Source organism: Crinia signifera, chromosome 19 (assembly GCF_055691185.1).
Source record: "Crinia signifera chromosome 19, ASM5569118v1, whole genome shotgun sequence".
Taxonomy (NCBI): domain Eukaryota; kingdom Metazoa; phylum Chordata; class Amphibia; order Anura; family Myobatrachidae; genus Crinia; species Crinia signifera.
This window is the reverse complement of record NC_139226.1, coordinates 108,837,346-108,950,812: the sequence shown is the minus strand read 5'-3', so window position 1 is coordinate 108,950,812 and position 113,467 is coordinate 108,837,346. Positions and strand designations below refer to the sequence as shown.

The 113,467-nt window shown below is 44.6% G+C and overlaps 2 protein-coding genes across 7 annotated transcripts; both read left to right on the top strand.

The window, feature by feature from the left end:
- Window positions 1-12,615: 12,615 nt before the first annotated feature.
- On the top strand, window positions 12,616-74,239 carry CEP164 (centrosomal protein 164). 6 transcript variants are annotated; one of them, XM_083163148.1, is made up of 32 exons: window positions 12,616-12,804; window positions 18,058-18,165; window positions 22,578-22,689; window positions 25,633-25,840; window positions 31,416-31,580; window positions 32,002-32,139; window positions 32,317-32,394; window positions 33,695-33,808; window positions 34,403-34,690; window positions 37,980-38,045; window positions 39,082-39,159; window positions 40,183-40,283; window positions 40,374-40,688; window positions 43,588-43,797; window positions 45,316-45,532; window positions 47,279-47,356; window positions 48,542-48,664; window positions 48,773-48,895; window positions 49,511-49,654; window positions 49,762-49,845; window positions 50,389-50,457; window positions 51,480-51,643; window positions 51,904-52,045; window positions 52,883-52,953; window positions 54,202-54,391; window positions 57,645-57,713; window positions 58,032-58,139; window positions 60,340-60,445; window positions 62,485-62,829; window positions 64,099-64,165; window positions 65,650-65,772; window positions 70,693-74,239. In XM_083163148.1, the coding sequence occupies exons 2-32, from the start codon at window positions 18,081-18,083 to the stop codon at window positions 70,706-70,708; spliced, it is 4,197 nt and encodes a 1,398-aa protein (XP_083019274.1). In that variant the 5' UTR covers window positions 12,616-12,804; window positions 18,058-18,080; the 3' UTR covers window positions 70,709-74,239. The 6 variants fall into 6 exon arrangements, with proteins under 6 accessions (XP_083019274.1, XP_083019271.1, XP_083019272.1 ...); XM_083163145.1 differs by having other exon boundaries at window positions 12,624-12,804; window positions 70,301-74,239; XM_083163146.1 differs by having other exon boundaries at window positions 12,627-12,804; window positions 62,488-62,829; window positions 70,301-74,239.
- A 6,610-nt stretch (window positions 74,240-80,849) lies between these two features.
- Window positions 80,850-110,522, top strand: LOC146042030 (uncharacterized). Its single transcript, XM_083161938.1, has 5 exons — window positions 80,850-80,920; window positions 81,378-81,557; window positions 100,231-100,341; window positions 103,241-103,295; window positions 108,868-110,522. The coding sequence occupies exons 2-5, from the start codon at window positions 81,504-81,506 to the stop codon at window positions 108,981-108,983; spliced, it is 336 nt and encodes a 111-aa protein (XP_083018064.1). The 5' UTR covers window positions 80,850-80,920; window positions 81,378-81,503; the 3' UTR covers window positions 108,984-110,522.
- Window positions 110,523-113,467: the final 2,945 nt, after the last annotated feature.

Genomic DNA, 113,467 nt, shown 5'->3' with positions numbered 1-113,467 from the left:
CACATCCTCAAAGGCTGGACAGGTGGATGTCATGTTTTACTGGGATTCAATCTACAGCTGCAGCCAAACCCTATAGCCCCGTACACATGGGGGAGATATATTGCTCAGTTTCTCCTTGTCATCAGCGACCAGAGATGGTCGCTGATAAAAAGGAACCTCTGCGGGCAGTGCAGCAGAGGTAATCAGCTGGTCGGAGGAGCAAGCTCCTGCGACCAGCGATTAGAATGGGGCAGAAAACGGGAGCGCGCACCCGGTGATTTATCGCCGGGGCACACTCCCATCACTGGCAATATGGTCGTCAGCGACCATATTTCCAGCGATTTCAGCCCCTATCGCCCCCGTGTGTACACAGCATTAGGGTTGACCACTATTGGTCGACACCTTAAAAATGTTGACATTGCTTAGGTCAACAGGGACACAAGGTCGATACAAGAAATAGGTCTACATGAAAAAGGTAGACATGAGTTTTTCATGGTTTTTGGTGTCTATGTCGACAAATGTGTTAGTCAATGTTATGTAGGGTACACACCAGAACGATTAGGGCTCAATCCCATCAATCTGGATCCAATTCCAACTGATTGTATGTAGATTGTATGTAGATTGGGCAGGTTTTTGCATGTTTAGATCCAATTCCGATCCGATGCGTGTCTCCGCTGTCGTTTGCTCGTTTTACAGATCCTACCTGCTGAAGGTAGGATCTGTGAAAGACCCATTCAACTGGATACAGACTCAGATTGGATTGGGATTGGATTGGATGCAGATCGTTAGCAAATCGTGTGCTCCAATAGATTGTGCGACCATCGCACAATCTGCTAATGATCTACTAACAATCAGGATCGTTCTGGTGTGTAACAGGCATTAGTCGCTAGGCCCGCTGTGCTTTGGGCAGGGTGCCTAAATACGCTGGGCACACTATTATATTCTCTGTCTGAGGTGGGGTATTCATTCCAGGATTGCGACTGTTGGAACGTCCCGACAATCAGAATCCCAGGCCATTTTCATTTGATCCGACAGTAACTCGATAGTCAGAATTCAATATTACAACTGTAGGGTGTCGGAAAGTCCGTGGATCAGCGAACACAGCAGATTGTGGAAAAACGGACGTGAATTCGACAATCTGGGGCATTTCGTTATTTCCCCTGTTAGGATAAATTGGCACAGATTTTGTTCTGGACAAATATGCGAAAAACTCATGTCGACCTATTGCTTGTGTCAACCTTTTGTCCCTGTTGTACACAACAAGAGGTGGATCCCCACAGCGCTTTTTAAGGTGCTGACCTATGGCCTGTCGACAATATTGGTCGACCTATTGAATGTTGACTTAATTAGTGTCAACCCATTGACGGCATTCCTACAGCAATTACTGATAGTAAGAGGTATACAGTACAGCTACCGATAGTGACAGTAGTATACAGTACAGGTACTGATAGTGACAGTAGTATACAGTGGTTACTGATAGTGTCATTAGTATACAGTACAGCTACCGATAGTGACAGTAGTATACAGTACAGGCACTGATAGTGACAGTAGTCTACAGCGGTTACTGATAGTGACAGTAGTATACAGTACAGGTACTGATAGTGACAGTAGTATACAGTACAGGCACTGATAGTGACAGTAGTCTACAGCGGTTACTGATAGTGTCAGTAGTATACAGTACAGCTACCGATAGTGACAGTAGTATACAGTGGTTACTGATAGTGACAGTAGTATACAGCGGTTACTGATAGTGACAGTAGTATACAGTACAGGTGCCAATAGTGACAGTAGTATACAGCGGTTACTGCTAGTGACAGTAGTATACAGCGGTTACTGATAGTGACAGTAGTATACAGTACAGCTACCGATAGTGTCAGTAGTATACAGTACAGCTACCGATAGTGACAGTAGTATACAGTGGTTACTGATAGTGACAGTAGTATACAGTGGTTACTGATAGTGACAGTAGTATACAGCGGTTACTGATAGTGACAGTAGTATACAGTACAGGTGCCAATAGTGACAGTAGTATACAGCGGTTACTGATAGTGACAGTAGTATACAGCGGTTACTGATAGTGACAGTAGTATACAGTACAGCTACCGATAGTGTCAGTAGTATACAGTACAGCTACCGATAGTGACAGTAGTATACAGTGGTTACTGACAGGGCCGCCAAGAGAAATCCTGGGCCCCGGTACAACAACTTCCTGGGGCCCCCACAGACAGAGCTCCTCTGCAGACCTGTTGTTACGCCACTGCTTCCAAGGTGGATACAGGGACAAAAATGTACACCGTAATGTCTATTACACGTCACACACCCATTACATTTTATACCACATGCCATAATGCTTATTAGATGTTATGCCACACACTGTAGTGGGAAGTACACATTATGCCATACACCGTAATACCTATTACATATTTTACCACATGCCATAATGCCCATTACACATTATTCCACACACCGTAATGCTCATCACATATTAGGGGGTTAATATGCTCATTGCTATTGAATTGACCTGCTCTGCCAGGTGTTACATGCTCTGCCAGGGGTTAACATGCTTGTTGCCATGGATTTACATGCTCTGCCATGGGTTATCATGCTCGTTGCCATTAATTTATATGCTTTCCAGGGGTTAACATGCTTGATGTCATGGAATTACAGTACATGCTCTGTCAGGGGTTACATGCTGACTTCCAGAGTCGGATCTCAACCCCAGCAGCATGCAGGGAGGCAGCAGACACAGAGCAACCAGCCACCCACCTTCCACCTTGGAACACAGTGACCTGGACATGGGTGGGAAACCAGGTCTGGGACTGCTGGGCTGGAGACATGGCACTGGCACCTGCTGCTGCTGGTGGCGGCTGGGATGGGAATGTGAGGAGCGGGGAACAGCTGACTCCGGCGCACTCAGACCCGGCGTACTCGCCACCTAATTTTTTTTTTTCAAACTGTGTGTCCAGATCAGGGCCCCCCTGACAGGCCTGGGCCCAGGTAAACTGTACCTGCTCCCCCCCTCTCTCGGCACCCCTGGTTACTGATAGTGACAGTAGTATACAGTACTGCTACCGATAGTGACAGTAGTATACAGTGGATACTGATAGTGACTGTAGTATACAGCGGTTACTGATAGTGACAGAAGTATACAGAACAGTTACCCATAGTGACAGTAGTATACAGTACAGGTACCGATAGTGACAGTTGTATACAGTACAGGTACTGATAGTGACAGTTGTATACAGCGGTTACTGATAGTGACAGTAGTATACAGTACAGTTACCGATAGTGACAGTAGTATACAGTACAGGTACTGATAGCGACAGTAGTATACAGCGGTTACTGATAGTGACAGTAGTATACAGTACAGGTACTGATAGTGACAGTAGTGTACAGCGGTTACTGATAGTGACAGTTGTATACAGTACAGGTTACCGATAGTGACAGTAGTATACAGTACAGGTACTGATAGTGACAGTAGTATACAGTACAGGCACTGACAGTGGCGTAGCTTGTGTAAGGCAGCCCCCGCCACTGCTTGGGGGAGCGGGGGCTGCGTGGGCGCCGGCTCCCGCCCGGCACACTGAGTGGCAATTCACAAATATATGCTGCTTTGTGGCAGTGTGACTGCTGGCGCGCCGCCTGCCTCTCCCGCACAGGCGAGTCGGCCGCAGCACGGGCGCAGCCATAACAGTCTGACACACTGTCAGGCTGTCACAGTGCCCTTACATGATTGGCGGGCGGCTGTCCAATGGGAGGGTTGGCGGGCAGCTGTCCAATGGGAGGGCGGGCAGCTGTCCAATGGGAGGGCTTACAACTGCGCGGCTTGGAACAAAGTCTACGGCGGGTGCCGCACAGTGCCCAGTGAAAGCATCCCACTCGCACTCGTCAGTGCCAGGAAGAGCCGCCGGCACTTAGAACCATGCTGGGCTGCTGCGGCGGCGCTGAGCCTGTAATACCCCTTTCCCACTGCAGGCTTTACACGGTAAAATGCCGTTTTTTTAGCCTTTTTAAACGGCTAGAGCTGCAGTGGGAAAGCTCCAGGTTGCTTTACACGGTTAACAAATACCGGTATTTGTTAACCGGGTAAAAAGCAGTGTTTTTACCGTGTAAAAGCCGTTTTTTCGGCAGTGGGAAAGGGGTAGCCCTTTACCCGTTAAAAAAAAACACGGCATGGGGTCCCCCCCCACTGCTGTAACCAGCACCAGGCTGAAGGAGCCGGGGCTGGTATTAAAAAAATCAGGAAACCCGACAAATAGGGGTTCCCTGATTTTTTACAACCAGCCCCAGGCTCCAGGTCCGGGGCTGGTTCCCAAAATACGGGGGACAAAATGACTAGGGGTCCCCCGTATTTTAAGAACCAGCCCCAGGCACAACCAGCCAGCAGGGTAATGCCACAGCCGGGGGACACTTATGATATAAGTTCCCGCGGCCAAAGCATTAACCCTACCGACCAGTCAGCCTGGCCAGGGGCCCTGGGGGAGTGGGGACCCCCCCAATAAAGGGGTCCCCCCCCTCCAGGACTTACCTGACCAGGCTGAAGCCTGGTGCTGTCCTCGATGCCCCTGGGCGGTGGGCATCGAGCTGATGGTATGGTGTAAAAAATAGAATAAAAACCATTGTCTTTTACTGGTGAACTATGAGTCCCAGCAAGCCTCCACCGCAAGCTGGGACTTGGAGAAATACAAATCCAAGCCTGCGGGGCATTAAAGGGCCCGCTGGGTCTTGTAGTTCCACAGTAAAAGAAAGAGTTAAATAAACACACTGACACACGTGAAAAATAAAAGTTTAATACATACATAACACATACATACTGATACTTACCTATCTTGAGCCCGTAGGTAGCCCTGGTCCTGATGTCCTGGTCCGTGTCGGCGTCTGTATCCATGTCGGCATTCCTGTCGGCGACGGCGTCGGCGGTCCGGAGTCCGAAGAAATCCATTTGGGAAGCTGTGGAAGGAAACCATACTCACCTGTCCCAGCGCGACGTAGTCCAGGTAAGGTCTTTGCAAAAAAAACAAACCGAACACCCGAACCAAGCGGACAGCTGAGAGACGCACGGTGTGTTTACATCGTGCGGCTCCGCCCCCGAATGCCGCTATTGGCCGCCTTGCGGCCTAGCGGCCAATAGCGGCATTCGGGGGCGGAGCCGCACGATGTAAACAAACACCGTGCGTCTCTCAGCTGTCCGCTTGGTTCGGGTGTTCGGTTTGTTTTTTTTGCAAAGACCTTACCTGGACTACGTCGCGCTGGGACAGGTGAGTATGGTTTCCTTCCACAGCTTCCCAAATGGATTTCTTCGGACTCCGGACCGCCGACGCCGTCGCCGACAGGGATGCCGACATGGATACAGACGCCGACACGGACCAGGACATCAGGACCAGGGCTACCTACGGGCTCAAGATAGGTAAGTATCAGTATGTATGTGTTATGTATGTATTAAACTTTTATTTTTCACGTGTGTCAGTGTGTTTATTTAACTCTTTCTTTTACTGTGGAACTACAAGACCCAGCGGGCCCTTTAATGCCCCGCAGGCTGGGACTTGTGGTTCTCCAAGTCCCAGCTTGCGGGGGAGGCTTGCTGGGACTCATAGTTCACCAGTAAAAGACAATGGTTTTTATTCTATTTTTTACACCATACCATCAGCTCGATGCCCACCGCCCAGGGGCATCGAGGACAGCACCAGGCTTCAGCCTGGTCAGGTAAGTCCTGGAGGGGGGGGACCCCTTTATTGGGGGGGTCCCCACTCCCCCAGGGCCCCTGGCCAGGCTGACTGGTCGGTAGGGTTAATGCTTTGGCCGCGGGAACTTATATCATAAGTGTCCCCCGGCTGTGGCATTACCCTGCTGGCTGGTTGTGCCTGGGGCTGGTTCTTAAAATACGGGGGACCCCTAGTCATTTTGTCCCCCGTATTTTGGGAACCAGTCCCAGACCTGGAGCCTGGGGCTGGTTGTAAAAAATCAGGAATCCCCTATTTGTCGGGTTTCCTGATTTTTTATTACCAGCCCCGGCTCTTTCAGCCTGGTGCTGGTTACGGCAGTGGGGGGGACCCCACGCCGTTTTTTTTTTTTTAATTCTCCCCCCCCCCTATCTTTACACTGCTTAAACGGGTTTTTAAACGGGTAAGTGTGAATGTGACAAAAACAGCTTTTAAACGGTAATTTACCGTTTTAAAAGCTGCAGTGGGAAAGAGTCTTTATGGCTCTTACCCGTTTAAAGACCCGTTTAAAAAAAACGGGTCATTACCCGTGTAGGCAGTGGGAAAGCAGCATAAGAGTGTGAAGCACTGCAGCAGCCTGCAGACAGGGTCCCAGTTGCGGCTGCTAGCAAGGGACTCTCACTCCCACGTCTGCCCGCCCCATCGCCCGTTGGTGCCTGCCGCCCACTGCATCTCCCACCTGCTGCCTGCTGTAAGAGGTCTGAAAATATTTATCAGCAAAAAAATGTTATGATATTTTTTTATGATTTATGTGTCATTTTTTGTGTGTATGGGTTCAGTGGTGTAGGAGGGACATAGAATTGGAGTATGGACAGGGGGATGGGAAAGGAGAGGTGCAGGGATGGAGGAAGTGAGAGGTGAAGGGGGGAAAGGGGAACATAGAGGTGAAGGGATGGAGGAAGTGAGAGGTGCAGGGGGGATGGAGGGGCAACGGGGACGGAGAAGTGGAGATTAGGATGGAGTGAGAGGTGACATGGATAGAGAAGTGCAGCAGAGACAGGTGGACATGGAGGTGCAGGCGTGACAGGAACGGAGAGGTGCAGGGAAGGAGGAAGTGAGAGGTACAGGGGTAGCGGGATGGAAAGGTGGAGGCAGTGTCGTAACTATGCTGCTGCAGTTCCCATTCATAAAGGTATACACAGTCTATTGGCTGCAGCCACATAAACAACTTGCCTGTGTGCCTTCCTCAAGGAGATGGAATCCCCATAAAGGTGGCACTTCAGGACTTTTTTTCCCCCGTACTCAAGTCATTATATATATATATATATATATATGTATCCCCAATATTCCAACTCGCGCTAGAGCCTATTTCACAGATATTTTACAGAGTAATATACTTTTATATATTGTACAAGTAAGGCAGCCTCACCACTAAGTTCCCTGAGGGATAGGGAACGAACAAAGCCCAATGTTTTTACCCAATAGTGGTATGGCGCCTAAGACAGAATTCAAATACAAATTTGCAATAATCCCTATCCAATGAAGTAGTAAAGGAGATCTTTTCCAATATTTTGTTTGTTTCTTTTCTTCACAGGATAATCGGGTAAAAAACGCTTGTAGACAAATCCCAACGCGTTTCGTCTCACAGAGACTTCATCAGGGGAAATACAATATTCTACAAGTATAAAATATTGCTTCAATATTCAATACATAAAAAATATATAATATATATATATATATATATATATTCCTTTTATTACTCTAGTAAATGGGGAAACTTCCACCAAGTACAGAAAAAGAGGAAGAATAATATAGAACAAAAATGGTGGGGACGAGATGGTGAATTATTAATAAAAAGAGAAGTGAGAAAAGAAATAAAATAATAATAAATATATATATATGTTGTGTTGTGACTTAGTCATAATTATATTTTTGTTTTTATTAATTAATTATGATATTTGTGAATTAAATTGATTAGGGTACCTTGCGGTCGTAATATTTGTGATATCTGTGGGAAACTTCCTCCGCTTACACAAATATTATCCAGGATAAATTAATAATGTAAGGCATGATATTCTTAAGACCTATGGGAGAATTGAGTATTTCTTAATGTGAATAAGTGAAAAAAGTTTTTTATTATATTATTGATTAATAAGTGGATAAACATACCTATGATGGGAATATACATTTATATCCACTGGTAGGTTTAGAATAAAGCCAATTAGTGTGGTCTGTAATTAAGAAAATCCAGTGATTACAAATATTTTCTATCTTAAGTAACTATAGTGCAACGATATGGAAGCTAGTTGACATACCTAAAATGAGACAGGTCTCAGGATTCCTGTCGGTCTCCTTTAAATTGGAGTCGGTGAATTTGCCTATTAATATTAAAATGATTTTAAATATAGTTTTAATTTCATGATTTAGTTCATCATTATAAAGTGCATATAGGTGAATATTTTTTAACGTACCTATGAAGTAGCAGGTTTTTAAATTCCTGTCAGCCTCCTTTAAATTATGATTAAAAATATATATATATTTTCCTGATAATAGAAAATAATAACTGGGTATTAGTAATAGACTCCTTTATCACATATCTAAGTCATGTATTTTATTGTGGTACCTTACCTAAAAACCTGGATGATGAATCTTCATCCAAAATAAAATGAATATATCTAAAAAATAATAATCATGAGGTATATAAATTTTCTATTATAAGTTCCATAGTTATTAATTACCATGAACAAGAATTTATATCTGAGTTACCACTCCTGGTTCTTACCTCCTATGAGACTCCTGTTTGCTTCAGAGAGGCTAGCAGAATGAATGCTGCCCAGATCTGATCTCTATTTATAAGGGTATCTGAATGACATCACTTCCTCCCATATGTTATTGGTGGGATTTTAAATCTTAATTATCTCAGTATACATACTATTTATCCTATATTAGGTATATGTCCTGTACTTGTTATTAAAATATATATTATAGGAGGTGACTATATATCCATTTTAATTCATTTATAGGTAGTTTCTTTCCCTCAGCGTGGGTCTACCCATAATGCCTCATTTACCCATAATGCATTCTTTCTTAGTTTTAATCTATAAAACGGGATATACCTATATTTATATTCCGCTTTAATTATTTATTCTGAGTGTATTCCGTTCGTTGGTGGTAGTGGGATAGAGCGCCTCTTATCGATTTTTAATGACCGCAATGGATCTTTGTGTTCAGGTACGCGCTGTTCATTCAGCGTGTCCTGGTCCTTAGTGTTGTTGACTTCCGGCTTGCGTTCCACGCTAAGCCGGAAGTGCGTTCCAAATGGGCGCCATGTTTTTCTATTAAATACCTATGTCCAGGTACACGTCAGTGTGTCCTGGTCTTTTTGTATTCATTACTTCCGGCTTGCGTTCCACGCTCAGTCGGAGGTGCGTTCCATATGGACGCCATATTACTTCTATATTTCTCAGCCTGCATGAATTCCGCTCTAGGTTTTGCGTTCCATTTAGAAGGTTACTCGTTAAGTTATATGCTTCCTGTTTGCGTTCCACTCAACTTAGATAGTATTTCTTATTGAGTTCTTACTTGGGCAATTTGTTTATAATTTTTAATATGTTCCACGTATTGATTCATAATTCTATGTTACATTTGTTAATTAACGATCTCTTACAGATATGGATCTAATTAGGTAATTTAAGTAATAATAAAAAACAGAAAAAGAAAAAGAAAGTGAAACACCGAAATAAAAACATGGAACAAAGATAGTGATTCATGCAGTACTTTGAAATTGTGGGAGCAGTTTCAACGGTTTCAACATTTATCACAATATTCATGATATATGTATTTATAATACGTCGACTAATGTTGACACATATTTAAAACAATTTTTCCCAATGACATTCATAAACTTTTGTTAATTAGCCTAATATATTCAGAAATAATTCCTTATGAAACAGTATATAAGTATGTTCTTATTTAGCATATTATTTCTATTTTAATTTTTTAATTTTTATTTTTTAATTTCTAATATTTGTTAAGTCTATGTGTCCATATGTATATCCGTTATTCTTGCGATCATGATTGTATTGATTGGAGAAGAATAATACTAAGGGCGTCTAGAGTTATTTTTAATGGTTAAGCCCTGCGTATAAGGGTAATATTTTATTCTATTGTTACTCTTCGATCGGATTCATGAGGGATCTTTATTATAAGTTCCAATTTCTCACATATGTCCATCACGATGGGTTTAATTCGATAGTTCTCATTTTTACGGTTTGTAGATATGGGCTATTGTAGAATATGTGCTCTGTAATCACAAAAATGGTGTCATCTCGATGTTTTCATTTAACCCGTTGGGTATTTGGGCATTTAACTGAAAGATCCAATACGATTCCCTTCTTGCTAGGGTTAAATCCCTGTCACCTCCTCTGTTGTCGATTTTTATATGTTCCAACGCTATGAATGTCATTTGGCTTGGGTCAGAATTATGCTTCTTTAGGAAGTGTCGTGGCACACTGTGGTTGAGGACTTTGTTCTTTATGTTCCTCATGTGTTCTTGAATTCGTAACTTGAGGATTTTTTTTGTTTTTCCTATATAGATGAGGTTGCAGCTGCACTTAAGCATGTACACAATGTAGGTGGATTCACATGTGACAATGTCCTTGATTTTAGGTAATCTTGGAAAGTTAGTTTTGAGCCATTCATATGTCTTTCTTTCAATATGTTTACAACATATGTATCTATTGCATGGGAATAATCCCATGCGTTTTTCCATGATGTGTTGTTGTTTCTGTTGTTGTCTATTGTCAACCTTTAGTTTGCTTGGAGCTAGCATGTTTTTTAAATTGTTGGCTCTTTTGAAGATTACGGTTGGTCTCTTTGATAAATGAGGGCCCAAAATCGGATCCTTTAATAACAAGTGCCAATGTGCGTCTAGGCATTTCCGAATTCTGTAGTGTTCTTGATTAAATTTGGTGATGAAAGGTTTCGAATTCGAAAACTGTGAAGAAGTGGTTTTTGATTTTTCGATTAAAAGTGGATCCCTAGGTATTATTGAAGCTTTTCTTTGATCTGACTCTATCTCAATTTTTTTGTAACCTTTCTCTAGGAATTTTTCTTTAAGTGTATCTGACTGGTCCCAGTATTTTTCCAGTGTGCTGCAGTTTTTTCGTAATCTTACAAATTGGGAATATGGGACAGATGTTTTCCATCTTTGGAGATGACAGCTATCGATGGGTATGTATCCATTTGCATCTGTGGGTTTAAAGAAAGTTCGTGAAGAGATGCTTCCATCTGGTTCCGCCGTGAGAACTAAATCCAAATAGTCGATCTCTTTTTCATTCTGTTTGAATGTGAACTTTAAATTGAACTGGTTTTTCTGTATATTACCTATCATTTTTTCTACTTCCGTAGTATTCCCGTTCCATATTAGGATTAGGTCATCGATTTAACGTTTGTAGTAGACCATTTCTTTATGTTTGAAGTTTTCGCCAAGATATATATATTCGTTTTCCCAGTCGTTCATATATATATTGGCGTATGCAGGTGCAAATTTTGTCCCCATTGCTGTACCTTAGCGTTGTACATAATAGTGTCCGTTGAATTCAAAGTAGTTGTGGTTCAGTATGTACTTAATTCCGTCCAAAATAAACGACTGTTCTTCTTTGGTAACCTCTGTGTCCTTTTCTAACGTTTTCCTGACAGCCTCTAGACCATTCATATGGGGAATGCAAGTATATAGTGCCTGTACGTCTATGGTTACCCATCTGTGGGTGGGTTCCCATTGGATGTCCTTCAATTCACGTAAAAGCTGGGTTGAATCCTTTAAGTGAGATTTTTGTTGATTAACATATTTTTGTAATTTCAAGTCTAGAAAGTGGGACAAGTTGGAAGATAACGAGCTGATACCTGCCACAATTGGTCTCCCCGGTGGTTCCTCTCTGTTTTTGTGGTCCTTTGGGAGATGGTAGAAGATAGGGCCTTTTGGATTTTGCTATATAGATATATTTGAATTCCTCTTTGCAGATTATTTGTTTGGAATTAGCTTCCTTGAGTATTTCCAATAGTTGTTCATTATATTCTAGGGTTGGGTCGTTATCCAATTTTTTATATGTTTCTTCATCATTGATGAGTTTGTGTGCTTCTACCAAATATTTTGGTTTGTCCTGAATCACGACTGCTCCCCCCTTATCTGCTGATTTTATTATAATGGACTCATCTCTCTTGAGGTTTTTTAGGGCTTGTTTATATATATATAATTATTATTTTTCCTTGTCTTCCCAAAAATGGCATGAGGGGAGGGGGGGGGGGGGGGGGCGCCACAAAATTTTTTGGCAGGGGGGAGCTAAATTTATAGTTACGCCACTGGGCACTGATAGTGACAGTAGTATACAGCGGTTACTGATACAGATAGTGACAGTAGTATACAGTACAGGCACTGATAGTGACAGTAGTATACAGCGGTTACTGATAGTGACGGTAGTATACAGTACAGGCACTGATAGTGACAGTAGTATATAGCGGTTACTGATAGTGACAGTAGTATACAGTACAGGAATTGAGTGTAGGCTCTTGTGCCTGACAATGACTGAGAATGCAGGACTGTCTTACTATATTGGTCTGTAACTTTGAATGCCTATCAATATTTGTCACTGCAATAACTGACACTATATGATTTAACTCCGTTTAACTTAATTCTCCCTTTAGTAAATAATGCACTTCTATCTCCTAACTTTACAGTACATACGCAACACAAAACACTGCAGTTCTCAGAAATCCATACACCTCTACCCAATGTATTTATGCCTTGACATGCTTTTTTTTTTTTACTGTAGAATGCAATTGAGAGCGTCAATGACATAAACCTAATCTCTGCCATTCCTGTAATCTCTGCCAGCCAGTTATGCCCACCCCAGGTAAAATACTACATATCCCGTCATGCTACTGGGGCAAACACGTCACGCACTAATTTTAGAATGATTAACGTTAGTTTAAACAAACCAGCATCAGCACTGGATGTTGTAAACCTATCCGAGAGCACAGTGGGCGGGCTCATTTCGTTGCCAGGCGGAGAGATACCGGAAGTGGATGCGGTCGCTAGTGCAGGGCAACGGAGGCGGCGTCCCTGGAAGCGGGGCAGTTGTTGCATGAGGCTGCGCCTGAGGCAGAGGTAGGTGCATATAAGCGGTGTCTCAGGACGGGGGTGTGTATAGAACATATAGGGGCTGCTGCTATGTACACCCGGGATGTTAGTGGTACTGGTGGCCTTAATGCAGTCCTGAAACCTCTGATGCCTCAATGATATCCTATTTTTTACATAAGGGTGATCTAAGTGCAATATTGCAGTATAGCTAAAAAGCACATACAAACATATATGTTACCATGTATATAATATATGTGCTAGCTGGATCCCCCGGGCATCAGCAGCGCTGTATGCATCAGGGGCCGCGCCACACTCGGGGAATTGGTATACACCACCTGGTCAAAAACTAGATCGATATCTGTCCGATCTGCATAATTTCGATGGGTTGTGCGATCGATTGTGTGCACATCGAGAGGTATATCTGTACGGTGCGCGGGTCGTTCCTCAGATCATACTTGCTTAGTGTCTGAGCTGTCAGTTTTGCTTGCAGTCGTAAGCAGGTTGTATGTGCTTGTTCGATCGCTCTTGCGACCTGCTTATGATCAGGTTGTATGCAGGTCGTTCTAGTGTATGGCCAGCTTAAGCCATCACACACTCTTAAGCCCACTCCTGTGACTCTAGCCAATGGGAGTCCAGGTGCTGACTTGGTGTGTTTTAAAGCAGGGGTAGCCAACTCCAGTTCTCGAAGCTACCAACAGTACACGTTTTCCAGCTCACAGCACAGGTGCACTCATTACTGACTAACAAATTTTAAAAGATCCACAGGTGGAGCTAATTACTTCACTTGTGATTCTTTGAGGAGACCTGGAAAACATTAACTGTTGGTAGCGCTGGAGGACTGGAGTTGGCTTCCCCTGGTTTAAAAGCTTATGCGGATTCCCGGGAGCCACATGGCATCTGATGTGTACAGTGCTGCCGATCCTCGGGGGATTCATCCAGCACATATATTACATACATTCATGATAACGTATATGTTTATTTGTGCTTTGCGATTTCCCCTGCACTACATGGTTGGCGCTGTAGCTGCCACTGTGACCTCTTGAGCAGCTGCAGAGACCGCTGGAATTTGACATGGAGGGATGTGCACAGTCAGACAAAATATCATGCATAGTGGCAGTCACGTCACAAATGGGGTGCAGGCTGTAACAGGGTATCACCCTCCTAGGGGGGGACACCAAAATGTAAGGTTCTCTGTGGTCACAGGAGTCGGATGCTGCATTGTGACATTGGGGGTTATTTTGGTTCACTCTCTGACAAATTCCTTCTTAGATGGACAAAACCACCAATTCTGATTGACTCGGATGGCTCCGAATGCGGATGGACGACCGATGGTTGGTGTTTGCGCATGTGCAGAGGCATATCTGCGCATGTGCGAACGCCGCGCACGTCCGAATACGGCGTGAATTCTGTACTATCCGAACAGGGGGTGGAGAGGGGCGTGAAGGGCTGTTTGGGCTCATTACCATATGCGTACGCCCCGCGTTTCATGGGCGTTCCCATGAAAACGCTGGGCGTACGCATGGTAATCAGGCCGTGACGCATGTGTGGGGGGCGGACATATGACATAGCCGGATGCCAATTGCCCGCCCATATCAATAGGTTTGCACGGAGAAATGCCTGAGTCGTCTGGAGCACTCGGTGCTGCCTGACCACTCGGTCCAGCATTCGATGGTCGGCGACCATCTAATGATGGGGGAGGTTCCCACAGATGGAGGAGGTGTTCACATGAAAAATCCACTCCCGGTCCGTTTGGTCGGCGCCTTACCGCTTCCTGTCCAAAAATACGCATCCGACCAAATCAACTAGAATAAGGCCCCATGTGCACTGCAGGGGGGCAGGTGTAAAATGTGCAGAGAGAATTCGATTTGGGTGAGTTATTTTGTTTCTGTGCAGGGAAAATACTGACTGCTTTATTTTGACACTGCAATATAGATCTCAATATAGATCTCACTTTGAAGTAAAACCCCACCAAAATCTAGCTCTCTCTGCACATGTTACATCTGCCCCACCTGCAGTGCACATGGTTTTGTTCATCTAAGAAGGAACTTGTCAGAAAGAGTGACTCAGCAAGCCACTAGAGTGTTGTGACTGGGGAGGCAAGTGACAGTGGCAATATTACCCCGCCTCTCCCTCCCTCCTTCTGTTAGACCATGCCCTTTTCAAACGCATGACTGAGGTTGGATATTCCCCTTGTGGAGAGTATCCGGATGTGACGTCATGTAAGGACGATAGTTCTTTGATGCCCCTACAGTGTTTATTTCAAACCCTGGTGCGCCTGCATCCTGGCGTTTTAACATAACCTGTGTAAAAGTAGCACAATTTGCACCAATAAAATGAATTTAGTCCTAAAGGCCCCCATACACTAGTCCAACTCCAAGTCGGACCAGTTTGCCTCTTGAGCTCCCCGGAGGGGCTTGCTTAAGATTTGGCACTTGATGTGCCATTTTTACATGTAATAAATCACATGCAATTTATTGCATGTAAAACACTCCTGGGAAGCTGGCAGCAGCTGGGGGCGGGCAGCAAGTACTGAGTTTGAAAAAATATTTTGAAAAGACTGGCTAGCCTGTTATTGGCTGGGAGAATTCTCTCAACCAATCAGCATCCTGCCAGTCTTTATTTTTTCACATTCAGTAGCTGCTACCTGCTCCACTGCCCGGCCTATGCCGCTACCAGCTCCCCATCACCGCTCGGACCCTGCTGCTGCACATAGATGTGTGCCAGCATTGAAGCACGGATCAGACCCATTGCGGGTGCTAAAAAGCACCAACGATGTGCCACTGATGGGTCCGAACCGACAGATTGAAAACATGTTAAAAGACAGCTGCTCGTTCAACCCTTTCGGGTGCATAGTGTCCAGCTTGTGGATCCAATATGTCTCTAATTGGAGGAGCCACCGTCCGCGGTCACCCCCTCTCAAATCTGCAGGCACATGATCGATTATAATGTAATTAAGATTAGCTAACAAATGTCGTGCGGCAACAAAATGCCGGGCTACTGGCTGATCGTTTTCCTTATGATTTAATGCTGCTTTAATAGCGGATCTATGCGTGGCGATCCGCTCACGGAATGTCCTGATAGTTTTTCCCACGTAGCACATGCCACAAGGGCACCTAATCAGATACACTACGTGGGTTGATGTACAAGTAACAGGATGTTTAATATGTATCTTGTACCCCAAGTGAGGATGGCAAAATACTCTGGTGCTCGTCATGCCCCGACAGGTGGTGTACCCCACACATTTATAGCACCCCCCTGGTTTTTGCTGGGTATTGGGGCCAAGCCATCTGGAAATATCCATGTTAACCACCCAATCTCTAATGTTCCCTCCTCGCTTATAGCGAGACATCAATGCTGTATTTTTTGAGCTTGCTCAGATCTTGATCTCTCTGTATCACAGGCCAATTCAGTTTGGAACATTTTGAAATGATACTGTTGGCTTCATTGTAATCACGGACCCAACCAAACTTCTCGGAACCAATGTCTCTAGGAGCTGATTTCTTTAAAAGCTCATTACGAGACATGCCCTCCACCTTAGATCTTGCTGCTGCCAAGATTTTGGGAGAGTATCCCCTCACTAGAAATTTCTCACTCATAATGTCCAGGTCCCTGGACACTAGATCACTCTTACTGGTGATTCTTTTGACCCTAATTAATTGGGAAAAAGGTAGTCCCTTGATGAGTGATGGAGGGTGATGACTCTGGGCACATAATAAGGTGTTCCGGTCCGTGGGTTTGGAATAGATCAATGTTTCAATCCTAGTGCCCTCAATCTCTAAGTGGACATCTAGGTATTGGATGGCAGACTGCCTGACATTGTGGGTAAATTTTATGGGGCAATCACAAGCATTGATTTCATCCATCATTTGGTTAAACATTAATTCGGTACCAGTCCAAAATAACAGGACATCGTCGATGAATCGACAATAAAAACATATGTTGGCAGCATATGATGAATTAAAGAACAACTCTTGTTCAATGAAATGCATATAAATATTCGCAAACGAGGGTGCGACGGGAGACCCCATCGCACAACCCCGTTCGCTGTTGGAAAAACTCTTTATTAAAGAGAAAAAAAATTCTTGTCGACGTTAGCTCTAGCAATCGTGTGACAAAACTGACAGGTGGACCTGTGTAGCTGGAGTCAGACTCTAAGATCTTCGCTGTCGCGAGTATCCCTTCCCGATGGGGAATACTCCTGTACAGGCTACTGATGTCTAACGCACAGAGCCACATCCCTGGTGTGGCATCACCAAATGCTGCAATTTTGTTGAGTAAGTCAGTGGTGTCTTGTAGGTACGTGGGCAATTTTTGCACCACAGGTTGAAGGAAATAGTCTAAAAAAGTGGACACAGGACTATAAAGGGACTCTATTATAGGACGGCCTGGCGGGGCCGTAGGATGCTTGTGCACTTTAGGTAGACAATAGATGATAGGGGTCTTGGTGAAATCGGTCGTCAAATATTCCTTGGTAGAACCAGGGATCCATCTCTGGGAGACCGCTTCTGTTAGAATTCTGTCGAGTTCCACTTTATATTGAATTGTCGGGTCAGCAACTTGTCGTACGTCAGGGGATTTAGTAGTTGGGAGTACACTTCTTCTTTGTATGCCTCCAAGTCCCACAGAACAATCCCCCCGCCTTTGTCGGCGGGGAGGATCAGGATGTCTTTATAAGACCTGAGATCTCTGAGAGCACCCCATTCTTCTTTAGATAGATTGGAATGCGAGGTAGTTCGAGGGGCTGTGGATTGTACCTGGACATCGAGAACTTTGATGAAGCCTGTGATAGAGGTATTATTGGAGGGCAGGTCGAATCTGGATTTTTTTCTTAAATTTGGCATACTGTGTCTCTTGGGTGTCTCTGGTGGTAGAACCCTCTTTGCTAAAGAAGTCTCATAGTTTAAGGTTACGATGGAGATGATGAAGATCCGTCTTCCACCTAAAATCATCGAACTTCTGGGTTGGCACATATGAAAGTCCATAACTCAAGACCCGAGTTTCAACCTCTGTCAATGTCCTATTTGACAAGTTGAATATTAAATTCTCTTTCCTCTCCAGAAGCTGAACGTATGATGTGGAATTAAGGGTATGAAAGCAGACCTTCATGATATCGCTCTAGCATAGGGACACAAAGGGAACCTTGCAGGTGTCGTGATGTCCATTATTCTCCATTTTCAGAGAGCGTCTCTTATCAGTGGTAGATGTTCTAAGAAGACCTGAATGTTCCATGGAGAGAATAGAGACTGTACGCTGAACCTTATTCATCTGTGTCTCCTATAGGGCTCCTGGTGTCAAGTTAAAATATGTTGGCTGTTCCAGCTGGTAAAATGGGGGATCAGCTGATCCTGGAGGAGGATCATGATGAGAATTACATACCTCAAGAGAACGGTAGGTATCTTATTGTCTATATTTATTTGTCTGTTAAAAAGGACAAAATCTATGATGTGTTTTTTTATTGTATCTTCAAATGTTTATCCCGGAGTTGGTACTACCCGTGTTTTTTGCTATTTTAGTAAGAACTAATTTAGTAGAACATTTTGGTAACTGTCCTAGACGAGCAGCGAAACCTTCAAATCCACTAAATACCATTCAACATGTCATTGTGAAACTATAGTCCAAGAGGATTAAGTCTACGGCTGGCTCACTGAACAGCAACATGAATTAGAATAAGCATCAGGCATTAAACCATTGCAAGATTACTTAATTCACCTCTCAATACAACTTGTTCAAGTAGCCAAAAACTCCCTTCCTTGTATTTCTGGGAGATGTACACAATTATGGGGGGAATTCAGCTGCAGACGATAACCTGTGGATTTCATCCAATTCAATTGCAGTTGAAGTTAACGTGCAATAATTCTCCATGTGGTTCAACACCATTTTTTTCTTTCACCACCTCCGGAGCAGATGCAAAGTTGGGGAAAATCCTTAGTTTAAGTTAACATTTTTGGCACTTGCTCCAGAACCACTGGTACTCCCACCCTAATGATTCAATAGGCACTTAGACTTTTTAATGATCTTAATTTGGCCACTTATGACCTGTCATTTTTTGGGGTGAAAAAGGTGTGATTGCAGGAATATGGGGTGCAGGGATACATATGGATGACCGGCGGTTGGGATACTAATGGTCAGAATACCGATGTCAGTAAAATAAAGAAGAGAATCCTGATGTGGTCAGGTATACTTACCATAGCCCTCCCTCCCGGCAGCCTGACATTAACCCCCCATGCTAGTGCCTAACCCCCATTCCCCACATTTTAAACATAATCCTACCCTGGCCTGACTCTAACCAACCCCAGTATACTGTACATACGGAATTCCATTGCTGGTCTCCTGTCGGTAACCGGGTGCCGGCATTGATATAGTGAACACCGGCATCCCAGGGTGCTGCATGTTTGGGACAGGTGTTTTTACAATCTCAGGTGGCTGAGATTCTTTAAAAGTGGCTGAAAATAACACAAAAATATACTTATAGGAGATCTGCACTAAAAGTTAATACCAGTAAAAACTTTTCACTTTCGGCTGCAATTGAATTCCCCCTAGTGTCTCATTATCTGGAGAATTCTACGCTAATTTTCCAGAAACAAGATCGCTATGAAGGTACTCCGAGCAAGATGTTTATCTTAATCAAAAGATTTATTCTATAGGTACACATAAAAACCAAACAATAAAAAAATAGAAATACATTAATAGATAAAGATCATAAAGATAAAGACCTTTAAAAATAAATAAAATTGGGTACTCTTTACTTAGAAGGGCGCCCATCTCGGCCATCTCGGGCATTGAATGCACTAAAAAATCAGGTGCGATGCGACAGACGAGATGCCCGAGATTTCCCATAGGGAACAATGTTAAATGTCTCAATTGACCCGATTTTCCTGTTCAATGCCTCAATTGACCCAATTTTTCCATAGGAAACAATGTTAAATGGGCCACAGAGGCCAAATAGGCACCCTGAAGTGAATAATGGCCACCCGAATTGTTAACGCCACCCCACGATCAACGTCAACCCGAAGCGTGGCGAGCGCAGTGAGCCCGCGAGGGGCGGCAGTACGCGTCCTACGACCTTTTCATACCCCCACTATCCACGTCGGCGTGGAGTTGAGAATAGAAAGTGTGGCGAGCGCAGCGAGCCACCGAAGCGTGGCGAGCGCAGCGAGGGGACGCGGATACCTTCACAGGTATCCGCGTCCCCTCGCGGGCTTCACAGCTGTCCGCGCACCCTCGCGGGGCTCGCTGCGCTCGCCACGCTTCGGGCTCGGTGGCTCGCTGCGCTCGCCACACTTTCTATTCTCAACTCCACGCCGACGTGGATAGTGGGGGTATGAAAAGGTCGTAGGACGCGTACCGCCGCCCCTCGCGGGCTCACTGTGCTCGCCACGCATCGGGTTGACGTTGATCGTGGGGTGGCGTTAACAATTCGGGTGGCCATTATACACTTCAGGGTGCCTATTTGGCCTCTGTGGCCCATTTAACATTGTTTCCTACGGAAAAATCGGGTCAATTGAGGCATTGAACAGGAAAATTGGGTCAACTGAGACATTTAACATTGTTCCCTATGGGAAATCTCGGGCATCTCGTCGGTTGATCGCACCCGATTTTTTAGTGCATTCAATGCCCGAGATTTTTTACTAACGATGCCCACGATCAAAATCATGGGCGCCCTTCTAAGTAAAGAGTACCTAAAATTGTAATATACAGACAGAAGTCTCACCATATATAATTCTAAGTTCGTTTAGTCTGATTAAATGACATATATACATTTTTAAAAAACAAAAGATCTGCGAGGGGGATCAGAAATAATAAAAAATACCAAATCTTTAAAATAGGCGAAAAGGGTTATCTCACTTTAGGTATCGATGCATCGAATAAAAAAATATCTAACACACTCTCTTTAATGGTACTTTACAGTTGTGTCCTCCCAATACGGTATTCAGGTGGAATATTAAAGGTTGATGGTTTTTTTGGGATGTTTGGTTGACCCTTATGGGCCATCCACTCCCCAATGTTCCGAAGCTCTCATCCTTTTGGGGAGAGCTTCGGTCCCTCAAGGGTGACCCCGAGCCGAAAGGCGGAGGGAAGCCTTATGCGGGTCTCTCCAAACCTTTGGGTGCGGAGGACCCACCGTCCTAACCCTTCTGGTGGTTGAGGAAAGACGGTCTCGCTTAGCTTCGGCGAAGACGACCCACCGATCCCTTTTTTCCTTTCTTAGGCCTTATGGTTGAGAGGGGTTAGGGGAGTAACGGGCCCTTCTCCTTTGGGAGAGGGTTCATAAGTACATACGGCCCCCTATGCACGATTTAGGTCACGCAGTAGGTGTTGGGAGCACACCTCGGGCTCCGTGAGTTTCTGCAAACTCATTAAAGGTTGTTGTTGTTCCCAGAAACGTTATTTAACCTTTTAATAGATATTACATACTCCGTTGTGCCGAAGCAGTGATAATTGTAATGTCTCCAATCAAATGCGGGTACCAATAGGTGAGTGGAAATCTCCAATTTCTAGAAGATCTTATTAGCACACAACCAATTTTTATTGATGGTAGGTGTTATTTGGAGAGGGGACACTTCATAGGAGTAAGAACCACTGACCCTGAGCTCTCACCTATAGGGTAGCAGCGTCCTCCTGTTAGCGAGGGATCTCCCTTGGCCGGTGGTCACTGTCTATTCTCGCTCCGTCTGCACAATCACAGTGGATGGTGCGGTAATATCAGTTGTACTATAGCTTCACTCCGGTGTAGAGTGGGCTAACCCCGGCTGCTACGACAGTGATGTCTCACCATGTTGCACTCCTCCTCCCGTGTCAGCAGTGCTACCACTGGATAGAAGCACAATAGCCGGGCGGGGATCACAGCTGGGGCTCTCGCGTCGGGGGATACGTCATCACAATTAACCTCTGTACATCGGTTGCCATCTCTCTCAATCCACAGGAAGGTGTTGAGTGAATGAACAGGTGGCTAAAGGCCCATACACACTGGGCGACTTTGAGCTGAAAGTCGCTCAAAACAGCATGTTTGAGCGGCTTTCAGCTCAAAGCTGCCCAGTGTGTATGCCCCGGCGGTGAGCGCTGCCGGGAAAGCCGCTCATCTGCTGGTATTACCAGCAGATGAGCGGCTCTGAGGACGGCTTTTGCATAGCGCTGCGCTATGCAAAGCCATCCTCTCCCCGCTTACAACGCTGGGCATTGGCAAAGCCGCTCAGTGTGTATATACTGAGCGGCTTTCCCCCCAGCGATGATAGTGTTCATCGCTGTCCATATACGCTAGGCATAGTCGCCCAGTGTGTATGGACCTTTTATAAGGATGCTCAGCAATAACGGTTCAATCCGATAAATTCTCAAGCTGTTGCTGCACAAATGGGGCGCTCAGGCTGAATGGGGGGAGAAACAACAAATGGGGGTCACTGACTGCTTACCTTGTGATTTCCTCTGTGTTTGTGCATGTGTATGAGAGAAAAAGATGTAGTTTCACTCGCTGCCAACAGATGGCAGTGTTTCTGAGACACACTGACACTAGACATAAATAAAATATGGCATGTGTCTATACGCCTCACCTCTGAGGTGAAGTACTGCCAGTAACCACTAGAGGACACTTGACGGAATAAATGACTCCTTAACAGAAAGTGAAACCAAAATGATCAGTTTCAAACTTGCTGAATATGGAGCGAGGGAGCTGTGAAGTCAGAGATTGGGGGTAGGAGCAGATAGGGCCGAGCCATCATTTTGAAGGGTTTTCAACTAGTAGTGTGATATTTGCTTTTGCAGTGCACAAACTATATTCATATATATTCATGGTCTCTATCCTGTAGAGATACAGGAATATGCACGGATGATTGGGATTGATCCAGACACTGAACCAGAACTCATGTGGTTGGCTCGAGAAGGGATTGTGGCTCTTCTGCCTCCAAATTGGAAGCCATGGTAAGAAGGCAAGCATGTCCTGTGACCTTATTGTGGGCGAGAGCCTGCCTCAGGAGGTTGGTGGCCTCATGAAGTACGGAGTGGGCTCGGGAATTATGGCTTTATGGTGAATTTAGAAATCTGAATTCAAGAAATGTATTTTATGTTGTATAAAAGAAATCCGTCGGAGAGCAGGAATTAATCTTTGTTTTTTTAATATTTACTTTACATTACCATAAATGTATTTATTTATTACCAGTTTCTTATATAGCGCACACATATTCCGCAGCGCTGTACAGAGAATAGTTGAACATTCACATCAGTCCCTGCCCCAGTGGAGCTTACAATCTATATTCCCTACCACATATACACGCACACACAGACATTCTAGGGACATTTGTTGGGAGCCAATTAACCTACCAGTATATTTTTGGAATGTGGAAGGAAACCGGAGTACCCGGGGGAAACCCACGCAAGCAAGGATAGATTATACAAACTCTGCACAGTTAGGGCCATGGTGGGGATCGATCACATGACCTCAGTGCTCTGAGGCAGTAATGCTAACCGAATGTAAATTAATGTCGACCTTCCCATTGTCTATTCAATGCTTGTGTCGACCTTAGCCTTGTTGAGAAGTGATACAGTGCCTGGTACTTTATTACCGCCCAATTAGCTCCTGACTGTTAAGTTACAGGCTGGGTTTAAAAAGGAACAGTCAGGAGCTGATTGGCCGGTTATAAAGTACCAGGCACTTTATCACTTCTCCTCCCTTATCACTGCTTCATACAAAAACAGAAAGACTCACACTAGGTGAGTCAAGCAGCGCTCAAATCAATGAAATAATACCAGAGATTTACAAAGGTATAACAATTTTTACTGTTTCTTTTAAAAACACATGTAAATACAGTACACAAATAAAATCAATGTATAATGACATAATGGATATAGTGGGAAATAAAAGTAAATTGGAATGAATATAGAAAATGTAAATGAATATAAACAAAAAAAGTCCCGCCTCAATGGACACAAAAAAGTGGACTGTGTCGACACTTTTGGAGAAACAATGGGTAAGTGCACATTACCGACAGTGGGTGATGAATCCCTTGAATTATGATAATACTGGGGGTCCTCTCGATGTTTGCGGAGATGTTTAGATGCCGCTGGAGGTTGCCGCTTGATGTGAACCAGACCTTTTGTAGTTGTAGTGAGAGACTGATAAGTTAGTCTCAATCATCCGGGTTGTCTGGAGCGATTACACCCAGGTAGTATTTCAAATGCTGGAATGGGGAAGTGGCTTCCGTGCCAGGTAGCAGTCCACACTGGTGTAGATGTTGTTAACCAGGGGTTTGACAAGCACGGTGTCCGCCAATTAAAGATGCCAGTTGGAATAAGCAACAAAAGTAGTGTCCAAATCTGTCGAAAATGTCACAGTGGTGTCCAGAGGTGGGGGGCAATCACCTAACGCGTTTCACTGCGTCCTGCAGCTTTATCACCTTTGATAAAGCTGCAGGACGCAGTGAAACGCGTTAGGTGATTGCCCCCCACCTCTGGACACCACTGTGACATTTTCGACAGATTTGGACACTACTTTTGTTGCTTATTCCAACTGGCATCTTTAATTGGCGGACACCGTGCTTGTCAAACCCCTGGTTAACAACATCTACACCAGTGTGGACTGCTACCTGGCACGGAAGCCACTTCCCCATTCCAGCATTTGAAATACTACCTGGGTGTAATCGCTCCAGACAACCCTGATGATTGAGACTAACTTATCAGTCTCTCACTACAACTACAAAAGGTCTGGTTCACATCAAGCGGCAACCTCCAGCGGCATCTAAACATCTCCGCAAACATCGAGAGGACCCCCAGTATTATCATAATTCAAGGGATTCATCACCCACTGTCGGTAACGTGCACTTACCCATTGTTTCTCCAAAAGTGTCGACACAGTCCACTTTTTTGTGTCCATTGAGGCGGGACTTTTTTTGTTTATATTCATTTACATTTTCTATATTCATTCCAATTTACTTTTATTTCCCCCCTATATCCATTATGTCATTATAAATTGATTTTATTTGTGTACTGTATTTACATGTGTTTTTAAAAGAAACAGTAAAAATTGTTATACCTTTGTAAATCTCTGGTATTATTTCATTGATTTGAGCGCTGCTTGACTCACCTAGTGTGAGTCTTTCTGTTTTTGTACATTCTCGAGTGAGGAGTGACTATCCCCACAACCAAGCAGCTGCTCTACTCAGAGAACCAGCTCATTGCAGGGCGCCTGACTATTCCTAGTGAATAACATTTCTTTTTTCCATCACTGCTTCATACATCTGCCCCTCTGTGTTCCAATCCCCCATCTAACCCCTGCCAAGTGCACCACAAACCTTTGTGCTAATTGGCATTGAGACTGATTTATCTCTGCACAACACCGCTCTGACCAACCATTATTTATATTATCCAAGCAATTTTTCATTAATTTTTTTATTTTATATTCTGTATTTTCTCTGTGTTCTACATGCCATTAATTAATGTATGTGTATATGTCATACATCCTGAATCTCTTGTTATCATCTAAATTCAGCACAGCAGCATTGTGTCTGCCAACAAATCTATTTGCATAATAAACACCATTGTCATTATACACCTTTCATCTATATTTATATACACACACACACACACACACACACACACACAAACACACAAACACACACACACACACACACGACTTTCAACCACACACTATACTCATAGGTGTCATCCAGTACAATTCCCTTGAAACCCACAAGAAGGGTCCCCTTGCAATCTAGCTTCAGCCACTCATAGATTACATTGACCTCAGTGCGCAGGGTATCAATGATAATCCACGATTATCATCAATCACCATATACTCCTTTTATCTTTATTCACTTTATACTATATTTGTCCATCCACCTGTTTTTAACATTCCCATTTCTCTTCCAGCCAGGATGTTACAGGTGATATCTATTACTTCAACTTCTCCAATGGCCAGTCCACATGGGACCATCCCATAGACGAGCATTACAGAGAAATGGTCATAGAGGAGCGAGCAAAGCTGCAAGCTCAGGGTAAGGGAAAGAAGCGAGAGAAGAAAAAGAAAAAGGAAAAGAAGAAAGACAAAAAGGTGAAGGAACTCCCCAAACCTGTTCTGGTAAGTCTCTTACTAGTGTTGTGTCTAAATGTGTGCGGATTACAAGTGAGCTGAAAGGTTTCATACAATTTAATTTGGTACTGCGAAAAAAATTTGGCCCCTTTTAAGGGACTGAACAGGCGCTGAGTTAAGTTCTGTTTACCAGCAGCTGTGAAAAAAATGGGGGAGTCAGCCCAATTATGCACCAGGAAAAAGACGAAAGAAAAACGCTGCATTTGTTTTGAGGAAGAGTCAATAATAAACTTAAGGGATGAAATATAAATATCACACCTTTATTAAAACACATATAATAAAATGTAATTTCAATAATGTAATTATCAATAATTGATGGCAATAGAGTTGAATTAGCATGGGTGGGTATGCAGACTTTCTTTGTAGGGATGCGCTTACTAACCAGTTGTAAAGTCCCATCCTGCGGCCTTGATATTTAGGATAGGTGTTAGGAATTGAAATTTCCATAATGGCACAGTCTCAACACTGACGTTATTGGGGTCCAATTGTTGATCACCCACTGAATGTGTTATGGATGTCCCTGGAGTGAAGAAGGGCAGCTTGGGTAGAAAGGCCTGGTCTGGGTAGTTTGGGTACACTGCTACTGGTAGCTCTCTTGGTTTGGGATCCAGTTGCAAAGGAAAGTGCAGTCGATTGTATTCACTTGATAGTCTGCTACAGGGGTGCCACTAACAAATTTTGCTGGAGGACCAGCCCCTCCCCAGTCTGGTTTAAATACCCTGAGCAATATGGCTTCCTAATTGGCGCAGCTGAGCATTAAATAAATGTCAGCCTTTGAGTTTTTGCAATTAATTTTAAAATAGTTTTTTTTCCAATTTAATTTAGTGACCGTTTTTAGTCAAACCTTGTGGGAAATAGTATTGTCTTGGCAGAAGTCGCTGAGCTGCAGTGGCGTAACTAGGCCTCCGCAGCCCCCGCCATGGCGGGGAGGCGCAGAGTAACTATGGGCGCTGGGGGGGCTGCGGTGCTATAGTTACCCGCTGCGCTGCTGCCCGGCCGCATCTTCGGTCACTGTCCCGTCACTCGCTCCCGGTGCCGGCTCCTGCTGATAATGAAAAGTGACACTAAGAAAATGGCTGCCCCCGTATTGCAGACAGTTTTGGCAGCCATTTTCTAAGAGTCACTTTTCATTATCAGCAGGAGCCGGCGCCGGGAGCGAGTGACGGGACAGTGACCACAGATGCGGCCGGGCAGCAGCGCAGCGGAGACTGGAGCAGCGCAGCGGAGCTGAGGGAGACTGGATGCGGCTCTGTCAGGTATGGGTATGGGGAGGGGGGGGCGCCGAAAATTTTTGGCGGGGGGGCGCAAATTATATAGTTACGCCACTGCAGAGCTGCATGCACATTACCAACTACTATAGGTATATATATAGGATCGGGGGGGGAGGGGGGTGGTCTAAGGGACGAGATGTAGCTCCATCCAGACAAAACATGTTATATACTAAGATGGGCGTTCTATTTAAGATGGGATGCTGCTATGGGCAACCAATGAGAATCATGTCCTTATTTCTTTAGCACCTTCTTGATGATAATTGTTAGAATCTGATTGGTTCCCCATAGCAACATCCCATCTAAATAGAACTCCTATCTTATAAAATAAACCCCTTTGAGTAGATCAGCAATTTTCCTATAAGCTATTAGAGATTTCTGGGCATACATTTATGTATACATTTGTGTTCCTAACCTGGAACTTGGATGCACTGCGTCAGTTTATTTGTATGTATGTTCTACGACTTGATTCCTATTAAATTTGTGAAAAACACATTGCTGTGGATCACTACAGATATTTGAGACAAGCTAAATGAATTTATTTATATGGCACAGGATTCACATTAAAAGCCTTTTTTTACACATAAGTGGCACCCAGCAGAGAGTCCCCCTTGTTTATATTGCGCCCCGGCTTCCATGGCTCACTGCAGGGGCTTCCACTGCTTCCACTGCTGGTGCCTAAACCTCAGAAAGGGCCCAGACGGCCTCCACTACAGGGATGTGCATTCTGCACGCAGCCGCCGTGCACTCCCAAACACGATCCGGTGCACCTGAAGGCTCACATCTGGCTGTGTATTAATCTGCATATACGACCTCTCTCATGTAGTGGAGATCTTCGTTATATATGACTACGAGTAACCATACGTGTCCCTGTTCATTATCTGCTGTCTCCTGAACAGATTGTGGTGCCCATTGTGTATTTGCTTCTATATTGGGTTAGCAGCAAATATAAGGTATCACCTGGATGTATGTAGGAGGGACCGCAGCAGATGTTTTCGATACCTTCTGCGATCCCTCCATTCTTGCTGGCAGTCACATATCCCATAGGTTTCTATGGCAGATGCATTGCTGCCATATTTTACCAACATCTGAAATGCAGAATATCCAAGATATTGGCTACTTCCATCTAAAAATGGTTTTACCCTATGGACTACACATCGCATTTGAAGCCAGGTAAAGGGTTCCCCCCTGGCAGTGGGGTCTTGCTGATTGCTCATGCTTAGACCCACAAGCGGCCCTCACAGCACATCGCAGAAGCAGACTCCTTTCAGAGCCGCTGTCCCTGCCGGGTGCTGATTATTAATCCCCACAATGTGATTACATATTGCACTGCAGTCCTGGCCAGTAAAGGTGCCCATACATTACAGTGACTTCTTCCCGCCGATTTTCCCCCCCCCCCTTGAAAGTCCCGAGCGGCAGGATCGCAAGTGATATATCGCATATGGTCCCGTTGCATGCAGTATATAGCATGCGATCCCAGCCAATCCAGTCCAGCTCAGAAGCAATCCAAGAGATTGCTCGTGCAGCCGGTGTGAATGGCAGGCTCCAGTAAGATTGTACGGGACCATGCATCGCATCGAAACTTCTGTTATTCACCTGCACTCTGGGCTCTTTTCCTGCAATTGATCACTGCAGTCGCAGGAAAAAAGCCCAAATTGCAGGTAAATTGCCTAGTGTATGGGGTCCCTAAGACGGTGCCAAGAACACCCCATGATAAATGGGCCTGTGTCCCTAACCTATCTAATACAGGGCTGGGAAGGCAGCTTGCAATGTACAGGTGTTCCCGTGTACATCTAGCCCCTTTTTGCATTAAACAGCACTTTTTGCATGGTGTGACTCGGTAGCATTGGTTGTAACCTTTTGCATTGAATGGTGTCTTATTTGCAAAACGGAGTGAACAAGCAGCTTCTGCTGATTAAAATGATATGAGGCATGCATATTTTCTGTGTGCATCGGTAGCTGCATACAAAATGCTCTATTCTTATGCAGATATATCGGCAAGCACATATGTGTGTATGCCTTGTCATGCTGCCTCGGCCTGTCTGTCATACAGCATGGCAAGTGTCGGGGCAGCAACACTGAAAAACTGGGCTGCAAAACCTTCATTGCACGAACAGAGGCCTTGAGCACCAGTGCTACAGTGAGCTTCTTCTGGACGAGCCCTGTACCTTCCTGCGACCTGCTGAACATGCAGAAGCACAGGCAGTGGTAATAGTGACTCTATCTGTGGGCACTGCCGGGGCCCCTTAGGACAACAGGGCCCAGTACAGCTGAGCCCTTAGACCACCACCCTGTTGCCGGGACTGCTAAATGCTGTAATGTAATAACCATGCTAGAAGAAATAAACAGAATATTTATCTAGAGAGCGCAAGAAACACTGCAAGGTTTGACTGTATAAAATTATAAATTTATTTAATCATGAATATGATAAAAATAACATTTAATAAACTATATAACTATACATACAATTGTACATTGATCCCTTGAATGGAATAAAAAATAAAAAAGAAAAAGAAAACTGTGTCCTTTTGCCAATAATTGTCAGTTAATATCCCAAATACTGACAGTCAGAGTTCCAATAGCCAATTTATTGTTTGGAATGATTATATCCACACGGCTTGTATATTACCAATTATAGAGTCTTCAAATAATTGGAGATGGAAAAAGTCCAGAAATTGCCAATAATAGGGTATAAGGCACTTGATCCGTGGCTAGAGCTTAATTATACGTGATAGCAACAGTCAGTATTGGGAGTGCAAATTTGCATAGACACCTGTATGCCTCTCACTTAGAGCCTCAGACTCCGTCAGCATGAGTTGTATGGAAGCAGAAATTATATTACTTCACAGCTACCTTCCAGGTTTTAGCTGTATGAAGGGTTCCTCAACCTGACCACAGCACCGAGACCTGCTCGCTGTGTCAGGGAGCCGACCGCCTTCAGACGGACGCTGCGGGGGAACAGATGCATCAGCAGTTTATATCTACCTCAGCTCCCGACGGGTCTTTAGAACAGCTTGCGCCACGCTCCACTTGTGGCGAGAGTGTGTTTGTAGTCTCTATCGCTTGGAGGCGGTACCTTGCAGGCGCAGTGAGGCACAGGTTGGCACAAGGCTCGTATCAGATAAAAGACATCAAGAGCATCAATGGCTTTGATGCTCTTGATGTCTTTTATCTGATACGAGCCCTGTGCCAACCTGTGCCTCACTGCGCCTGCAAGGTACCGCCTCCAAGCGATAGAGACTACAAACACACTCTCGCCACAAGTGGAGCGTGGCGCAAGCTGTTCTAAAGACCCGTCGGGAGCTGAGGTAGATATAAACTGCTGATGCATCTGTTCCCCCGCAGCGTCCGTCTGAAGGCGGTCGGCTCCCTGACACAGCGAGCAGGTCTCGGTGCTGTGGTCAGGTTGAGGAACCCTTCATACAGCTAAAACCTGGAAGGTAGCTGTGAAGTAATATAATTTCTGCTTCCATACAACTCATGCTGACGGAGTCTGAGGCTCTAAGTGAGAGGCATACAGGTGTCTATGCAAATTTGCACTCCCAATACTGACTGTTGCTATCACGTATAATTAAGCTCTAGCCACGGATCAAGTGCCTTATACCCTATTATTGGCAATTTCTGGACTTTTTCCATCTCCAATTATTTGAAGACTCTATAATTGGTAATATACAAACCGTGTGGATATAATCATTCCAAACAATAAATTGGCTATTGAAACTCTGACTGTCAGTATTTGGGATATTAACTAACAATTATTGGCAAAAGGACACAGTTTTCTTTTTCTTTTTTATATATTTTTTATTTTTTATTCCATTCAAGGGATCAATGTACAATTGTATGTATAGTTATATAGTTTATTAAATGTTATTTTTATCATATTCATGATTAAATAAATTTATAATTTTATACAGTCAAACCTTGCAGTGTTTCTTGCGCTCTCTAGATAAATATTCTGTTTATTTCTTCTATTTAAAATTTTAAGGATCACAGAGAGCCTTAATTGAGAGCAGCAAGTCACACTCATTTGAATATATTTTTATCAGTTGGTTGATAAATTCTATTACTGTGCGCCCGATTATTTGGTCCTCCCCACCCCCTTTGGTTGTTTTTTTCGGGACCGTGTGTTTAAATTCATCACACGGGCTCCGTGGATTACCAAGGTGGGTGATTAGAGGTCCAGATTTGTGTTATAATAACCATGCTGCATGTTTTGATGAGATGAATGCTATGGCTCCTAATTTATTTTTGTCCAGTTACAGGTTTCTCTCACATTTCTATTTGTTGTCTAATAGTCTCTCGGATCACCCCTTGGACCAGTTCAGGGACCGCTTGGAAGTCTGGCTCCACTTCGGGCATTGGGTGACTCTGCTGGAAGTGGTGGAGGACTATGGGGATCTCTGAGCAGCAGTGCCGGGAGCTCTGGGGGATTTGACACTTTGTTGAGTGGAACACCTGGAGTAAGTGACACAGCTGTTCATACTAAGACCAGGGATGACCAGGGCGTTGACTACCACTATTCGATCATTGAGCCATAAGTAGCCAAAATATCCATGAAGCTAAGCAGACCACTGCTGGGGAGGGTTTTCTTGCTCCGAGAAAGCATTGCTCTACTTTAATCTACAGTCTTTCCTCAGGTGGTAGTGCCCTCTGAGTTGATTATTGAGAGTCCTTCCCCAAGTAAAGAGGCTGTTCATCAAATCGCTCCTCAGACACATAGAGCACCCACTGTACCACATGGCACCTAGCAACTGTCTGATTTCCACTGTGGCCATTGCAGCCTTAGACCATAAACCATTGTGCTATCATTCCTATCCTGACACACTTCATTTTGAAACCATATTAATGGTTGTTCTGATTATTCTTCCGTCTTTTCATCAGATCTCTGCTCCGCAGCCTCAAAAGATAGCAACGTACATCAAGAGCACCACCGCAAAGCAACCAGAGGAGAGAGTGAGCCTCACCCTGCCCGGCCTGGAAGAGGAAGATGAGGAAGGTGACCCGGAGAGCGAAGATGAGGTGGGAACATTCCTACATCTGCAGAAGTCTCATATGATATCATTGAGTACTAATTGCTCAATTACCGGTGTCCTACACTGTGATATGCGACTTATATAAACATTGGTCATGTGACACAATATGTCTGCTATCACTATATACATGGGAAAATCTATAGCTTACACTATTTCCCCGCAGAGCCCACGAGGATCGGCCCGTCTACTGAAGAACCTACATATGGACATTGGATCTCTGGGTGGTGGCTTTGAATATGAGGTAAGGGGTAATTCATTCTTGTTGCACAGTTTTGTTTCATCAGCTTGAATGTGATTCCAAATCTACTGCTATCTGTTTGTCAAACGTTTACCAAGCTAAATATATGGTAAGATGATATATGTGACGTGTTTGTCTGAAAATGAGCCAAACACACAGAGGCGAATTGTGGAGCGTGTCTTAGAATGTTAGTAGATTTTTATTAATTATAACATCATGTCTAGTACATTAAAATATTAACTTGCACCTAGCCTCTGTTCTGCACAATAATCTTTAGAACGTCTAACTCTAACCTTTTCTTTTCAGCCTCCATAGCGAACTATTTAGCATTGAGTTATGGGGCCTACACATGGGCCAACTGATCTGAGCGATGCAAGATCACTCAGCACACAGCGCTGCATGACTATGTGTCAGCGCTGTGTGCTGAGCGATCTGTCAGGGCCAATATTCTTCGGTGAGAATACTGGTCCTGACCGGCGATTAAGTAGATATATCCTGCATGCATGATCTTAATCACCTGGCGATACCGGGGCCGTGCATCGCTGTCGCTATGTCCCCTACACACGGAGCAATGTAGGGTCATTTTCTAAGCCTTTTCAGCCTAGTCAGATCGCTTAGAAAATGGACTGAAATCGTCCAGTGGGCCTTACTCTGGTTCATTATTTCAGACGTGAATTCGCACAGGGACCGATGTTTTGCATATGTGCATGCGCGGCGGCATTTCTGCACGTGTATACGCTGGGTGTGTGCGAACTCGGCGAGAAGTCTGGTTGCCAAGTGTACGCTCACAGCCTTGGGGGGGGGGGGGGTGTGTGCTGGGTCATTAGCATATGTGTACGCCCTGTGTTTCATGGCCGTTCCCATTAAAGCGATGGGTGTAAATATGCTAATGCCGTTGCGATGCACGTGCAGGAGGGCGAACAACTGACATAGCCGGATGTCAGCTGCCCGCCCAATTCCCTGCATTTCTTTGCTCATATGTCCAAGTGATCTGAGCTACCCTTACATATGCGGGCGCCTTCGCCATCATTCGATGGTCAGTGACCATCGAAAGATGGGAGATGTTCCCACTGGCATGCGAATAGATGTTCATATAAAACATCTGTTCGCAAGCCTTGCGAATGAATTCGGCGTGCCAATGGGTGGTGCGGGCTGCCCATTTGCAAGGCTGGGTTTTGGTTCATTCTCAAGGGTGCGTGCACACGTCCGAGCGAATAAACCAGAATAAGGCCCAGTGTGTAGGCCGCAATAGTCGTTTGTCTTGACCTGAGAAGCGGAGGTTCCTTTTCTGTGTATTATCCAGGACAGTGAGCGGCGAGAGGAAAGCGCTGCAGCCAGCTGCACAGACGAGGGCTCTGAACCAGAGCTACAGAACCTCGGGAAATGTGATGATGATGAAGAGGAGAGCCAGAAAGAGGTGGCTCCTTGGCATATGCCATCAGGCTGTAGTGAGGTCATGGACACCCTGCATGCTTGCGTGATCCTGACTATGACCCTCACTTGCCTGTAACCTTCCCAGACTTTCCCATTGCATCTGCCTTTGTTAGAATAAAAACCCAAAGTGGCATCTTCCTCTACAATAAGTGTGTGTAGCGTTGGTGGAGAGAGATTATATGAATGTGATAAAGGGTTCCGCATCAGATGGGCGTTTATGGGGCAGTTACAGTAGAATGGAACTTCAGTATCGGAATGAGTATATAGAACGTAACTCTAATGTGGATGTGCATGGGACACAATATTGGATAATCTAGGATTTAATAAGTAGCAGCTCATTGATGAAATATTATTGCATTCATATATAAAATATATGGTCTCCCATGTGACTTGAGCTTTCCACCACCGCTTCTGGTTGTCCGTAGAATTCTCACTTTCCTGCTTGATGCTTTTTATCTTCTGTTGTTTTGGAGTTTTCTTTACTCTGTAGTTAGTAGTTGGAATTTGTGTCGTCCCCCCCCCCCCTTGTCTGTTTGTGGTAACATGGAACTGCTATTCCTACCCATAATCTCTCTAGAAGGGATTGCAGGGGAGGTGGAGTGAGCACCCGTCCCCCCTATCTGCTGGCCCTTCATCACCAGGAGAGCAGGACTCCGCTGCGGACAGAGGAACTTATGACCAGCCTGGACAGTCAGACGTACAGCTGGTGCTCAGTACATCTCCAGCTGGAAAACCTGTAGGGATGCCAGGGTCTGTACCAGGCTCTATTGACAATGATTCTAAGGATGGAAATTCTGGAGCCTCCATAGCTGGAGAGCCATGTTCCAGTACCAGGGATCATGACCTGGAACCAGATGCCCAGGATGTAAGAAAAGTCCCTTACACCTGCTTTATGAGCTTGTGCTGTGTCCCTCACCATACTTACTAGTGTGCTACTACTGTACTAGACCTTTTTTCTGCTTCTAGTTTGCATTACTGTAATGTAATATGTACTATAGCTTCTCTAGGTATAGCAGTCATAAAATAAGAACTTGTGCGGTGCAACAACTTTCTACATAGTCTCTACAAAGGCAGATATTTTTTTCAATGTAACTATGTATGTGTAGGACAAAGTAAGACTCCTCAGATAATGGATTTGGCTGGGGTTATACAACTAGCCCCGAGTAACCATAGTTATTGGAGATTATGCTTTAGGTTCTTCAGGCACCCGAAGTATAATCCATTACTGCGTGATAACCTATCCCATGTGTTCTCACCCGAAAGCTGGTCATTTACCGCACAAGAGCGGGGTATAATTTCATAGCCCGATACGATTTATTGCCATGCAGTAAATGAACACCGGCAATAGGATTCCAGGCCATCATTCTATACATACAATTGGAGGACACCACAATTCGGGAATATCCGGTTCCATTAGGGACTGGGCACTTTATTATTGTCAGCCTTTTGTGCACCTCCCTCTTTTATATTCTTATCTGTTAGGGAACTGCTTTTATTTGGGGGAAGGGGGGGGGGGTTTGGAGCGGCGACAAAAGCTGCTTTATGTCTGCGTCAGAAGTCCACTATTTATTTGTATTTCATTTGCTGCTGATTTTTCTTTTAAATCTACCACCTTGCTGGGGTGTCTGCAATCCAGGCTCAGCAGGTGCTGTGTTCATTACCTCCTTCTACCACATCCTCCTCCACTTGCCCTCATGCAGCCAAGTAATTGAGCTGATATTTTAAGCTGATATTCGGGATCCTAGAGTTAATGTTGGAGATAAATGCACCTAGTTTGTGGACAATTTCTCTCAAAGGGGATTCCATAAGGCAGCAGCACCCTAGTGACAAACACCAGCTATTATAGGTAAGAAAAAAAGGCTCATGTGTAATCAAGGGCACCAGCACAATCATGTGATAGGCTGTAGAAAATAATATAGCATTATCGGCCAACGCAGAGGTGGAAAACTCAAAGTTTGATTGTGGACACGTTGGTCCAGCTAGATATCGACAAGAGAGCTTCTCGATGGAAACTTAGGTGAATCGATCATTTTCATGGACCCGGAATTTATAGACATTTCAGTTCATATGACTTATCTGTTCCAAACATTGGAGGTGATGTCTTATGTTCTTGACAAGATCTAAAGAAAAGTTCCACCTAACTAGACTGGCCAAACACTGTGGGTGGTATACAAGCTATCTCTTCAGTGGGCCTGTTTGGGTCTCCTCCTTTATGGAAGGATCTGTTAAGTCCAGGGTTGTTTTACCAGTGCGGATCTGCCAGATGTCTTTAATGGTGTGGTAACTAAAACATGATCCTTAACAAGGTGATGTGTCCCAGGTTTGGAGCCAGTACCTATGTTACTTGGTATGAGAATAAGTAGTTTTCCAATGGCTTCTTCCCAGTTGTCTTGTTTCCAACTAGGAAATGGCTTGGATAATGGATTGAAATGTAGTTACATAAATTGCAGAAGAAGGTGACACTCTTAAGGCTCCCATACACTATGCGATTTGTGCCCGATTTTACCCGATTCCAACAGATTGGGCTGAGACATCTCGTGTGTATGACATCAGATCCGATGTGCGTTCCTGTGAGGTCCGGAGTCAGAGGTCGGATGTGCTGCACGTCCAACCTCTGAATCAGACCCCTTCACGAGGTGGGGAACGGGATCACATGCAATACATCATACATGGCTCAAGGGAGATTGAATGCTCCCCGCAAGTGGCATAGCCTATGGGGGCCTTTACTGAAAGTAGATCCGTTTGACACTGCCATTCAGTGTTACTTACGAGTGTTGAAGACATTCCAATTCCAACAATCTCCTTATGGGCCATTAAAATAAATGGATCTCGTCCTCTTATTTTTTCCACCACCCAAAACCTTTTTTTTTTGGACGAAGAATTAATTAAACAATTATATTAGACAGTATTTATTTTCGGATTGCGTTTGCTGAATCTGCTAGGATTACCTAATGGCTGTAATGTAACCACACTGCATTACCATATACACTTATAGGGCCTGATTCTGGTTCACTCACAAAAGCTAATTATATATAAATACTGGCTGCTTTATTTTTACACTGCAATATAGATATCAGTTTGATGTACGAACCCCACCCAAATCTAACTCTCTCCACATGTTACATCTGCCCCACCTGCAGTACACATGGTTTTGTCCATTAAAGAGATTTTTTTTGCAAGTGAACCAGAATCGGGCCCATAGTGTATACACATGTAAGATTTGGCGTCCGCCGATAGATTCTATATCAGCAGCCAGCGGAGGGACGGTGCCGAGGGTGGGGTGTTTAGTGGGGGCCATGCTGCATTGAGCAGTATGGTCCTCCTTCCGAGATAGTAGAAATAGACTTTACTGCACAGTCTATTTCTACAATCGATTTTAATGCCATGGGGCCACGAGGTGTTTAGCAAAATCATTCGATGGTTGCTGATTATCGAATGATTTTGCAAGCGCTTGCAGATCTAAGACGCCTCTCTGGTGTCAGATCTGATGGTCCCTGTACAGGAAGCTGGTGGGCAGCTGACATCCACTGATGTCAGGTGCCCGCCCCCTGCATCACATGCGAACTACCATGGGAACGGCCAGAGTTTTCATGGGAACATCTATAAAATAATGGGCATTCCCATGGGCGCGACCACGGGCCACTGCCCTATGTCCCCCACCCGCACTGCTGCGTGCAAGCGGCCAGCAAATAATCAATTTGCCGTGGCAGCTCGCACAATGCGGCTGCACATGTGCAAGGGAGCGATCAGACCAGAATGAGGGCCGATGTGCTATAGGATTTTGACTATATAGTAAGTACAGCCTTAAGGGACCCCAAACGACACATGCAAAATATTACCGTTCAGTTTTTGTTTTTATTAATCTGATCTTCACCCAAAACAAACATTTTTGTTTAGGGTACGTGTTCGTTTAACAAGATCTCGTAGCTTCATAAATTTGTATTTCCAGTATGACGACAATGCCATCGTATCCACATATAATAAGTTCACGTCTTTGCTTCTGTAGCTTCTGTCTCTGAATAGGCTGCTGTGTGTTCTGAGTGCTTCTTATTTATTAGCTATAGTAATCTGCGTGTTGTATCTATCACTGAACCTGCTGCTGTTGCCCGTTTCTTGTCCACTGGTATCAAACCACATAACATATCTTATTGCAGGAATCGGAAAACAGCGAGGGTGTGAAGGATGTCCAGAAGTCTGACCACAGTGGCCTGGCAAGCATGGTGAGCTGGAGACTATTCTACTACAGTGGTTTTATACCTACACCTTCAGTTATACATGAGGTGGCCAAACCTGTCCTCAAGATCTACTCACAGTTGATGTATATTAGGCAACCTGTGGATCTATGGAAGGAATGAATGCAGCAGGTTTGATAATGTGACAATTGGTAATGACTACAGATGTGCACCAGCTAGGTGATTTTGAAAACGTGGACCGTTGTAGATATCAAGGACTGGTTTGGCCACCACTGAGTATACCTACTCCTTTTCCAGTTATCTGTGCACTAGCTCTTTTATTTCTGATCGGTCATAAGCAGGGGCACCGACCTATCTAAGGGGGTGGGTCCTCTGGGAAGGGGCGTGGCCATGCACCATGAAAAAAGTTGAAATGAGTGGGATAGAGATGACAAGCTGACGCTGACTCTGTCACTCTCTTTAGCTCGGCACGAGGCATTGAGCAGTATGTGCTGAGCTGGGGGTGAGAGGCTGTGCTGCGGACGCAGCCTGCAACGGGATTGGGGAGCGGGACCCAGGCCCGGGTAAAAAGTACCCCCCCCACACCCAATGTTCCCTCTAATTTTCTGAAGGCTGTGTGCGGCAAAAAATTTTGGCTGTGCAACTTTGGAAGGAAATTTAAATTTTTGTGCGTCACATATATAACTGGAAAATGACGTTCAGCATTTGTGTTAACTTTACTTCAAAATGATATTGAAGATTTAAACATTCAAAACACAGCACACAATGTAGTTAATGGGTGGAACACACATTAATTGAGTCCACAACTGCAAAAGGGACCACTGCTGCTTTGTGCGCTCTGTTGTAATGTCTGTGCGCAGGCTCATCGAGTTGTGTGCGCGCGCACGTGCGCACAGCTTAGAGGGAACACTGCCCACACCCCCTCGAAGCCACTGGTCATAAATGTCACACCTTTTTGTTATTTAATTAATGGCTGTCATTTGCTATACTCTGGATGCAGTCGCTGCTTGCTGATAGGTTTGCAATGTTCTTATATGTTAGTATTTTTTATTCTTTTCTGAAGGATTTTGGGCTTGGTGGTCGATCGTTTGAGAAAGTTCTTGACATCTCTGCTTTATCTCCAGGACGCCTAAGTCCAAAAGTAAGGTACCCTCTTGGCGCACAGATATTTTCAGAACCCTGTTGCTTTCTATATACAATCTTGTGTTTATGCTTAAGAAACTTATTATTTTAATGTTTCGGGTTTTAGTTCACACACTGTTGTTCCTATTTTCATCATACAAAAAATCATTGCAGTGAGTGCATGTAGCCAGCAGGTGGCATCATTTCTCTGAAACTCCTGATTTGGTTTGGCAGATTATATCTTCAGTACTCTCATATGTTCATGGGGTTTTTATGGGGCTCAGCTGGATGACTCATCTGTGACATGAGCAGATTTGGGTATTCACTGTGTGTATAGAACCATCCTATGGTTGCAAGCAGGGGCAGGTATAACAGAAGGGGCTCACTGGTTATTAAAGGAATAGAAAATGAAGTTGATCGAGTACATTGCGCTGCACAATTTAATAGAGCAGTACTGTATATTGCAGAGTACGGGAAGCTTTGCATGTCTACTAGATAGTATTATACCAAGTTCCATGATACAGGACCATGGCTCATTCTTGTAATCATACCATTAATATTATGCATAGGGTGCAAGGTGTTTAATTTAAGGAATACATGAAGACCTTAATCTCTGCCCTCTATGCCCGCCCCTCTCTCTCTTTGTCCCTGCCACTCTGTCCTGACTCCCCCAGCCCGACTGCCATACTTAGCATGGCAGCTGGTGTTCTTCTAAAGAATCTGTCCCATCTCCCTTGCAGTGGGATCTGTTGGTGTGCATTGAGGAAAAGGGACAGACAATCTACAGTCATTATTGTGGCTAGTATAACGTGTGCTGGGTCACCTCAGTCTCCTTTTTGTAGCCACATCCCTCACCTCCATGCTGACCATCTGTCGCTACATCCCAAAATACCACCCCCTTGCTACGTCCCACTGCCCAGATTACGGTCATGCATTTTCCATTCTTTAAGTAATGGAACCTTAGATTTGTGTTTTGCTGCAGCTGTCATTTTCTCGATTTGTGGCCTATAATGAGACCATTCTTCATATTGTTTTCGTGAAGGAAGCCATAGAGGAGAAGGAGGTTGAAGAAGACATCGAAGAGGAAGTGAGTGAAGAAGATGACGTAGATCTGGTGAAAGGTCCATTGGAGAGCAGAGAGAGGTGGGTTTAAGTCCAGGGCCATGCACATTTGTACATCTGTTTTTGACTATTGGTTTAAGTACAATGATTATTTTTTTTTTTTTTTTGCAGTCCGATTCATCCAGTAACTAAACCTGTACAACCCACTGTGGAACCTACATCTGATAAAGAACTGTTCAAACAGCCAACAGAAGTATACAAACGTGACAAGCCATTATTGCAAAATGCAGGCGAGGTGGCCAGCCTAAAAGCTGAACCGCCACAGAAACTCACAGATAAACCTTCAAATGACTCTTCCAAAATAATGGCGAAGCGGGAGATGACCGCACTAAAGGAGGAACAAAAACTGAAGGAATTGACCGAAGACCTGTGGAAGAAAGAGGAGGACAACCCTAACCCACAACAGTACCAGGAGAGTAAACTCAGGTATATCAGGTTGCTATTAAGATTACAGGTAACAGGTGGACTTTTGTGGGGGTTGTTTCGGAATCGCTATTATGCATATCCTGCTTTATAGCGTTCTGATTCAAAGAACCTTCAGAATTTACTAAGCATCTTGCGTGCATGAAAGAACATCCCTATAACACTCCTGTATGTAGCTTGAGGTTATAGTAAATATCTTCCCTCTATCATTGATAGTGATAAAAAGTTTAATAGGTCAAAAACATTGGATAACTTTTTGAATACAGTAAAGATAAATCCTTATGGAATATTGATTTGTAGGATTTTTTTATATTAGAAGACACTCTGACATCACCATTTCTTAGTCCACCTAGGGAAGCAGCTATCCGTAGTGTAATGTAGTGCAGGCCACTTACAATGTTACATTTATTTGAGGTATGAATATCCTCCTCAGTTTCAAAAGGGAAAGGAGTGGAGCGCTAAAAAGATATTGTTAGGTTTAAAAAAATGAAAGATCAATTGGGTATCACAAATAATTCAGATAACATTTATTCAACAATCTAAAATAATGAAATTAATAAAATTGGCCAATTTACTGATTTTATATAGACAATTGTTAAAATATGGGATTGAGCAATATAACTGTAATTTTACCAGAGTGAGTGTCAATAGTGGTCGTTGGTGTCCTCCTTATTTGAGCTTATCACTGGATTGATAGTGGTGGGTGTCCATATAACCTGACAGGGTCCTTGGCACTGTGTGATGGTATCTCAGTGCTCCTTATGGGCAGGATCACAGGCAGATGGAAAGGAACCCCAGTTGTTGAGCAGGTGGTGGTATCCCAATTGTTCGTTTCCAGTGGAGGAAATAGGACTTAGGACCAAATGTGGGGTAAAATTCCCAGCGGGATTAGCAGACAGCAAGCTTCAAAGTCCCATAAAGTTCAGTAAGTGGCTGTATCCTGAATATTTGACACAAACAGTGGGAAAAAAAGCGTAAGGGTATCAAATGAGGAGCAATCCACAATTTTAACATTTTCCAAAAATATACATAAGTAGAAAAGGAACCATAACATGGTAACTCCGGTGATAATGCAATGGTGGTCTGAACTTTGATGTATAATCAGAAATACCGTATGTAGCTCTGTCCTTGGCAAGCCTAGTGAGCGCCTCTTACACAGCGCCGGTAACCGCCAGATCCCCTGCACTGGCGGACACCGGCGGAGAGGCGCTCCATTTGCCTGAGACGCAGGAGCGTCTCATACGTTTGTACGTCTCAGTGACTCGTAAAGGGTGCATTTGCCAGTGCTCCATAGTACATACTGGCAAATGCCTCCATTTCAAACCCCCACTATCCACGTCAGCCCGAAGCGTGGCGAGCGGATGCGGTGCACTTCCTCCCGACTTGTTGATACCCCCACTATCCACGTCGACGTGGAGTTGATTTTATAAAGTGTGGCGAACGCAGTGAGCCACCGAGCCCGAAGCGCGGAGAGCACACGCGGATTACATGTCAAGTAATCCGTGTCGCTCGTTGCGCTCGCCAGGCTTCGGGCTTTATAAAATCAACTCCACCCTGACATGGATAGTGGGGGTACACATTCACACCTGTCATGTCAGGCAGGTTAAAAATGGGAACACTATGCTGACTCTGACAGGGACACTACGATAACTACGTAACTGCCACCATGAAACTACGCTGGCCGTGGGAACGCTACGCTGATTCTGACGCTACGCTAACTACATAACGGGCGCCATGATTATACACAAGTACCAAAATTATAAGTATCATTGACTATTAAAAAGGGGAGTTACCAAAAACAGTATAGAACATAAATCAAAAGAAAAAAACAAAGAAAGAGAAAAGAAGAAAATAAAACAAAAAATTTAAACATTAAACCATAAACAGCCCATTCCTTGTCCAAGCCATCAACCCATTCATGGACCGATACAGCCAACTAGCGTAGTTTTTTATTTATAATAAATGTGCAACAATATCACAAAAAATATTCACGTTGTCATTTTTGTGGGAATTGGGTGCATTTTGAGGAAACAAATGTATTACAATGCTGCGACATAACAAATAAGGAATAAGGCTGCAAAATAACAAAATGTGGAAAAAGGGAAGCGCTGTGAATACTTTCCAGATGCACTGTAGGAGTGGTGTATGGGGAGATGATGAGATAAATAGGATTCTTCCATGTAAAGATGTGTAATACCTCTTTCAGACAGAAAACCCCCCAAAACCCGGCTATTTCCCCAGATACAAAAACCCGGGTAAGACTCAGTTAAAAGCTCTGACCCCCTTTCACACAGTACAAAAAACTTGTGTATTTCCCGTGTCAACCATTTTCACACAGAAGCCTGATTTTTCCTGCAATATACTGTGTGTCATAAGTAAAGGACAGTTTTAAAGGCACACAGAGATGAGGTCACGAAAAGTGGGTGGTGACTGCTCAGTGCTCACTGCATTGCATTAACCATGGCATGACACAAGAATATGTTGTAAACAAGTTTTGTTTCTATATACTGGTAGGTACAGGTTACCTCTGTTTCCAGATATCCTCCTCCCCTCTCACTGCCAGCAGCTCTCACCCCTTGCTCCTTCCAGTAGGCCATGCTGTCCTTTTTGCAACTCCCTAATGACCTCACAAACCAGCGCCAGTGGCCAATCCTCACAGCCAATCAGTGCCTTTCCCTGTGTAATTATCCCAAAAACCCAGGTCTCACCCCTTCACACAGCTGGTGACCTTGTAATTCCCGGGTTTTATTTTCTGTGTGAAAGGGATAAAAGGGAAGGAAGAGGAGACCACTGATCCACGCGGGTAAGATATCGTGATATATAAAGTCCTAGAAATGAAGGCTATGACAGTGTTTGGTTAAATTATGGTGTTACAAATATAAATGATTTGTGTTTTGCATAGGGCATTGGAGGAAAAGCTGGAACGCGAGACTAAAGAAGAGGAGGAAAGGATGAGGGAGACCCAGAAGCAGAGATTGCTGAGATTGGAAATGGAACTCAACTTGGAGAGGGAAGAAGAGGAGAAAAGGATGAGGGAGGCCCAGAAGCAGAGGTTGCTGAGATTGGAAACGGAACTCAACTTGGAGAGGGAAGAGGAGGAGGAAAGGATGAAGTAAGTGAAACAGCAAGCCTCCCATTTCAAAATGAAGAAGTAGTGAGGGCAAGAAAACAACCTTCCTGGTTTCTTCTGCATCCAGTTTGTGTCTGTAAAATAGCAACGCTTTCCCATAAGGGTTGCTCAATCTTTAAATTGTTATTCCACCAAGTTGTAAAATTTAAGGACAACCACCTAAAGTCAGAATTCCGCCAAGCGAGATGTGTGTTGTATCCGCAATATTTATCATCAAAAATGCTTCTGCTGAATTATATTATTATTATTATTAATAACAGTTTCTTATATAGCGCACGCATATTCCGCAGCATTTTACAGACAATATTTTAACACATCAGTCCCTGCCCCAGTGGAGCTTACAATCTATATTCCCTACCACATGTACACGCACACACAGACATTCTAGGGTTAATTTGTTGGGAGCCATTCAGCCTACCAGTATATTTTTGGATTGTGTGAGGAATCCGGAGTACCCGGAGGAAACCCACGCAAGTACGGGGAGAATATACAAACTCCGCACAGTTAGGGCCATGGTGGGAATCAAACCCATGACCTCAGTGCTGTGAGGAAGTAATGCTAACCATTACACCGTCCGTGCTGCTCATTATATGAAGAATGCTTATATACGTACATAACTGGTGTAAGAGGATGAAGTAATATGCAGGTAAATGAATGATGCATATAAAGGATATATAGTAATGGTGAAGTGTTTATGCTCTTTTGTGGTGGTACTTTGGCATTGTAATCTGGTAGTAAAAATAGACCTGTCCTAAGAGCATAAAGTTTGACGTACTATAAACTTATGGGACATACACACGGGGTTATTACAGCCCCAGAAATGAAGCATGGATCGCTACATGTGTATGGGGCCCAGTAATGTGTGGTCCCGAGTGTCGCTATCGCTTGACACGGGCAGTGACAGATCTCTCAGCGCACATCGTTGTATGCTGAGCGATCTGTGTTTAACTAGATCGCTCAGCACAAAGCTCCCATTCCCCCTTCTGTACTGGACATTTTGTAAAAAAAACATTGTATACAAACAGGATAATATACGTTCTAAACATGAATAATAGCTATTAGTCACAGCACATAAAAGGACTCCCGGTGAGTTCAGGGGAAATGGGTGTGACCTCCATCGCAGAACCGATTTTTAGGTCTGATCCATCGGAATCGGGGTAAAGTGGGCCAAATCTCACTATTGTATGGGGGCCTCTACTGTGATGCTTGACTGTCAAATGTTTTTTCAATTTGTGTAATATGATTGTTAATGTTTTCCTCTGAACCATGCCTGTCGCTTGCATATACACCATTTATATACCTATAATGATTAAACACATTGAGAGAGATCAGCAGGTGAGACCTGACTGCTGCGCATGCCTCTTGTAGATGTACTGTGGCGAACGAACATATTGAGGGTCAATAAAACTACTTATTTTAAAGTATAACATGCAAGAAAACATTTTATTCTACGTTAGCATCACCTAATTATTTTGCTGGTGTCACATCTGTGCCCTGTAGGATCCAGGAAGAGGAGATCCAGAAGGAGCGCAGGCGGGCCTTAGAGCAGTTCCAGCTGTATGAGGAGGAGAAACTGCTGCAAGATAAACATGCTCTGCGTGAAAAACTGAAGAAAGCAACAGAAAGTGCATTGGACGAAGAGAGAGCGTTGCTGGCACGTGAAAGAGAGCGCGCCCTAGAAGCGCTGAGAAACCAATACAAGCAAGAAGCCAGTGAGGTAAGTCAGCCAACCTCATGGTGGAACTCTGGGATGTGTCTGTTTTCTGATTCGAATTATAGGGGGATCCATATGCAATCATTACAGGAAGTAGCATGCAGACAATCTAAGCATTACAGATTCTAGCAAGGCTCCAATGATTCCTACCAATACCCCATGCATCCCGGCCTATCACTTGGGTGGCTAATCCATCATAAAGAGCAAGGTGACTCTGCCCCGGAAACCTTTATACCAGGAAATCCCAGGTTTTTTTGTGTGTCAGGGACCGCATACTTCCACATCAGGGTAATGTGGAAGATCCAGTCCAGGATTTAGAACAGCAGTAGCAGCAGTGCGCTAGGGAGATCCAGCCTGGGTTTTCCTAGGATGTAATTAAAATCCCTGGCTGATTAGCAGCGCCTGGTGCTTCCTGTTAAATGTGTGTTGAAGACAGAGGGTTGGTGTTCCCAATGGCAGTTAGTGCCTTGGCCATAGGCTTGCGGGGGTCCGGGGTTTATGTTACGGATTCTCTGTAATTACCCTTTTTGTGAGAACTGCCATGCTGTAACTTAAGAAATGCCAAGCTGTTATCCTGGAATGCTGTCTACCTGCTCAGAATAAAGAACCAGACTTCATCTTTAACCTAAAAAGATAATATATATAAAGAATAAGAATAAAAGATAATACTAAAAAAATAAAAAATATATACATTTGTTTTCTGGCATATTGGTTAATGGGAACTGCTATTTACAGTTCAATATCATGTTGTTGTGGTGTACTATGAAAGCAGAAATCATACAGCGTTTATGTGTCCTGGATGCTGCACTCTTCTGCCGCGACCCCTCTCTGTGACAAGTCCCAAGGCTTTGGAATCGCTAGCAGATGTTCTATGCTTGCCTTCCAGGCTTGTGTGAGCCTGTGGTAGTCTCGTGTAGCTCTCTCTACTGAGGATTATATAGAGAGGAGGCATCAGGTGCACTGGATATGTATTTATCATCAGTAGAATGTGGGTCATCTGAGACTACCAGGAAACTCGCCAACAAGGCAAAGATAATCCACAGTACCAGTGCCTAAGGGGTGGCATTGTCTGGCACCTCGCATACACATACAAAGCTATGGTTCTAGAGAATCTGCGCACAGTTGTGAAAAGAACACACAAAATAAAATGAATTATTATTGCTGTATATAAATATTTTTCTAGGAATTTGCACTTTGTCTCCTATCACTTTGCCACTACAGTAGACACCCCCCCCATACACACACACACACACACACACACACACACACACACACACACACACACACACACACACACACACACACACACACACACTCTATTTTTCCTAAACCGTTAACTAATGCACTCTAAAAGCTCCACAAATATTTAAATAAAATTTAAAAAACAATTGCAGATGATGGCAGAACTGGAAAGAAGATGGCTGCCATTTCCTTTTCCTAATAAATAATGTTTATGACCACGAGTATTGGCATTAGCAATAACACAGGATCTCTGTCTCACATGTCACTGTTTTTTTGAAGCCTGTTGTAGGCATGCTTAATGCAGCATTTCAGATGGTATGGTCTTGCAGTGATTTCCTATGATCAGATTTGTGAGGCCCGAAGGAATCACCGTTACTGCAGCTCTGTAAACTGTTGCGGTATTTGCATCCTATTTTCTCTGTATTGCTCAGGTCTTATAAAGAAAACCATTTGGATCAGCCGCCTGTAGGAATCCTATTTAGTTTCTCCTCCCTTTCCTGTATGCAGGTACTTGTGTCCCTGGAGAAGCAGCATTTGGAGGAACTGGAGAGACTAAAGGGAGGAGCCATAGCGAAACATCAGAAGGTAACAATAGGGGGCGCTGTGTGCTTCCTATTACCTCTTAGATTGCACTGTCCTTTACAGCTCTTTCTCCTTCATATTGCTGTTTAAGCGGCGGATAGCCTTATCTAAATTTATATTTTCACCATTCTTTACCCTATTTATCAAAGGCTCTATCCAGTGGGGTGTGTGGATTATTAGATAGAGAGTGTCTAGATCAGTGGCGTAACTATAAATTTTGCTCCCCCTGGAAAAAAGTTACCGGCGCCCCCTCACCACCACCACCCATAATGCCCCTCACACTATACTCCACATATCATAATGCACATTACACTATACGCCACACACCGTAATGTCCCTTACACTATACGATACACACCGTAATGTCCCTTACACTATACGATACACACCGTAATGCCCCTTACACTATACATCACACCATATTGCCACTTACACTATACGATACACACCGTATTGCACCTTACACTATACATCACACAATATTGCCACTTACACTATACGATACACACCTTAATGCCCCTTACACTATACACCACACCATATTGCCACTTATACTATACGATACACATCGCAGCGAGGGGCCAGCACACTGATCGTGCTGCTATCTGCCTCCTTTGTGCGGGCTACTCGCCTCCCATGCTCCCTGCAGGTGGCACACTGCGGCAGCATGTCAGATAATAATTGTCAGTGCGCCGGGCGGGTGCCAGCGCCCAGGGCCCACGCAGTCCCTGCTGACGCTCGCTCCCCCAAGCGGCAGTGGGGGCTGCCTTACACTAGTTATGCCACTGCCTCCAGCTGTTGTTGAACTAGACATCCCAGCATGCCTTGCAACAGTTTTAGCATGACCAAATAGTAAAACTGTAGCAGGGCATGCTGGGATGCGTAGTTCAACAACAGCTGGAGGGCCGAAGATACCCCATCCCTGGTCCAGATAGACAGTCAATAGGTCTACCTAAAAGGTAGATACAAAAGTTTAAATTAGGTTTTTCGTTTTTTTGTGTTGTCAAAAATTGTTGACACGGACCCACAGTTACTGTAACGCATATATCTGTGTTGTAGAAACAGATACAACATTTTTGGCCTTATTCTCTTTCCCCATTCTGTCCGTTGTCATACATGATATTCCATCTTCTTTTCACTATTAAATTCATCCAAACATTGTTCGTCTTGGGTGATCTCTATCTCCAGGAAGTCTCTGACCTGCAGAACACTCAGCCATTATTGCAGCAAACTCCGTATGACACGAAGATGCCCAGCGATCTACAGCTTACCAATAAGAAAATGGTGCAAGTCTTGGACTTTGAAAGAGAGGTGATGATGCTTCCATATTACTTGTAGATAGGTTCTAGAGTTATTTAAACATCATACAATGCCATTAATATCCCATTGTCACCATGTAATGTCTAACTGCTTGACCAGATGAGTGATCTTCTGCAAGAGAAACGACAAGAGGTGCAGAGAGAACATGAAAGGAAACTGGAGCGTATGAAAGAGGAACATGAGCAGGTGTTAGAGCGGGATCGAAGGCAGCTGGAGAAGGAGGTAGGTACAAACGACTCTGCAATGGTGCTGGTAACTGGCTTCTGTAATCGTTCAGAAAGGGAGTGTGACAGTTACATCACTTCCAACTAGGGTGACCCATCCTGGTATCGGGATTGGCAGGATCCCGGGATTATGCCCCAAAATTTGCCGGGATCTGAATCCCGGGATTTCGGGATTAGATTTATGCTGGGCAGCGTCTGAGCACTTACTCAGACACTGCCCTGCTGCTCCTCTCCCGGCTGTGGGGCTCTGCACAGTGTGACGTGGTCGGCCCACCGGCCGCAGCACAGCTCTCAAGTTCCGGCCACTCCGCAGTTCCAGCCGCACCGCTGGGGATTCCTGGACGCTCTGTCGTTCCCGGCCACAGCGCCCACATTAGTAAATGTGCGGGCAGTTTAGCGGAGGTGGTTTTTTAATTTTGTATTATTAGGCAGGCCAATCCCGAGATTCCCGGTATTGAGCATTTTCCAATCCCGGGATTAAAAAAAATGCCCCGGGATTGGCATCCCTACTTCCAACTTGGCCAGCTAAAGTTGTTTTTGTCAAAGGATTGTTAGTACCCTCATCAGCTGACAATGACTGGTCTCCTTGTGATTGTGATATTCTCTATAATAGGGGCAGTCCCGGCGGTCGCAGTTGCTGGAAAAGTTGCAAGAGGAGCGAGAAACGATAACGCAACTCCATGAGCAGGAGCTGGAAGTCCAGCGTCAGGAGCATTACCGGAGACAGGAAGAGAGGCAGCGGAGCTACCAGGAGGAGGTAATACCACAGCCGATGTCACACTGTACTTATGGTACACACACCATCCTACCTATAAGCTCTGCCAGGTCGATTTCCTTTTTAAGACATGAGAAATCTTTGCTTAGGAAAACAAGCAGCTGGATTTGGAGCAAAACCAAGAGATCAGAATAAAACAACTGATGGTGAAGACGAGTCAGGTAGACAGACAGGTAAGGATGGAGACCGAGGAAGCTACAATGTGGGGATAAGATCGGTATACATTAAACATGTAGAACTGAGATCTGCCTTGTTTATATATTGTGCTTGGCCAGAAGTCATTATGCACAGAAGTCTATGCAAGTGCATATGTCCACTACATAAGCGCTACGGCCCACACTAAGGGGGTTATTCAGGTTGATTGGCAAGGCTGCGAATTCGCAGCCTTGCGAGTCCACCAAACCCCGCCCGGCGAACGCACGCCCACCCCGCCGCCCCAGCAAAGTGCGGCATCGCCCGCACAGCAGCGAATGGATGTTTTGCATAAACATCCATTCGCTTTGCTGGGGTGTCTGCCCACATCATGCGATTTATTGCATGTCATTTGGCACATCAAGTGCCAAATCGTAAGCGAGTCTCCCGGGGAGCTGCCCCGGGAGGCCCCCTCTCAAGGTCAAACTGGTCCAACTTGTCATTAGGAGAAGTCAGACTAATGTATGGGGGCCTTTATTAAATTGAATACTTTGTAGATCTCTTGTGCGTTTTTTCCTGTGTAGGAAGAGGCTCTGAGAAAGAGAATAGAAGAATTGACTGAGCAAGAAAAGGAAATAGAAAAAAAATCGGAGGTATTTGACATACTGTATAGTGTTATGTTCATTATGCATTTCTGTGTGTGTGTGTGTATATATGTGTATATGTGTGTGTGTGTGTGTGTGTGTGTGTATATATATATATATATATATATATATATATATATATATATATATATATATATATATATATATATATATATATATATATATATATATATATATATATATATATATATACAGGTTGAGTATCCCTTATCCAAAATGCTCGGGACAAGGAGAATTTTGGATAACGGATTATTCCGTATTTCGGAATATTTTAATATATTTTAATGATGTATTTTGAAGTATCTTGCATGTATGCTGTATAAACACATAAAATACACACAAATATATTTTATTACCACATAAAATACCCACAAATATATTTTAATTGTTCAAAAAACAAGGTTTCAAAACGTGAAACAAAATGTGTGTACTATCTCAGCACTGAATTTGAATGCCAAGCAATCATTGTCTTGCACATATATAGTGCCAGTTACATAGCATGTCCCCAGCGATGCTGTTACAAATGTCCCCAGTGAGTTTTTAGCAAAAAAAAAAAAAATTTCACTTTCTGGAATGTCCGTATTTCGGAATAATTCGGATAACGGATATTCGGATACGGGATACTCGACCTGTGTGTATATATATATATATATATATAGTTGTTGTAGGCTGGCACAGCTTTTGGTGACCCCCCCCCCCCCCTGCTAGAAACGTCCCCCTCTGAGATCCTTGTTCTTTGCACAGCAAAGTGGAGCTAAAGTGGAAGGTGATAATGCACCAGCCAATCAGCTATCTTTAAAAAATGACAGTTTGCAGTTGATTGGCTGGTGCGTTCTCTCCTTCCACTTTATCTCTTCACCAGGCTTAATACATCTGCCCCACTATTACCAGTGTATCTGCATCCATAGAGTGATTCTAGAGCTCTGCAGCAGAGAACCCCTATGTACAAGTACAGGTTACAGCATGTCACTAAGTTTAGAACATCATTTGAATCTCCTTCCCCTTTACAGAGTGTGAAGGCGCAGGAAACCACAGTGGAGGAGCAAAGACGTCTCATTGAGTTAATAAAACTAACACGCAAGGACCTGGAGGAGATGCAGGGCCAGAAATCTCAGCTGGAAACACAGTTGGAGCATCTCCAGAGCCGATACACCAGTCTCCAGAAAACTGCAAGGTAACACTAGGGTCTGTTGGAAATTAATTTTGTACAAATTTCTCAAAATAATACATTAGGCATTTCTGAAATTTGCAAAAATACAATGGTAAAAGATTTTAAGGCAAATGTTGCAAGTCTAGAATTTAATTCCAGAATTAAATTGTATCTTCGTTTTTATGTTCCATTGTAGCAGTATAGTATATTTAGTATGGCTTAATGCTTTGGGTTAAAACCTGCGTAACCAAACTGTTGTTGACAAATCAAATTGATCTCTGCAGCGATTTGGAGGAAAAAATAAATAAGAAGCGGGAGGACTTACAGGCGTTGAAGAAAGAAGGAGAGATGAGTAATGTGGAATCAGAACTTCGCTTAGAGGACCTGACGAAGACGAGCAGTCCTAGGCAACCTGTCCGTGTACCTGTAAGCTTATTCCCATCACTGCCAACAGTCTGATGTTCTAGGTCTGCTGTTAGGGAATATCCGCGTTCTGGAGAAAGATCTTTAAACTATATTTTGTGTGTTTTACGGACATTTAAATCAAGAGAAAAATAATGTCTACTTTGCACCGTTTTTACAATAGTCTTCTGGTGTGGGTCATTTTCTGGTGTGGGTCATTTTCTGGTGTGGGTCATTTTCTGGTGTGGGTCATTTTCTGGTGTGGGTCATTTTCTGGTATGACTATCGAGTTATTAGCTATTCTGTCTCGTTAGCGGATATGGAATCTTCATAATGAGGTTATGGTATGAATGGTTGACATTGTCTAGGTTGACAGTCACTAGGCCGACCACTGAAGGTCAACATACAGGTCGACACGATAAAAAAGGTTGACACAATAAAAAAATAAGGTTGACATGAGTTTTTCATGTTTTATTGGTGTCTATGTCGACATGGACACAGTCATAGTGTACAGCGTCCCCCTTGCTACGCTCGCCATGCTTTCAGCATGATGTCTTCCTGCACTCGGAACTCTATTCAAATCGAACAAGTCGTTTAAAAGAAAAAAAAAAGAAAAAATCGTTCAAAACTCTAGTCGACCGTTTGATCGTGTTGACATTTTGTACATGTCCAAGATGGCTGCCTCTTGTATGGCACTAGGAAGAGGATAACGTTCTGCATTAAGGGAAACATGCTAGTAAAAGGGGCGATATCCCAGCCTATTCTAGATGGACTTATTGCTCCTTATCCTCAGATACAAAGCAGTAAGAATTCTGTACAGCACTGAACATAATGATGGACGTTTGCTTTCTCTCCGCACAGTATCGCACAGAGCTGCCTCTAGCACCTCTGTCTCCTTCCCTTATCCCGGAGATGGACTCCAGCCTTGATGAGTAAGTTGTAATATCTATATACGGGTGTGGGACACCGGGTAGACACCAAAAAGGTCGACATGCAATACGGTCACCACAAGCATTAGGTCGACATGGGGAAGGTCGACAGTCAAAATGTCGACATGGGTTTTTCTTTCCTTTTTTCTTTCCTTTTTGTTCAAAATGTCTACACAGTCAACATGGACACTAAAACGTAGCACCGCGTCCCCTCGCATGGCTCGCTACACTCGCCATCCTTCGGGCACGGTGCCTCGCTGCGCTGTGCACACTATTTTATTCTCCCACCACGCCCTAGTGGATGGTAGGGCATGAAATACCCCCTGTCAGCACATGTCGGCTCCTAAAAAAAAAAAAAAGCGAAAAACCCCATGTCAACCTTTTGACGGTTGACCTAAGGCTTGTGTTGGCCTTTTTGCATGTCGGCCTTTTTGCGTCTTGACCTTTTTGCATGTCGACCTAATGATTGTCAAGCTTTTTGGTGTCTACCCGTTGTCCGGATACCCTATATACAGTAGATCATTGTACAGGCTGTCTAGCATGCACTGTATAAACATTGTTTAATGTGGCAGCAACTATATCCCCGCAATATCTAGATCTCGATGCATTAAGCTCCATTTGACCTCTGCTGAAGGTGTCATTGCCACTTATTCTATTACTTTGTTTTCTATGAGGATAACATATTTTTGCATGTAGTTTCCAATAGCAACCCCTTCACAGCTAAGGGTGAGAGGGACGTCCAAAGCACAGCAGGGGGTTAAATGGGGGTAGGTGATATATTAGGTGTTGGTACTGTAAGCAGGACTTGTAAGTCATGTTTTTTAAACCTTCCACCACAATTTTCAGCATTTAACACCAAAATACCTGAAATGGTCACATAGGGGTACATTTACTAAGGTGGGAGTTCTATTGAAGATGATATGTTGCTATGGGCAACCAATCAGATTCTATTATCTTCTAGAAGGCGCTAAACAAATAAGAAGTATAATTTTATTGGTTGCTACGGGCAACATCCCATCTTCAGTAGAACTCCCACCTTAGTAATTATACCCCGTAGAGGTTTCCCCAAATACATTCTCCAACAGGCATGTAGAGGTCCTTTTTGATTGACATTTGTTAAGTTGCCACAAGCTTGCATATTGCAATATGTGATTTTCCTTATAAATGTGCAGGATCCCCCCCTGTCCATTCATTCCTGACTGTATTTCCCTCTGTTGTCTTACTTCCCTTCTCTGTCCTTCCGTCCCATAGCTTGCGATATTACATCTCCTCGCAAGGGGCGTCTATACAGAAGGCTAAGGATTTTCTGAAGCTCCAGACGCGTTCCATGTGCCGGCGGCAGACTTTGCTTAAAACCGCCAAGCAGCAGTGGCATCACAACAAGGACCAGGATCCGCAGCAGTCCCACCAACTGGAGGGCATGATGAAGAACCTAGAGGAGGTAATTGGCACATATTTATCAGGGATGCGCTATGGTTGTACTGCGCGTTATTGCTGTACTGTGCAGAGAAGATTCTTAGGGTTGGTACACATGGACATTAAGCGGTTAAAATTTTGCCCATTAAACAAAAAGGATAACACTTACTAAAATGACATTTTTCCTTACAGCCAATGGGGGATGCTGGGACTATGGGTATGATGGAGGATCCAGGCACCAAGGAGATAACTTCTTTAGAGAAGTGCAGCCAGTGGCTTGTTCCCCCATCCGGTGGAGCTTTGCCAGGTCTTGCCTTGTGTAAACTGGGTGCTTCGTAGGTGTTAACTGGGCGGTGACCGTACAATCTCGCTGAAGTGCTCTGTGCCCTATCAGTTGTGCTCTATCTATTGAATCCTCTGACCTATGGCAGCAAACACTGATATGTGAAGCTGTTTGACATTAACTTCCCTCGTTAAGCTTATAATCACTGGAAGATAATAATAAGGAACTAATACTGACAATGGCTGGAATTTGATTAGAAGAACAGTGACAGTTCATATTAATTGAGGCTTATTCTCTAAGTGAAATCTTTTAACTGATTTTTGACGGTTTTATCGCATGCTTATTAATTATGTGTACCGCCCGGTTTAGATTATTATAATAGTAATCGTGGGTTTTCCATTGTGCTGATAAATGGGTATTGACTTTTTGGTACTTGTTTCCTAGCACGGAGCCCACGATTTTGATTGTATTGATCGGGTCGGAAAAATCGTGTCCATCGCATGCCAACCGAATCGCATGCGAAGCGATCGACGTGACCGACCCGATTTTTACATTGGAATCAATGTAAAAAGCCCCAAAACCCCCCATTTTAATAGCAAACCCCCCCTGATGGGTGAAATGGCCCTCCATTGTTAATGCCACCCCACTAGTGTGGCGAGCGCAGGCGGTACGCGTCCTCCGATCTTTTCATACCCCCACTATCCACGTCGGCGTGGAGTTGATTTTATATAGTGTGGCGAGCGCAGCGAGCCACTGAGCCCGAAGCGTGGCGAGCGGACGCGCATAACTTCACAGGTATACGCATGCGCTCGCCACGCTTCGGGGTCGGTGGCTCGCTGCACTCGCCACACTATATAAAATCAACTCCACGCCGATGTGGATAGTTGTGGTATGAAAAGGTCGGAGGACGCGTACCGCCGCCCCTCGCGGGGTCGCTGCGCTCGCCACGTCGCTGCGCTCGCCACGCTTCGGGTTGTCGTCAATAGTGGGGTGGCGTAGGTCGGAGGACGCGTACCGCCGCCCCACGCGGGCTCGCTGCGCTCGCCACGCTTCGGGTTGTCAATAGTGGGGTGGCATTAACAATGGGGGGGCATTAACCATACTTTCTAACAATATACATTGAGAAATTGGCCATATTGGCCAATTTTCCATTGTTCCCTATGTAAAATCGGGTTGATCAACCCGATTTTAACTTTAAAAATCATTTAACATTATTTTCTATGGGAAAATCGCGTTGGTCGCATCGCGGCCCATTATAATGGGCCGCGATGGACCCGATCAACGGTGATTGACATAAAATCGGGTCCATCGCGTCGATCGCATGCCTTAAGTACCTTAAACTTAAGGCATGCGATCAACCCGACGGGCGCCGTGCTAGGAAACAAGTATCGACTTTTTCAAGTGCGATCAATTTTATACTGTTCTTTTCGATATCTAAAGGACTGGGAGTAGTCATTTATGACCACGGCTGAAAAAGGTGGTTTAACTTCCCGCCCCCCACACCCACATTATCAGCCCATGAGCTTGAGAACGCCCAGCAGTCTGATGGGAACACCCATAAAACACTGGGAGTTTCCATATGCTAACAATTTGTTCGCCGTGGCCGCACACACCCATCGCATGCACATGCGCAATGTGAAAATATCGGCCCCGTGTGAACGCACATGGCCATGCGAATGGACCAGAATAAGGTCCATATTCCGCAGTGTTGTACAGAGAATATTTGAACAATCACATCGGTCCCTGTCCCAGTGGATTGTGGGAGGAAACCGGAGTACCCGGAGTAAACCCACGCAAGCACGGGGAGAATATACAAACTCCGCACAGTTAGAGCCATGGTGGGAATTGAACCCATGACCTCAGCGCTGTAAGGCAGCAATGCTAACCATTACTCTGGCCGTGCTCCTTCTACTTGCATCCACAATGATCTTTCTTCTTCGCCGGATAGAAACTTGCGTCAGCGTCACCCAGTTACAGCTACTTCGCCTCTGACTCAAAATAAGCACCATAGTCTCCGCTGCTTGTAATGTACCTTCTAGTTTATTTAATAGGAGGAAATAATCCTAATTGGATGCCTTGTTTATCAGTGGCCCTTTCACATGTAAAGCCCCATACACACTAAGCGATATTGTTCACAATATAATTTAGTGGGGGGACACAGTATCGTTAATGATAAACGCTCCTGTGCAGCGTTAATGATGATTGATATCTCCTGAGCATGCAGGTCAATTTGCCAATATAGACAAATGACCTGCGTATGTTCGGTAGGTCCCAGTGTGTACTGACGATATGGTCAATTATAACGGCCACGGGCGCTGTCGGGTAATGTGCATGGTCACTGTATATGTTACATTATATATGTGGGTGGCATTGCTGAGAATTTGCAGACATAGTTGAGTGAACGCTTAGGGCAGGCATGGACAGACTATGGCCCTCCAGTTGTTGTGAAACTACAAGTCCCATCATGCCTTGCCACAGTTTTGCTATTAGGCAATGCTAAAACTATTGCAAGGCATTCTGGGATGTGTAATTTCAACAGCTGGCTGACCACGCCTGGCTTAGGGTAATGTGTTGTCCGTCCTATGAGTTGTTTAGTTTCTCACTGGTATAGAGTTCTCTGCAGGTTGGGAGGGAGGGGCTACTCAGGCAGCCAATGACTGACAGACAGATTTATATACCTTCTATATAGGACTGCACTGATTGGATGCGTGAATTCATACACCAGAGCAGAGTAGTGGTATCATACCAAGAACACTGTGTAATACTGTAGTGTGGAAGTAACACTTTCCTCTGCAGCACATCTGCAGTTAATATCGAGCGATGCATTTTACCTTTGTAGTTGATATCTGAAAATGTCATTTTTGAAACTAAGATTTTTTTATAATGGGCAGAAATGAGCTTAGTTGCAGCTTAGCAATCTCACTGTTATTATATGGGAGGCCTTAAGGGCCCAATCTCCTCTCCCTCTTCCCATCTGAGTGCTGGCAGTTTTCAGGCGCTGCAAGAAGAAGCAGACATCTGCCGCACTGGGAGGAGGTCTGCTGACGGGACGGGAGAGGAGAAGGTAAGCCGCGTGTACAGCATGTCAGACGCCTCCTCCGCATTACTACACAAGGCAGCATGGTCATTATTGTTGTATGAATCCTTAGCGCCATTGTACAGTCTGTGTATTCATCATCTGTGTATAATTGCAGCATAGCCATATGTGGGGCAAATACTCCACATACTGATATACTGTACCGTTTTTCCATTCAATGTGGACACATCCCTGTAGCATTATATGGAGATCTACACTCCGTGTCTCATCATTATAGGAAGCACAGTGTTCATTATCCATGTACCGGCCTGTTTATAACACAACGTGGGGATTCATACATTGCAGGAAGCTCGCACCCTGACGGACATCCGCAGCACCATGGAGAAGGGGCGGAGTCTGCTGCAGGAGAAGGAGCAGCGTCTGCAGGAGCTGGAGGATTCCCTCCTCGAGGAGGTAATGACAGAGCTCCTTTCCCAGGGTAGAGAAGCTTCTTATGGACTGCTCAGGTTTCTATCCTGTATTGGGTACAGATAGGGTGAACGCCAGTCACTGGGACAGACATTCGCTCTGCTTGTGATGCTTTCTCAGACAAACGTGCTATCAGAGTGCCACTGGGGAATGTTTCATACTAATTCCTGTCATGTAAAACAAATCCTTTACTGTATACTAAACACTACTCAAAATGGGCTGATTCAGAGGCGCATGCTGCTGCTGTGGTCACATTTCCAATGTTATGCCATACTGGAATCGGAAAGTACTGGGACACTCACTGTGGGAGGCTTTAGATGCTACCATTGACGCTTGCCACACACCCATGCTAAGTGCAGGTTGTGCATCAGAGTATGTACCTCCAGTGTGAGTGCCTGAGTGTACAGCCAGCCATGTGACACGCCCATGAGACAGACCATCTCCATGCTCTAGAATAGACACTGCTAGGAACTCCCAATACATTCCTGACACTATGCTTCTCATTTAGTACTCCGCCTCTGTTTATCACACCCAGGGACCCTGACAGTTCGTCCTGGCCCCAGTAAAACTGAGGGGCTTCTGGGAGGGGGCGGGGCCATGCCCTGTATAAATAAAAATAAACAAGAGGGAGAGAGAGGATAGGCTGCTACTGCAGACGTCTCTCTCACCAGGTCAGCACATCCGCACACGGCACTGAGCAGAGTCAGCTCAGCTGGAAATAGAGGCAGCAGCCTGTCCTCTCACTCCCTCTCCCCACTGAGGGGGGGGGGAGTTGTGAATTAAAAAAGTTTTTTGTTAGATTAGAGTGTTCTGATGTGTATCTTATCTTTATGGTATTTTCAGCTGTATCATGCACCACTTATTGTTATTTGTTAAGTGTTCTTCCCCCTGGTAGGGGAAATATGTATTTAGGTGCTTGCTCTGTTCTTATTACATGGATTATTTGCCCTCAAATCCTCTTTGATATTTATTTTATGGTGACTGATTATTGTTACCAAACTGTATCTGTGTTTCATTTGTAATTCACTCTCCATTCTGGGCATGGTGCCAACTCTTTCATATGTTGCTACAATTTAGCTTACATTCCACTGTCATTAGCTCTGTAGCTTTTTGGAATTCGCTACATTTTGCCTCTGTGGTTTTTCTGTGGTCTCCCTGTATATTAATATTTCATTCGATTGCAAGTATTGATTAATAAACGCTCTATTCTTCTTGTTGCCTTAAAGGGGATATACAATCGGTAGCCATTTTTAATCATTTTTGAATAAAATGAAGAGATTTTAAAGTATGTGGACAATCCGTTGAACAGATAGAAAATTCCTAGTGTGCACCTAACATCTCTCTGCCATTCTTCTTTCTTTCTGATTAAATCGTACACACAATCAGAGATTGGTAGCACCATCCTTTGTCAAGAAATATATATACGGTACACATAAAAATGGTACAAACGAAAATATAAAAAAAGTAAAGAAAAAAAAGAAAGGAATCTGTACAAAGGGAGAGTCAGGACATAAGAACCATCACTAAAAATCTAAATATATCTTCCGATATAGCACCGATTCCTTCTTCTGTTTCAGTGGTTATGTTCCCTGTTTTCCAGCTGCCTGGCTGTATTATCCTCTGCGCTACAGCCTGAGGGGGTTGCTTTACCTACTGATAATATAGCCCCACATCTGGTCATTTATTTGTTTTCAGACTATTCCGGAGCACCAAGGGACTTTATCTCTGTCATTCTCCAAGGGACTGCAGGACTGCAGCAGATGGTGGGCTTGGCACACTGCAGCCAAAGAGAGCGCAGAGGGGGTGTAATGCACAATTTAAAAAGGGCTTTAATATAAACCAAGAGAATCGTTTTGGCTGTGTGGTCTATAAATGCAGAATAAACCGCGCAGCTTTGGGACATGGCGTTAGCTGGTTTTGAGAAAATACTGAACTTTGTTAAACAAAAAGTGCAGTGGAAAGTCCGTGCTCGTTCTACTACCTTCTTCCCAACAGGTATACAGGTATACAAACCTATCCTGTAATCCCATCCATGTACTTATATATTGGGGACGTTTATCGGTTGTATCTGTTAGTCTTATGAGAAAACTGTGAAGATTCTGGTTATTAAAACCCATCTGCAATCATTTCCTTTGTTGCTGAAATGTGTCTCTGTCGAACGCCTCTTTGTGCCATCATTTCGCAGGTCTCGGAAGATACTCTGAAAGGCTTAAGAAATAAGAAAGTGGTGACGTTTGATGTCAGTGACTCGGATGACACCAGCAGCGCGACGAGCCTGGACATGAATAAATGTAAGACTCCGCTCTGAAGTCGGATGTGGATGTTCTCACGAATGCTGGTGCTATCTTTTGCCGAACGCAATCGTGATTATTTTTCAATATGGCAGAGGCTAACCTGAGCATAGGGACGCCTACTGCTGTCACATCATTTCCTTCTGACGGCGTACAACTGCTGATATATTGGTTTCCTCCGTGCAGATTAGGTCGCAGCGCAGATTCTGAGCACCGTTGTTTTTGCGCCGGCTGAGCTAATCTCCTGGGATGACCAGGGATCCACAGTAGCAAATGAGATGCTAATTTATGCATGCCCAGAAAACACCATCTGATTGGCCATATCATGCCTGCACTCCCCTTTGCCACCCCCAGAAGCGTTCATCCTGCCATATACACGGGTCAGATAGATGTTTTCCTACTGAACATACGATTTGTGTGCAATAGCCGCTTTGCGATCACACTTGAATTCGGCCCACTGTGGGAAAGATCAAAATTTATCGCAGCTGGTGTTCATGGTCTTCATCTGGGTAAATGGTTTGTGCTGACCTCACAAATGATTGGTTATTTGTCTGCATGTGTTGCAACAATTTTAGTCCTAACTATTCCCACACAGCAGCTGAAAGTTTTCAAATGCTTTTACGTTTTTTCACCGATTAACCTTGTGATCTGTTTTTAGATACAGAGGTGTCATCGTGCATCTACACCTTAATATGCCACACAGTGTGAGATGCCTGGCGCTAATGAGAAGCCAACTCTGTGAGCGCCAGACGGCTGTCTTTCGCCAAGGAGACTGCTGTTTAATTTGATATGACACTTGCTCGGATGCAAATTTGCACCATTGCGAGTCAATCAAACCACGCCACCCATTCTCAAGGGCGACTCACTCGCAGGGGCCTGTGCATGGATGTTACACAGTAACATCCATTCACAGGGCAGGGAGAACCTCCCATGTTTTTCGATGGTCGCCAACCATCGAAATATGTGGAAGGTGCACGCATAAGTAAGGTAGTTCTCAGCAACCTTACATATGCGTGCACGCTGGGGAGGAAATGGCCGGGCAGTTGACATTCAGTGATGTCATCAACACCCCCTCCCCCCATGTCACAGCCTCATTAGCATGAGAACCCCATATGCTAATAGGGCTGCCCGGTGCCCCACGCCCCTCTCCGCCCCCCACCCGCTGTGTTGGGAGTGTGCACCGGGCAAACAAATTGTTCGCCGTGGGTGCACGCACCCTGTGTATGCATATGCGCAGAAATGCACACGCACATACAGCGTAACCATCGGACCCTGCGCGAATGCAGGCAATCTGCAAATAGACCTGAATAAGCTCCATTGTGTGTGACTGAGTCCGTATATATGGAGCACATCTGCACGTGTATTGTAAAGCTACTTTTTAGCACTTGGTGCACAGATTCAGTGACTCTGTCGCACACAGATATACTGTACAATTGCCGCATAGCAATTGAATCATCACAGTCTTCTGGTGAGTCGTATGGAAACTAGCAGAGTCTATGGCCAGAGGGGGTTATTCAGACCTGTGTATTCGCAGCCTACCAAGCAGGCAAATTCTGCCCGGCCGAACATTTGTCCCCAGCGCCCGAATCCCCTCCCTAGCATGCGAGTGGATGTATACGCTTACACAACCACCTGCATGCTGCCGCACGGAGGAAAACTATTGCTACTGTATACTTACCTTTATTCTGGACAGAAATGGCTGAAAAGAGGGCGGGGGCTGACATCATGTGGTTATGTGCATTCCCCTGTTTCTGCCCTATGCCCACCCCCTTCCCATCCACCACTGAGCGAACGGCGAGTGTGAAACCCTGACTCAGGGACACCCCAACTGACGGACAGGGGAGCGAATTAGGTCCGCAGCGAGGGGCTCTGAATCATCCTCATAGTGCAAAATGATGTATGAGGACACATCTGTATGTCACACTTATCACCTGCATTACAGCTCTATCACCTACATTCAGGTATATACTGTATACACATTGTCTGGTCTGTCAGTGTAGTACCCATAGCTAGTGTCTCATATCCCTTTCTTGTCTCAGCAGATGATGTGCTGGGCACACAGAGATGCCTGCCACTGAAGGTCCAGCATCTAACAGAGTCACTGCGTCACATTACCGATGAGCTCAATAATGTATTATCATCACTGGGTCCAACATCTGACTCTAACAGCATCCACCATTTACACAACCAGCCTCCACCAATGAGGGGCATTCCTCTTTCTACCTATACATCCATGTCTAGATTTAACCCTCAGATTGGCCCCCATTCACCCTCTCAGTGGGCCTGGAGTCCTGGTCTCCACCCAAATCTTCATTCAGCACCTTCCTCTGCTACTCAGTCAGTGGATTCTATGATGATGGAGAAATGGCGCAAGTATTTTCCAGGTGAGGCAAGCAGAGATTACAGTATACAGATTACAGGTGAGACAAGTAGAGATTACAGTCTACAGATTACAGGTGAGGCAAGTAGAGACTACAGTCTACAGATTACAGGTGAGACAAGTAGAGATAACAGTCTACAGATTACAGGTGAGACAAGTAGAGATAACAGTCTACAGATTACAGGTGAGACAAGTAGAGATAACAGTCTACAGATTACAGGTGAGACAAGTAGACATTACAGTATACAGATTACAGGTGAGACAAGTAGAATTTACAGTCTACAGATTACAGATGAGACAAGCAGAGATTACTGTATACAGATTACAGGTGAGACAAGTAGATATTACAGTATACAGATTACAGGTGAGACAAGTAGAGATAACAGTCTACAGATTACAGGTGAGACAAGTAGAGATTACAGTCTACAGATTACAGGTGAGACAAGTAGAGATAACAGTCTACAGATTACAGGTGAGACAAGTAGAGATTACAGTATACAGATTACAGGTGAGACAAGTAGAGATTACAGTATACAGATTACAGGTGAGACAAGTAGAGATAACCGTCTACAGATTACAGGTGAGACAAGTAGAGATAACAGTCTACAGATTACAGTATACAGATTACAGGTGAGACAAGTAGAGACTGCGTATGTCTGACTGTTTCACAGAGACATCTTTCTGTATTGCACTGATCATATCCGCTTTCCTCCTTGTCTGTTATTAAATATGGAACCAGTTTTTAATTTGGGAGAACAGTGCAACCATGAACAAAGGGAATAATTACCTATGGTGGCCTGTGATAATGACCTTTTTTTGTTCTCTTAAAAATGTACGATGCCCAGTTACCATCTGCCAGCAGTTTGTGTTTCCAGTGGTGCATTACTGGTGTTGTCACTTTGCCTAGAGACGCACAGGCATGACTGCATTCCCTGAAAATATGGATAACTGTGCTGCTGATTGGCTTCCTCGCATGCATGTGTTCTTGGTTCTAACACATAAATAAGAAATTTACCTTTTCGTGCCAGATGTATCAAGCTTCAAAAAGTGATAAAGCTGAGAGTGATAAACAACCAGCCAATCAGCTCCTACCTGTCATTTTTCAAACCCAGCCTGTAACCTGACAGGTAGGAGCTGATTGGCTGGCTGTTTATCACTCTCAGCTTTATCACTTTTTGAAGCTTGATACATCTGGCCTTTAGAAAGTTCCCTTTTGGCAGAAACGATTGCTTACCAACAATGGCTGAACTGTATATCTTTATTGGTTTCCCAGCGGGCGTGCCTTTACTCGGGGACCAACCTCCACACACAGAGAATAAATTAGGATACGTTTCTGCCGGGTAAGTCATTCACATATTTGCACCTATCCCAATCAGGATGGTCCTGTGATGGTCTTGGAACCTGTGTACAAAGCACTATATACATTGGTAGTGTGACGATTATGTGGCCTAGCAGTACACAGGGTTTGGGCAATTGTTCCTATGCCGCACCTCCCCTACTTTGCTATTCTGATAATATGCCAGCAGGTATACACTTAAAGCTCTATTTGTGCTTTTGGAAACAGAGATTGCAGGGCAGGGACCTAGGCAGGATAGAAACGTCCTTTGTGGGTGATGTTGTGACCGCACTAGGCTGGGCTTTCCCTGACATGGTCAGATGCCACCAGTCAGAAATCCCACTAGGAGGCAGCTGCTATAGAGCCTTCCAGCAGCTTCTGCTTACAAAGGGACCTCCCTGCCCCTCTCGTTCCCTCCTCCAGCGCTGCCCTGTTGCCACTAACTGCAGATCAGTTAGTCTTGCAGCACCCCGCTGGGGCATAGATTAGCAGTTGCCGGGCAAATTTAAAAAATAGAAGCCCCTCACCTTCCCTGTGTGCACCCCACAGCTGCTCTTCCATCTGAAAGAAGTCAATGTGCAATAGTTGTTAAATGGTTAATAGTGAAGGCCATAAGACAGAGACCTTGCAGGCAATTAAATAATGGGTACTCTTTACCTAGCACGGCGCCCATCGCGGGCATTGAATGCACTAAATAATCGGGTGCGACGCGATGCCCGCGATTTCCCATAGGGAACAATGTTAAATGTCTCAATTGACCCGATTTTTCCATAGGAAACAATGTTAAATGGCCCACAGAGGCCAAATAGGCACCCTAAAGTGTGAAATGGCCCCCACAATTGTTAACGCCACCCCACGATCAACGTGAACCCGAAGCGTGGCGAGCGCAGCGAGCCCGCGTCCTACGACCTTTTCATACCCCCACTATCCACGTCGGTGTGGAGTTGAGAATAGAATAGTGTGGCGAGCCACCGAGCCCGAAGCGTGGCGAGCGGACGCGGATACCTGTGAAGCCCGCGAAGGGACGCGTTTACCTGTGAAGGTATCCGCGGGGCTCGCTGCACTCGCCACGCTTCGGGCTCGGTAGCTTATACTCCTTTCATCTCCCAAAGCCGGGTCGCACTCAGGATTTTGTACATGGGTCCATCCCAGGTGCGACCTGGCTGAGACCCCTTTGATATTGGCATCCTGGCACGTCTTACTGCAGGTTGGGGAGTTGACCACTGACTGCTTTCAAGTTGGCGCTTGGGGATGAGAACTATGGTGGGGATGGTGCGGAATATCCCCTCCTATTGGGGATTGGTTTGTTTGCCCATAAAACAGGCCCTACATTTCTCACTGAGAGCTGCCGTATGTTACTGACTCCTCTCTTTATAGTTATATATGTAAATATACTCTTGCGGTATTTGTGCAGTGCATAGTACAGGCTGTACGTTGTGGTTGCTTATAGATCACATATGGGAATTATGTGCATTGTCTCTTCTGCAGGGAACAGCTGAAAATGATGCAGAGGACATCTCTACATGCCCAGCACACAGACAAATACAGCATGCAGGCCATGCTTGATGCCAACAAGAAATGGCTGGAGAAGTACAGACATGATCCTAAAGTGTATCCTTCCTTGTTAATACATACTGACAAGCACCAGGTGTGTGAGGTGCCGCCTCCCGCTCAGATCTAGTGACTTTCTTCATGAGAGTAATGTAGTCAGTGCTTGTGGTTTGCAGGGAGGCATCTGCAGATCATTCTGTATCCTGTATTTATTGTAGTTATTAACCCCCATATACATATGCGTCCATGTACATTTAGCCTCCTTTCGTGTCATACAGCCCTTCTCCATGACTCTAGCTCTGGGCGTATTTTTTGCAACTGTTTCTGTTAAGTATCATCTTATTTGCAAAATAGAATAGAGAGCACAAACAAAACGGCGTGAACAGGATGCACAAGCAACTTCTGTCGACTAAAATGATACGCGGCATGTCTGGATCCAGTATGTGACTGCTGCAGTTTCTACATACAAAATGCTACTGTATGTTACACTGTTTTATTGTAACGTACCATTTCATATGCAGATACAGCAGCAGTCACACACACTGGATACAGACATGCCACATATTTTAGTTAGCAGAAGTTGCTTGTGCATCCTGCTCACTCCATTTTGGAAATAAGATGGAGTGGACGTTCGAGTGGGCGTTGTTTCTGGGCTCGATAAGTGGAACACTTTGCTGAATCAGGCCCAAAGTCTCAATTGATAATGATAAGGTGCGCTGCTAACTGCGGCTGGTTAAGGGATAGTCAGTCCCTAAAAAGTATACAATAAGCAAAAAGAATAACCAGCGATGGCTGCGTTTCTCAAACAATTCAAGGTGTGACGGTTTGTTATAAATAAAAAAGTTTTTAAAATTCTTTATATATATATATATATATATATATATATATATATATATATATATATATATATATTCAAATAAAAAATGTTAATAAAATAAAAATACATATAACATTTTGACACCTATAATATATGAATTATTATATTTAAAAATATGTAAGTCCCTTTAAGACACTGTTATCCTATATCCAGGATAAATATACTGGGAACGATGTCTCTATTATATAGCAGCGATATATTACCAGGTGGCCGATAGCCAGATGAATAATGCAATAACAGCAGACGAGTTCTGGTGAATTGTCCGGTAAACCTGGGTGGAAATGAAGTAATTGCTGCGGGTCCAATCCTTTGTAGTTAAGCAAACCTCATGCAGAGGGGGAAGACAGGAAGTATGGCTACAATACCTTCCAACATTCCACTGGCTACAGGATTGACTTTCTCTACCGGGTCATCCATAATTTCATATCTGCAAAGGATTGGACCAGCAGCAATTACTTCGTTTCCACCCAGGTTTACCGGACAATTCACCGGAACTCATCTGCTGTTATACAGTACGACAGCAGATGAGTTCTATATTTGGTAATATATCGCTGCTCTATAATAGAGACATCCCTCCCAGTATATTTATTCTGGATATAGGAGTTTAACAGTGTCTTAAAGGGGACTTACACATTCATTTATTATATGTGGCCAAATTTTATATGTATATTTAGGGATGGCCATCGTTGCCATTGATAGTTGCCATCAATGGCAATTCTGCAACTGGCCATCGATAGTGCTAAACTATGCAATGGCTGACCATCGATATTTTTAGATATCGATGGTCATCCATTGTGTTTGATTGATTGGCCTGTGGGCCAATCAAAACACTGGGGTGGGGGCGGAGCTATGCTCCGTGTCCCGGTACTTTAAAAAAAAAAAAAGCATTGTTTTGCTGTTCCATCGATGGAGGGAAACCATCTGGTTCTCCCCCATCGATGGCAAAAGTATTCGACATCAGCCATGAACCATCGATTTTTTAGAATCATTGATGGTCGATGGCCATCCCTATGTATATATTTTTTTTTTTCAAAACTTTTTATTGTGTCAAAGCATCAATTCAAAACATGATACGTTGCTGCGTATACTGGCATGTGGTTCAGACATCAAGTTTACAAATACATAAGGTGATATTAGGTTACATAGTATTCACAAGTTTCCTTGTCATTATTATAACATGTACAAAGTATTGAATATAACGGAGTAGGATAACCCCTTATTCTAGGATTAGCGGAGGATCATTAAGTAGCATCTGTTCTTCGTACCAACGGGTATTTTTGAAACATTGATGAAGAGTTTGCTTGGTTGACATGGGTAAAGTTTCCATATAGCTGTTCCAAGTAGCAAAGAACTGTTTGGTACGTGAGTCCTTTTGGAGGGAGGCCTCCAGCCAATCCATGTGGAAAATAAAGAACAGTTTATCTTTGAACATTGCCAAGGCTGGAGGGGAGGTTTGGATCCATACTTGAAGGATCGTTTTGCGGGCAGCCGAAGAAATTGCCAACATTAGTTTTTTGATGGGTTTAGGGGTTCTAATTTCTTCTGGGAGGATACCAAATATGGCCCATTCTGGGGTGAGCGGAATGTAATTTACCAAATGCTCGTTAGCGAAGTCACGGACGTCGGTCCAGAATTTCTTCACCAGCGGGCAAGCCCAGAAGCAGTGGTATAAGTCTGCCTTGGGGCTATTACACCTGGTGCATCCTGGAGAGTCCAGAATTTGCATCTGAAACCCACGTGAGGGAGAAATGTATGATCGGTGGAAAATGTTTAGGTAAATTTCCGAGAATTTGGCCATTAAGAATGTCGTGATTGAGGTCTGTAAGGTCTTTAACAGAGTGTCTGTCGTTAAGGAAGGGAAGTGTTCCAACCATTGGTTGAGGCCTGTGCGTTGTGATGAATAGTCGAGAGGTTTCCGGAGGAATTTATAGTAAGTAGAGATCGCTTTTTTGGGCAGGGGGGGAGCCAAGAGTACATTGTCAAGGTCATTATTCCAATCCCTTTCCGGGATAAGTTTGGAAATTTTGTCTGCGTACGATTGGGCCTGAATAAAGTTTAGGTTAAAGGTGGTTATCACTGGAAAATCTTTAGAAGCTGCTGAAAAAGTGAGTGGTTTGTGAGTGTGGGTGTCTATTAGCTGTCCGACTCTATATAGTCCTGCATTGTTCCAACTCGTAAAGAGGGGTGGGGCGTTACCTTCTTGGAATTGAGGGTTTCATACGAATGGTAGATGTATGGAATGATTTGGATTCAAGTGAAAAGAGTGGCGTAAAGTTAGTCATAATTTACGGACTGACATCAGGAGGGGATTGAGGTGTATTTCCGGAGGGATGTCCCTATCTTCTAGGTGTAGGAAGGCAATTAGGGAGGTACGGGGTAGAAAGTAAGGTACTTCTTTACTTTCACGGCGCCACTAGATTAGGACAGATAGGAAATCGCGGTCATCGCGGGCATTGAATGCACTAAAAAATCGGGTGCGACGCGATGCCCGCGATGCCCGCGATTTCCCATAGGGACCAATGTTAAATTTCTCAATGGACACGATTTTCTGTTCAATGCCTCAATTGACACGATTTTCCCATAGGAAACAATGTTAAATGGCCCACAGAGGCCAAATAGGCACCCTCAAGTTGTTAACGCCACCCCACGATCAACGTCAACCCGAAGCGTGGCGAGCGGCGGCGGTACGCGTCCTCCGACCTTTTCATGCCCTACTATCCACTAGGGCGTGGAGTGAGAATAGAATAGTGTGGCGAGCGCAGCGAGCCACCGAGCCCGAAGCGTGGCGAGCGCACGCGGATACCTGTGAAGCCCGCGAAGGGACGCGTTTACCTGTGAAGGTATCCGCGTCCCCTCGCGGGGCTCGCTGCGCTCGCCACGCTTCGGGCTCGGTGGCTCGCTGCGCTCGCCACACTATTCTATTCTCACTCCACGCCCTAGTGGATAGTAGGGCATGAAAAGGTCGGAGGACGCGTACCGCCGCCCCTCGCGGGCTCGCTGTGCTCGCCACGCTTCGGGTTGACGTTGATCGTGGGGTGGCGTTAACAATTGTGGGGGTCATTTCACACTTGAGGGTGCCTATTTGGCCTCTGTGGGCCATTTAACATTGTTTCCTATGGAAAAATCGTGTCAATTGAGGCATTGAACAGAAAATCGTGTCCATTGAGAAATTTAACATTGGTCCCTATGGGAAATCGCGGGCATCGCGGGCATCGCGTCGCACCCGATTTTTAGTGCATTCAATGCCCGCGATGACCGCGATTTCTAGTGGCGCCGTGAAAGTAAAGAAGTACCGAAAGTTTTGTTCTAGGGTGGTGTTAGCATAAGTATGGTTCGTGAGTAGCCAGTCTTTAAGGTATCTGAATAGTATATTTTATTTTATTAAAAACTTTTTTATTTATAAGAAACCGTCACACATTGAATTATTTGAAAAACACAACCAAAGTCTCAATTGACATACATACATACATACATACATACATTCATACATACATGAAACCCAATAAATCATTGAGAGTCCATACTAGCTCCAGACTGATAAGACCTGGAGCGAATTGAACAGATGACCCCAGTTTGAGAGGCAGCAATGCTAACCACTGTGTGAATCTTGCTAATTGTCTGCTTGTGGCTTTTGGTTGGTAGTTTGTAAAGAGCGTTACATTTTCTGTCCTCATCCTGCATTGTGTTTCCTTGACTGAATGCACTGTGCAGCCCACTGTCGTCACGTGTAAGCAGATCTCCTACAGGGAAAGGACTTGTGCAACTGGGGCTGGATGAAAACGATCAAATCAAAGTATATCATTACTAGTAGACCTAGTGTGGGAACACAGATGAGAGCTATGTATCAATATTCTGCGATACACACAACACTGTGATTGTGAACTTTACTTCCCAGGTCACATGCCAGTGCTAAACTAGCACAGATGAAATGGTTTCATAAATGACTGTATATTGATCTGCATTGGTGAATGAACCATTTATCAGGATAGTAGATTCCAAAGAATTATACCGGAAACTTTTCATGTGTAAATAATGGTGTAGATTGTATTGACCAGAAAGCAAACTTACAGATCAATGTTTGGCCTTCACTTGGACTGATGAAGTCTTCAGAGACCATAGCGGTGATTATTCCCGGCAGCAGGATACGGCGTCTCCCCACGGAATGCAGAGATGCTGCACTGTCAGCACATTCACAAATATGCAAATACTATTTTTCTACGCTTTAAATATTAATGCTGCTAAGGGCTGTGGTAACTATAGCAACAATGGTATGTATCAATGGGTGTAAACTGTGCTATGTGCTTGAGTCACTGGGATCCATACCACCCACTATGAACAAGAGACTTCAGTCCAGTGTCTGGCAACACATTTCTGTGCCACATATAAATATGTGGCACAGGTGACATAATTGTGTAGCAATTACTGTAAATGATGGCACCATGACAATCTTTGCTATCTTCTGCGGGAGGAGGGACCAACACAAATTACTTTCATGTAGGTTCCATAATTTATTAATGACACTGAGTATGCATATCCAATCGGGGATAATGGAATAATGGGCATACAAGTGCTATTAGACTTAGGACACCTCAGGAAAAAAAGTCCACGTTCCTCCATCTATATCTCCCATTTGAGAGGCCAGCAGGAGCGGAATGCTTTTTGGTTAGGCTGCCAAAGGCATTCTTGTGTGTTCTTCAATCGTTTTAATTCATAGTTATTTGTTTTTATTATTTTTATTATATACTGTTTATTTGTTTGTACTCTATCTGTGATAGAATAATCACTTTTGTGATGATGTTATGTTAATGTTATATTTTATTAATAAGAAACCACAGGCCTGTGCAGAGTGGAGGCAACATCCAGCAGAATTACAATGGGGGTATTCAGAGCTGATCGCTGTGATCAGCCGGTTTCTATTGCACTGGATGAGTAGGTCCTCGGCTACGCACAGACTGCAGGAGAAATCCTTCGATGGTGCGTGAGTTGCGAATGGATTTGCAGCTAATTGCCGATCTGCTGTATTTTCAAAAGCATATGACAGGCGTGCACAGGGTGGGATATCACTCTGGAAGGGTGGCGACTATCTGATCGCAGGTCTTAATAAAATCCCAAGTACATTATTGAGCAGACTGAACTGACAAGTTCACAAACTATATTAATTACAGTTTTTGGATGACCCAATTACATAGAGATCGTAGTAGGGAGCAATCAGGCAGGATGGGCTGTGTATAGACATGTAAATGGAGAGGGGAGCAGAATTGGGGATTCCAGAGGCTTGGGTGTTAGAAGGCATATTTAGATTGGGTGTTAGGAGGCATGGTTGGGTTTGGCGTTAGGAGGCATGGTTGGGTTGGGCGTTAGGAGGCATGGTTGGGTTGGGCGTTAGAAGGCATGGTTGGATTGGGCGTTAGGAGGCATGGTTGGATTGGGCGTTAGAAGGCATGGTTGGATTGGGCGTTAGGAGGCATGGTTGGATTGGGCGTTAGGAGGCATGGTTGGGTTGGGCGTTAGGAGGCATGGTTGGGTTGGGCGTTAGAAGGCATGGTTGGATTGGGCTTTATTAGGTATGGTTGAGTTGAGCGTTAGAAGGCACGGTTGGGCGTTAGGAGGCATGGTTGAGCGTTAGAAGGCATGGTTGGATTGGGCGTTAGAAGGCATGGTTGGATTGGGCGTTAGGAGGCATGGTTGGATTGGGCGTTAGGAGGCATGGTTGGATTGGGCGTTAGAAGGCATGGTTGGATTGGGCGTTAGAAGGCATGGTTGGATTGGGCGTTAGGAGGCATGGTTGGATTGGGCGTTAGGAGGCATGGTTGGATTGGGTGTTAGGAGGCATGGTTGAGTTGAGCGTTAGAAGGCATGGTTGGGTTGGTCGTTAGGCATGGTTGGGTGTTAGGAGGCATGGTTGGAGTTGAGCGTTAGGAGGCATGGTTGGATTGGGCGTTAGGAGGCATGGTTGGGAGTTAGGAGGCATGGTTAGATTGGGTGAAGCAATAATGTAACATTTGAAGGCAAGGGGGAGTCTGGATGATTGTCTGGTAGTGTATAGTTCCTTTTCTTCTAAAATAGGTTCTAGGTCAGATTCATTTTGCTCCCCTTTTTCAAAATGTCTGACAAAAACGACCAGTACCTGTATTTCTAGGGCTAAATCTTTGACAGTTCTTTACCTGGCCCAAATGTCATTCTAAATTACTCACTGGACAGTCTGGGCTTAAGTACTCCTGTTCAGAGGGTCTGCATCTTCAGAGATATCTGTTAAAAGCCATGTTGTTTCTGTCCAGCCACCCTTGAAATATAATAACTTATTGGTATGGGCATGAACACTTTGATTTGAAATATAAAAATGCTAAAGCTTATGAATCAGGTCATGGGGAGGGAGGTGGAGATCCTTTTTTTTTTACTTTAAAGTTACAAAATCTAGATTTTGACCCTTTCATTCTTATCGGAAGGCAATGTTTTATATTTAAGTAGCTTGGACTACATCCAATATTTTTTTCTTAAAGTGTCCCAACTCCTACCAACACATCTGTACCCCATTGTTCCAGTGTCCCCCACTTGACTATGAAAAACTATTTACAGAAGTACAAAAATTATATAAAACATTTCTATATATCATGTATATTTACATGCACACTGATATTTTTGATACGGTATCAGGGAATAATATTAGCAAGTTTGATTGCTGCAAAAATACACAATGGGCTTATTGTCTAAATAAACATGGTCTTAAATACACAATGCACACTATTGTGCTGACAGTCAGGGGACATAGCATTGGTGCTATGACTGTTGTACATTCTATTATTGATTATGTTAGATACACTATTAAAATGTAGATCCAAAATGGCTGCAACACCGCATGCAACTCTAGATTTGTGACAGAACAGGACGTTTTAAGAAGATGAGATGTTCCTTTGTTACACTGTTCGCACTCTGCTTTGTTTTGTTAACGCTGCAGAATATTATTCCTCCTTGTAGTTGTAGGTTCACAATCTGCAGAATGCACTGTATAGTCTGACTGCAGCTGGACAAGACCATACAATTTATTCTGCTGTTCGGTTGGACACTTTAGTTTAAGTTCCAGCAGAGAATTGTGGGAAATTGTCTTGCCATTCACTGTAATTAATTATTTTGGACCAGGTTCCATAGCCCATAATAACTGGTCATTAGTCTTGTGCTGGCAAATGGAAAAACTATGCTTGAACATTTGTTAACCTAGTACTATATGCACGTTGTAGTACCAAATATGTCCACTAGGGTAAAAAGTCTGGTTTTTGATAGACTAAAACAATTGGGTACTTTTGTTCTAATACATCTAAACACACATTAAATATTTGTACATAAAGCTGTGTAAACAATATAGAGAAACTGATCCCTATATTTATACACATTTATATATAAATGAACAAAAAAATATTTTTACAAGTTTTTTAAAGTGATAAAATCTGATATGCTCTTGATCCTATGCAAACATAATGACATAAAGTTCCTCTATTGCAATTAGTAATATTTATTTTTGTTTTATAAATCTGTATAAATTTATTTTATTTATTTACTTGGATGGCATTCTTTGTGTTGTTGGCTTTTGTATGCAATGTGTGAAGCCGGTCAGCCTGTTTTTGTATGAACATTAAATGCACATGCTGTACTTTCCCCGTGTGTGTCTCATTTCACCACAGATAGTGAATCTTACCTCAGCGGGATGTACAAACAACGTTTCCTCAGATATTTACAAAATTTAAGGAAAAATCGGACTAACCAACCTATATGCAAAAGGTTGGACCTGGTCTTCAGGTCTCTGTCTGAAAGCATGACCATGCTCCCTTACAATAGAATTATTATTCGCATATATCTAAGCATACAAAGTCCTATACAGTGCTCACTCACTGGTCAAAATGAAAGAGCACACCACACACGCAAGTCAAGTCTCACATGCAACACAGAGCCCGCTCATGCAATTGTATTTTTACAAAATCCAGTGCTTAGGAAATATTTATCAAAAGTTTAACAAACATTGTATAATGCAGCAAGTCCAAAAAACAATGCTAAATGGGAATTGCAGCAATGACCGTGTATGAAGTACTTATCAACCGCAGAGTGGTCATAGAAGGAGGCACTAAAGTCTGTCATCCTCGTAATCTGTAAAAGACCCGTCGGCCATTTTGGAACAAGAAACGCTCTTTTGTCATTTTGTTTCCTGACAGAATTGCAGGACGTAATTAGAAACAAAATACAATAAGAGGTGGTACTGTTTCGGCGCAAAAAAACAGTCAGTTTAACACTAAGACCTGGTATTACCAATCAGGTCGAAAATAGAAACACAATAAATACACAGATAGTGAAGCGCCCCAGTATTGGGATAAGTTAATTAAATGTTATGCATCATACAATCCAGTACTGTAGTGTGGAATGTCCATAAACTCCAGTATTCCGTTGACATAAAATACAAAATGATATACAAACAACACGATTAGCCCCACAATAAATCACAATATGGCGTTTTATCTGGGAAAGGTTTCCAAAGGAAGCTATTTTCTCCTCCTTTCCAGCCCGGTGTTATTTCGGTATCAACTTATGGGTTCACCACGTGCATTCCGAGTAAGTATAAACTTACATCAACGCTTACATAAACAAGGTGTGTGATAAACTTATCAAGGTATCTTTACAGGGACTGCACGGAAACACGACAGGAAGATCCCTCGACGGTGCTTACATATATGCTTACTTGGATAAAAATGGTGATCCTCTCCTCAGCACAAGGGCTGCCGCAGAGGCATCTGGGGCAGTGTAGGAGGGCAGGGGGCTCAGTGGCTACCAGAGAGAGCTCTCTCTGCACTATAAGAAACTGTAAATAAATAATCTGTATTGGGAAAGGTATTTTTTTTTTTATTTTTTTTTTTATCAATATATTTTATTCAAATGATCTTTTGCTTTACAATATACAAGTAATTCATGGAAAACAAACATTAAAATTAGACCATGTTATTTAGAATTTTACATAGGACACTGTGACTGTTTAAAATATAGATAATACAATGCGCCATAAAAACAACTCAAATTTATTTTTTAAGACAAAAAATACTAAAATGACACAAGTGTTGCTATAAACGATGCTTTAAATACATGTTCTTTAAATTGTAAACTGCATTGCAAATATCTTCATTATTACTTAATAGTTTAAATTATAATGTGTTTGCCCGGGAGTATTTGAAAAGAAGAAAGAAGTTTTGAATGGAATTTTCAGGTCTCAAATTAGAATTAGATTACGTAACTTTCAAGATGGTCATTAGATTTACTGCCACACAGAGTTAGGGTATAATCAAACCATGGATTCCATATTTGAATACATTTTATGGATTTGTTCTGTAGAAAAGCTGTTATCTTATTTATTAATGTTTGAGGGGAAGGGGTTTTTCCAGTGTGAGGCAACTAGACACCTTGCAGCGCTAAGTATCTGGGATGCTAATTTTTCTGATGGTGGGTCTAGAAAATCTATGGGATGTTCCAAAAGAAAGGACCATGTTTCCCTATCAATTTTAGTAAGTAACACTTTACCCAACAAATTTGCCACTTTTTCCCAATAATCTACAATTTTAGGGCAAGTCCACCAAATGTGTAAAAAGCTGCCGCACTCTCCACAACCTCTCCAGCATAGGGGTGAAGCAGAACTGTATATTCTGTTTAGTCTAACAGGTACCAAGTACCAGCGATAATACATTTTATAGGCATTTTCTTTAACCAGTGTAGAGATTGAATTTTTTGATAATCTCTTGCGTATATGGGACCATGAATGTTTCTCCGGGGGTTCTCCCAAATCTATCTCCCATTGACGCTCAAATTTGGGAGCCGGGGGATCTGATGAATGTAATATTAGATTATATAAAGAAGAGATCATTCCCTTCATGAGAGGTTCATCCAAACCGAAACGCTCCAATGGAGATTTTAGCTGAGATCGCGAGGAGAAGTCCAGGGAAAGTTAATGTTAATAGAAATTAATAGCCACAAATCTTAGCATGTATTGTATGATCTTCAGTCTTCTCTCCATGAGTAAATTTGTGTCATTATATTTGTATTAAACTGGTTTAAAGTTAAAACCATTTCCCTGGTTTGATGCCCAGCAACATGTTTCCGGTACGATCGGCAGTTAACTGCGGTTCAAATTTGTGATTCAAAATGTGCGACACGGCGGACCTCTGACGAGCCGGGCTACGTCTGTTTGTAGAGTCTCTCATTCTTCTGACTGTGGACAGGTGCATGAGACGGAGCAGGAGCTGCCAACCCTGGCGTAAGTACCCCAACAATATGTTACCTGACTGATTTTCAGCTAATTGCAATCAGACTTATGAGAATACTTATCCTACATTAGTAATCTCTGTATAAATATAGGTCCAAGGAAGAACCCTGTCTAAGATATAGACATCCCCTTGGATGCCCAGTTTTTCAAATTTCACCAACGCGCCCCGCGTTGGTGAATTTTGAAAAACTGGGCATAGAACTGAACTTCAACAGCGTTCACCCCCATACAGGTGCACTAATTGTATCCAATCTTGATGTATTATATGTTTTAATGTATTAATATTAACAATTGATGCTTTTACGGTCACTTTAGTACTTTATGGGCAGTATTCAATACCTCAGCGAAGGTGTTTTCTACAGCGAGGATGGCTTATTTTTGGCAAAGAAAAGCCTTCCTCGCGATCGAACCCTCTCGCCATATTCAATGTTAGGGAGAAATCCTCGCCGTCCGAACCCCTTAAACGACTAATGCAGCAAGTCCACTGCATTTTGTGGCGAGTCCCGCCATTTTAATGGCCACACTCGCCGGTTCCACCTCGCCGAAAGGAACCAGCAAGGTGGAAACGCAAAGCGAAGGGAGTTGAATACTCTGGCGGCAAACTATCAGCACTGCTCACCATCATAGCTCGCCGTCAGAGCATTGAATACCCCCCTATGGTTTCTTCCCTTCCACAGTGACGTAGACGTAGAAAGTGTTGAGGTGCTCCTCTTATCATCTAAGGTTGACATATTTAAAGCTGTCATTAAGGGGTGTGCTCATCAGTCTTAAGCAGTAGAAATGTATATCTTATCGGTCAGCATGGAAAAGGCAAGATTATATATTTTTTTAAGATTTTTATTTTCATTTGAGATCTCATTGCTTTATTCTGCGTCACCTTAGGATGTTGAAATCTGCCTGCAGGGCCATTACTTTTGGCTGGCAGAAGGAAACCTGTATTTCCATTGCTGACTGACAGCCACATACAGTATACCCCACTCAGGGTGTCATCTGGGGCTTCGTAATGAAAGGTTGTCTCTATAGAGCGTGTATCCTGCCAGAATATCCGAGATTTCTACTATCCATTAGGTAGAGAGGATAATGTGACTGCGCAGATGTCTTCCTGTCATTGTGTTTATGTCACCTGCTGCCAGTAAGTGCAGTGTATGAGGATATCTCTCTGGCTGAGCGGACCTTAATCACATAATTACAGTGCTCTATGAGCAGAACCAAGAGTGTCATCATGGCTTGTATTAATGACCTGCCATTTCCTATAGACACATCATTTCTATTCTGTAGCAGCCTTTGTCCAGAGCCATAGGAATTCTCATGCCATGGATCTCTGTAAGAATCATTCGTACATATCGGTGCAATTACAGCATGGAGATAACACGAGAAATGTGCCACTGAATGAGCGGCCCCTGACCTCTCTATGATGGAGTTGGATGGATAGGTAGCCACTGCTACTTACTGGGCTAGCAGACATCCTTTGGCTGTGCAGTCCCCTCAGATGGTAAGCACAAAGGATATTAGGTGGTTTGGGTGGAGGTAGATATAAGGGGAGGCTGACCTTAGGCACAACATTAATGGTTGCCCCCATTGTGTTACTGCTCCTTCACCCACTTCAGGTTGCAGCAGACACCGATTCCTCCAGACTGCCAAAAAGTCCTATTATCATCCTCCACCACCATCCCGGCGGTATGGGTGAGTGGTTGTAAGCCACGTGACACGCAAGAGACCCCCTATTGAGTAAAGTCCAAGGGAAATCCCGTTTAGAAAGACTGAGAAAATCCCCAGTGAGTAGGGGGAGAAAGCACCAAAAAAAAGTCCCTGTTTGTTTCTGTAGCACTACTGGTCCCAGAATACACTGGTATGTAATTTACTGCTGTCCCATCATTGATTATGCTGCTGAAAGGAAGTGCTGGACTGATGTAGTCTGATCTATATGAATATTGTGCTGGAGAGAAGAGGAAATGTTATTTCTGTAATTACCCTGTTTGAACTTTAAATAAACTGTTTGCGGTCTGTGATGAGATGGCCTGGCGCCCAATTCTTACTGCATTGCCTGGCACCCAATTCTTACTGCATTGTCTGGCGCCCAATTCTTACTGTACTAGGATTTGCAACCTACTACCACAAGGTTTCAGTAAGTAAATTCCTGAGTACTCAGGGCCCCACTGGTCAGGGTTGCTGACTTTTAGATTCTCCTCTCTGGGAGAAACCCGGAGAGGAGACTTTCAGCAGCCGTTCGGGGCTTGACCGTGACATCATTAAGCCCTGCCCCCAGGATGTAAAATAGCCTAATTCACAGATCTCTGTGAATGGGGCGGGGTTCAAATGACGCGATTGTGACATTTTAGCTCCGCCCCCTCCTCTGAGACCCGCGTTTAAATGCCGCGATCGGGTTGCGCAGTGGGGGTTCCCCTGAATCCGGGAGGGTTGCCTACCTTTCCGGGGGGCCGGGAGGGGGACCCGATTTTCAGGAGACTCCCGGCCATTCCGGAAGGGTAGGCAACCCTGCCACTGGTATTATGCCTAACCCACGACCACGGAGCATTATAAACTGTGACAATGCAGGGGTATTCTGTTATACCCAGTACCAGCTGGGTATCACAAATGTATCAAGTTTAGGAGGGTGATAAAGTGGAAATAGATAAAGTACCAGTTAATCAGCTTCTAACTGCCATTTTACAGGCTGCGTTTGGGAAACTGGAGCTGATTGACTGATTCTCCCTCCGCTATATCACTCTCCAAGCATTGGTACATCTCCCTGTAGAGTCATAATTGGCTGGGGAGTAGGGGCGTAGGGCAGGGCCTTAACTAGATATCAGTAGACCCCATACCAAAAGTTTGTAAGGCCCCCTATTTACCAATTTATGGTAATAAATGTATGTAAAACATATTACTTAGACAGTAAAGATGGGCCCCCCTCAGCTCTGGGCCCCATAGCAGCTGCACCCCTTGCACCTAAGGTAGTTACGCACTTGGCATAGGGGGTGGTGTGTGTGTGAGGGGGGGGGGGGGGTGTCATTTCTCATCTTTTTCCCTCACCTTTCTCTCCTTTTTTTTTTTTTTTTGTAATTTGTTAATTTATTTATTGTTGCCAAGTCCTTCCTGTTGTAGCTGCCGTCCTTGTCAGATGCAATTCATTCATTTGTTATCTCACTACAGGAGGTTGTGATTTTATTCAATTCCTATGGCCAAGATCCAGATGGTACGTTTTGCCTATTATTTATATATATATATATATATATATATATATATATATATATATATATATATTGTTTGGGTTTTTTTTGTTTTTTTTTTTCAATCCTGTGAAGCTGAATAAACAAATATTGGAAAAAAACATCTCCTGCTCACTTCACTGGATGTGGATTTTGAATAAGTGTATTTGGACATTTATAATTTCAATTTGGCGCCATACCACTATTGGGTAAAAACATTATTATTGTAGTTATTTGTGTTCCTGAGTAAACAGGTAGCAAATTGCTTGCTATAACATTAAAAACCACAAGATGGCAGTATATGCACAGCTGTAATGGAAGAAAGCCTCCTCTAAGAGACTGTAGGAATGAGTATAGCCCAGTAGGCCCCCTTCCTGAAGCGCCCCTGGTCAGATCAGCACACTGCTGCACAGCGCAGTTTTAGAGAAGAGCTGTGCACTGCTGTTCTTGTCCACACGCAAAGCTGCGAATTTTGCAGCTTTGTTGGTGAATGAAATGCCGCCTGCACGAACAGCAATCCCCCCCTCGCTCGCCGAGTTCCTCGACACAGCTGGGAATGGATGTTTAGCATAAACATGCATTTGCAGCATTGGATGCGGGGGTGGGGGGGGGGGGGGGGGGGAGGAATCATTTGCTGATCGAATAATTTATACAGAGCTTGTAGATGTAAGACACCTCTCTGGTGTCTTACATTTGCGAGCGCACTGTGTGAGAAGCGGGCGGGCAGCTGACATAAGCTGCTCACCCCCGGCACCCCTGTCATGGCCGCATTTATATGGGCCTAGGACTCCACCAGATCCAAGTTTCTGACCACTTCTTTTGTGAAATCGCTCAGTGTGTATTAGGGTGGGCAATCCCGGGATCTTGGCACTCCAGATGTTGTTGAACTACACATCCCAGCATGCCCTGCTACAGTTTTGATATTTGGCCATGCTAAAACTGATGCTGGGCATGCTGGGTTGTGTAGTTCAACAACAGCTGGAGTGTCAAGGTTAGCCATCACTGACATAGAACTTTTGACCATGTTAACCTAAGCTGCATTGACCCTTTTCATGTGTCAACATATTCACGGTCGACCGGCCAACTGCATGACTTCCAGGTCTCCACATAGAATCACAAGTGAAGTAATTAGCGTCACCTGTGGCTCTTTTAACATATGTCAGTGAGTAATGAGTGCACCTGTGCACCTGTAGGGTGACCAGGAAACATTACCTGAATGGGGTCATGAGGGCTGAGAACCGACGCCCTACGCTATATTCTAATTTGCCAGTGACGCTTTGTTTCTCCACAGACGGATTACACCCCCAGAACAGCAGGTGTGCGATCTAGGCTGGTAATCCTATTAGCAGAGTTCAGCTCCAGCATCTGACAGTCAGCCTGCATTGGGCACTTGGTACACTCCGATTTATCTGTCACCATGTTGGCATCTCTTATGACAGCGCTGTTCTTTGTGGTACGAGTCTTTGGCAAGGTAAGCGTCTCCGTTATAGATATGGCTTATCTGTATAGTATCTGTATAGTATCTGTATAGTATCTTGTCTGTATCATAGTCCGAGATTGTGGATTGCTTTAGTCTGAGCAGCACCAGTCCCATCACCGGAAATGCAGCTGTTCTGTTGCATGCTGTCATAGATATACAAATATTTAATTCAAAGGAGGAACTGGCTTAATCTTATTGGTTAGAAGGAAAATAATCAAAACCAGTTTTATGATGTCACATTACCATAACGTAAATACAATTTAACTTTTTATACAGGCATTATATGAGTAAATTAACATTGGTGGAAGGTAACTTATACCCCTTTTACACCGCCGCAAAAACGCGGGTCATCAGCGGTGTAAATGGGTCAGGCCGTGTCCCTTTACACGGGACTTCTACCCAGGTCCTGACCTGGGTAGAACATGGCTAGGACCTTGGTAGAGGGCGGTGTAAATGGGTACGCCGGGACCTCCGACCCGGCTCCCATTTACATCAATGGGGAATGTCCAACCTGCGTACCGTAGCGTCTGCAGGTTGGACGGAGGAGCACACATCCTCCGCTGCTGTCTTCTGTACCCTGCAGACAGCAGCGGCGGCAGCGCAGGAGGTGAATGGAGAGTTGAGGGGGAGCATTTATAAGGGAATGGGCTGCTTTGTGGAAGGGCGCACGGCCATTTTATATCTGCTTATATTGGCTACATTGGGCCTGATTTTGGTTTGGAAATAAAGTAATAGCAGGTAACTGTGCACCAGGGAAAACTATTCTGCACTGCAAGTGAGGTAGACTTAATATGTGCAGAGATATAGAAACAGAGTGTGTCTAAACTCACATCTAGATTGCAGTGTAAAAGTAAATTTTCCCAGCATTTCTGGGCTTCATGCAAATGTAGCCAGTATTTACCCTGCATGCACCATTATCTATGTATTTGCAGCAGGGCCACTGAGGTGGGGGGTGGGAATGGGGGGCCCAGTTTGTTGGGAGGTCAGCACTGTGGGCAGGGAGGCCTGTATGGATGGGGGAGGAGAGCAATCACACTGAGCACCCTCCTCCCTGGATTTGCCGTTGGCTGGGTGTAAATACTTTGCTGTAAAATAAATTGTGTTTGTATATGGTGTGTATGGTTATTAGGCCATACCCCGAAAAAGGGGTAATAATCTCCCAGAAACTAGTTTTCAAAAGTAGGCAAGTATGCCTTACATGCAAAACATGAATGTATTCCCCTTGCCTCGCAACATGGTTTGTCCAGGTATGCTTGTTCTTTATTACTTAATTCCCAAATCAGAATAATGCTCATGGTGCACTGTACTGTCACATATCTGGCTCACGTTGCCCAAATAAATAACATATATAGAGATAGTGGTAGATGCTCAATTAGTTCAGTAATACCACTCAGGTGCATGAGGGAGGGGTTAATACTAAGTAAGTAAAACAAGACATTTTTTTTTCCCCAGCTCACTGAGTGGTATTAGCAACCAATCTTGAACACTACATGATAATAGAATTCAGAGATATTGGTTACATATACCTGCACAGGTGTATGATATGCCCCCAAGCCACGTCAAGGCTTCTCTGTATATTGGGGGTCCCTAGCACTATATCTAGGTACAGGGTGCTGCACCCCAAAAACTATCATAAGCTAGGAAGCCCAGCGCGGCACGCCAGTGATATACTAAGTGTTAATAATTAGTGATAGGAAGCCGAAGCTATACATAAAGAGAGAGATAAAATAAAAAATGAAATGTAATTAAAATGAGAGAGAGAGATAGTGTTAGTGAGGAAAAAGTGTTAATAGACTGTAAGGGCATACCGCACTAAAGCCACCCAGCCCAACCAGTCCAGGGGCACCGCACCCCACACCACCGTTACCCTAAATTGGGTCTACGATTAACCAGCAAGGAGCCACATGATAATGGCTCCTTACTTGATATATCTGAACTAAGAGCTACCTACCTTGGAGCAACCCCAGACTACTCCATGTGGCATATCAGGACCTGCATCTCCACCTAATACAGGCTCCTCTCTGCCTCTCACAACATACATACAGATAGTGGTAGATGCTCAATTAGTTCAGTAATACCACTCAGGTGCATGCAAGGGAGGGGTTAATACTGAGTGAGTAAAACAAGACATTTTTTTACCCCAGCTCACTGAGTGGTATTAGTAACCAATCTTGAACACTACATGATAATAGAATTCAGAGATATTGGTTACATATACCTGCACAGGTGTATGATATGCCCCCAAATAAATAACACACAGATTAATAAACCCCATTGAAAGTGAGACGTGGCATTACTTTTATGGTAGAGACTAGTTCCCATGCAGTATAGGTTACAGGATGTGACGTTCAGTGAGGGCGGAAGTTGTTAGATGCCCTCACAACGTTTTTTAATTTATGTGTAATTCATGTAGGTGTCGTTTATTTTGTTTTATTTTTGCAGCATTGTACCCTCGCGGGCTCGCTACGCTCGCACGCTTCGGGCATGGTGGCTCGCTTCGCTCGCCACAGATTTATATTCCCCCTCCAGGTATACATGGACCCAGGGCATGATGGGAAAATTACCAAAACTGCAAGGGATCTAGACACTACCTTACTTTTATGAATGGTTTACACCAGTGGTTCTCAAATTCAGCCCTCTGGATGCCAAAAATTCATTACTTCAAGGTCACCTGGCAGGTGCACAGGTGTAGTCATTACTCATTGACAGGTTTTAAAAGATCCACAAATGGAGCTAATTATTTCACTTGTGTTTCTGTGAGGACAGCTGGAAATCATACAATGGGCGGTATTCAATGAGGCTGATTCGCCAGGTTTTTATGGCGATTTTGTGCTGTAAGGCGAATTTCTGACTAAAACGGTGAATCACCCTATTCAATGACCAGATGGCGAATACATTTCAAGGTTTTTTTCGCCATGATTCACCGAGTAGCAATCGCTATCTTTTTATGGTGAAGTGGAAGGTGAACTTTTAAAATAAAGTGTTTTGTTTTTAACATTTGGTGTCAAAAAATCTGGAATTTTATTCTGAGGAGGGGCATGCTATTTTTATTCATGTACTGTAAGCACATGAATATATATTTAATAAAAAAAAAAAATATATATATATATTTTTTTTTTTACACAGACCAGCCAGCAGGGGGCCGGGAGCCGAGCCGCTCATTAGATATTCATATATTAACTTCACCCGATCATTACATATTCATGATCGGGTGTAGTGAATATACCCGGTCCCTTGCTGGCACCCCCGGGGGGCAGCCTGTGCTGCCTGGCACCCGGGGAGCCCACCTCCCCCCCACAAACGTTCTGGGGCAGGCAGGGAGACTTCCATCTCCCTGCCTGCCGCCGTCCTCAGGCACCCTGCAGCGTTCGCCGAAGGAGCTCAAATTCGCCGGTCAGGGGCAGCGAGCCCCTGACTCGTTGAATACCGGAGCCGGCGAGGCTCCGGAACGCGGCGGGCAGTGGCGAATGTGCAGCGAATCCTAAACAGGATTCACTGCACGTCGCCGGTATTCACATTGAATACCACCCTATGTGTGAGGCTCTGAGAACTGAGTTTGAGAACCTATGATTTAAACCATAAATTATACTACATTCTAAAGTGTTTTTTTCCCCCGAAACAAATATATTAGTAGTTTCATTTAATAAGTAGCAACATCCTAAAGTGGTTGGAGGTTGGCTCTGAATTTGACATTTATACACACATAAACTTAGGGTGAGATTTAATAGGATGAGAGATTCAGAAAGTGAGAGATTTGGTAAGAAATCTCCAGTTTTTTAAAGCGGCAATCATTTAAACTTCAAAATCAAACTGGTTTTGCAGTGTAAATGATTGACGCTTTAAAAAAACTGGAGATGTCTTACCAAATCTCTCACTTTCTGAATCTCTCATCCTATTAAATCTCTCCCACAGAGTCAGGGGCATAACTAGATCAGGGTTGCCGACTTTATTATTCTCCTCTCCGGGAGAAGCCCGGAGAGGAGAGTTTCAGCAGCCGCTCAGGGGGCGGGGCTTACGCGTGACATCACTAAGCCCCGCCCCCATGATGTTAAACCAGCAATTCACGGATCTTCGTGGAGGGGGCGGGGCTAAAATGATGCGATTGTGTCATCGTAGCTCCGCCCCCTCCTCTGAGACCTGAGGATTGCACCATTTTAATGCCGCGATCCAGGGGACAGCGGGAGTCCCCCCTGAACCGATTTTCGGGAGACTCCCGGAAATTCCGGGAGGGTCGGCAACCCTGAACTAGATATTCGTAGGCCCCATAGCAAAAGTTTGTAATGCCCCCCTTTTTAGCAACTGATGGTGATAAATGTATGTAAAACATATTACTTAGACAGCAAAGATGGGCCCCCTTCAGCTCTGGGCCCCATAGCAGCTGCACCCCTTGCGCCTATGGTAGTTTCCTCCTTGCTTAAAATTGTTTTATGTTTGAATTGTTTTACATATAGCTCCAAAAATCTACCGTATATTAGAGAAAAATATGCGAAAGGGTTACGTTATCAACGAGTGACCAAACTTGCTGCGAATTATAAAACTTGTTGCGTATCATAAATGGTGCTCCAGTCCTGAGATCAGTGGTGACCAGCGGGGAAATCATTTGATGGTGAGAGGCTTACGAATGGATTTGGACATGTTCGCACAGCCGGGAATTTATAAGCAGCCATACACATCTATTGGCACAGCGAGCACATTGATTCTCAAGATGGGATATCACACTGGCGGGGTGGCGTTTACCTTATCTCCTTATCTTACCTTATTGCCAGCCTCTGCTACAGATGGAGCGCAGTCCATCCAGAGGGGGTCTGGTGGTCAGATCGCCAATCACCAGCCACCTGAAGGGGATGCACGCGCACATCCCCTTACAACGGAGCTCCCTGCTGTCTCGCCATCGGTCCCTGACACTCAATCCCACCCCACCCCCCTAACTCTACACGTCTCCCTGAAGTCTGGAACACGGACACGCGTGCGTGTGGGATGCTCATGCGTCCCAGTCAGATAAAGCGCCATCTCACCAGCGGGGGAATTCTGGTGAGCCCCGGCGCTGGTTGAGAGGCTCTCCATCTGTAATTCACACAGCAGCAATCGTAACTGGATCAGGCCCTATATCATCAACGCTAGCATTCTCCTGGATCTGGATGTGGCCACTGAAACTCCCCTCCTCTTGGCAAGTGCCTTAAAATATGTCATCAATAGCAGGTATATAATCTGATCAGTAGAGCTGCCACCACATCATGCAGTGTAAGGGACAGATCGGAGCTGCTGCACATGCCCAGTGTACCAGCTTTACATTTATTGTATGTGTGTATCTGAGCCCTTAAACATTGCAATGGACCAGAGAGAAGCTGCCAAATTTTATATAAAGTATGTCAAAATAAAATGTGTTTTTAGTAGAGATGTGCAGACTGGGATTCCAGAGATCCGAGCCCCCACGAACGTCATCATTCCGAGCCCGGTTCCGAGCAGCGCTCAGAGATTCCCGCCTGACTCAGGTCCGTCAGCATGGTCAGAACGTCATCTCCCGGCGCCGGATTTCGCAAGGCTTTAAATAGCGGCTGCTGCGCCCGCCATCTTCACTCCAGTCTAGTAGTGGGTTGGGAGAGGGTGTGTTGGTGCCGCTGCTGGGGCTTAAACTTGAGCTTGAACGCAATATTTTTTATTCTCTGGGGCTGTCTCTCTCAGTGCTGCTGTGTAGTCTGTGTACTTGTAGTACTACTACCTTTTGTGGTGACCACTGGCAGTGCTACAGCCTGCCTACTAGGCTGCTATATTATTAATGCTTAATTAATTGAATTATATACTGTATAGTCCACTGGTGCTGCCTGCACTGAATACTGTGAATAGAGGTTGCCAGTATTATTTACTCAGTCCACTGTTGCCACTGGCAGTGTTACTGCCTATGTGTACCTACCTAGTAGTACAACTACATACTAGGCTGCTATATCTAATTTAATTAAAAAATAATACTTGTGCTGTGTGGGACTGTAAAAAATAATTCCATGCTGCTGGTGCACTGACGTGTGCCACTGGGTGCCAAGCAGCAGGGCCGGCGCCACCACTAGGCAAATCTAGGCATTTGCCTAGGGCGCCAGCCACTGGAGGGCGGCACTTCGCCCCTCGCCTCTCCCATGGAGGCTGCAGGGGTGTCCGTGCTGGGTACCTGCGGCACTGTGTGATCCGGCGGCGGGCTCCCTGCAGTGATGCGCACTATCCGGCAGCCAGGCGGCGGCGCGGGAAGAGCTGATGGGTTTGAAAACATTCAGCGTGCGGCGAGTTTTCAAACCCATCAGCGCTTCCTGCGCCGCCGCCTGGCTGCCGGATAGCGCGCATCACTGCAGGGACCCCGCCGCTAGATCACACAGCGCCGCAGGTCCCCCCCCCCCGTAGGCACCGGGGCGCCCCACCCCCCCTCGCCTGGGGCACTCCGGTGCCTTGCACCGGCCCTGCCAAGCAGTACCTAATAATAAAATTATTTATTATAAATTCTGCTGGTGCACATACTAGTATTGCTGACGTATCTACCTGTCTTGTGCCTAGTACTGCCTTATCTATCTGTCTGGTGCCTAGTACTGCCGTATCTACCTGTCTGGTGCCTAGTACTGCCGTATCTACCTGTCTGGTTCCTAGTACTACCGTATCTACCTGTCTGATGCCTAGTACTGCCGTATCTACCGCTGCAGTGCCACTCTTACATGAGCCACGTGTTTGTGCCGCACACTTGTGTGGCTTAGCATAGTTATCCAGCTACCTTGGTGCAACCTTTTGCCCTAAAAACAATATTTTGAGGTGTGAGGTGTTCAGAATAGACTGGAAATGAGTGGAAATGAATGTTATTGAGGTTAATATAGCGTAGGAGCAAAAAAAAAAAAAATTCTGCGATTTTAGCAGTCTTTATGCTTTTTTAATAAAAAAATCAGAACCCAAAACCCAAAAAATCCAAACACAAAACACTTAGGAGGTGTTTTGCCAAAACCCATTAGAACCCAAAACCTCAAGGTAATCAGAACCCAAAACCCGAAAAGTGGCCGGTGCACATCCCTAGTTTTTAGTTCCTGGTTCTAAATTGGGAACAAAGCAAAAACCAGCATAGCTGGGCAAACCACGTTGCACTGGGAGGAGTCCAAATGCATTTATTATGTTACATGCAGGGTAAACAATGGCTGCTACTGCATGCAGCCCACAAATACTGGACAGCTTTATTATGACAGTGCAACTTAGATAATAGTCTGGATACGCCCCTCTCACATCTAATACCCCAAACACACTAACCTACAGTACCTGGCTGTGGCTGATATTGTGCATACATACTAAAGCTGCATACCTCCCAACTTCTGTGCGCCCGAAAAGGGGGTGGGGCGTATGCAAATGAGGGTGCAGCTTATGCTAATTAGCCGCGACCGCATTTTCATACGAGAATAGACGCTGTACGCATGCGCACAGCGTCTATTCTATTAGATTGCGGGGTCTCCCAACTGCCACCCCCCCCCGCAGCGGGACAATGCCTGCCGCAGGTGGGACAGCGGGACAGGACCCGAAAATCGGGACTGTCCCGCTGTAATCGTGACAGTTGGGAGGTATGAAGCTGTGTACACACGGTGCAATATCGCTGGCAATATGGTCACTGAGCGACCATATTGCCAGTGATCTGTTTGTGCTGCAGTGATAAATCACCGGGTGTGCACTCCCGTGTTAAGCCCCTTAATGGTCGCTGAGCTGTTTCCCTCTGCGGCTCCCCCGGCAGAGTCTTCATCTCTGGTCGCTGATGAAAACTGGACACTGAGCAATATATTGCACAGTGTGTACACAGCTTGTTAATGATTAAAGATATCAGCCGTCAATATACTTCAGTGATGTCACCGCTCCAATGTAAGTAGACATCAATCACCATTAATAAGGGCGCTGGTGTGCGCATCGTTAAGGATATTGAGGGTTCACACTAGACGATATAGTGACCGATATCGCTCAGAAAGCCCTTACTGAGCGATATCTTTCACTATAACCTCTAGTGTGTATGGGGCTTAAATCTCTCTGCACAGGTTACACCTGCAGTCAGGACACAGGCCTAGTGGTGGCACCTATTACAGGTGGCAGCTGTCAGTCTGTCACTGACTCTTTTATTAAGCTGGCAGCGAGCGACCACTTTGCTGACATGATTCTTGTTGGTGGCGGTGCTGCTCGTCACTCGCTGCTGCCCACTTGGCCATGCACATAATAAAAGCGTTACATGTGTAGATGTGTGCGTATCAAGAAACTCACGGACATCTGTGCAGCTTCAATCAGGTGCGTCTTTATTCCAGCTCCGGCTAACACTGACTGCCCGGCCAGCCGTGTGACCGGAAGTGGTGTCATAACCTGGGTACTACAAAGACCAAGATGCATCAGATGCATCTACATCCCCCTTTTAACTGAGAGGACACAACATGCATGGATATAACAATTTCAACAACAATAAAGATGAAGAAAAAGACTACATGGTAAAGTCTTGGAACTTGAGATTGGGCTTGGACACCCGCCCGGACCTAGTGACGGTGTGCTGTGAACCCATGGGATTGTCCTGAACAATTTGGGAGGGCTCTGACACCGGTAAGGTCTCTGGGATGGGATCGTCCACATGATGTGAATCACCACTTGCATTGGTCGCAGCAGTGGCAGTAACTGATGGACCCGGCTGTGCAGAGTCCTCTTCAGCTGTACTCAGCAGGTGCCGGCGGTTGCGCTCATACAAGGCATCGTCAGACTGGACCACATAACTGTTAGGACGCTCTGCTGGATGCTGCAGCACTGCTGTCCTGTCAAAGCCTTGCTCAGTCTGTATGCGAACAGGTTGGCCTGGAGAAAGTGGTGGCAGGCGATGTGCAGATCTGTCGTAGGACGCCTTGGAGCCTGCTCTGCGTCTGTTGATGCAATCACTAACTTGGGATTCCACTCTGGGCCGCAGGAGCTGCTTTGCCATGGGGAGCACCGTACGGGTGCGCCATGCCAACAAGCACTGCGCAGGGGAGGGTAACCTGTCTCTGGGTGTATTTCTCAACCTGAGCAGGGCTAGGTATATGTCTGAGCCATCTCCTGCACACTTCTCCATCAAGTGCTTTGCTGAGCGAACTGCCTGCTCTGCCAACCCGTTGGATTGTGGATAGTGAGGACTGCTGGTGATGTGCTGAAAGTCCCAAGTGTTGGCAAACTCTGCGAACTCTCTGCTCTTGAATTGCATGGCATTATCGGTGATGAGCTGCTGCAAAGTCCCATGTGCTGCAAAGTGCCTTTTTAGTTTTGATATTACCATCAGGCTTGTGGTGGTGGTGAGGTAGTTGATTTTGAACCAGCCTGAGTAAGAGTCCTCAAGCACCATGTACTCCTTCCCCCTCCATTCAAACAGGTCAGCCACCAGGATGGACCAAGGAAGGTCCGGGATGTCGTGGAGCAGCATGGGCTCCCGTGGCTGATGTGGACGCAGGGTATTGCAGGGGGCACAAAGAGACACGGCTCGTTCAATTTCACCATACATAGAGGGCCAGAATGCAGTTTCTCGGGCCCTGCGCTTGGTGGCTTCCAGGTCTGCATGGCCCTGGTGCAACTGCTGGGTGTATAAGGACTGTAGAGCGGCTGGGATCACAAAGCGGTGACCTCGCATAATGACACCATCAACTATGGTGAGTTCATCCCTCATGCAGAAGAAGGGACGTAGACAGTGAGGCAAGTCTCTGGATGAGGGTGGCCAGCCATTGAGGATGACATCAGCAGGACGCTGGGAGAGCTCATCTGTGCTGGTGGCTGCACGCAGCTCCTCCATCTGTTTGGTAGGAAGGACTTCTACAGCCATGACCTCGAACTCGTCCTCAGGGCTGCCCAAGTCAGTGGAAGGCAGAAATGCCCTGGACAAAGCATCAGCAACATACATTTCTTTACCTGGCTTGTAAATAACGTCCAAATTGTACCTTTGGAGCTTAAGCATCATGAGGCAGAGTGTATGGGTTTCTTCAGGATGGGGATTAAGGGTTGATGATCTGTTTCAATCACGACAGGACGGCCATAGATGAAATCATGAAAACGTTTGCAAGCAAAGATAAGTGCCAGCAGTTCTTTTTCAATTTGTGCATATCTTGTCTCCGTGTCAGTGAGGGCCCTGGATGCAAATGCCACCGGTTTGCGGTGCTGTAGGCAAACAGCCCAGAGGCCATTTTGTGAAGCATCAGCAGCAAGGACAACAGGATCATGCACATTGAAGTACTGTAGGACTCTGGCGGGTGTGTGAGCATGGTCTTTAGTTGGTTGTCAGCAGCTGTGTATGTGTCCAACCAACACCATTCAGCGTCCTGATGCAGTAACTGCCGCAAAGGTGCAATGGTATTGCTGTACTGTGGAAGAAACTTGGACAGGTAGTTGGTCATCCCCAGGAAGCGCTGGAGTGCCAATTTGTCTGCTGGGAGGGGCATCTGCAGGACGGCAGAGACCTTGTTTGGGTCTGGCAGGATGCCCTTGTCGGTGAGGATGTGGTCCACGTATGCCACCTTTGTGACTCTGAACCTGCACTTGTCAGGGTTGAGGTCGTGACCCTGTTGGAGTACCTGGTGGAGGCGTTGATCATGCTCCTCTCTGGTGCGGCCCCAGACGAGGATGTCGTCAACGATGATGTCACATGGATAGCCAGCGAACAGTTGCTCCAAGCATCGCTGGAAAACTTCGCTGCCCGTGGTGATGCCATAGGGCATGCGGAGGAATACGTAGCGCCCAATTGGGGTCATGAAGGCATTAAGTAAAGAAGAGGCTCTGTCCAGAGGGATCTGCCAAAACCCACACTTGGCATCCAGGGTGCTAAAGACGGTTGCACCTGGCATGTCGGCAATCACCTGCTCGATGGTGCGGAGCGGGTGGTAGGGGCGTAAAAGTACCTTGTTTAGGTGTACTGGGTCAATGCATAACCGTACAGTCCCATCTTTTTTAGCAGCTGCTACCATAGCAGAGACCCATTGTGTTGCTTCTTCAATTGGTGCAATGACACCCAGCTGCGTCATTCTGTGTAGCTCCTGAATGATTTTGTCCTTCATTACAATGGGGACTCTGCGGGGAGCACAAACAGTGGGGGCAATAGAGTCATCCAGCCTCATATGATATGTGATGGGCAGCTTTCCTAGTGTGCTGTTATCAAATAAGTCTTGGAAATCTTTCATTTCTGGGACAGTCATTTGAATAGCGTGTACATCAGGCCCCAGTTTCAACAGGCCCAGTTTCATGCTGTCCGGGAGGCCAAGCAATGATTTAACTTTTTGGTCCACGATGTGGAAAAGCAATTCAGCACGGTTGAACTGTATTTTTGTGGTGCCCAGTGTGCTGATGACCTGGCCTCCATATGCTATTAGGTTTTTCCTGTGGGTTGATCTGTGCAGCAGGGTCTAGCTCGCGTAGTTGTCTACGTGACATGACGTTACACTTGGCCCCTGAGTCTATCTTGATTGTGGCCACTCTGTTGTGTGGTGTGTTTGGTCTTGAGCTTTATAAATATTTCACCCCTCTCATCTGTGTGATCGACACTGTCACAGACTGTTGTGCGGGCTGTGCTGTGCACCAGGTCTGTGTCTACCTGGCTGACCTGCCTGGGTGTGCGGCTGTATCGGGGTTCTGGCTGCTGCTTTGGGGGTGTCTAGTCTTTGGAGCGACAGCACCTGGCGAAGTGGTTCCATTTGCCACATGCATTGCAGCATTTATCATATGTGGGGCAGGGGTGCTGTGATGCGCAGTTCCCACATGAGGGTGAGCAGGGTGCGGTGGCCGCCATGACACATACTTCAGCGTCCTTCTTTAACTCCCTTGTGCCCTTTTCTGCCTGCTCATGGAGCATGCATATGCTTATGGCGGTTTCTAGCATGAGGCCCTTTTCCCTTAGCAGCTGTGCACGTACCTTGTCATTTCTAATGCCACACACGATTCTGTCACGGATGAGTTCATCTGTGAGTGTCCCAAAGTTGCACCTCTTTGCCAGTAGCTTTAGTGTGGAGGCGTATGATTGCACTGCATCGTCGCCCTTTTGACTTGTGCTGTTGAAGATATGCCTGTCCATAATGACGTTCTTCACCGGCATGCAGATTTCCTCAAACTTAGCAAGCAGGATCTCAAGATCCTCTCTGTTCTCTGTATCCGCGTAGATGAATGCCTCTGATTTTGTCCACGGCGTCTGTGCCTGCGAGGTTCAGCAGCGTGTATGCCTGTACCGTCTTTGACTTGTCTGATAAGCCCGCGATGCAGTACACGTGCCACTCTCTTTTGAAGCGGAGCCAGTTGTCAGAGATGTGTTCATCGAAAACCAACGGGTCAATCTTCCTCAGCCCATGTGCCATGTTGATCCCGCTTCTGACACCATGTAGATGTGTGTGTGTGTGTGTGTGTGTATCAAGAAACTCACGGACACCTGTGCAACTTCAATCAGGTGCGTCTTTATTCCAGGTCCGGCTAACACTGACTGCCTGGCCAGCCGTGTGACCGGAAGTGATGTCATAACCTGGGTACTACAAAGACCAAGATGCATCAGTTGCATCTACAACATGAATCATGGTCCCGCATCCTGGAGGCTCACTGGCTCAGGCTGAGCTGAGCCACTGCCGCCAATTGGATATACTATACACCAGTGGCGTAACTATAATTTAGCAACCCTCCCCCGGCCGCCCATGCCCCCCTCGTGCCTTACCCCTTCGCTCAGCAGGGACCCGCAGATCTTCTCTGCGGTGTGGTGCTGGCTCCCCTCCTGCTTCTACTATGAAAATGGACCATCACAAAATGTCCGCCCCCATACAGCAGACAGTTTCACAGAACATGGACATTTTATGATGGTCTGGTCCGTTTCCAAAGCAGCAGTAGCCAAGAGGGGAGCCGGGACCACACCGCAGAGAAGATCTGCGGGTCCCTGCTGCTAAGCGGAGGGGTAATGCACGGGGGGCATGGGGGGCCGGGGGGGAGGGCGCTGCCGACACTTCCAAAGCGGGTCCCGGCAACAGCACAGACATGGGGCTATTGTTACGCCACTGCTATGCACACATCCTATTGGCTGCTGTGTATAGAATGGGTGTTCAGGGGCGGTGACAGCTGAGACTAGTGTGTTGTTCCTCTCTCCCTTGTTCCGCGTCCAGTCCAGACTAATGCGTGTGACTTCATCACACCACATGCCTATTAAAAAGGGCAGCCAAAAATGTTGTGCCTAGGGGCACAGTCACTTGCTCTTTTTTTGCTTTACAGTACACCCACCTCGGAATGAGGCTCTTAATGTGCCTTAAGTTTCAGTGATGTGTCACATGCCCTCATTTATAGACTGAAATGCAAGTTCTCCATATATGGGGGCTTACTAATACCATGGATTGTCATGTCCTTGACAGTGCAGTAATCCCTCCCTCCCTCCAGCTTACTGTACTACAATAAATCTCTTCTACCAGATACAGTGGAAAGCTTTACTTCCAGGGCTTAGAATGATACTGCTTGATACAAATGATGTTATCAATAGGACCATTAAAGATGTCTAGCGCAGGATTTACTATGCTGGCAGACATTAACTCGGTAATGGGCCTCTGGCACAATTATTAATAAATAAAGAAACATGACTGCCATTTGGTTAACCCTTTATATCAACACGATAATCTGCATTCCATCAAAAAGAACTTCGTGAATCTGTAAATGCTTGGTGAGGATACATCCTGGTGGAGGAAAGACAGTGGGCCTACACTGACAGCCAGTGGCACCGAGAGGAGGGTACTTTTTACTTGGACCCATGTCTGAGGAGGGGCCTGGGTCCCGCTCCCCCCACCTCTGTGTGCTGAGCTGGGGAGAGAGGCAGCTGCAGCCTGAGGCAAATGGGATGGGCCTCCGGGATGGGGCGTGGCCATGTTTCCATGGAAACAAACTCAGTTTGTGCGGGTTGCGGGTGGCATTGCACAGAGAGGTAGAGAGAGAGAACAAGCTGCCGCTGCAGCTGTCAAGGCACTGAGCAGCATTCGCTGAGCTTGGGAGAGAGACTGTGCTGCAGCGGCCTGTCTACTCTCTCCCCACTGTCCAGCTCCAGCAGACCTGTGTAAAAAGTACCAGCTCCCTCCTGTTCGATTCCGGCCTCCTCTTGATGCCACTGGATGTCCCATCCGGCTGCCTGCACCCGTCCTTATTTTACAGGGGCATGACCATGGTTACACCCCTTATTTTTAATAGGGCTTGGCAGCGCTGTCGGATCCCTGCTGATAGCCATGCTTGCTTGCAGGTTTCCATCATGTCTCTCAGCATCACTTGTTGTCAGATGCCCTTTATGTTCCAAGTCTACCGAATTTGGTAAAGTCACATTCACACTTCCCAACATAGGTCCCATCCCTCATCTGTCCAAAAACACAGGCATGAGCATCTGGCTTCAGGTATCATATATGTAGATGGACATGGCACAAGTATCACTCTGCATGACCATAGGCTCTCTGGAGGAGATGATGTTCCTCATTACTGCTTTGGTGTTGCATATGTGTACTCAGTGGATGAGGACATTGTGATGGCTCCGGGGGTGTCTCTATTCTACTCCAAGGTAGCAGCTTCCCTCACGATAATTAACAAGTCCGTAGCCTTTAAATTGCAGCTGCCCAGGCATGTGCATACAAACATGAATTAAGCCCAGTGTACAGAAAATGTCCATACATAACATATTGCATCCCTAACTAGCAGATTCCAACCACAAATGGCTCAAATATTTGGGTTACACATTGCCAGTCCAATTGGCAGAACAGTAAATAGGGCCAGACATGTATGGCACACACATAAGATACATTTGCCATACAGAAGTTCTTTTTGCATACGCCATATGGTTGATGCGACTGACTGGTCTGCAGGGTCGCATTATAAGGTTTGGGGGGAGCAAAACGACAGGGTGGTCGCTTTGGGGCCTACACACTTTGCAACCACACTGCCATAGCAGCATCAATAGCTGCCCTCCCAGACCCTCAGAAATACTGTTGGGTATTGGAACCGCATCTGGCAGCCTCCCCAGCCCGCTGGTGGTACTGCTGGGTCCTTTGCTGGCCATAGTAGCATCACAGGCAAGATGTAATTATGATGTGAAGCTGCCAGTGCCAGTTAGTAACGAGACTGGAGAAGTTTTGAAGATCTGGGCAACATGGAGACAGATGAGTACAACTTGACCTAAGGTTATCACATTCACCCGGGCATAGGGACCACTATATGGCATAGGGGATGGGGACAGATGTGCTATGCACATGATTAAAACACAATGCCAGTGTCAACATCTACAGTGGAAAGGCGACCCTGGGATGGTGGCCTTCTAGGCAGAGTGGCACAGAAAAAGTCATATAGGAGACTGGCCAATAAAAGGAGAAGATTAATATGGGCAAAAGAAAGCAGAAATTGGACATAGGAAGATTGGAAAAAAAGTGTTATGGACTGCCTAGAAGGCCACCTCTTCACTGTAGACATTGACGCTGGCATTTTGCGGGTACCATTTTATGAAGCTGCCATAAAAAAAATACATCTAATTCTCAAACTAGAGACTCTAATGTACTTGTCTTCTTGCTCAGTTGTGTGCTGTGGTCTCCCACTTCCCTTTCTACTTAGAGCCTGTTTGTGCTGTTCTCTGAAGGGAGTAGTATACACATGTTGGAGGAAATGTTCAGTTTGTTGACAATGTCTCGCATGGAATAGCCTTCATTTCTAAGAACAAGAATAGACTGTAGAGTTTCACTTTTTCAGGCCATTTTGAGAGTATAATAGAACCCACAATGTGATGCTCCAGATACTCAACTAGCTCAAAGGAAGGTCAGTTTTATAGCTTCTCTACCGAGCAAACCCATTTTCAGCTGTGCTAACATAATTGCACTAGGGTATTTAAGGGCTTTCTATTCATCTATTAGTCTTCTAATGATTTTAATCCAGTGTTCTAATGTACCATTAGAACACTGGAGTGATGGTTACTGGAAATGGGCCTCTATACGCATATGTACATATTCCTTTAAAAATCAGGCGTTTGCAACTAGTATAGCCATTGACCACATTAACAATGTATACATTGTATTTCTGATTCATTTATTGTTCTCTTCATTGAAAAAAAATTTGTGTTTTTCTTTGAAAAATAAGGACATTTCTAATTGAGCACAAACTTTTGATTGGTAGTGTGTGTATATATATCATTTACTTTATACTCCCTAATTAATTTAATGACACCAAACCCTACAGCAGGTCTCTACCACCATAATTACTTTTGTTATGTCCCCTGTTGCAACTGTCTTTATTTGCTACTGAATATACTTGGTCCTAAATGCCCTTGTACTGGAATAATAAAAGAATGTTTCAACTGTGTAACACCTTTTAACCCCCATATTTTGCTTCTTTCTTATTAACTCAACTAGGGGCTGGTTTATTAAAATACTTTTTAAAATGGTGTTTTCACACCATTTTACATTATTTTAGTATCACAAAAATGCATTAAAGGGTCTTTTGTCTTTTTTTTTTTTTGCCTTGAATATTTTATTTTAGTAACCAGATCACATTTTGCATACTTATGTTATATCGGTGAGGGGTTTGGGGGAGGTTATCCCAACTGGGAAGGGGGTGCCTGAGGATGCGGATGGTGATCAATTGGCCCCTAGCATTTAGCTTCTCACTATTGTGCTGCACTGGGGTGACTGGTTTTTACTGGCTTTTTTGGAGTCCCGTGTCCGTGTACACATGCTTCGATTAAGGGTCATTTTCGATTCCATTTTACTTAAAGAAGAAAAATCAAATTGAAAATTACCCTGAATCGAACAGTGTTAGCTGCCTTCGATGCAGATTTGATTCAGATGCACTGCCCCACGGCTTAGGGATCGAAAGCAGAAATGGCTGGCAAGTCTATTTCTGCTTAGATCTGGAAGATCGAAGGCAGTTACATGCTGCTCTATGCAGCATCCCCCCGCACGCCGTCCTCCCTCCTGTTCCATTCCAGCAACCCACCGGGCCAGCGATATCGAATCGGCATTGACAGCCGACGGGATCGAAGCGTCTATATGACCCACCAGAGATGGGGTCACGTAGACGCTGGTTGATGGGCTAGTATTTCTTGGTCAATAAGTATACCAAGAACCTTGATATTGCTCAATGTCAGATAGCCGAGTGTATTATAATTATTGTGAGTGTGTATCAGCACTGTAGTTCTCTTTGTTTGTACAACTACACACCCCAGCATGATAGCACCTCTTAATGTGTGTGTAATTAGGGTATGAATTCCAAAATCCCTTTCCCCATATATATATATATATATATTTGTCCAAATAAAGCACGTCACTCCGGGTCTTGTATAAGCAAAAACGTGGTTTACTGGGTGCCTACGGCGTTTAGGGCCAAGCCCGTCTTCAGGACATACTCGAAGACGGGCTTGGCCCGAAACGCCGTAGGCACCCAGTAAACCACGTTTTTGCTTATACAAGACCCGGAGTGACGTGCTTTATTTGGACAAATGTATGTGGTCGGGGGCAACCTTGACAACCGGACGAGCACCCGGGCAAGCAACCTACAGTACAGTTCTTTGGTGGGCAGTGCCGGATCATGTGAAAGGTTATATATATATATATATATATATATATATATATATATATATATATATATATATATATATATATATATATATACACAGGGCTATTTTTGTGCAGGCTCCAGCAGGAACTGAGGCCCTTATTCTAGTTCACTCTTTCAGACAAAATATTTCTTAGATGGACAAAACCAAGTGCACTGCAGATGAGGCAGGTGTAAAACCCCACCCAAATCTAATTATCTCTGCACAAGTAACACCTGCCTCACCTGCAGTGCACATGGTTTTGTCCTTCTAAGAAATATGTCTGAAAGAGTGAACTAGAATAAGGGCCTCAGTTCCTGCTGGAGCCTGCACAAAAATAGCTATATATATATATATATATATATATATATATATATATATATATATATATATATATATATATATATATATATATATATATATATATATATAATATTATTTTTAAAGTGTTAAGCTTTGTGCAGGCTCAGCCCTCCCTCTGATTAAAAGCCATCCCATGACTAAGCTGCTGCTGTTGTGCTCCATTGGCCTGAGAAGCATGTGATTAGCTCCACCAAGCAGAGCTCATCACAAGCCTCTCAGCCTCTGACCTCTTGTGCAAAGTCTCATGGAACCTGGTCAACTCCCAGTAATGCACTGCACACTTGTGTGGTCAGTGTACCTTGGCAGATAAGTGAAGCACATTGGCACATAAGTGAAGCTGCAGCACTACCCCCTCCCATGTACAAAACCTTTAGCTAAATAAAAAAAATATATATGTTTTTTAAAATACATGCCGACCAAAGTGGGCCCTAGCTAGAGGGGGGCCCAGGGGTACTGACTCCCCTGAGCCTCCCCTTAATCCAGCCCTGGTTGCATCACTGGGTCACACTGTCCTTTACTGTATGCGTGTACCCAGCTTACAGAAATTTGCTTAGGTGAAAAGCCTTCATCATTTATTGCCATAAAGAGGGAAACGTTTTTAAAGATAAAAATAATGCAGCATAAAATGACATAAGTGCTACATAATGGGCATTTTCAGGGCATGCATGTTAATGTTATATTGGCAATGCACTGTACCTTATGACATTTTGAATGGGCACTGCCACTGATTATGCTGTTGTCTTTCTACAGTTAGGCAGCTCATTATTCCGAGAGGAGCAAGCACCGTATCTTGCATACCAGCCCCTGCCTTGGCACGTGCAGTATGTAACGCAGAACAGAAGAGCAAGCAGAGATAATGAGGTAGATCATATGTATTTCTATCTAGCTTACATACCCTCTTCTCATTTCATTTGACCTTTTACCACTAACTGAAATGTATGTCTCTAAGCCTAACCATCATCCGTTCGCAGTGGCTGATTGTCAACTGGAAATGTCAGCCAGTCCACCAATCATTGTGTACTTGTTGTAGAGTTTTACAGTAAAAATTACCTATGGGTCTGTGGCACTGCTGTGCTATGGCTGCACCAGTGGTGAAGAGAGTGTCCGTAATGCTGCTGTGCTGTGGCTGCCTCAGCGGTAGAGCAAGAGTCCGTAATGCTGCTGTGTTGTGGCTGCCTCAGTGGTGGAGTGTCCGTAATGCTGCTGTGCTGTGCGTTGCCTCAGCTATGGAGTAATGCTGCTGTGTATGCCTCAGTGGTGGAGAGTGTCCGTAATACTGCTGTGCTCTGGCTGCCTCAGTGATAGAGAGAATGTCCATAATGCTGCTGTGCTGTGGCTGCCTCAGAGGTGGAGCGAGAGTCCATAATGCTGCTTATGCTGTGGCTGCCTCAGCTATGGAGAGAGTGTCCGTAATGCTGCTGTGCATGCCTCAGCGGTGGAGAGTGTCTGTAATACTGCTGTGCTCTGGCTGCCTCAGTGATGTAGAGAGTGTCTGCAATGCTGCTGTGCTGTGGCTGCCTCAGCGGTGGAGAGTGTCAGTAATGCTGCTGTGCTGTGGCTGCCTCAGTGGTTCAGAGAGTGTCCGCAATGCTACTGTGCTGTAGCTGCCTCAGTGTTGGAGAGAGTGTCCGCAATGCTGCTGTGTTCTGGCTGCCTCAGTGATGGAGAGAGTGTCTGTAATGCTGCTGTGCTGTGACTGCCTCAGTGGTGGAGAGAGTGTCTGCAATGCTGCTGTGCTGTGGCTGCCTCAGCAGTGGAGAGAGTGTCCGTAATGCTGCTGTGCTGTAGCTGCGTCAGTGGTGGAGAGTGTCTGCAATGCTGCTGTGCTAGGGCTGCCTCAGCGGTGGAGAGAGTGTCCGCAACGCTGCTGTGCTGTGGCTGCCTCAGTGGTGGAGAGAGTGTCCGCAATGCTGCTGTGCTGTGGCTGCCTCCAGATCAGCGCAAATAGCTGTTATCCAAATTCTTGCAATCTAGTCCAAAGTGTAGAATCACATTGACCCAAGTGACATTAGAGAACTATACAGATTTGTCAAACCTACTTGCTGGCTTTCCTAAAATAATTTAGGGCTCAGTTATAACCCAGTATCTTGTGTATTTCATTGCCCCAGCTTTGGCACGTCTAATTTAGTCCAGGATACCTGCCCAATCGATATAGTAAACTCTCAATCCATTTACTGTATAAGGCAACCAAAGCAATAGGGTTATTTATCAAACAGTGTTAACAAAATGTCATTATTTTGATGTAATAAATGACATCAATTAGTGACATCGAGCAGTAACCTTTTCAGTGGTGGTTTCCTCTGGATTTCATCTGACAGCAATGAGCTACAAACTCAATTACAGTGATGTATTCTTTACTAAACACTAAAAGCAGCGTTGTACTGGATGCAGCAAGTCACTGAAAAACTGTTATCTGGTGAGTGCAGCCAATGGGAAATCAATATCTAGGAATGTTTCGTTTCTCTATAAAACTAAAATAAATAGTATTTGTATTATATCTATAATATTATTATAAACAGGTACAGTATGGGTCATAGGGTCGAAAATAAATATGGAGCCGCTCTCATTCAATGCTGGCGCTCGCCAGAATGTCTCCACTGGCGAGCGCTGGCTGCAAGGGACTCCATTAGACTGGGACGTGCGTGTCCCAGTCACTTGGTGGCTGGGTGTCAGAACCCCGCCCTTCTCTGCGTCAGGGAGATGGGCAGGGTTAGGGCGGATGCGGGGGGCAGCGGCGGGCGTAGGCGGCAGGCACGCAAGCGTCTCGTGCCCCCTTCCGACAGATGGTGGGGCCTGGCGGCTGGCAATTCTATCACCAGCCCCCACAAGCAGGAAAGGGGCTCCACCTGTAAGAAGGTCGCCAGTGATTACGTGGACCACTATTGGTCGACAGGCTTTAGGTTGACACATTAAAAAGGTCCCTGTGACTTCAGTCAACAGGATCGAAAGGTCAATACAAGTTATAGGTCGACATGGAAAAGTGGACATCAGCCATCTCCGCGTGACATAAAAATCAGTTTAAACTGAGTTATTTGATGGTCAGCGATCATCGAATGATTCTTTGGCCGCATGGGAGGGGATGTGTTCTCATACAGCGAGGGGATGCGGGTGGGGGTTGGCATTGGTGGGGTGTCGCTGACCTGTTCGCTAGGCAACGAGTATACGCAGCTTAGCAAACAGATCTGAATCAGGCCCATAGTGGTACTGAGCACCAGAACCTTTTTTTCTCCCTACAAATTAAAAGTTCTACTACCCTGATCATTAGACGAACTTCTAATCGCCAGATTACTTTGTACCAGATACTGCATTGAACATGGAGTCACCTGACCATGAGAGTTATACTCCTGAAATGTACAGCACCATGCTGGTTCCCAAGGGAGGACGCCCCTATTCAGCAACAAAGGTTGGCACCCGCATGTCTGGCATCCGTGATTACGCAGAGTGGCTTAAGCCGGTGGAATGCAGAGAAGGCTTTAAATCTTCGCTGGACACCCATTGGCCGGGAAAGTCAACTTTATTTTCTGTTTCTGCATCCTCACAGCCATGTGACATAATCTTCTCCCTTGTAAAATTTGATTCGTTCAAAATCCCAGAGCAACGTTGCTGCTGCTGCTGCATAGCGCACTGTTGCGTTTCCATGGAAACTCACATGAACTCCCTGCACTATCCTATGAACATTATGTAAATTAACAATTATTTATTTATTTTGTTCTCACAATTCTCTCTCATTTTATTTCATGTGTTTTCCATCCTGCTTCAGAGGAGAGGAAGCTGTCAGTACAGCTGTACTACATACCCTGCCAGAGACAAGCATGGTCAGTATGCTGCTGTGCACTTGATAACTGGGCCTGATTCGGAATTGACAGTATTAAAAAAAAAGAAAAAAAAAAAAAAGAAAAAAGGAACTATTTCACCGAGCGGTATTATCTGGGCTCCCATGTTAAATGCACCCCATTTTTTCATACCCCTACTATCCAACTACGCATGGAGTTGATTTTATATAGTGCGGCGAGCGCAGCGAGCCCCGTGAGGGGACACGGTCTCATAAGAAAAACGGGAGCCCAGATATTACATAAGTACCGGCAATTCTACTGAAGATAGGAGGTTGCCCATAGCAACCAATCAGATTCTACTTATTTATTTAGCACCTTCTGATTGGTTGCAGTGGGCAACATCCCATCTTCAACAGAACTCCCATTGTGGTAAATTTACCCCTTAGATTTGGGTGGGGTGCGTCCAAAATAAATCTAAATTACATTGTAAAAAAACAACTGTTTAATGTTTGTGGGCTACATGCAAAAGCGAATTTACCCTGCACATAAAAAAATTCTAAATGTAGTTACTGCCCTTACATGGCAACAGGGTTTGTACCAGGTACAAAGGGCCTTTTTAATAAAAAAAAAACTTTACTCCTAAATTTGAATAAGACCCAGTGTGCGTGCCTGTGCGTGTGTGTGTGTTTGTGTGCGTGTGTGTGTGTGTTCATGTTTTTATCTTAAGAAAGTTGATATGCCATTAATTCATATGTGCGTGATAGTGACACATTTTAACGTATAATAAAATGATTACAAAATTGATTAAAACAATATTTTCATACAAACAGTTTTAAATTAATACATACAGATGGAGCAGCTCGAATCGCCAGGTCTGCCATCCGCCTCTGCCGGAAAGGGGCACGTGCGCACAAGACGCACTCCATTCTGACAGAGCCCTCCTCCGCCCTCTGCAGCTAACCCAATCCCCCCCCCCTCTCCGCCGCTGTGTTGATGTCTTTGAGACGCTCGTGCATCCCCATCAGATGGAGCACCTCTCCGCGATTCCCAGTATCCCAGCGATCTGTATGCACCAATTAGCTGGAGATCAGATGTCCCATTTTCTGCTTGATGGGATGTTGCCATTTTTTCCGGGGCCATATGTAAAAATTTCTCTTAAAAATTGTCCTGCTGCAGCCGTCCCAAGCTCCGGCGGCTGCCGCTGAATAGGACTGACAGTCTCCGGCTGCTGTTGATTAAAAGGAATCGGTACTTGTGTATTATCACGGCGGCCCCGATATGTGATTGCGCGATTTTTCATCGCATGCCATACACCCGATGCACTGTGATGCGATGCGATTTTAGCCCCTATGCGATAATAAATTGTATAAGCACCCTAATGGGTGCTTACAATGTTGAATGCACCCCCACGCCACCCCCCAGTATAAACGCGAACCCGAAGCGTGGCGAGCCACTGAGCCCGAAGCGTGGCGAGCGCATACCTGTGAAGTTATGCGCGTCCCCTCGGTCGGTGGCTCGGTGGCTCGCCACACTTTATAAAATCAACTCCACGCCGAAGTGGATAGTGGGGGTATGAAAAGGTCGGAGGACACGTACCGCCGCCCCTCGCGGGTTCGCTGAGCTCGCCACACTTCGGGTTCATGTTTATACTGGCGGGTGGCGTGGGGGTGCATTTAACATTGTAAGCACCCATTAGGTTGCTTATACAAGTTATAATCACATCCCATCACATTGTATGGCATTGTATGCCATATACAATGTCATACAATTTTAAAATTGTATGACATTGGGGAACATCGCGCGATATCGCATCGCATACCATCGCATGCCTTATGGTCTGCGATGCGATGGGCGCTGTGATACTACACAAGTACCAAGGAATCTCGCAAGAACTACCGACCTCTTGCAAGAATTCCCCTGTACCTGACTCCCGGCAAAGCCACCAGGCGAGTGAGCGGGCCATTCAGAGCAGCTACAGGGGCCGCATACGGCCTCTGGGCCTGAGGTTCCCCACCCCTGCTTTATAGTAACACTCAACGTGTTTCATCATTGTCCTGTATGAGATCAAGCTGAGAACACAGTTCTCGGCTGATTGGGAAATTTTACCCGACTTTACCACCACTTCTGGGAGAGTAGGCAAGAATGTTTTAATGGCTGTTCTTGAAAATTGATAGGAGCTGATTGGCTGGCCCTATATGTCCAGGTTTGATATGTCACCCTTACTAACCTAATTAACATTAACAACCGTTAGATGTTGGGAATTGTAATTCTGTGAGAGCAATATTGGTGTATTATCCCTTCTGCTACCGGATTGTACACTGGTTGTATGAGGATTTCTGTATTACTGTAGGCTGCATCAGTTGCTGCTCATAATGATCTATAATAACATTTCCCTACTGTTCAAGAGATTATATATCAATGGGTATTTTATAATAAAATCCCTGAATAAAAGGAAAAAGATTTAAGTGAATAAAGCTCAAATACAGAGCACAATATGAATATAAGAGATTATAGCACACAACAGTTTTATTGCATGGTTCCCACTTCTTTTCTACATATGTTTTTATTTTTCTGGTTTTAATGAATATATCAAAGTAAAAAATAGTTTTAAAATAAAATAATTACAGTTATGTGTTGTAATCTAGCTCATCACTAAAGCAAACGGCTCACTCTACAGCCCAACCATCACGGCAAACCGTAGCTTCCGCATGTTTTATGCATTGGGACCATAGTAGTCCTGTTGTGGCCATGGGTGCTGACAACACCATCCGGGCCCCAGTAATAATGGGGCATGACCAACGAGAGGGGGTGTGGCCACTTCTCTGTAAAAAAAACCTTTTATCAGAGGGCGGGTGACCTTCCAGCGGGTGGGACAACCATTCAGGGAGAGAGAGGACAGGCTGGGGAGGGTGGAGTGGGAGCGAATGCCACTGGTTGTGGCTGTAGTCTTGTAATCACGCCTGGAGAACTTTCCACATGACTGAGGGTAAGGCAGCGCTATGCTGCACCACAATGTCGACAAAGTTAACTTTTTTGAAGTCCAAATTTATTTTTTATTTTTTTTGCAATTCAAACAGTCTGGTTTAAATGTTTAAATTAATTGTTATTGTCATTTTTATTATTATTATTCAAAAATGGTTTACATTGAATGTTAAATTATGTTAATGTTGTTATTTTAAAGTGACTCATCATTGGATCCGCTGCTAGTGCTAGGGCTGTTGAGTCTTACTAGATCAGTGTTTTTCAACCACTGTGCCGTGGTACACTAGTGTGCCTTGAGCTGTTCTCAAGTGTGCCCCCAGATCTCTAGATGCCCAAACCAGTTTACAGCCACCACCAGTTCAACTGTTATTTACTGGTATCTTCTTTTCATGTAAAGGGCCAATGTATTTTATTTTTATTACCTTTGGGGACCAGTGTGATTGTTTTTTTTATATGGGTGCCAATAGGTTTTTTTTTTTCCTGTGGGGGCCAATGTGTTTTACCCTGTGTGGATATCATGGTGTGCCTTGGCAATTTTAAAATCTTACTTACCGCACTTACTGTGCCGCAAAGTAAAAAGGTTGAAAATCACTGGACTAAATGATGGACTTGAAAAGTTTAAACTGCTACATCAAGCATTTTTACATCAGTATAACTTGAAAAAAATGCAGTTGAAGCAGCAAGTTTAATGTTCTACTGTCAACACCATTAAAATGTGTTGGCACTGGCATTAATGGCTCTGACACTCCTGCCGACAGTGGCATTCTCAACATTGTCACTGTCCATATAATAAATACATACGAGTAGATCAAGTGGCATAAATTAAAGCCATGGAGAAGAAATTCACAAATAATCAAAAGTATATCTTTAAATATCATTTTATATATGCAAATCCCTATTCTGAATCCGTTTGCTTTTGCTGTGAATCTGTTGTTTTGTTGGCTTTAAAGATACATACAAATGTACAATGTTGGTAAATAAAGCAATTCCTGCACCCTCTGCTTTACACAGAACTATGCAGGATTATATGATTGACATTAGTTATAGAGAATATGCTGTATCACAGAATTGAGTCATAAATGACCCTTGTACACATACAAACAAAGATACAATTATATTCAAACAATCAATATCATTTCAAATAGTGTAATTAGATGACATAGTTTTATATCATTTGTGTGCAACATAACGTCATTTTAAAAGTCCCCCTCTGCTACCCGCTGCTCTGTCTCCGGGAATAGATGCACAGCCTCTATTCCCAGGGACAGAGGGGGCTGGGGGTATGGCCAGCAGCTCTGAGTGCTGGTCATGCCTCCTCATTGGCAAAAAGGGTTGTGGCTTTGCAGGAGTGACATTATTTGTAGGCCATGCCGCTGAATTTCAGGAATGCGCCTTCCGTCCTTGCTAATAGTGTAGCATATTGGAGGTATGAATACATCGTCTTCCCCTTCCGGTTGTAAGTAAAGTCGGTAAAGCCAGCCATACATCTACAGATCGATGTTAGATTGGGCTGGTTGGAACAAAAAACTGGTAATATCTGAATGACAGTTTTTGGCAATTTTCCAGCATTTGAAAGCAAATGGTCAACTGTCATTTACTCTCATCCATTACCAGGATTTTGTTCCAACCAGCCCAATCTGACAATTGATCTGTAGATGTATGGCCAGCTTAACAGTATGCCACCAATATTTATCTTGCCTCCGGGCAACTGGGACAAATTTACGACACTGGTTCCAACAAGCCCAATCTGACAATCGATCTGTAGATGTATGGCCAGCTTAAGTATTGTTTTGCGTTCTACTTCTGAATTTTAACCATGCTGTTATTTCCATTGTAATCTCAATGGCACAGTCCTGTTGACAGTCTTCTGAACGCTGACACAGTCTATGTTCTGGTTTCATTTTTTTGTTTTTATTGTTCTGTTCTACCTGTGTAATTTTGAATTGTGGGAAGAGGCCAGAGCATCCAGCGCGAAACCCACACAAACTAGAGATGTGCGCGGAGTCTTGTGTTTTGGTTCTAATTTCTTTGCTGTGTTTTGCATTTCATTTTGCAAAATTACTCTCAAGTGTTTTGGTTTGGAATTCAGATTTAATATCCGAATCTTGGGTATTGAAATTCTTCAAAATGGACTAAAAACTTCTAAAATTATGTAATTCTTGTTATCTAAAATCCAACATTTGGATTTAAAAATAAAATATCAAAACCACGCGAAGATCCAAACTGGGACTTTGTTCAGTTTGGATCTGCGAAATTCAGGTGGGTCCAGATTTCTAAAGAATCGATTCACACATCTCTACTACAGATTCCACGCAGGTAGGCCTTGGTGGGAATGGAACCCAGGACCTCAGTGCTGTGATGCAGTAATTCCCACCATTGCAACAGACCAGTGACTTTCTAGTTCTTTGTTTCTGCGTTTTTAAGAACAGTTCTGATTTGTACTGTATTAGAAATACATTCACGTAATATATATCCCCTCCACAAATGTCCCACACGTCCGTTCTGTAATCGGATCAGATCTTTGCTTATCCTCCCATCTGAGCAGAGGGTGAGGGATTGCTATTTATAGCTGATTAGGAAGCCTCTGACCATGCTGGTAAAAAGCAAACAGTTATGTGTGTTTCCTCTGCAGGCCTGAGGAGGGCAGCAGATCCCCAGAGAGAGATGTCAGCACAAGAAGTCACTGAGCAAGCCGCTCTCACCATCCAGAACCATTACCGCAAATACCAGCAACACAAGCACCACTAGGGATAGTGGTGATCCTCTGTAGGGTGTAACACCAACTCTATTGTCCTGACACCTGCTCAACACCTGATGCAATGACATCAGGGACTTCTACCTCTGTACATCAGATCACATTGCACTTAATGCAGAGATAATAGATTTGGGGTGTTTTATTGTGTTTGTGCTCTGTCTTTCCCTGACTAGCGCCCCCCTCCTCTGTAGCTGGCAGACTCTGGTCACTAGAGGACACTGGCGCTGTCCCAGAGTTTACTTGACACCGGAAAATGGCCGCCACTTCATTTTCCTGGTGATTTCTGCAGTGCTGCTACCGCGACGGGACTTTAGAGGGTATAAATGGTAGACAATGTCTAGGTAGACAGTCACTAGGTTGACCACTAATAGTCCATACCTCCCAACAATCCCGATTTCAGCGGGACAGTCCCGATTACCGGGTCCTGTCCCGCTGTCCCACCCGCGGCCGGAGGTGTCCCGCTGCAGTTCGGAGCGCCCCCAATTTGACAGAATAGACGCTGTGCGCATGCGCACAGCGTCTATTCGCGGCCGAAAACGGGGACGCGGCTCATTTGCATAAACCGCGCCCCTCATTTGCATAAGCTGCGCCCCCTTGTTGGGTCCCTAGTGTCCCTATTTCTGCAGCCGGAAAGTTGGGAGGTATGATAGTCGACAGTCACTAGGTTGACACCTTGAAATAGTCGACATACACAAGGTCGACATTGACAAATAGTTGACACAAGCCTAGTCACGGCCAACCATTAGTGATTGTCGACCTAGACTTTATCTACCCGGTGACCACATACCCACCCGAGAAGGTAAGTATTGGAAATAAATGGGTGCAAGGTTTTTGGTGTCGGGCCCCTGGACCCTGGACAGACTGCAACCATTATAAATGCCAGTACAAAGAAGACCCTATTATACTTCCATAACCAGAACAGAAGGAGCTGTAGTCAATGGAATGTTAATAGTGAATCCATCCTATTGACCGCTCGCGCTCAATGACACTAGTGCACACTGACACGAGCGCACAGTGACACGAGCGCACACTGACACGAGCGCACAGTGACACGAGCGCTCAGCACCTTTTTTGTTTGCTTATTGAAGTTAATGTGTCCCAATGCTTCCAGAAATCCAACAGAATTTCCTCTGATTTGCCCATTCTGAGCATCAAATTATCAGGATTGGTGAATTGAGATTTTTAACATGCAGAATTTTCCTGATTCCCCAATAGAACATAAATCAGAGTTTTTGATTGGTTCTGATGTATGGCCCGTATTAACTGTATTGGGCCAATTACTAGCCAAATGTGCTAGCGGTAGTGGATTTTTATTTTTTTAATGTTCATGCACAGACTGCTAAATAACTACTTGTGTTATTACTTTTAATCTAGGAATGTATTGTACTGTTATTATCACTCCCATGCCCAAAATTATGGTGGTCTTCTTCTTATTCTTATTATTTATAATAATAATAATGCTGTTTCTGTTATTATGCAATACTTACTAATGTGTTATTTTGAATGTCATGTGTTAAATAAATAAAAATGTACTTGGGCATCTGAATCTGCTGGTCTATAGTTTTATACCATTGCTTCTCAAACTCCATCAAGGCGCATTCACACTAACATACCCTGCAGATTTTAACCCCTTCCCGCCGCAGCCTGTTTTTGCCTTCCTGACAGAGCCCTTTTTTTCAAATCTGACAGGTATCACTTAAGTGGGGATAACTTTTTTTTGCTTTTACTTATCCCAGTGATTTTGAGATTGTTTTCTCGTGACACATTGTACTTCAAGTTAGTGGTAAATTTGGGTCGATACAGTCTGTGTTTTTTTGTGAAAAATACCAAAATGTCGTAAAAAATGGAAAATTTAGCAATTTGCAAAATGTTAAATTTTCTGCTTGTGAGACAAATAATCATACCACTCAAAATAGTTAATAACTAACATAGACCATATGTCTACTTTATGTTTCCATCATTATTTCAACATCCTTTTAATTTTTTTGGACACTAGGAGGCTTAAAATATGAATAGCAAATTCTCAAATTTTCAGGAAAATTTCAAACACTGATTTTTTTAGGGACCAGTTCAGTTCTGATGTGACTTTGAGGGACTTGTATGTGAGACACCCCCATAAATGATGCCATTTCAAAAACTGCACCCCTCACAGTATTCAAAACAGCATTTTGGAAGTTTGTTAACCCTTTAGGTGTTTCACAGGAATTAAAACAAAGTGTAGGTGAAATTTCAAAATTTCATTTTTTTTGCAGATTTGCAATTTTAATACATTTTTCTAAGGAGCACAGTAGATTTTACTAGAGAAATGTGACTAAAAATTGATTCCCCCAATTCTTTTGTTTTCATAAATATCCTATATGTGGCCCTAGTGTGCACGTTGACCAAACCACAGGCTTCATAATAGAAGGAGCACCTACTTGATTTTGGAGCCTCCTTTTTATGAGATTATTTTTTAGGCACCCTGTAGGTTTCTAGGCACCATAAGATGCTAAAAGTTAGGAACCCCCCCACAAGTGGCCCCATTTTGCAAACTACACCCCTCAGGGAATTCATCTAGGGGTATAGTGTACATTTCAAACCCCCAGGGGCTTCACCAATTGTGGTACAACTGGGCAGTGAAAATGAAAAATTAAATTTTTTACACAAAAATGCAGTTCTGGCTCAAAATTTTTCATTTTCACAAGGAATGAAGGAGACAAAGCACCCCAAAATATGTGCCCCAATTTCTCCCGAGTACGGCAATGCCTCACATGTGACCAAAAAATACCATTTGGGTGCATGGCAGGACTCAGAAGGGAAGGAGTGATATTTGGATTTTGCAGCACAGATTCTGGTGGAATGTTGGTGGGTGCTATGTCGCATTAGCAAGACCCCCGAAGCACCAATACAGTGGAACCCCCCCACAAGTGACCCCATTTTGCAAACTACACCCCTCAGGGAATTCATCTAGGGGTATAGTGTACATTTCAAACCCCCAGGGGTTTCACCAATTGTGGTACAACTGGGCAGTGAAAATGAAAAATTAAATTTTTTACACAAAAATGCAGTTCTGGCTCAAAATTTTTCATTTTCACAAGGAATGAAGGAGACAAAGCACCCCAAAATATGTGCCCCAATTTCTCCCGAGTACGGCAATGCCTCACATGTGACCAAAAAATACCATTTGGGTGCATGGCAGGACTCAGAAGGGAAGGAGTGATATTTGGATTTTGCAGCACAGATTCTGGTGGAATGTTGGTGGGTGCTATGTCGCATTAGCAAGACCCCCGAAGCACCAATACAGTGGAACCCCCCCACAAGTGACCCCATTTTGCAAACTACACCCCTCAGGGAATTCATCTAGGGGTATAGTGTACATTTCAAACCCCCAGGGGTTTCACCAATTTTGGTACAACTGGGCAGTGAAAATGAAAAATTAAATATTTTACACAAAAATGCAGTTCTGGCTCAAAATTTTTCATTTTCACAAGGAATGAAGGAGACAAAGCACCACAAAATATGTGCCCCAATTTCTCCCGAGTACGGCAATGCCTCACGTGACCAAAAAATACCATTTGGGTGCATGGCAGGACTCAGAAGGGAAGGAGTGATATTTGGATTTTGCAGCACAGATTCTGGTGGAATGTTGGTGGGTGCTATGTCGCATTAGCAAGACCCCCAAGCACCAATACAGTGGAACCCCCCCACAAGTGACCCCATTTTGCAAACTATACCCCTCAGGGAATTCATCTAGGGGTATAGTGTACATTTAAAACCCCCAAGGGTTATACCAATTTTGGTACAACTGGGCTGTGAAAATGAAAAATTACATTTTTTTACACAAAAATGCAGTTCTGGCTCAAAATTTTTCATTTTCATAAGGTATGAAGGAGAAAAAGCACCCCAAAATCTGTGCCCCAATTTCTCCCGAGTATGGCAATGCCTCATATGTGACCAAAAAATACCAGTTGGGTGCATGGCAGGACTCAGAAGGGAAGGAGTGATTTTTGGATTTTGCAGCTCAGATTGTGGTGGAATGAATGGTGGGTGCTATGTGGCATTAGCAAGACCCCCGAAGCACGGTGAAATGATGAACCTAATAATCCATAGATGTGTGGTATATTTTAAAACACTCCTTTATACATAGGCCGGGTTTGTCGGGGCAAGTTTCACAGTGGAAAATAGTATCCTTTCTTATTCCCTTTTTATAGCAAACTTTGCACCTTTTTTGTGTCCTGCCCTTTTTTGCAGTGGAGGGGATTTCGTTAGGAAAATGCTGCCCTGGTACAATACGGGGGCCAGTACTAGAAGTACTGGGGCCCTCTGCCTGCTGGTTCCCAAATATTAGGCCCTTTATGACTTCCTCTTGAAAGTGCATAAATGTCCCCCTCTGGCTGGTAGAACGGAATAGCACGTAAGCGTTATACAGTGCCATCTGGATGATATACACGGCCAGCTTCTTGTACCAGATTTTTGTTTTCCGCAGGGGACTGTACGG

Bases quoted from the DNA above. Each gene is read 5' to 3' on its own strand.
- LOC146042030 (XM_083161938.1), top strand. From the start codon at position 81,504: ATGTTGGCATCTCTTATGACAGCGCTGTTCTTTGTGGTACGAGTCTTT. The intron at 100,342-103,240 runs GTAGATCATATG...ATCCTGCTTCAG, and splicing joins GAGCAAGCAGAGATAATGAG to AGGAGAGGAAGCTGTCAGTA. The intron at 103,296-108,867 runs GTCAGTATGCTG...TTTCCTCTGCAG, and splicing joins CCCTGCCAGAGACAAGCATG to GCCTGAGGAGGGCAGCAGAT.
- CEP164 (XM_083163145.1), top strand. From the start codon at position 18,081: ATGTTGGCTGTTCCAGCTGGTAAAATGGGGGATCAGCTGATCCTGGAG. The intron at 50,458-51,479 runs GTATTTGACATA...TCCCCTTTACAG, and splicing joins AAATAGAAAAAAAATCGGAG to AGTGTGAAGGCGCAGGAAAC. The intron at 60,446-62,484 runs GTAAGACTCCGC...TTCTTGTCTCAG, and splicing joins GAGCCTGGACATGAATAAAT to CAGATGATGTGCTGGGCACA.